The sequence below is a fragment of the Marmota marmota genome, unplaced genomic scaffold, assembly GCF_001458135.2.
Source record: "Marmota marmota marmota unplaced genomic scaffold, marMar, whole genome shotgun sequence".
In the NCBI taxonomy this organism is placed as follows: Eukaryota; Metazoa; Chordata; class Mammalia; order Rodentia; family Sciuridae; genus Marmota; species Marmota marmota.
Genome location: NW_026000016.1, coordinates 27801510 through 27911689, shown reverse-complemented (window position 1 = coordinate 27911689; position 110180 = coordinate 27801510). Strand labels below are relative to the sequence as shown.

General features: G+C 35.4%; 3 protein-coding genes across 7 annotated transcripts in view; all 3 read right to left on the bottom strand.

Annotated features, from left to right (window-relative positions):
- Positions 1-1686: 1686 nt before the first annotated feature.
- LOC125618480 (zinc transporter 10-like) lies at positions 1687-2310 on the bottom strand. The gene has a single exon (XM_048809347.1). The coding sequence runs from the start codon at positions 2308-2310 to the stop codon at positions 1837-1839; it is 474 nt and encodes a 157-aa protein (XP_048665304.1). The 3' UTR covers positions 1687-1836.
- Positions 2311-8482: 6172 nt separating this feature from the next.
- On the bottom strand, positions 8483-82089 carry Eprs1 (glutamyl-prolyl-tRNA synthetase 1). 3 transcript variants are annotated; one of them, XM_048809345.1, is made up of 33 exons: positions 81916-82087; positions 77128-77212; positions 74681-74780; positions 73442-73598; positions 70753-70892; positions 69855-69949; positions 66612-66738; positions 65716-65908; positions 64051-64222; positions 62315-62548; positions 60329-60413; positions 59856-59915; positions 59566-59586; positions 55226-55336; positions 52565-52701; positions 51193-51400; positions 50457-50569; positions 46050-46167; positions 40974-41333; positions 30544-30777; positions 29299-29561; positions 26209-26260; positions 25527-25736; positions 25138-25210; positions 23835-23914; positions 23504-23605; positions 22749-22904; positions 21265-21462; positions 20628-20801; positions 16696-16856; positions 13760-13838; positions 8934-8998; positions 8483-8839 (listed from the first exon to the last, which is right to left on the bottom strand). In XM_048809345.1, the coding sequence occupies exons 1-33, from the start codon at positions 81959-81961 to the stop codon at positions 8689-8691; spliced, it is 4560 nt and encodes a 1519-aa protein (XP_048665302.1). In that variant the 5' UTR covers positions 81962-82087; the 3' UTR covers positions 8483-8688. The 3 variants fall into 3 exon arrangements, with proteins under 3 accessions (XP_048665302.1, XP_015339119.1, XP_048665303.1); XM_015483633.2 differs by lacking the exon at positions 59566-59586; XM_048809346.1 differs by lacking the exons at positions 8483-8839; positions 8934-8998; positions 13760-13838; positions 16696-16856; positions 20628-20801 and having other exon boundaries at positions 21428-22233; positions 81916-82089.
- Positions 82090-89337: 7248 nt separating this feature from the next.
- Bpnt1 (3'(2'), 5'-bisphosphate nucleotidase 1) overlaps positions 89338-110180 on the bottom strand; it is a 23566-nt gene continuing 2723 nt past the window's right edge. Inside the window, exons 2-10 of one of the 3 annotated variants that reach the window (XM_015483629.2) lie at positions 108200-108327; positions 103795-103899; positions 102510-102617; positions 100046-100094; positions 98628-98719; positions 97517-97561; positions 94587-94784; positions 92280-92385; positions 89338-90199 (exon numbers count right to left, since the gene is read on the bottom strand). In XM_015483629.2, the coding sequence (XP_015339115.1) occupies positions 90051-90199; positions 92280-92385; positions 94587-94784; positions 97517-97561; positions 98628-98719; positions 100046-100094; positions 102510-102617; positions 103795-103899; positions 108200-108319 (972 nt within the window). In that variant the 5' untranslated portion in view covers positions 108320-108327 and the 3' untranslated portion in view covers positions 89338-90050. Of the gene's footprint in view, positions 90200-92279; positions 92386-94586; positions 94785-97516; positions 97562-98627; positions 98720-100045; positions 100095-102509; positions 102618-103794; positions 103900-108199; positions 108328-110180 lie in introns of those variants that run through there. The other 2 variants (XM_015483632.2, XM_048809343.1) reach the window with 2 other exon arrangements.

Sequence of the window (110180 nt, the reverse complement as noted above, 5' to 3'; positions counted from 1 at the left end):
TTTGTAAAAAATTTCCTTTAAATGCATACCTAAGATACATACATATGTATCATATTATATTATATTGAATATGTGAATTTTCGGATCTGGAACCTCAAGTCATATTTTTCACATGATGACTGATGTAACCAAGACATAGGAGCTCAAATTATTCAATAGTTGTCTTTTACAAAAAAAGACACTCTAATTAAGTGATTCATTAAACTGAATAAAGATCTAGACCCTAGATTCTTATTTGTTCCTTTTTAAGATTAGCATATAGGTTTTCTTCTAATATACATTCTACCAATAGGGAAATTAAAATATATATAATATAAAGGACTGAATCCAACTGACACAGTTTATAATGGTAGCAAAGACAGGATGAATACAAAAAAGAATGCAAACTTATCCAGGCATGGTGGCACATACCTATAATCCCAGCTACTTGTGAGGCTGAGGCAGGAGAATCATAAATTCAAGGTCAGCCTTGACAACTTACTGAGACCCTATCTCAGAATAAAAAAAAAAAGTGGCTGGAGACGTAGGTCAGTGGTAGAGCACTTGCCTAGCAGGTACAAGGCTTTGGGTTCAATCCCTAGAACTACAATAAACAAACAAATAAGTAAATGCAAACTTAGACTGTGAGCTTCCCCCACCAGACTGTTATTCAATGCACCACTTACTAGTGACAGAAAACTAATCAGTGTTGAATAAGGAAAAACTTGAAATTTCTTATAGTCCATACAAGCAATTAGAATGAAATGATACTGAGTTATCACACAATTTAATAGCTTACATTGTGTTTTAAAAATAATTAATATTTATCAAGTGTCCAATAAGTGCTAAATACTTAGCATTTCATTTAGCACTTAACTCCTTCCATATTACTGGTGGAGAGCTAGCTAAAGTAACTTGACCACTGCTCTGTGCCAAAGCCATGATTTGAAACTACTGATTTGAAAATCTGTTCACACTCTAGAACTTCTAAAAGAAACACCGGAGATTTCTCTTCTGCAAGAACTATATAGTTGTGTATAGATATCTACATATTTTTAAAATTCCTTTTGTGGCAATGAGTTAAAGAAAAACTGGTCCATATTATAAAGAACCACTTCAGATTTATTGTTCTCTTCCAAGATTTAATTTAATTTTGTGACAAATGACCCAATAAGCTCAATGCCCACGCTTAAGTAGCTCTTAAAGATTCATGAGTGAATCATTTTCCCTTTTCTCAAATAGAACAGATACATACAATAAGTAAGTACAAATATTTCCATTACAAAAGAGTTAAATTTACTAGACCATCTTCTTTTCATTTTTTTCCCTCCCAATTTTATGTAACATTCCTTGACTATATTCCTAAGCATTCATCAACCTAGCCAATGGCCTGATGTTTCAGTCTTTGTGAGTTGGTTTTGTAGTCCAGCATTTTTTTAAACACATTTTATGGAGACATTAGAACATTATTTTTAAATTCACATGTAACCATGTCACATCTGGGAAACCAAAAGTGAGTCACTTAAGGGAGACTATTTCTACCACCACATCCCTTTCTTTCAAATTGCTCCCCCCGTGGCCTTCACTCCCTCTCCACCTGTCTAAACTTACCTTTCCACTCTCTGTGAGTAAAAAATTAAAGAGCCTCCACTGTGCGCACACATGGAATTGGCCTGCTGCCACTCCATGCACAAGAAACTTCAGAGGGATAGCAACTTTTCTGAGAAAAATCTATTGTAAAATCACAGGAACAAGAGGTCCACCCAATGACTAGGGCCTTTCCAAACAGCGCCATCAGCTGCAACCCTCACTCCCACCCCAAGATAGTACTTGCCATGACTCCCAGAAAATCTGCTGCTACCATCTGAAGAACTTTTTACCTGTTTCAGTGTCTCCCTGGGGCTTGGGTGCTGTGCAGTAACAGCAGTCCAAGAAGATGACATAGTTAAGAATGTTGAAGAATAGTCCAATAATTCCAGCACTGAGAACCAGCAGGGCCTGCTCTGTCTTCTGGGGAGTGATATACCTTTTGATGGCTTCGACCAAGATGCTGAACATCAGCGCCACAGCAAAAATGCTGTTGCCAAACGCTCCCACAACATCCGCACGAAGAAAGCCATAGGTGCTCTTCCTGTGCTGCTTTATACTGCTGGCCCTGACGCCGAACAGTCCTATGATCATGGACAAAAAATGGGAAAGGACAGCAAAGGCGTCAGAGGCTAAGGAGAGGGAGTTGCCCACGTGGGCGATCACTAGTTCCATCACAAAAAGGAGGATGCTGACCGCGCACATGAGGATCAAGCGAAAGCTCCTTCCTGAGTATCGCCCCATGGTGGCTCAGTGCTCTGGTGTCCTCTCTCCCTTTCTTGGGAAGGCTGAGCTCTTAAGGCAGCAGCGATAGATTTAGTGACTACAACTCCAGGGTAACTCTCCCAGTCAGCCTTTCAGCACCTGTCATATTTAGAAATCACCTTTTATAGGCTGCTATAAAGTCATAAAACAGTTTAAAGGGCAATTAAGCAAGAGAAGTCACGTGAGCAGGAGCTTATGGAAATGGAAGACACTGGCTTCAGTATCTTGTTTTGTTTGTTTGTGTAATTACAGACCTTCTGCGTCTTCCCATCCTGCAGAAGCTCATTGGCAGCTGTGGCCTTTCCAGCCTCTTCCGTTGTCTGCGAGCAGTAATGGCTGTGGTAAGGCAAGCCATTTGACAGCAATGACCACGTCTTGTCTGCCTGACAGTTTTGAATGTCATCACCTCTACTGAGTGAGTGACTCAGTTGATCATGCTGATTTCTGCTTGAGAAGATAGAAGTGATAGGAATAGAATCTCTGACCCTCCCACCACCACATCTACTTTCCTGCTCTCGGAATATTCAAGGGTCATTCATCCAGAAATCAGAGCAGTAAGTGAAAGTCAAATTCAGCTTTGCCCAATGACCTGGAACCAACAGTTATCCCCTGCTTCCAAACATTCTTCATAAATAGGACAATAAAAACATTCTTCATGCTCATGAAAGGTAAAAGTGCTTTGAAGTCTGCACTTTTTCCCAGTGTTTGGGATTGAACCAGGGGCCTCATGCATGCTAGGCAAATGCTCTACCACTGAGCTACAGCCCACAGCTCATAGATAAAGTGCTTTTAAACTGGAAGCTAAAGATATAATTCAGATAGTTTCAGGAAGTAAGGTCAATTATGATTTAATTGATGCAAAGACGTTTTTGTTTTGTTGTTGTTGTTTTTAAATCTTACCACCTGTCAAGATTATCTATAGCCCTTAAAGGTTTGGCAGATCCTGAACACCTAAAACAGGAGTGGCTTCTACTGTATTAGGTAATCTGAATACACTCAGTCCTTTAAAGAAACAGGCTGGTATTACAATATAGATTTTTTTCCCCCTGAATTTAAAGTTAGACTGCGATGGTTACTTTGATGTGTCACCTTGACTGGCCATTAAATTGTTGAGGCTGGCTTTTAACTCACACTCCTCTTGCCTCAGCCTCCTGAGCCTTTGGGATTACAGGTGTGCACCACCACACCCAGCTGTCAATGATATCTAAGACATTCTGGATGTAGCCGCAAGGGTGTTTTTGAATGAGATTATCATTGGAACCCACAGATGGAATGAAGCAAGGACCCTCACTAATGTATGGGGGGCCTTACCCAATCAATCAAAGATCTGAATAGAATTAAAAGACTAAGGAAGAAGAAACACTTCCTGCCTGATCTTAACAAGAGTCTTTCAGGGGAGTGGCGAGGGCAAATTATCAGGGGGTTCAGAAGAATGGAGTAAAGAATCCAAAGATGGTAAGTACAAACAATCCTTTCAGTGAGTTTCACTTTACAGTCATGAAAGGGTATTTTTAGATTGGGAAAAATGGCATATATTTTAAGTTGATTGAAAGATCCAATGGAAAAAGAAAATCTGACAGTACGTAAAGGAGAATTGCTGAAATGCTGCATTGAGAATGTGAGAGGGGATGGGATACAGTGTATAAGTGGAGGCTGGGCCTGTACTGGAGAACAGACCTCCAGCTGCTGTAGCAGAAAGGGTGAAATATATGGGCCCCGGAGCAGGAAAGTAGATGTGGTGATGGGAGGGCAGAGATTCTATTCCTATCACTTCTATCTTCTCAGAAATCAGCATGATCAACTGAGAAATCAGCATGAAATCAGCATGATCAACTGAGTCAAAGGGGTAGCATTGGATGTTTGAGGAGAAAAAGGTACTATTGTCTAGGAGAGAGAATAAATGAGTGAGAGAAGTACTATATAACAGCTGGGTGTGGTGGTGCACACCTGTAATCCCAAAGGCTCAGGAGGCTGAGGCAAGAGGAGTGTGAGTTAAAAGCCAGCCTCAACAATTTAATGAGGCCCTAAGTAACTCGGCAAGAACCTGTCTCTAAAATATAAAAAAAGGGCCGGACATGATGGCACACACCTGTAATCCCAGCAGCTTAGGAGGCTGAGACGGGAGGATCGCAAGTTCAAAGTCAACCTCAGCAATGGTGAGGCGCTTAGCAACTCAGTGAGACCCTGCCTCTAAATAAAATACGAAATAGGGCTGGGGATGTGGCTCAGTGGTTGAGTGTCCCTGGATTCAGTTCCTGGTACCAAGTAAATTAATAAATAAATAGAATTACTTATTTACCCACATAAAGTAATACTGATACATCATCACCTGCTTCTGTATTCCCCAAGCTCTTTATTCAGTAATTACTTCTTCACCATGAAGTGGGGGTTTGGTGACATACTTCAAATTTTTTGAAATATTCCCATTATAGGACACTTATTTAATAAAATCTTTTATATCATTTCAGTATCACTGCTCCAAGCTCAAACTTTCTAGTAAATTAATATTGCATACTGAGTCACGCACGCGCGCGTGCGCGCGCACTCACACACATACACACACACACAAAATGTGTTTGTATCTGTTACATTAAGCCTGGTGGCAGGGCAGGATAGGGTTTGTTTAATTTTTCCAAGTACTAATCTTGACTACATGAAGATGACTCTCATCAAGATGATCTCATGGTGTTTTAGTGAGGGTCTCAGCCCAATTCATTGCCCCATCTCCTTTTCTACTACTGATTGCCTGATTCTGCATCTCAAATAGAACTGCTTAAGGTGATACAGCCAAGAAAAGGAAAAAAAAATGTTTAATTTTACTTCTATATCCTCTGGCAATGTACAAAGAGCAGGCACTCAAATTTTTTTCTTAAATAAATGACTAGCATTTTCTAGATATAGTAAAAGTGACAACCTAAGGACCAAACCTAAGGACAATCATAGGATAGCAGTAGCTGTCTTCCCAGTTTTTGATGTTTATAACCACCACTGGAGACCATGGTTATATGACACATGATGAATGTTAATAACTAGAATAAAGGGTGATCTTTCAAGTCCCTATCCTTGCTTGTTTTATGATGTATTCTGTTGCTGCTAACCTCAGGACTCAAATCCTCTCTGCTAGCAGGCAACATGAGTTGTTGTCATTGTCCAGTTCTCATAAGGCTTTCATGTCATCTACTGGCATTATGAAAAACAATTTTAAACCCACTCTCGTAGATGAACTAGAAATTGCTAAGATGAAATGTTAGTACACTAGACCCAGCAAGCAGGGCCGATAATACATATGTCTCAATCTGTTTTCTTACTGCTGCAATGAGCACTAGGCACACAATTTTGTGACTATTATCTTTATCTCTGGCTTTCAAATCCACAGGTTCTGCATCTGCATATTCAACCAACTGCAGGTCAATTAAAAAAAAAAAAACTGCATGTGTACTTTAGATTTTACAGGGCTTTTATTCATATCATTATTCCCTGAACAATACATCAACTATCATAGCACTGACATTGTCTTAGGTGTTATATGTAATCTAAAGATGTAGGTAATATGCAAATACTAATAATGCTTCTCTCTCAAAGGATATTTTTCAAGCACCCTCTTGAAAAACTCCAGTTCTCTTGATAGATTTTTTTTTCTTTTTCAATATTTATTTCTTCTACTTGTACACCTTTGTTTTTACTTATTTATTTTTATATGGTCCTGAGGATCGAACCCAGGGCCTCGGAGGTGCTAGGTGAGCGCTCTACCGCTGAGCCACAACCCCCGTCCTCTAGATAAATTTTTTAAAATATGTATTTTTAGCTGTAGGTGAACACAATAGCTTTAGTGCCTCACGGGTGCTAGGCGAGCGCGCTACCACTGAGCCACAACCCCAGCCCAAGATACAGAATTTAATCAAACTTTGATATTTTTGCTTTATCTCAGTTTAAAAGTCAACTTTTATTAAAGTTATGTTTTAGGAGAATTCATTCCTTTATAGAGTCCCTTTAAATAGTAAATTCTTTTAAAGCAGCAAACTTCAAACTTTTCTGCAATTAATCCTATTCATCTGAAGCTTCAACAAAATAGCCTGTGAACTTATTTTGTACCAGAGATGGCCACCTTCTCCAAAATGACTAGGGGCTACAGGACAAAATGTGTGGTTATTAGTCTTTGATCGACTTTTCAGGTGTTTGCCACAAACGAGCTAATTTTTTTTTTTTCTTAAAAGCATGTATGTTGGTTTGTAGAAAAATAAGCTTGGCAGAATGGCACATGCATGTTGCCCCAGCTACTCTGGAGGCTGAGGCAGGAGGATCCCTTAAATCCAGATGGGAGGGAGACCAGCCTGGCAACATACAAAAGCACTGCCTCAAAAACAGAACAGTACAAAAAATTGGAAGGTAAAATAACTCCTGTGACTAGAGGTGTATGAAGTACAGAGCAACTTCAGTTGACCCTGTAAACTATCATAACTTTGGTTCTGTAAGCAAGCTATATTTAATCTTTCAACTGATAATTTCCTAACCAACATAGGAACAATTCCTGTGTTCTCATACATAGGATGTGCTTTCCTCCCTTTGTACCTCCTTCTCTCTGCTCGAATTATTCATCCCTCTCTATTTGTATTGAAATTCTATTATCTCTCATAGCATAGCTCAGAATTCAAGTCTTCGTTAAAGCCTTTTTCTCTTTACTGTATATTTATAGTACCAAGTGAAAAGCATATTGGAATGGAACCCTGGATCCTGAAATAAGAAATTTACCAAGAAAACTAGAAATGAGATAGGAAAGTCATTTCAGGCAAAGAGACATAGACATGAAATAGCATACCATTTACAGGAAACCCCAAATGGTTAGGTTGCAAAGGACTTTGCTGGTTGAAGAGGACACTAGAGACATAATACGAGCCAGAAGAGGCTAAAGGGTTAGCAACAAAAAGATTTCAAGGGGAAGAAAAATATCTCAATAAACTGAATGTTAGGGAGGAAAAAAACCAAGAAAACAAAAAACACTCCTGTACAAATGTAGAGACAAAATCTGGAGAGGAGATGGGAGGCCATTTGATCTATGTGAAGGGAAGACCTAAAAGACACTAGAACAGCTATTTTGCTGGCCAAATATGAATGACAGCATGTTAAGTGGGGCCGCCTAGGATGACTCAAGATTTCCGGTTTGAGGTTTAGGGTATATTTTGGCAGGCTAATCTTCTAGGCAGGAACTACTATAGAAGGAAGAGGTCTGGGAATAGAGAGTTATGAGATTTGGGGGCATGTTATCCTGAAATGCTGATGGAACACACAAGAGAATTCAGTATGTGGTTGGTATGGGTCTAGAGCTCAGATATAGAGATAAAAATGTTGACATTATTAGCCTGTTAATACTATTTGAAACCATGGGATTAGATGAGGTTTATTAGATGGCATGAGAAGAAGGCCAAGCATTGAACATGTTTAAGAAGCAGGCCAAGGAAGAAATGTCAGTGAATAATGAAGAGTCTGAGAGGGAGGATGACAAGTTATAGGGATAGTTTTAATAAAAATATCAAGTGCAGCAGAATGATATGGTAAGACAAGAATAAGAAGTGAACACTGGCTCTGTTCAGGTATGTCCTCAGGGATCCTGGTGAGACTGCTGTAGTGGGGAAAGGTGAGGAAAAGTATAGTGAAGTAGAAGTGACGAGGTTGACAGTTCTTTTAGAAATTAGGACTTTTCTGAAGACCCAACTAGAGGAAGAGAGAAGCTCAAGGGAAAGCTTTGTTATTTTTTGTTTCATTCGTGGTTTTGTTTTATTTTTACTTATTTTTTTAAATATTTATTTTTTAGTTGTAGATGGACACAATACCTTTTATTCATTTATTTTTATGTGGTGCTGAGGATCGAACCCAGGGTCTCGCACGTGCGAGGCAAGCACTCTACTGCTGAGCACAACCCCAGTCTTTGTTTTATTTTTGAAACAGGAAGATTCAGGACAATTTTAGATTCAGTATTAGGAGTTATGGAAGGGTAGTCCTCCAAGACAGATGGGATAATTGGTGGTTTAAAGTTGGTGACATCCCAAAGGGTGTTGATATCAACACCACCTAACTTTCAATGAATTGCTGGTAGGATTTTCCTTGTAGTACATAATTCAGGTATTTCAGAAACAAATGAATACATAAAACAGTATTAGTTCATGATATTTATTACTGGGGTTGTTTACAGAAAAGTCTTTTTTTCCATTGCTGATTTAAGCATAAGAATAGTTGTTTGTCTCATGTGATCTCCTTTTACAACTTTTATTTTAAAAAAATCATAAAACTGTATCTGAGAAGATATTAGTATCAGTTTTTTTTAAAAAGCGAGAAGGATTGGTGTGATGGTTTTATTTTATCCTAGTAACTCCGACCAAACAAGGTGTAGAACTTGGCAGGGTTCTTGCCACAGATGCATTTGGCTCCAGGCTGCAGCTCACAGAGTGGTTTGAAAGGGATACAAAGGCTTTTAGCTCCCATGGAGGGAGCACCAGGTTCCAGATCCTGATCCCTGAAATTTAAAAACACATGAGAATTTCATTCATTTTTATGCTATATGTTGCCTTTCCTTTCTAGCGCAGTACCTCACAAGCTGCATTGGTTACCTGGCAGTGGTCTTTTTGATCCAATCTTCACAGTCAATTCCCCCACAGAATGGAATCTGAGCAATCTAATAGGGAAAGAAAAAGTATTCACTATTTATAACTCATTCTATAAAAGGAAGATTTGAATTCTCTATACAAACTTATAAGCAAAAAAAATCTCTCAGGCCGTGGCATCTTTACTGCAAATACGCTAGAATCTTTGCTCAGAGGTACACAAGATATGAAAGAATGTTTTTGCATTAAAAACTCACACTCACAGAACAAAACATAACAAAAATGCCTTTGCAACACATTAAAATGTCCCAATAAACTGTCTGCAGTGTAGCATACTCCAGTTCTACGTCCATTTCAAATGTGGACCATGGCCTGTTCTATATATAAACATGGTTATAAGAAGGAGAACAGGGAGATAATAAATGCTGGTTTTTAAAGTGATGTTAATAATGACAATTAACTATCAGACAAGTATCATTTTATACCATAATGTTCCTAATATGCAATGAGTATGCGAATCATTTTAAGTCTAAAAACTTTTGAAAGTCAAAAATCATTCTGGGGCTGGGGATGTGGCTCAAGCGGTAGCGCCCTCGCCTGGCATGCGTGCGGCCCGGGTTCGATCCTCAGCACCACATACAAACAAAGATGTTGTGTCTGCCGAAAACTAAAAAAAAAAAAATAGATAAATATTAAAATTCTCTCTCTCTCTCTCCCTTTAAAAAAAAAAAATCATTCTGGGGCTGGGGTTGTAACTCAGTGGTAGAGTGCTTGCCTCTCCACATGTGGGGCACTAGGTTTGATCCTCAGCACCACATAAAAATAAAGGTATGGTGTCCAACTATAACTAAAATTTATATTTCTAAAATAATCATTCTGTATGAAGAAAAACAACACTCAATTTTTCTTTCTTACACCATATAGAATAATGGGCAGAATCAAGACACTGGGATTTTAGCTTCATTTTAAACTTCATTATCTCATTGAAAATCTCTAGCCCTGGATTTTCATTCAATAAAATATAAATGTTTGACTAGACAGGCAAGGACCCATTAAGTCCCAAGTTTTCAATTCTGCAAATATTTCAATAAAGTTGACAAGGATGTATTAAAATAGGTTGAAAATCATAACCTAGAGCATATATATATATATATTAATAGTTATAATTACTATGATACAATACACATTCTTCTTACTATATAATTGCTACATGTTATACAACTATATTATATATTAAGTTTTTATAGGTGTTCTACATCTGAGATATGGGACAAAGTGGGTTAAGATTTCTCCCAGTTATGAATGCTAAATTTTTCATAGCATGTCTACTTCAAAATGAGACATGTGCAATAATAACTACCTAATAGTTCTATAAAAAATTCCAGGAGATCAATGTTAATGACAGTAAGAACATCATTAACACAGGAGAAATATCAGTTTAGAAGCAGCTGAAGGCAATCTAGAGATTTATCAAGGGGAGACCCACGAGACAGTAAAGGCAACAGCAGTATGTTTCCAGCTTCCTCTTAACTTTAATTTTTTTTTTAGTTGTAGATGAACACAATATCTTTATTTTATATGCGGTGCTGAGAACAGAACCCAGTGCTTCACACGTGCTAGGTGTGTGCTCTACTACTGAGCTACAACCCCACCTCCCTCTTAACTTTTCACTAACTAATTCCAGCCATGTCTTACACAAACAAATTAAGAGCTCCTCCTGCAAATTCCTTCACTTCGGATTTAAACATGTTGCAAAATGCTTCTCTAAGTAAAAGTAACTAGAGACTAGGAAATTACCGAAAAACAAGTATATCTTCAGATGAACACTAATGCAATGGGTAGCAAAAGTCTTTTTTATGTTCATTCAGTGAAGTGTGTTAATTTAATTCCCAAGGTCTATAAACTACTATTGTGATAACATTGTCTCAAGACAATGAAGAAATAAATTTCTACTTAAGTCCTGAGGAGTAGGAATGGGCTGAGGGAAGGTGGCAGAGATCGGAAAAAATAAACATTCAGAGAAGTCTTAATACAGAAATTCTTTGTGTGAAGAAAACTGAAGCAAAACCAAACCTAGATATATAAGCTGAGTAACCAAAAAATTACTTCCTAATGTTCAAAGTTGTAAATCATAAACATTTATAGTAAGAGCACGAAAAAAGCATATTCACATAGTACTGTTTACAATTCATGAGAAAAGAGAGAACAGGGAAAAAACTTTAATCAATAAACTTCATGGAATGATAAAATATTGAGACCATTTTAAAGAATGTCTTTGAGTAATAAATTTAAATATGGTTTCTTTGAAACTTTTACTTCCCTTAATTTATAAAATTTATAGCTGTATTTTAACAACTTTAACAATTTTTAAAGTAAATAAAGTTGTGTTTCTTTTTTCCTTGAAAAAAATTACTAAGCCTTGAGAAGGGTCTATATTTCTAAAATATTAATTTTTTAAAATTTAAAATCATTGTAGCACATGAACAAATTCAATTAAATTTTTATTTGGATTCATAAGTGACAATTTTGTAAAAACTTATGCTTTAATTCTTTCTAGCTTCAAAGTAAGGTTTAGATGATAAGACTTGGAATTTCTGGTTATTTAGTTGGCATTCATAAATATAAAAAAGACGGTATGAATGTTTAGGTTATTTATTCAATCATGAAAGGATTTTTAACAGAATTCTTCAATAATTTCTCTATATTGTTTTAACTTTTGCTGTATGTAATATTTTAAAATTTTTAGAAGACAATATTAATGACAAGAAAGCAATATTCTGGAGCTCCAGTGGCACAACTGGTTAGCATGCAGTACTTAAGAAATAGCAATATTCAAAACTCACAGTGATCAACAAAAGATTAGTAATGCACAGCAACAGTGTACATGCATATATTTATGTATGATATATATATAGTATATAACAGCATTTATTTTTCATTCAATTAAGATCCTCCTCTTGGAAATATGTACGAGAATCAAGTCCTATAAATCAAAAAGTGTTTTTTTCATTTGTACCAATACAGAAGAGTAGAAAAATCAAACTTTCACCTACATTCAAGTTCCAAAGATCCCTTTTCCTTTTCCCCTCCTAGCAAATACAATTCTATTTACAACGACCTCAAAGGTTGCTTGATGGTCAGTCAACCCATCTAGGCTGACCCATGTGAGGTAAGAAGTGAGGTGGAACCGACTACTATATACAAGATACAAAATTTGCTTTTTGGTTCCATGTGCTCTTTGGACATACAACTAAAATATCCTATGTTCTACTTTAGAGTAGAAGATGGAATCTCTGCAATAATTTATCTAATACTAAAATAAAAGATATGATTCCACTAACACCTGCCGAGATCCATTTTTTTGAAATCAATAGATTAACTGATGGTTGGTTAGCTCTATCGATTTATTAACTCTTATGCAATTTCTCTAATAGACTGGGATGCAAAATGTGACTGTCATATTTCTATAGTGAAAGAAATTTATAACTTCAAAAATTAATGGAACAAAAGGAAAACAATCAAATAAATTATAAAGAAAGGAAAAAAACAAAAATCCCTTGCCTTTCTACTGAAATAGGCAGTTTGAGTCAAGCGAAAAATTATGGAACCCAGAAAGGTAAAAAATTACAAAGGCAAGCTTGGCATGGTGGTGCACAACTGTAGTCTCAGCTGCACAGGAGGCTGAGACAGGAGTATCATGAATTCAAAGCCAGCCTCAGCAATTTAGTGAGACCCTGTCTCAAAATAAAAATAAAAAAGGGTTGGGGAAACCCTTTTAGTGGCTAAACACCCCTGAGTCAATCTCTGGTACCAAAAAAATTACAAAGGTAATAAATCAAGAATAGAAAGCCAAATACTAAAGAATTATAAATCTGAGAGGGATTTTGAGATTATCTATTTTGAACTCATTTAAACTGAGAGCCAGAGATTAATTTTCCTGACTCATGTAAGAAGAGACATTATTAATAGGTTATGATCACAAAATAAAATTTTGCTTTATACTCTCAGCATGAATTTGAAAAAAAAAAAAAAAAACCAGATACATAGGAAAGTACATTAAACCAAGCCAGAGAGATCTGACTGCTAGCACCAGGTCTGTGTAGCTTGGGATAATTCATTTGAGCTCTAGCCCATGGTTTTTTCATTTGTAACCCAAGGACACAGGATGGGTTATATATTCAAACGATTATACCAGAATACTAAAGTTCGTGTAATTCATTCCAATAATAAATAACTTTGGCAAATGAAAATTTCTTCTTTATGAAAATTAAGTTTCAGCTATGAACATCTGAATACACATAATACATAAAACTGTTGAAATCCTGAATAGTCAGTAAATTAATTGAAAAGTCTATGTAGTTTTAAGGCAGCAGAAGTAATCACTCATTCTGAAAAAGACAGTATGAGCAACACATTTCCCCACATTATTCATAAAGTTCAATCAATTAAGATCCAGGTAAGTGTTTGTATGGTCAGAGAACCATACATGCACTGAAAGAAAGCAACTTTTGTTGGGGGTTCCCTAAGTTGGTGAGGCCAACTTCAAACTTGTGATCCTCCTTGCCTAACTCTCCCAAACTGCTGTAATTATAGGTGTGCATCACCACACCCAGTTCAATGAATCTTAAAATACGATTTACTGAAATATCCTTATTTTCAAAACTCCTCAGTGTTGGGAGTATAGTTCAGTGATAGAGTATTTATCTAGCAGGGGCAAGGCCCGGGGTTCAATCTCCAGCATTGTAGGAAAAACAAAAACAAACAAAACAAGCGGAGCGGAAAAAAAAAGAAAGAAAGAAAGAAAGAAAGAAAGAAAATTGGAAGTCGCTTACCTTTCCGGAATCCAGTACTTTCTGTAAGTCTTCCAATGTATTAGCCACAACCATATGAGTTTTAAGGTCTTCAGAAGCCCTACCAAAAATTAGAATATATAATTTTTCTTACAAAGTTTTAAACAACACATAATTTAATGAAAGAACAATAACCTGTGAAAGCACACAATCAGTGACCATTATTTTTATTATTGCTGTTAAATTTCTATCGACTAACATTCTATTCCTGGCGATACCACTTGCTACCTGTGGGAGTCTAAGTTTATGGACTTCTCTGGTATTATTTTCTCTTCTACAAAATTGGAAAAACACTCTAGAGTAAATCATACTCTAGTAACTACTATATGGGACTGCTGTGATAACAAAAGTAAGAGTTTTGAAAAAGAGAAACAATACACATGATTCAAAATGTTTTCTTTCACACACACTGCTTAATTCTCTTTTGTAAAAGACTTAGGTTTTAGAAATGCAAATGAACATTCTTTTTCACATTCAAAGTCACACATTTAGTCACACAAGGTGGTGACAAAGGAAGGAAAGACATTTGTTATTTTCTCAATCTCAGGGCTAAAACCATGTGAACTCTGTGCCAGAAACTGCTAGCTATCCACCAAATCTATTTCCTCTTTTTCCCAGTCTTGTCTCTTTTTTGTAGAGAGATGGGCCTATGTGACCAAGTTATAGCCATGGAGAGTCGGACAGGCATACGTATGGCCACCTGCCTGGCTTAACCTTTAAGGCAGTGAGCCGCTCCTGCACTCTCCCCCATTTCCCAACCAGCATTTGAGTAGTTACTTAGAGATGACTGTGATCTAGTTTTGACCATGTACATGACAACAGGCTCTAGAGACTGGCAGAGCCAATAAAACAGAAATCATCTAGACTCCTGAATTATCAGAAGCAGTAGAGCCATCCCAGAACAACCGCAACACTGACTTCATACTGTTCCTTGAAAGAACAGGGAAGTCATTCTTTAAACTCAACTGAAGTCCTCTCTTGGTTAATAGAAGCTTAGTCTACTTCATGTGCACAGAAGTTCTTAAACTAAAAATACTACCAAAAAAATTGACCTTATGAAACCAATAGTCTAATGTGGGCTAAATAATCTTAAAAACCAATTCAAACCTTTGACAAGATCTATAACACCACATGCTTGACATAATAAAATTAATTCATATATTAGTTTCTTAGTCCTTAGTAAAATAAGGATCCAACCACAATTAGTATAATTTGACACCTTAAAAAATACAAGTCATGTTATCCTTATCCGGTTTTTCCCCTAACAATATCTACTAGAATTTTGATTTATTCAAAGGGTCTATATTTTATAAATAAGTATTGATAATATACCAAAATGCATTCAGTGAGACTACAGGCAGTTTTGTTTTTTCCTGTAAGATTCTTCATGTGTCACAATTTTTCTATATTTAACATGTATATCTAAGTAGAAAAACATTATAAAAACAAAGCCCATAATCACTGCTTTACATAAACTAAATACAAAATGTTTAGTATGTATCTTACGTAAAAAAGAACAGGGAACAGAGAAGTTGGATGTGAGGGGAAAGCTTGATAAGAATTTCTTCTATAAAAATGTCACCCCTTTACTAAAGAAATTCACCCAGCAAATATTTAGAGAATCTAGCTACTTATCATGTTCTAATTTTTTAATTACCACAGAAAATAAATAGAAAAGACTGTCCTCAAAGAGCTTTAGAAGTGTGAGGAAATTTCAGGGCCAATTTGAAGGGGATAAAAAGTATAAAAGCTCTTTTCCCTGATGATTAGAATAAATTTACTGACTGCTTCTCATGAGAAAAAATTCACCTTTATGCAACCTAGATTAACAAATGTACTGAACACAAATGCCAGTAGAAAAAAATGCCTATTATCCACTAAAGCACTGGTTTCCAAATCAGAAGTATGCATGCAAACCAAAGAGCAACAAATCCTAGAAATAATCCCTCAAGATAATTCTTATTAGCCTCATTTTCTAAGACAAGCAAGCCAAGAGATGCAAAGTCACTTGCCTAAAAACATGTAAACAAAACCAATGCTAAAATTAGTTTATTCTTTCCCAGATTTATTGAAGCCTAATGTGTGTTAGGCACAGGGTCTTAGATGGAATAATAAATAAGATTAGATAGAATAATAAATAAGATGTAGGAACCACCTCTCCCCAAACTAAGCCTCTATCCCCAGTGACAGTGGTCTCTCTGCATTAGGTGGGCAGGAAAGAAAATAGGTGACAAACTAATGCCACCAATCTTCTGGTGCATTACAGATTGCCTTGATATCTGTGCTTTCAGATCTATGATTCTAAAAGACCTCTCTCCATAGGTCAGCCTCCCTCACCGAAAGGTCTCCTTATCCTGACACTACCCTCAAACCCAATCCAGAGGTTCTTAGCCTTGACTACATTATAACCATCTGGGGAGTTTTAACACTATAGTTGCCAAGCATTGTCTAGATCAACTAAATTAATATCTCAGGAAAGGTGCCCAGGTGCTGGTATTTATTAAAGCTTTCCAGGTGCTACCAACAAGTACCCAGCAGATGAGAGCCAATGCCTTGATATCTCTCACATTTGTATGCCACATAAGCCTAGATCTAATGTTAACCCAAATAAGTCCAAGAGACAGTCCCTTGCTGAGACAGTTCTCAGCTATGGAAGCTCTTTTTTTTTAAGTATTTATTTTTTAGTTGTAGTTAGACACAGTACCTTTATTTTATTTATTTATTTTTATGTGGAGTTGAGGATCGAACCCAGGGCCTTACACATGCTAGGCGAGTGCTCTACCACTGAGCCACAACCTCAGTCCCTGGAAGCTCTTAATGGAGATTAAATTTAGTAGGAAACAGACAACACTTGGCTTTAATTCTCAGAAGATGGACAGGTTTGAAGACAAGAGACATAAGCAATTTTAAGGTTTTACCTTGTGAAAAGGTTAACTTGGATGTCCTCCAAAATAGCATGAAGTTTAGTCTCAGCCTCATTTTCAGCAACAGTCAGCTTTTCTCCAGTGTCACGCCTGACAGCTACAAATTGACAGCTCTTCATATCACGTGGCCCAACTTCAAGTCTAATTGGAACTCCCTATAAAATAAAAAAGGCAATTAAAATGGCATGTACATGTCCCCAGTTGAATAGGCTCATTTCATGGCTTTATCTACAATAAAGCATAAATAATCCAAAAAGCAAAAGCGTAACCAAACAAGAAAATGGCAGGTAATATTCCTTAGATATTATAGAAAACTACTCGAATAATAAATAAAGAAAAAACCTACTGCCTGAGTAGTTCTCAACTATGGAAGCTCTTTTTAAAAATATTTTTTAGTTGTAATTGGACACATACCTTTGTTTTATTTATTTATTTTTATGTGGTTCTAAGGATCGAACCCAGGGCCTCGCACATGCTAGGTGAGTGCTCTACTGCTGAGCCACAACCCCAGCTTCTGGAAGCTCTTAATGGAGATTAAGAGGGCAGCTGATTAGATTAGCTTCCCAACTGCTGTCTCCACTCCACAAAATAGCACATAGGAGAGATGAACAGAAGACTTCTTGAGGCCAAAGATACCCTAAGTCACTAAGGGCACTAGTTCACTGGCATATTCTTGACTCATTCATGGTGTGCTCCAACTGGGGAATCCTAACTCTGGACAGAACTCAATCTGTAGCTTGTGTAAGAATCACCTGGAGGGCTCCTTAAAGACCAGATTGCTGGGCCCCACCCCTGGAGTTTCTTATTATAGTAGGGTTAAAGATGGACCTGGAAATTTATGTCCCTTGGTTTCCTTTGTTTTTTTTTGGTGCAAACCTAGGGCCTGGTGCTCCCTAGGCAAGCACTCTATGATCGAACTACACCCCTAGTCCCATGAAAATCAATATTTCTAACATGCTCCCAAATGATGCTGAGACTGCACATCTTGGGTCTACATTTTGAGAACCTTTAGCCTTAGGTTTTTATAAAGAAACTTAAGGACTGACTACAAGCAAGATTAAGACGTATGAATGTTCAGTTGTTATGAATTTATGTTTCTGAGGGGAGTAAAAACCCTAAGGTTTAGGGAGATCTTTCATTTTGGGGCCTATAACCTTCCTGAATGATCCTTTAAAACTAATTTAGGATTTTAATATTATAAGTCAAGTACTTCATACAATTTAATTGCTTAGTGGTACTCCTATGGAGGACACTAATGGGATGACTGACAAAACATGCCTGGGCTCTAGAATTAGATGGTAGTAATGTACCAGTTTGTTGGTCATCATGTAGGACAATGTAGGATAATGTTCTACATGGATAGACAGTAAGGCAGTGGGGTTAGAATCTTATATTCTAATGGCTCAATCCTTTGTACTCTACTTGCTTTATTATAAGTTTGTGACTGTTTCATGATCAAATATTTTACAACCCAGGTAGAAAAAAATAGCAGAGGTGGAAAAACAGAAAGACTATCTGTAAAGAAGAAAGAAATATGAAAGGGAATAATGAAGAGTCAAAGATGGAAGGTAATCTAAAGTCAGATAATAGAGGAGGCAATATTTTATTAATGTTTTTTTCTAATTAGTTATAAATTTACTTTCAACCTCGTTTTAAAAAAAAAGGTCTTCATTCATTCATATTATTTTCTCCTTTCTATTTTCATAATACCAGAGAGAGCTAAAGAAGAATTATGGGCTCTGGTCTAGCAACCAAACCATAATATATCTCATGTATTTATTTGAACAATACATATATATGTCATGCATACATGCACACACTGTACAAGGTTAATTGCTTATCAAATGAATGTGTATCTACATTTCCCCCAAAATGTCCTCTTTTAACATGAATTCTTGGACTATGTGGAAATAAAATGATACTAAAAGGTGCAATTAGTGGACTGGGGTTTGTAGCTAAGAGCTAGAGTGCTTGCCTAGCAGGCACAAGGCCCTTTGTTCACTCCTTAGTACACCCAAACAAAAAGTGTTATAGGGTAAGCAATCCCTTGTTCAAAATGCTTAAGACCAGAAGTGTTTCAGATTTTGAAATATTTGCATAGACTTTACTAAATTTCCCTAATCTGAAAATCTTAATACCTAAAATGTTACAAAATCTGAAACTTTTTGATTACAACTGAAACTCAATTTCTATCAATATTTTTCATGAGCTAGTGAAACTTTCATTTTTAAATTTTAGGTATGGAGTTTAGAACTTAGGTGCTTTATTTTCTCTCTGAGGAATATAGATTAGGAAGGTGCAATAGACCCAAATCATGGTAAGAATGTCTCTCTCACACAGTACAGGTCACCAGGGAAGCCTAGTGAATAAGAAAGATCAAAGCCAAGTCAGTGTTAGGAAAAAGAATGAATAAGAGGAAGAGGAGGAGGAGGGATTCAGAAATGCATACGAATGACAATTTTTCTTTCCTTTTAACTAAGTTCATAGCAACAGTAAGTTTCTTTTTTAACATTTGGTACCCAGTCAAGTATAAATTGATTTAGAGAAACTGCTACTGATATCATATAACAGCTATTTCTAAGTAAGAAAAAAAGATTACAATTACAGACGAAATTATACAGAGAAAATATTCACCTTTAAAGTCTTCACTAAAGGTAGGAGAATATATAAAGGAGAAAGTGCATTAGATAAAAGGGAAGTAACAGATTTTCAGCACAGAAGATTTATCTCAGGGGACATTTAAAAAAAATTATCAGCAACTGTGGGAAATGCTAGAAATATTAGTATGGAATAGACCCAATACTGTCAAGCTTCCAGGTTTGAAAGCTTAGAGATGCAATCTCACTTACTTTGTGTTTGTGTGGGGGTTGGTACTGAAGACTGAACTCAGGGTATTTCTCTAACTGAGCTATAACTCCAGCCGTTTTTGTTTTGAGATAGGTTCTCCCTAAATTGCCTAAACTGGCTTTGAATGCTGGATCCTCCTGCTTCAGCTTCCTGAGTTGCTGGGATTACAGGTGTGCACCACCATACCTGGCAGCTTATATATTCTTGACTCCTAATTTTGAGATCCAATTAAGATTTTGTGTCTCAGCAAAAGAAAAAAATACTAAATCCTAGAAGTTTATAAAATGGAATTAATAGCATAGATTATCTATTAATGACACTGTAATAAAAGAATTAGGCTTTTTTTAACAAATAATTTTTTAGTTGTAGGTGGACACAATGCCTTTATTTTTATTTATTTATTTTTATGTGGTGCTGAAGATTGAACCCTAGGCGAGCACTGTACCACTGAGCTACAACCCCAGCCCCAAGTTAGGCTTTTTTAAACAACATAAAAATCAACAAACTGATGTGAAATAATGTGGTACAAAAAAATCAAGTAAGAAAATCATCTCTTGACATTTTACTATTAATTATAACAATGCTAGCTGGCTGATGCCCGTGGATTATTGTTCTGACATTCTTACTGGTCAAATAACATTATTTGAATTCCTAGCATACACATTTTAATATACCAACCATGTGAAATTTATTCATTATAATCAAAAGCTTTAAGATCATTTTTTATTCTAACATAATAAAAATAGGCTTCCACAAAACCTTTTTCTTTTTGCAGTGCTGAGAATCAAATTCAGGATGTTGCACATGCTAGGCAAGTGCTCTACCACTGAGCTACATCCGCAAACTCCATTAAAACTATTTTAAGTTTAGAAAATATATAAACTTTAGGTATCACTATTATAATTTAACTGAACTGTGTACACAGTGCTGAACACTTGGTTTAAGTGAAGAAGAAAAGAACTCATAACTATAAAAATAGAGAAAAGTAATAAAAGCCTTAAGTTTAACAAAAAGAAATGAAGAATAGAAAAAATGTAAACTGAGGGTATAGGAGTAAACAATACAACTAAGGAATTTACCTTAAGTTCCCAGTGATTAAATTTCCAACCCGGAGAATAGTTATCTCGCAAATCGACTTTTACACGAATATTAACACTGCGTAACCGCTTTTGGTAATCATTGCATTTTGCAATCAGTGCTTCTTTGTCTTCTTCAGAAAGTGCATTTGTAATACCACAGGGAATAACCACCACCTAGAATTCAGCACAAAGAAAAATCATATAGAAGAAATGAAGCCCTATGCTGCATAATATCCAGGAGTGAAACCATATGAGTGACTGTTAACACAAATCAACTTGTGTGATTTCTAATCTACATATAATTCCTAGTAATTTGCTACACATCCCTATCTACACTAAGGGCATTTTCATCTGACTTACTATATTTAGTTTAACTTATTTTAAATCATTTAAAAAAATAATTAAGAAAAAGTTTTATACAAAGTACCTTTAAAAATTAAGAGTAGAAACAATAAATAATATAAATGATATACATAGGTACACAAACACAACACTAACATCTGTGTTGTGTTCTAATGTTCCTATTACCAGCAAAATCTACCCAAATGAGATTCAGAAAGTCACCCCTTCAAATTTCCTTTGGTAAACATAGCTTGTATTTTTTAAATGGAATGATAAACGGAAATATTCTCCTTACCTGAACACAGGCCACACGGGGTGGTAATATTAAGCCCATGTTGTCCCCATGAACCATGATCATAACACCAATAGTTCGAGTTGTTAAGCCCCAGGAGCACTGATAGGCAAATTGCTTCTCTCCTGGTGTCTTTGGATCTTCAAAAATGATTTCACACATTTTGGAAAAATTCTGACCTAAATGATGTGATGTTGCTCCCTAAAATAAAAATACAAACATAAGCTTTAATTTTTAATAATCTCTTACTAAAAATGAGTACTATTAGACCACACACTTTAAAATAGCACTACAACTGTTTTATCTCTTTTTATACATAAGGTTTTAAAATATAACTAATATAAAAATTGACTAGGGTTAGTCAAAAAATACTATATAAGTGTTTTGCTTTGGGACAGGCCTTTACATAGGAATAATCTGACCTACACAATTTAAAAAGGATTCCATTCTTTGGTTAATTAAGGATATAAATCATGACTTAATTGATCATGGAGATTTAAAGTAAAGGAGAGATGTGCTGAAATTGTAATATGGCCTAGAAAGCACATGACATACTTTTTGTTTGTTGGTTTCTGAGATGGTGTCTCACTATGTTGCCCAGGCTGGCTTCAAAAATCAAGATCCTCCTGCCTAGTCTAGAGGCATGAGCCACCAGCCCTATTCATTTAATTTTTGAATGGTACATTAAAACATAAAAATTGTACATATTAATGAAGTAACGTGATTATTTTGATACATGTATACATGTATATATTTGTGCAATGTTTAGAGCAGGTTAAACATATCTCCTAATTTTATCATTTCTTTATGGTAAAAACCTTCAAAATCCTTTCTTTTACCTTTTTGAAATGTATACTACTATTATCTAAGTTATCCTATTGTACAGAAGCAAGCCAAAACTTCTTGCTCCTAACTCTAACTTAGAACCTACTGATTAACATTTCCCCACCACAGACTACCCTTCCAATCTCCCCAATCTCTGTTAATCACAATTCTATTATTAACTTATATGAGATCAATTTTTTTAGATTCCACATGTGTGGGATCATGCAGTACTTGTCTTTCTGTGCCTGGCTTATTTCATCATAACATAATGATTTCCAGCTTCATCTATATTGTTGTAAATGACAGGATTTCATTATTTTATGTCTGATAGTATTCCACTGTGTATACGACTACATATTCTTTATTCATTTATTGATTGATGGACACTTAGGTTGTTTCCAATTCTTGGCTATTTGTGAATAATGATGCAATGATCATGGGAGTGCAGTTGTCTCTTCAACATACTATTTCATTTCCTTTGGATGTATCCCAAGGAGTGGGATTGCTAGATCATATGGTACTTTATTTTTTGAGGAAAATCCATGTTTTTCCATTTGGCTGTACTAAATATTTTGTACAAGAGACTACTTTTCTTATCACAGAAAAATTGTTGGATCTGCCCATGGACTGTGCTTACAGTCATCTATGCAACAGTTTGATACCTGAATAGCTCTTCCACTAGCGGATATAAATGCTTCTATTGTAGTTGTGTAGTCTCCTCCTGCAAATTTTTCCTTTTCAGTCTTTCTTCCTCTTACAACAGGAATTGCCAGGAGTTCTTCATATACCCGAGCATATAATTCAAGTATCTGTAAGACCTGTATTTAAAATAACATGTGTTCAAATTCAGGATGTATTTATTCATCATAAGTCTATAAAATTATACTATTTAAAGCTAATTGTGCTGGAAAAAGCACTTAAACAATAAAAAGGAGAAAGTTAAGTAACAAGGAATGTAAGATTCATTAAGAATATATCCAAGATGTGGCTCAGTGGTAGAGTGTCCCTGAATTCAATCCCTGGTACCTCCACCAAAAAAAAAAAGGACTATATCCAAGAAAGCAGTGTGAAGTTAAATAACTATTAAAAATGTATATAAATTTGGAATATAAAAGAACATAAATGATTATGAAGAGATATATCGCAATCTGAGTAAAAATTGCCTGAAAAATGCGTAATTTCAATAATGAAATTAGAAAGTTTTCTATATTTTAAGATCCAAAAATATTTTCAACTAAAAATTTAAAATAGCACATTTCATTTATCAATAAAGTCTCAACAAAAAGTTCCTTAAATCTATATTCATTTCAATTGATTTGATTTTTCTTTTATCAGGTAATACATAACTTTTAAGTAATAAAAAAGCAGAGCCTGAACAAACAAACGGAATATAATTATACAAGACAATTTTCTATACCTCTTCTGCTGCTTCTTCAAAGGTAGCAAAAGCACTGTGCCCTTCTTGCCAAAGGAATTCACGAGTTCGGAGGAAAGGCTGTGGGTGCTTGAACTCCCAACGCTAGAAGAGATAAAAGTGCAGTTTGGTCACCTGCAAGCTTTTCAATTTTTATTAACAACTTTACATGTGAGTAATCAAAACTCAACTATGATCTAAAATACTTCAAAAAATGCTTTCATACTCCCAAACCTTTAAATATAAGACTAAAAGAACACAAAGTATGTTTTTCTGAAAAAGTAAAATGAATAAAAATAATGACAAAAGAGTATAGGAAGGTGTATATACCTACCACCACATTGCACCACTGATTGAGCCTGATGGGCAGGTCTCTGTGTGACTGCACCCATTTTGCATATGCAGGATACATTACTGAAAGATGTAGAGGGAAAAAGGCAGTTGGTCACTTAAGACTTTATTTCATCTGTAGGCCAGTAAGAGTTAAACCAGCAGTAAAACAGCAATTAAAATGTGTATTTGTGTAAATGTGTTCCCAGTGTTAAAATGGTTAAGTGACTAGCATTATCGTTTTAATAAAGCAAATTACTCAACAATATAAATCTACCTAAACTTGTTTATACTCTGTTCTTCACATGAGATTTGTATTTAACATTAATTTGACTGCTTTCATGTTCTGTTTTTGAAAACTAGCACATGCCATGTTCTATGTTAAGTTCTTTGCATTCATTATCCTATTCAGTTCTCATGTTCAACTCACAAAGTAGATGTCATAGAAATTCTAAAGATGTGAAACTTACATAACTTACTAATTCAGAAGTTATGTATCAGAATTGGAAGGATATGAAAGCTTTTGCCACAGTTCATAGCCTACTCATGATCTACAATTAGTAAAACAAACCAAAACACAACTCCACTAGTCTGGTATATGAGAAAAAAAGCTCACATCATAACTTCAACAATGCATTCATTATACAAGGGTAATGCTAGAAGTACAAAAAAAAAAAAAAAAAAAAAAGAGCAAACAATCCTTAACTAGAGTCACTTTAAAAGACATCATCAAACCAAGAGACTCAAAATTTTCAGTAATATTCCTATTTACTGTGTTTAATTCTAGGAAAATGACTCAATCTTTCAGAGACCTTTTGTCCCTGCAACATAGAGATACCAATAGCTGCCTCTACTTTTCTCACAGCATTATTGTGACACTAATAAAAACAGATGTGAGTAAAAACACTTAGTAACCTTTAAAAACCATTCCTGAATGTAAATCTAAATATGTTAAAAGGCAACAAAATTTGAAAATATAGCATGAAGATTAATTAGGTATTTATAATTTTATAATCAATCCCAAGAATAAAACATTATCTCAGTAAGATTCCTTGGAAAAAAAAAAAAAAAAGATTCCTTGAAAGGGAATTACTGAATTCAATAAGTCATTTTAAGTTTATTGCTGAAAAATTATAGCAAGAAATTTTAAGATAAGTATTTTCTTTAAAACCCTCTATCCTAATTATAAAGAGTTCTGAAACATTGTTACAAGGATTATAAAAAGCACAAAAGTTGGGATTTAACTTTAGAAGCTGTTTCAAATGTTTCAATGAGTCTTCTCTTGTGCTCCAAGGCCTGTTTCTCACCTGTTTCACTAGTAGGACGAATGGCAATTGGTTCTGCTAACTCTGTTTTGCCAGATCTTGTAACCCAAGCAACCTAGTGAGATAAAATCATTTTTCATACAATTTTAATGGCATTTTAGAGCAACAATAAAACTTAGGCAAGTTTTCACTATTTCAGGTTTTCTTCATATCAGTTAAGGCAAGGTAAAATAACGGATGCTATTACTGTGAGGAAGGTTCAAGTCAGTTAGTTATGAGACATACAGAATTACAACTTTCCATAAAAACAGAAATATAATTTTTAAATAAAAAATGACTTTGTTTATCTAAATTGCTTTTTATAAACTACTGATATAATTTTGAATTTATGAAACAAAACTGCAAAAAATAAAGCAAGCAAGTTAGCTTACCTCAGGGGCAAAGTCAGCAACATGAGTCTTCTCTTTCTCTAAGGCACCTTGAGACACAAATATGGGGAAATAGCAGTTTTCAACACCAAGTTTCTTGATCTCAGCATCAAAAAAGTCCTTGATGGATTCCCAAATGGAATATGACCAGGGACGAAGAATATAGCAGCCACTTACATCATAGTATTCAATCATTTCTGACTTTGTGATGACCTATTTAAGAGAAAAATAGTCTATAAGACCTATATTTAACCGAAATTCTAGTATAAGTGGTAACAGTATATGGTATCAAAATCTCAATGTGGAGGCTTCTCCTGTTTGTATATCTTCATGTGGAAGATCTGAATGATAGTAAGCCAGATAGTCCTAAACTGAGAAGAGCAACATAAGAAGGCTCTGAACTTTCAAGAATTAAATTCCAACCTTGCCTCTGCTATTAACTTGACTCACCTCATTATGGGGGAAAAAAAAAAAATCAATGACGACTCTCATAGGGCTACTTTTCAATTTAATAATTTGTGTGGCAATGCTTAGAAAATTATGACACGTTAAAAGACTATAGTGTATATTACAAAAGGTACCATGCATTATTAACTTTTTACCTGGACTTTAAACATAAAGTTTAAAGTACAAAAATCATCTTTTTGACATTTAAAGTATAAAAATCAACTGAATGCATACTCACTTGAGAATACCAATCAGCAAGATTTTCTTCTTTTTTTGCTTCAAGACCCAACCTGGAGATAAGAAAAATAAAGTATGAGCCAGGCATGGTGGCACATGACTGTAATTATACCAACTCAGGAGGAGGCATGGTGGCACATGACTGTAATTCCACCAACTCAGGAGGCTGAGGCAGGAGTACTGCAAGTTTGAGGCCAGTATCAGCAACTTAGCAAGGCCCTGTCTCAAAACAAAAAATAAAAAGGGCTCAGGAGGTTGTTCAGTGGTAAAGCATTTTTGGGTTTAATCTCCAGTACTAAAAAAAAAAGAAAAAGAAAAAATGAATCCCTTTATTCATTAATTGCTTTTAAGATGTGTCTAAGTCTATTTTCTGTTGCTATTAAAAAACACCTGAGTCTCAGTATTTAATAAAGAAGTTTATTTGGCTCGTGGATCTGGAGGCAGGGAAGCAGGACATGACGGTGTCAACAACTGCTAGGTACCTGGTGAAGATCTTGGTACAGCATCATAACATGGCAGAGTCATCATATGGTGAGACACAACAGTATGTCAGCTCAGCTCTCTCTTCCTTTTTTTATAAAATCACTAATAAATCATGAAGGACCCACTTTCATGAACTCAGTTAATGCTAATGACCTCCCAAAAGCCCTAGCTCCAAATAAATGTAGGGATAAAGTTCCCAACACGTACTTTGTGGGAATATATTCAAACCAAAGCAGGTTGAATAGAAAATAAAACTTTTAAGGTTCATTTTCCTTTGTTATCAGTTATTTCCATATATATATATTTCCTATATTCTTTCCCAAAACAGTTAAATCTTTACTTAAAAGATGATAAGATATCACCCCCCCCAAACTAGCAAAGTCAAAATAAAAAAAAGTATTATTAATGCAGACATCTCTTTTACAAGTTTTTTTAAGGTAATGTATTTGCAATAAAGACAGCCTATTCACATATATTTTCCATTAAAAAATAATTTTTTGTAATCTCAACTAAGTAAAATTATAGTGAGTAAAATCAGTCTCATTGAAAGTTAAGTGGAAAGAGTAACAAAAAACAATAGCTATCCACATACACACATATGTCTGGAAATAAAGGGATATACACACATATACACACAAACTTTTATTCCAAAAGTTTTTCTTTCAACTGTAGTAAATAGAAATTGTATAAGCAGTTGTAAATTAAACTAGATCTGCAATTTTAAAAAAACAAAACAAAGAAACTCCCACAAAAAACTATTCCAGACAATAATCCTTTGTTTGAAATAGCAAACAATTACTCAGGGGACTTTGGTCTCATGATGCCCACAGAAAGATATACCCATTAGTTTTGTTTTTAATAAAAAGCACATTTAAAAAAATTTAAAGGCTTTATTGGTTTAAATTTTTATTATTTTTTTGGTAGCAGGGATCGAACTCAGGGGCACTCAACCACTAAGCAACATCCCCAGACATATTTTGTTTTTTATTTAGAAACAGAGTCTCATTGAATTGCTTATCGCCTTGCTTTTGCTGAGGCTGGCTTTAAACTCTTGATCTTCCTGCCTCAGCCTCCCAGGCTACTCGGATTACAAGCATGCACCACCACACCTGGCTGGCTTAAATTTTTAATGTATCGTCATCTGTATTCTCCATTGTTTTATTCTGATGCATCCTAATGACTATGAGATCTAGCTCTTTCACAATCAGAAAGTAAAAGGTGAAAAGTTCTACTTTCTTTCACCATTCTATAAATCTGATCATCCAGTCAATAAGCAAAAAGAATAACTGTTGTATTCTCTTGTTTAAGGAAATACTGTATAACGTGAGGTAAAAGGAAACAAAATTTGAAATTCAGCTAAACAAATCTAAAACCAAGGTATCTCAACTCCACCATTTTCTTCTTGTCCAGTACGGGGGCACACACCTGTAATACCTGCAACTCAGTAGACTGAAGCAGAAGGATTGTGAATTCAAAGCCAGCCTCAGAAACTTAGTGAACCCTGTCTCAAAAAAATAAAAAATAAATTTAAAAAGGCTGGGTTGTGGCTTAAACACCTTTGGGTTCAATCCCTGGAAACTGCTCCCACCCCTGTCAAAAAAAAAAAAAAAAAAAAAAAAAAAAAAAAAAGATAGAAAAGGAAACTTATTACAAAGGTTTATCCAATTTTGGTATGAAGATTTAGAGCTAAGAGAAGTACATTATTGAAAGAGATTTGAAAATGCTGAAAGGGAAGTATAATCTACTTTTTGTTTTTAAACAGGTTAGTTTTATATTTAAACCATGAATTTTAAAATTCTGTTGGGAATGAAGTTCTTACTTAGTTCCCATGAAAGATTTTCACTTGAAAAATCTGCTGAAAGCACAGGACAATGTGTAGTTAGGCTACCAATTGTGTTAATAAAAGGAACATTATGTACATTTGTATTTACTCTCTCAATAGATACAGAAGAAACTAGAAGAAATGAGTATTCCTTAACTAAATGCATGGAACCCCCAATGTTCCAAGATTTAAAAACTTTTAAATCTTGGAATATTTGCATAGACACTACCCATTGTGCATCCCTAAATCAGATTTTCAGATTAAAGATACTCAACCTTTAATAATGATTACTAATTCATTTTGGTGGTGAAGGAAATTACAAAGATGGAAAACAAGCACGGGAACTTCTTATATTCTTCCACCAAGCAAATGAATGTGTTACTGGGGTCGGAGGTACGACCTAGGATTGATCTAATCAATCTATCAATCTCAATTACCTACCCACATCCCGGGCCCTTTTTTGTATTTTAGAGACAGGGTCTCACTGAGTTGCTCAGTGCCTTGCTTTTGCTGAGGCCAGCTCTGAACTCACCTGCCTCCTGCCTCAGCCTCCCAAACCGCTGGGATTATAGGCGGTCACTGTGGCACGCAGCTGTGTTTCCTCTTTTAAAAGTTAAAAAACTGAAAATTAATAGAAGGTATCTGCTTATATTACATTAGCAACCAAACCGGTGACTTAATTTAATAACCAAATTAACCAAAATTTGTTCATTTAAAACAATGATTTAGAATTGAATTCATTCAAAACTGTGTTTCACTTCAAATGAAGTTTCTGTGTTTTATTACCTGGTCTGTTTCTTAGGCCCCTGTCCTTCTCCGGCTCCACCTGAAGACAGCCCACTCCCCTGGGTTTTATTAGAGTCTTTCCCTTGGCCATCATTTTGTTTTGAAGGTTTATTCTGCTTTTCTGATTTATTTTCCTTTTCTTTCTTCTTCTTATCTTTGTCCTCGGCCCCAGTGGCAGACACAGGCTTATACTCTACTCCTGTCAGAGACTTGTACTGTGCTTTCAGCTGGAGGAGTTCTTGTACAGCTGTATCAATTTGATCCTTTCATTAAACAAAAGAGGAAGAAAGAAAGATAGCATTTAATTCAAATAACTGTCAAAGCACATTTAAACAAATACCCAAAGTTTTAGTAGCAGGTTTGTAAATACAAGTAAAGTAACTACTGAAAATAACTAAAAGAATATAATAAACAGGGACAAAACTGTGCAAAAGACTGTCTGAAAAATAGTGTCTATAACTATAGTGTCCAAACAGTAATCTATAGTCACATGTGGCTATTTATAAAATACATAAAATTAAAAATTCATTTTTTTCAGTCACAATAGTCATATTTCAACCTCCACCTCCTTCTTCTAGCTACCATGGCTAGTGACTATTACACTGGACAGTATTGTTATGGAGTATTTCTATCACTGCAGGAAATTCTATTAGAAAGCAATGGTATAGAACATGTATTCCATGAGTATCTAAGGTTAAGAGCCATTAAATCACAGAAGTTGAACATTTTGTGATAATAAAGATGGCAATAATCAAATTTCTATACTGGCTAAATTTCAAAACCTATGACAACTGTCTTCCATGCATGTGATTCTATATGGAAAACCGTACTCCTATGAACAAAATTAACATAAACTATACTAGAGCTCAAAACAAAACCTGCCATTTGAGACTGACAGAGCTTTAGGAGAGTAAAACAAGTATTAAGGGCCAAAATGTGCCAGGCACAATTGGATCTGGGTCCCTATACTCTAGAATCTTACAGATTAGAGGGAAACCTATTTTAACAATTAAAATATAGTATCATTAAGTACAATGTCAGGGAAGAGCAGTGTCATGTGAAAACACCCATTCTTTTTTTAGGGAAAAAAAGAATACACAAAATTTTTCTCTAAAAGGCAAGATAAGGAAGATAAGAAATTAAACATGAGTAAAAGTTCAACAGATACAATGGGGCAGAAAATGCTCCAAAGAAAACAGCATAAAATACAGAAAAACAAAAACACAAATAAAATACCACACTTACCTTAGAGACTTTTTCAGCTTTAAGTTTTCGAACTACTTCCCCTTGGGAAGCTACTTTGTCAAAAAGTACTTTCGCTTCTGGTGTTTCTGGACCAGCAGTATCAGAGTTTCTAATAGGATTTGAATCTGAACTTTGAGATGATGGGGGCTGACCAGGTATATAGTCCTTCCCAGTTTTTTCTTTATACTCAGCTTTTAGGGAGAGTAAGCATTCTACAGCTTCATTTACTTTAGTCTGAGATAAAAAGAGGAAAAGAGATAACTATAATACTTCCTGAAAATGTCATTAAAAATCTTGCACAGAATTCAGCTCCTGGAGGTCTACTGGGGTCCCACAAAACTGGCATTACATCTGGGGGTTTGTCCGGGATCCCCCAGACCCCAGGACCCCCAAACTGGAGAGTCTAACACTTGTTAGACTTGTTATTTATGTGTCTGTTGTCTGTTTTGTTCTGACTAAGGCCTGTAGAATCTGTATTCTGGGCTGGTAACTGGCCTCGGTGGGCGCACTATAGGGTTTCGAGCCAGGGCTTCTGGGAGAAACGTCCCAGCCCCCAATCTGAAGGGGATACTTCCCAAATCTGAGGTCGTCAGACCCAACCTGAGGGGGATGCTCCCCCAATCTGTTTGTAATCTCTTATCTTTTTGTCTGTCTCTGTTAAGTGTGACGGCATTGTTTTACTTTGGACAGATGCAGTGTCCCAAGTTCTGATCTGCCTTAGATGTGTGGACGTAACTAGCTAAATTTTAGCCTGAAAATGTCCCTAGTATGCTTCTCCTGTTTCCCTGAAAGGGACCAAAAATCAATAGAACCGCCAGCTTTTCTGTTCTCACCTCTTACACCCCTTTGAGCTGTTTTAAAGAACTTTGTTAACTTTACTCCCCTTTGTTAAATGGGATTAGGGAAGCAATGTTTTCTTTTCTTCCCATAGTTGGAAATTTTTACCCCTCACACATCAGACAGAGCTCTAATCTCTAGGATATACAAAGAACTCAAAAAGATGAACAACAAAAAAACAAATAACCCAATCAACAAATGGGCCAAGGACCTGAACAGACACTTCTCAGAAGAGGACATACAATCAATCAACAAATACAGGAAAAAATGCTTACCATCCCTAGCAATCAGAGAAATGCAAGTTAAAACTACTCTAAGATACTATCTCACTCCAGTAAGAATGGCAGCCATTATGAAGTCAAACAACAACAAGTTGCTGGAGAGGATGTGGGGGAAAAAAGTACACTCATACCTTGCTGGTGGGACTGCAAATTGGTGCAGCCAATTTGGAAAGCAGTATGGAGATTCCTTGGAAAACTGGGAATGGAACCACCATTTGACCCAGCTATTCCTCTTCTCGGACTATACTCAAAAGACCTAAAAACAACATACTACAGGGGCACAGCCACATCAATATTTATAGCAGCACAATTCACAATAACTAGACTGTGGAGCCAACCTAGATGCCCTTCAATGGATGAATGGATAAAAAAATGTGGCATTTATACACAATGGAATATTACTCAGCACTAAAAAAATAATAAGATCATGGCATTTGCAGGGAAATGGATGGCATTAGAGCAGATTATACTAAGTGAAGTTAGCCAATCCCAAAAAAACAAATGCCGAATGTCTTCTCTGATATAAGGGAGGTGACTCAAAATGTGGTAGAGAGGAAGAGCATGAGAAGAAAATTACCTCCAGATAGGGAAGAGAGGTGGGAGGGAAAGGGAAGGAGAATGGGAATTGCATGGAAGAGGGAAGGAGACCCCCTTCTTCATACAGAATTCAGGTATGATGATGTGAGGGAAGAAAAAAAAAAAGAAGTGTGTCACATTAGATTGGGTAGAGAGAAGTGATGGGAGGGGAGGAGAGGGGAAGGGGGAAATGGAAGGACAGCAGAATAAAATAGACATTATTATTGCTGTGGGTATATACGTGACTACATGACCAATGTAATTCTGCAACCTGTACATTCAGAAAAATGAGAAACCATATCCCATCTGATTCAAATGTATGATATGTCAAGATCATTGTATTGTTATGTGTAACTAATTAAAACAAATAAAAAAATTTGGGGAAAAAAAAAGTTCATCTATATTGAACATGTACAGACTTTTTTCCTTGTCATTATTCACTAAATAGTACAACAGCTATTTAGATAGCATTTGTACTGCACTAAGTATTACAAGCAATCTAAAGGTGATAAAGTATACACATAGGCTAGGGATGTACCTCAGTGGTAGAACACTTGCACAGTATGCACAGGCTCTGAGTTCAACCCTGGTTTTGTAAAATATAACTAATTACAAGTATACAGAAGGATATGTGTAGACTATATGCAATACTATGCTACTAAATACAGGAACTGAACTTTCTCAGATTTTGGTAATTAAGGTTGTCCTGGAATGAATCCCCCACAGATATAAAGGCATGACTATACCTTTATATCATAAATAAGTTAAATCAAAAAAGAGACCCATTTTAGGGATGTGGCTCAGTAGTGGATTGCTCTCCTAGCACGTGAGGCACTGGGTTCGATACTCAGCACCATATATAAATAAATGGCTTACAAAGTGGAACAAAGATTTTCTCATCATTAGATAATAACACTTTTACTCTGATAACATAAATAACAAATGTCAGGAAAATTTTTTTTTGCAGTGCTTGGGGACCAAACCCAGGCCTTCATGCATAATAGGCAAAAGCTTTTACCACTGAGCTATACTCCAGCCCCCAGGAAACTTTTTTTTTAAAACCATTACTAAGAAATACATGCAATAAATATTGTGATTTTCTAAATAAATAAATAAAGATATTGTGTCTATCTACAACTAAAAATTATATTTAAAAAAAGAGATAAAACCATTTTAAATCAGTAATCTAAGTCAAAGAAAAAGTTAAAAATATAAATTATAGCCAGGTACGGTGGTGCATGCTTTTAATCCCAGTAGCTCAGGAGGCTGAGACAGGAGGATAGCAAGTTCAAAGCCAGCCTCAGCAATGGCATGGTGCTAAGCAACTCAGTGAGACCCTGTCCCTAAATAAATATAAAATAGGGCTGGGGTTGTGGTTCAGTGGCCAAATGACCCTGAGTTCAATCCCTGGTACAAAAAAAAAAGTAAATAAAATAAAAATATAAATTATACACACTGTCCCTTATACAAACCATAAAAATAAACATACACTAAAACTTTTCCACATTAGATAAATAAACAGATAAATCAATTATAAGAATATCCACATAAACTCAAGTGTCAAATCTAGGTTTGTAGGTAGTGAAGTCAGAATGTATAAAATCAGAATAATGATTAGCTCAATGGTTTCCTTTACACAGTGCTTATTTTCTTTAGCTTACTAAACAGACATTAAAATAGTGGAAAAAATAAAATGAAGCTTGAGCCCACCTAAAGAAGAGTCATATCACTCTTTTAAAAAATTATGAAATGAGAAAGTATGTTGAAGTTATTATTAAATCAGATGGTCACCTGTATATTTCAACCTGATGTTTTAACATAATCATAATAAAAAAGATACACTTAGCCTAAGACGACACTTGTGGCTCTACCAGAAAAGACAGCAATGCAGACAAAGGACCTCAAGTTTGCAAACTGACATACCAGTGGGAACCTCAAGGCATTAATCAAAATTGCAAGGAAAAAATGCTTCCATATTACCCTATCCAATTTTTACTGCTAAATTATAACATCACTCCAAATAGCTAAGTGAAACCCAACAGAAGCTAAGATGGGGGCCACAGGAATGCAGGGAAGCACAGGAACACTTTCAAAGAAATTGCATACATGAGACAGCAAATTACGTACTTTGTCTAATTACTCTATAATATTTTCCAGCCTACTGACTTTAGAGTGTGTATACAAAGCACTGCACAAAGACCAAAGTAGGTTGTCTGATCTATATTCCTGACCTGTGTCTTCTTTATATTGTTTTTATAATTAAGATTATAAATATAATTAAAAAATCAAAAGATTGCACAGTAGAATCTACCTTTTCCTAAGAAAAAGGGTATAGTAGCTAAAACACAGACAAGAAAAGGAAACTTACATTAGAATAGGAAAAAAGGGAATTCACTGCAAACATTTCCAGAAAGGAGGACTATGTGAATGAAAGAAGTTTTACACTACAAGCAAATATTCAACAGAGTTTGAAGTCAGTACACTTTTTCACACAGTAGGAAAAAAAAAATTTTTAACATGATTATAATTTAAAATGCTATAGTAAGAAAAGTAAGGCAAGGAAACTAGTTTATTATTGAGATACTGTAGGTACTTAATTTCACTTGAAATTGAAAGACATTGTGTGTGAATAAGAGTAAAATTATATACATTACTGAGCAATTTTCCCTGAAAATTTAGAAAGCACTTAAAGATTCTTGCCAGGTACAGTTGTAATCTCAACAACACAGGAGGCTGAGGCAGGAGGATCACAAATTTGCTTCCAGACTGGAAAATTTACTGAGACCCTGTCTCAAAAAGGATTGGAAATATAGCTCAGTGGTAAAGCACCCTTGGATTCAATCTCTAGTACTGAGACTGAGATCGAGAAAGAATCTAAACATTCTTGAGAAATTAGCAATATAAATGTAAGAAATAATCACTATCATTTCATGGCAAGTTTATTCTGTATCAGACACTACGTTAAATATTTTATGTGGATTATTATACTCAATTTTCAAAACTATCCTCATTCACACTTTACAGAAGAAGCAAAGCTCAGAAAGACAAAGTACCTTATCCAAAGTTACAAAGAAAGTAGTAGAACTAGTATTTGAATCTAAGGTTTATTCCAGATGCTGTGATTTTTGATCACTATAGTATGCATGAAATTATAGAAGGCATGAGAAAATGATCGAAATGTTCATTTTAATCTTGATGCTGCAAAAACTGCTTTTCAAGAGAGATCTGAATATTCGAATATGTCTCTCAGAATACATAATACAGAACTGAAGGATAGGAAAGGATAAGAGAAACATAATCTCTTTTAATAGCTAATTTTAATTATTAGAAGGCTTTTACAATTTCCCTTTACAAAGGGATTGTATATACTAGTTATCATAATTATACAACAATAGAAGCTCAAAAGTAAAATAGTTTAAGTTCTTAAAAAACTGTTTTAAATTCATCTAACACATGCCACTATATACAGTTTCTGGTATAAATTCGTAAGAAAGAAAACAACCTACACAAAAGACTTCAGTGAAGGTTTCCAAATGGAATTTGAGGTAAATAAAAATGATCTTAAAAATTTATAATTCAAAATTGGGAAGAGAAAAAAGAAGGGAACATATCTGGTTACATTTAGAATGACAAGCTTCAAAGAGCTATTTTTGTTGCAGCCACTAGATGGAAACATTTCTCCATGGGAAAAGGAGGGAATTGTAACAAAGAAAATACCTAGTTCCTTAGCAATTTATGACAATAATATAACTTTCCAAAGTGGCCTCTACACCTGAATTCTCTATAAAAAAATATTTTTTAAAATTCCCCTTTGCTCCTCACTAGCACATCTGAGAGAATTATACCTGCATAAGAAAATCTCTAAAGGAAATGTTCCCACCTGATAAGGGGTGTCAGGGGTGGAGGGCGGGGAGTATAAGAACAGAGAATCCTACCTAACTAAAGGAGAATGCTGATGCAGGTAAATTTAGTGAGCTACAAGATTACAGGTTTTCAAAGAAGGCATTAAAAGAGTCAAATTATAAGAAATCCATTTGGCTTAAATATCTAAACCTATAAGAAACAGCCCAATAACTGAGTCCTGATCCTAGGACTCAATACAGCACAGTAAAGAGCTCATACCCTAGAGTCACACCTGGGTTACAACACCTCAGATTTTTCCTGGAAGATACCTAAACTGAAGTTATGTCTTGTGAAGTGTTTTCAACCACAATCTAATACAGGACAGATTCTATGCTTGTTAGATCAAAAGCAAGTGTGCATTAAATAGCAAGTACAAATAAAGCAGGAATCTATTAAACACAAATTCCAAACAAGAATCTTAAAAACCATCAAGGGAAAGAACGGATGTATTTCTTCTTCTAATTCCCCCCCCCCCAAAAAAAACTTTATTATTTGATCTGAGAATTTAAAAAGCTGTTTGGGGTGATATTATATGAGAGAGTGGTTTTCTAGAATAACCTATTTACTGCTCAAAAGGGTACAGTAACATTCCTTTCCTGATAAACTGTGATTTGGGTTTTAAAAACAATAACAATGGTGTAAAAAACAAAAGAGCAACACAGGCATGATGATGTGTGTCTGTAGTCCCAGTTACTCAGAAGGCTAAAGCAGCAGAATCGACCAAGCCCAAGAGTTCAAGGCCAGTCTGGGAGATCCCCATCCTCCAAGATCCTCAAAAACAGATAGACAGAAAGATGAACAGATTGATAAGCAGGAAGGCAAGCAAAGATGGCCGAAGTTATTTCTGATGGATTATTGTGGACACAAATAAAAGGTGCTATGAATCAAAATAAAATGCTGCAACTGCAATATTCAACAGTTATCAGTACTCCCTCCAGTACCTCTGGGTCCAATCCCTGGTGCACCCCCTGCCCCAAATAAAACCATACACAAAAAAAACATTGTGCTCACTCAGATTTCAAAGCAGTAAAACATGCTCAAAATAAAAAGTTTCGTCTTTGAAACTGTAACTTTGGAAATTTAAAGTTAACATTTAAAATTTGAAGAGTGACTATAATTTTAAAAATAAAAAGAGGAAAAGGATAAGGAGGAAAAGGTTGACTTCTAGGTCTTTATTCCTTGCTCATCTTCTTGCTTATATGGTCTTTACACTTAAAAGTTCTAGCAAGTAAGTACCTATTTCACCCTACAGCAGAAAAGGAAAAAAAACGAAACAAACAAAAACAGAGCACCAGGCATGGTGGAAAAAGCCTGTAATCCTAGCTACTCAGGAGGCTGACGCAGGAGGATTTTTAGTTTGAAGCCAGCATGGGCAACTTAGTAAAACGCTCTCTCAAAATAAAAATAGGATATAGCTCAATGGTAGAGCACTTGCCTAGCATGTGTGAGGCATTGTGTTTGATCCCCAGCACTGCAAAACAAAAACAAAAACAATACTCCCCAAAACAATAGAGCAAGAAAAGTTTAACAACCTCCCTTCTTTCATTTTTAGTCGTCACCTCCTTACCACTAACTATGACACAGTAAAATAACTACTTTTTGTAGGAAATAGAACTGTAAAGAGACTTGGACATATTATTAATATAAAATAAGCACAGACTTGCTTAATAATAACAAACTGGTAAAACTGATAATTCTCTAGTGCTTCTAATGTAATGCCCTCCAATTATCATTTATAATGGAAAATAACTTGAGAATCATTCAAAATTTGAATCCAGGGCTTGCAAATTTCAAAAGTTACTTCCATATTTCTCAATGGTTACTTAGACAAGCAAATAAAAAATATTCTTTGAAAATCAATGGGCTTGACGCTGGCTAAGCGGTAGAGCGCTTGCCTAGCATGTGCGAGGCCCTGGGTTCGGTCCTCAGCACCACATAAAAATAAACAAATAAAATAAAAAAGGTATTGTGTCAACTACAACTAAAAAAAATAAATATTAAAAAAAAAAAAGAAAAGAAAGTCAATGGGCTTGGCTGTTGTGAAGATTAAAAAGCACATATTACACAGTGTCACAAGGAAGTTAAAGAGTAGTTCCATTCTCAATAACTGATATGGTTCTCTAGAAGAGAGAGCAATACTTACTATTGTTAGCTTTAGAGAAAAAGTATAAGCAGTAATTTGAAACACATATATAGTACACAGTAGGCATTCAATAAAAGTAAGCCAAACTAAGCTGAAGTAAGATATATTTCAATGTTAGTTATCAGTATCAAAACACCTAGCAAAACTACTTGCCCAACTGCCAAAGAAATTTAGATCTTTTTACTCATAGTTTAGATTTTTGTAACCTCAACAATGGTATTTCATAAAAGCATGATGTAATCCATTAACCTAACAGGATGAGAAATGTAGTTGACCACCATTATATCTTTTGCTGTCATTTACTCAACACATAATTAGCAGAATGTCAATGTATTCTACTCAGAATAAATAAATTTGAAGACCAAATCCCTTCCCATCAAATTATATCCAGGAAGTGTCCAACATATACAGAGAGCAAAAATAATCCTAATGTCACCATATAGTGGAAACAGCAAGGATTTATATCCTAAATCCCTATATTTTGCAGCCTTTTTCCTTGAAGTAGTTTCTTGTTTCTGTTTGTTTTCACATAACCATAGTTCTGTAGTACTTTAATAGGCTCACTAAAGATAAAAGATGAAAAAATATCTCATATTTCACAATGAAAACACAATGAAATATTAACTACTAGGGCAAAAACCCATTTTCTCTCCTTAGGAGAGGTCCAATGTTCATGAATGGATATATCTTAGGCAGTAGGGTTTCCAGTCAGATGCCTAGCAACTTACTAACTGAGGTCAAGAACTTGCAACCTCAAGTTTGTCATTCTCCAGCCTAAGTCCAAGACTCTGACAGGACAACAGATTTTCTGGTAACACTTTAGAACAATTCTCCTCCAACCAAAAAGTAAAGCCCATAGTAATGACATACATCTCTGTGTTCAAGCTACAGCACCAACTCTACAATTTTTGAAAGCTCATCAATAACTGAATTATATCCAGTTATGGCACTATTTATTTGATCATGTTTTGGAACCACGCTGCTGTTTGAGTAGAACTATATATCTTCATTTTTAAATATGATCTTTACCTATCACAGATATTATTCCCTTTGTCTCTCTCAACAAATAACGTCATTCCACAATTAGATGCTATGACCCACTTGGCTAAATGTTTTCTCTAAAAACATGCTGGAATAAGAATAAATGTATACTTCAATCAAAATTTGGAATCAGCTGGACACTGTGGCACATGCCTGTACTCCCAATGGTTTGGGAGGTTGAAGCAGAGGATCATGAGTTCAAAGCCAGCCTCAGCAAGGCCCTGAGCAATTCTGGGAGATGTTATCTCTAAATAAAATACAAAAAAAGGGCTGGGGATGGGCTCTGTGGTTAAGCACCACTGGATTCAATCCCTGACACCAAAAAAAAAAAAAAAAAAAAAAGGAGAGAGAGAGAGAAAGAGAAAGAGAGAGAAACACACACACACACACAAAACTTGGTATTTTTGGAAGGTTCCTCTGCAAAAAGTCTGAGGCAGTCACTGGTAAAAAAAATCTCTCATTAGAGGCTGGGGCTGGGGCTCCATGGTAAAGCATTTGCCTCGCATGTGTGAGGCACCGGGTTTGATCCTCAGCACCACATAAAAATAAATATACTGTGTGTTCATCTACAAATAAAAATTTTTTTTTTTTAAAAAAACCCCCTCATTAAAAAAAAAAAACAACAATAAATAAGGCTGGGATTGTAGCTCAGTGGCAGAGCGCTTGCCTAGCATGTGTGAGGCATGGGTTTGATCCTTAGCACCACATAAAAATAAATAAATAAAAACAGTGAACAAACAGAAGGAAGAACAATAGAAGAAGAGGAACAGTGGGGAGGGAGGAAAGGAGGGAAAGAAGAAGTACTGGGGACAAATGGAACCAATTATATTCCATGCATGCATGACTATGTTAAAATGAACCCTAAGGTTATGTACAACTACAATGCACTAAGAAAACCATTTCACAAAACCCCTCAACAACCCACTCATTGTTTCCTGAATTCACATGGTATCTTCCCACCTCTGTGTCTTTACTAGTGCTACCTCTTACACCATTTGATTCTAAAAGCATTATCCCTGGACCAGCAACATGTGCATCACCTGAATAATTTTTTAGAAAAGCATTCTCTGGAAATTCTGGATTTTCTAAAGCAGAAAGGTCAGGGGTAGGTCCCAATGATTTGCATTTTTAGCAAGCCTTCCAGTACCATGTTTCTACACTTAGAATACCTTCCTCTGAACTTCATTATCTGTAAAGGTTTCTATTACTTTAGGATTTTTTGTTTGTTTGTTTGTTTGTTTTGGTGGTGCTGGGGATCAAACCCAGGTCCTCTTGCATGCTAAATACATGCACTACCACACTCCTACCCCACAAGGAATATTTTAAATACCCTTTATGAATTGTTTCCTCATTCCCTGTCACTTCTGACTATTAATACTTCTCACACCAATCTACACATATCACAAAAAATGACAGTCACATCAAAGATTACAATGAGTTTGTGTGCATTCCTCCCCAGTGCCACTCCACCACCAACTGTGAACTTTTTATGTTTTTAGAGCTAGACATATAAAAGGTATCAATAAATATCATATAATATTCAAGCTGGTAGTCAATAAACACTGTTTATAAGAAGATGAAACTGCAGCGAGCAGTATGAATTCATATTGTATTTATGATTTAGTCTAAATTCACTCTGGCATACTGACCTTAGGGGCTTTTTCAGCTTTCAGCTTTCGAACCACTTCCCCTTGTGCAGCAACTTTATCATATAGAGATTTACTTTCTGAAGTATTTGCTGGGGATGTAGAAGAAACACTCTGTACTACTGTAGTAGGAGGATTCCCAGGTTTATATTCTTGACCAGTTTTCTCTTTAAATTCAGCTTTCAAAGCTAAAAGCTGTTTTACAGCTGCATCTATATCATCCTTTGTTGCTTTCTTGGCTTTTAATTCACGTACAACATCCCCTTGAATAGCCACCCTGTTGTAAAGGACCAAGGAATCTTCAGATGTGACACAAGTGTTATTCAGAGAAGGTGCTGGTCTTTCCTTCAGAGGAGCAGTTTTCTAAAGAAGCAGAAAACCAGAAGTGAAATAATTCATGTTAAATGTATTTCCACAAAGTTATATCAAACTGTTTTGGGCTGTTTAAAGTAAAAAACAAACTGCAAAAACTTCAATTCTTCAAAAGTTCAAATAAACAATAACATTCCTAAAAATTTATCCTAACCCCCCTGCCTCCAAAATGACAGAAGTAAACAAAGGTGGAAGATACAGAGATATCAGCATTTTAATCATAGGGGAAAAAATTAAGAAACACAAAGAAACCTAAATCTTTATCTTTGTGGAACTAATTACAGAAACTATGAGCATCCATTAGGTCTAGGGACAAATCACCACTGCAACAAATACTGGCTGTGCAATCTTTAATTCATTATTTATGCTATAACAGAGACAAGTGTATTTAACCCATCAGGATGATGGGAAACAGAAAGTCATAAATCTGTGTAAAGGCCTTCTTCACAAAGGCTGAAAATAATAAGAATTAGGTATCATTCTTAATTTTTTTATAAAGATGAGATATATCTAGATTATTTATCAAGGAAGAGCTCCATTAAATACCATAACATAATTGTAATTCATCACTGTAAAACTGTTTCCTTTGGGCAAAATTATACACTTACAGATACACGTTTGCATATAAGTATATTCAACAAATCTAGAGAGATGCTCCCTAAAATCATCTCTATAAGTGAATAAATAATCTTTTTATTTTCAATGTCATGTTCTCTTCTGCCTAGCAGGCTTTCCTCACTACTGAAACTCTTTCAAATTTCAAATCTGGCTCACCTTATACCTTCCCAAGATTTTCCTAATTTTTCAGAATTTCATCTGTATACATGGAGACATGTACTACACTCCAGATTTTTTTTCTCTCTATCCAGTACTACATACTGATTCAAGACATCTTTATCTAGATAGCTAAGACATGCCTACAGTTATATCAGAATTACATTTCATATAGCAATTAGATTCTAAAGTCAGCATGTAAATTAAAAAATATTTGCATTTGCTCAAAATTACTCTCTTAAAATACTTAAAAACACTCATGATTTATGGTGAGGTTATATATACACCCACAAAGAGCAATATGCATATATAAATGTATTCACATCATATAGTAGGGAAGAATAATAATCCAGGGAGACACTAATATGTCAAAAATATATACTCTGCCAGGCACTGTGGTGTACCTTTAATCCTAGCTACCCAAAAGCTGAGGTAGGAGGATTGCAGGTTCAAAGTCAGCCTTAATAACACACAACATAACAAGAACCCATCTTGAACACACACACACACACACACACACACACAAATTCTACTTCACTTACTTTCTAATATGAATCGACTCATTTATTTTTGGTAAACAGAGGGACATTAGTATAATATTGAAAATTTACATTAATTATATGTGATTTTTTTCCTGAGTGTGTAAGCTTTATGTCAAAGAAGCATAAATGAGAGAGCTTTAAAACTGGGCATGGTGGCTCACACGTAAAATTCCAGTCACTCAGAAGGCTGAGTTGGGAGGATTGAGACTTTGAGGCCAGCTTGGGCAACTTAATAAGATGCTGCCTCAAAATAAAATGAAAACCAGGTTGGAGATGTAGCTTAGTGTTAAGAGTATTACCCAGAGTAGGAGGTTTTGTATTTAATCTCCAGTAATGCAAAAAAAATTAAAACTAAAAATAATCAGTTTTAGAAATACCTGATAATCTTGAAAACCTTGCATAAAGTACCCCCAATTAGTGTAGGTGGTGCTTTAAAAACACTGTTTTCCATAACATTAAGCCATCTGATACAGATACAACCACATACTAAGGAATCTTCAAAGACATTGCCTCCTATGTTAGAGCATAAAAGACTGAAAAACACTAACAAGCCAAGCCCCCCTGCCTCCCGCCCCAAAAATGGAAAAAAAAAAAAAAAACCAAAGGTATACCCTGATCAACCTTCAATTTTGACTACATCAGTCTCCATTCCTGGCAAATACCCTTGAAGACCACAATCAAAGCAAAAGCATTCTCCTTAAGAATTAAGACTACAAAGGAGCTCTGACTACCATACTGGTTACAAATACTAGTCAACTGTACTTGAATTTCTATCAGGATTTGGGCAGGTTTCAATGCATGTTCACAGATTTTTTGATATTCCTTCCACCAAGAAGTGGGTCTTTGTTCCTTCCCTGTGATCTGGGCAAGTGTACAACTACTTTCACCAAAGTGTACAGTGGAAGTAACTCTATATGAGATCTGCAAGGCTAAATAAAGCGTAACAGATGATGTTGCTTCCATCTTGTCTACTGGACACTCACTTTCAGAGACCTGAGTTTTCATGTAAGAAATCTTACTACCATGGCACCACCATGCCAGAGGCCACTTGTAGCTAGCTATTCCAGCCAACATTCACCCGAGTTCTCAGCCAACAGAGCCAACAACAACTGGTATCCAGGTGAATGAACTACCTTGGATGCCCCTCCCAGTTGATTTTTCAATGGTCCCAGCCACATAAAATGCCTGTTTTTGGAGGTCGGAGTCAACCCTATTTTCCTTAACCAGCCCTGTTATTTTTAGCATGTTATATACAGAACAAAAAGTTCTTCAAGAACACATATTAATTTATAGCATAAAAGTTCAGTAGATTAGACAAAGGGGAATGAAGGGAAGAGGGACAAGAAACAGGAAGACAGTGAAATGAATCTGACTTAACTGTCCTATGTACATATATAAATATGCCACAATGAATCTCTATATCATGTGTAGTCACAAGACTGGAATCCTAATTAGAATAAGATGTACTTCATGTTTGTATAAATATATCAAATTATACTTTACTGTCATACATAACTAAAAACAACAAAAACAAAAAAAGATGAGAGGTGAAGGTGAGAACTGAGACCAATGAGGAAACAGTAGTCAAACTTCTCATCTTGTACTTATTCTTTGATACACACTATGACAATCTCAAAGTGTGATCTTCAGATCATCCCCAGAGGGTTTAGAGAACACTTTCAAAGGGGGTCCAAGGTCACAGCTATTTTTATTACATAATTTGTCTTTTGTTCTCATTCTCTTCATGAGTGTTTAGTACAGATTTTCAGAGGCTCAAGTCAGACATTAAAGAGAAAACTATACAACTCTTCTAATTTTAAAACTTTGCTTTAGAAAATACATTTTGCTTTAGAAAATAGCTTTATTAATGTTTATTGTATTTGGATTTATTGTTATTTTAACATAAATTAATAAATTCTTCTAAAACTTCTCAATGTTATTTTTTAGTATGGTAAATACGTATAACCTATGTAAACGAAGAATTTTTAAGGAGTCCCAGAGCTGGGGGTATAGTTTAGTGATAGAGTGCCTGCTTAGGCCAAAAAGTTTAGGAATTGCTGGTATATACTTATTATTATAAAATAACTGCACAAGGGTATTTGTTCTTAAATGTTAAATATGTTAATTTTTATTTCATTCTTAAAATGATACATAAGTTGAAAAAAAATCATTAATTTTCATTCTTGTTTCAGAATGAAATTTAAAATTACCTTTTCAGAAAATATCTTTTCTTCAATTTATGTGGATTATTTTTCAAAGAGATACCAAGTATTAGGACATAAATATTTATCTACTTGTTAGAATGTAACTACTTAACGTAAAGAATTTCATTTAGACTAGAGGTGCCATGAAAATACTTCTGATAAACTAAGGGTGCTATGAACTGAGAAAGTTCAAGAGAACTGTAAACTAAATCTGTAAAATAAACCTGTCTCCCTATTTCTCTATACATGTCACCATCTCTCAAATCTACCACCTTGTACAAGGACAAAACCTGTGTTTCCATCTAAAATGTCCCTCCTGACCTTCATTGCTAGGCGGACTCCTCACTCTTACACAGATTACTAAATATTACCACCAAGAAGAAAATGGATTAGAAAATGTTCATGCTCACATTTTCCAAGTCAAGTAAACATTTTCTCATTAATCACATCATAGCAGCTCCTGTCCCATTTTCCTTTTCTGAACTTTAAACACCACAGGGAGTTCTTTTCCAAGAGGCACCAAAGTTCAGTAAAAAAAAAGTAAAAATAGGGAGCCAAAAAAATCAGCTCAATGTTTTAACTCTGTAACTTGGGAGTTTTGTGATTTCTGGCAAGGATCACCACTACCCACTTATAAAATGAGAAGCTAAGAATAGATGTTCATCAACATATTGGCTGAATACAATGCTCCTAACCAAATTAGACTAGCTATTAAAAATATACATTCTCTAGCCAGACATGGTGGCAGACACCTGTAATTCCAGCTACTTCGGAGGCTAAGGCAGGAGGACTGCAAGACTGAAGACAACCTAGGCAACTTATCAAGACCTTGCTTCAAAATTAGAAGGGCAGAGTGGGAGGTATATCTCAGGGCTTGTCTAACATGTGAAAGGCCCTGGGTTTAATTTCTAATACTGTCCAAAAAACAAAACTCCTGCAGCTCTATTAGGAAGAAAAAAGAATATCTTTTAAAAATATTCTTTTAATGTAGTCTTTATACTTTTTGACATGATAAAATTAACTTTTAAAAATCATAACCTAAAAAGATGACAATGATAACGAAATGCAAAAAAAGTAGCAGTTATGGTCTTTCTTCAGTCTCAAATATGAGTCATTTATACAAATGCATATTATAAACCTTAAGATAGAAAGATCAGTGATTTTCTGTAGACAAAGTGAATATTTACCTCATTTTTTGTGGTTTCCACTTTGGCCTTTTCCTTTGACCCAAATGTTGGCATTTCCTTTGTATGTCCATCAGGAATGTATATCAAAATGCATGGGGCTTCTTTGCAACTATATGGGCTAAAAAAAAAAAAAAAAAAATGAAGGGACAAAAATTTTATCTGAACAAAATCATATAAACAAAAAGCAAAAGTGAATTCCCAGAGAAATTCAACATCACAGAACTAACACTTTTCAAAGTAGAACTCATTCTCTTACTATTCAAATCAGAAGCTCTTCAGCATAGTTCAAAAACAGTAAGTACATGAATTAAAATTAGCTGCTCTTGTTACAAACTTCCAATTTATGAACTTTCATAGGTACAAACAGCTAATCCCAGGGCAAAAGTACATCTATCCTGCCTCCAACAGAAACAGCATTAGTGGATATTAACTGGTATACCTCTCAACTTAAAGAAAATTCATCTGCCATACCACATCTAATCTGCTTAAAAGAAGAATCTCTGTAAAATATTTATTTTATGAGAATTTTTCAACTTTAAAGGGTACTGTAATTAGCTATGATCCACTTCCTCTAAGACTATCACTTCTGCAAATTTGGTGTTAAATGCTAAAGTAAAAAGAGAAAGAAATAATTTACTAACAAGTTCTATCTCTTCAATATTTTTAATGCATTTTTTTAATTGTATCCTTTTTTTTGTACACAATACCTCTATTTTATTTATTTATTTTTATGTGGTACTGAGGATCAAACCCAGAGCCTTGCACATGCTAGATGAGCACTCTACCGCTGAGCCACAAGCCCAGCCCCTCTTCAATATTTTTAATAGCTTGAAATAATTCATATGCCCCAAAATTCATTATTTTAAAAAGTACTCCATTCAGACAGATATAGTTCTCAGATGTATGTGTGTGTGTGTGTGCGTGTATACATATAGTCACATTTATTTAGGGTGTCAAATATATTGTTATAACCTAAAATAATAGCTGTTTGTCAACCAGTAATCATTTAAGACTTTAAAATAGATACAAACTCTTAATTCCTTTAAGACTTAGTTTCCCTAAGGGATAAAAACTAACAAATACAAGAAAATTATCTTGATAGATAAGATCAGATCAATACTTCAGACTTTGCTTTGTATCAGTTTATGAAGTTCAAATAACTTTGACTGTGCTAATTATAGTAAATTTAATCACAAACACAAACTTTTTGGGATTTACCTTCTGCAAACTGTCTAAAACTTACTTAGACATTCAAAATTTCTTTACATCTAAATTTAGCTTTGTCCTCTTTCATCTTGGACTTTAGCACAAGAAAATTACTTTACCAGACAAAATATTTTCTGATCCAGGTTTCTCTTCTTTTTTTTTTAATATGTTTTTTATTTGTAGATGGACACAATACCTTTATTTTATTAGTTTATTTTTATATGGTGCTGGGGATCAAACCCAGTGCCTCACAAATGCTAGGAAAGCACTCTGTCACTGAGCCACAACCACGGCCACCAGAAACATTTCTTTTAATTTCTAATTTTCCATTCTACACCTATAACCTTCTTTTATGTTTTCTTGTTTTGGACCATTTCTTAAATTCATATTCTGAAACAATCCTTATAAATGTTAACAAATATCATCCCAGGAGAGGGTTGGATAATCCAGCATATACAAAAACTGTGCTTTAATCTTTTTTTCTCCCAGGTTGAATTCAAGGGTTGGAGCATAGGATATTTTTTAGTCTGATCTATCTCCCTTATCATTATGACAATGTCATAAACTTCAAGTGAGTTCCCCACTGTCAACTGTACCCAGAGGCTCCTTTTGTGCCTATTTCTTATACTACGTACATTGATATGCAATGGAGGAGGCCTTGTGTTTCTCCTTTGCTAATAAAGCAATACAACTCTTTTTCCTTTTTCTCAAAAACAAATAAACAAACAACAACAACAAACAATTCAATGGTTATACCAAACTATTCGACCATTACCATGTAATTTTAGGACATTTACATTATGTCAAAAAGAAACCAAACCCTTTATCTATCACTCCCCTGTCATCCTCTTCTTCTAGTCCCTGGTAACCACTGATCTACTTTGTTTCTATGGGTTTGTCCATTCTGGACATTTTATAGATGGAATATAATCTGTAGTCTGTTATGATTTGCTTTTTTTTGATACCAGGGATTTAACTCAGGGGCACTCAACCACTGAGCCACATCCCCAGCCCTATTTTCTATTTTATTTAAAGAAGACAGTCTCACTGAGTTGCTTAGTGCCTCCTGGTTGCTAAGGCTAGCTTTGAACTCATGATCCACCTGCCTCAGTCTCCAGAACCATTGGGATTATAGATAGGCATGTGTCACCACGCCCAACCATTGTAAGTGGCTTCTTTCACTTAATGTTTACAAAGTTCATCAGTGTTATAGTACTTCAGTCCTTTTACAGATAAGCAATACTTAGTTGTATTAATGTACTGCATTTTGTTTGCGTGTTTGTTAGTTTGGACATTTGGGTTGTTTCTATTTTTTGGTAATTATGAATCATGTCATGGGCATTCATGTACAAGTTTTTATGTGACATTTTCTTATTCTTTTTGAATATAAACATAGAAGCAGAACTGATGGATCAAAATGATAACTCTAGATCTACTTTTGGAGAAGCTACCAAACTGTTTTCTAAAGTGGCCATTTTACAATCCTACATCAACATAAGAGCTCAAATTCCTCTACATTCTCTCCAACATTTGTTATTATCTGTTTATTTTTAGCTTACACAGTGGATATGGAGTGATTATTTCACTGTGGTTTTGACCTGCATTTCCCTATGATATCAAGCATCTTTTTGTGAGATTGCTTACCATTTGTATATCTGCTCTGGAGAAATGTCTATTCAAATCCTTTTCCCATATTTAAGTGGACTGTCTTTTTATTGAGTTACAAGAATATTTATTCTGAATATAAGCCCTTTATCAGATATGTATACAAATATTCTCTCTTGTTCTTTTTATCTTCTTGATAAAAAACACAAAATAGAGCTGGGGATATGGCTCAGTGGCCAAGTGACCCTGAGTTCAATGCCCAGAACATCCTCCAACCCAAAAGAGAAAGCACTGCCAAGGTTATATAGTTTCTTGTTTTGTTCTGACAGTGTTATAATTTTTGTGTTAATATTTAGGTCTCCATTTTGAGTGAATTTCTGTATATATTGAGGCAAGAATCCAACTTTACTCTTTTGTATGTGGCTATACACTATCTATTGAAAAGTCCAACAACTTTTTGATAATAAATCAAGAACTTACTCTGTTACTCTAGTTAATAATGCCACCACCATCACACATTCAATGAGAACTCCCTAAGGAGCAGGCACTGTATACTGTTGCACGCATGAATACATGATCTTTTTTGACTAAAAGCAAAGTGTCAAGATGAATAAGAAAAAAGTACCTCTCTTAATAAGCTTATATTCTAGAGGTAGAAACAAAATAAACAAAAAGATACAGTTTAGGGATGGGGTTGTGGCTCGGTGATAGAGCGCTTGCCTAGCATGTGGGAAGCACTAGGTTCAATCCTTAGCACTGCATTTAAGTAAAATAAAGATCCACTAATAACAAAAAAAGTGTATTAAAAAAAAAAGATACAGTTTTAACAGTGTTTAATAAATATGCTAAGGAGAGAAATGCCAAATGCTATGGTGACATAGGTTGGGTACCTAATGAGACTAGAAGAATACAAAAAGCTCTGGAGGAAGCACGTTTTAAAGGGCAATTGAGATGAAGATAAAGAAGCAGAGTCATTCCAGGAAAAGGCCCAGAGTTTCAAAGAAAACTGATGCTTTCGGAAAAGTCTACACAAGTCCAGTATGTTGAACATGGGGAGATCAGGGTGACGAAAACTGCAACAGTTATGGCTCAAATAGGTAGAAAGACAATAATGACCTTGTATTTCAAACAAAAATTGAGATTTTTAACTCTGAAACTAATAAGAATTTTTAAGCAGGGGAAAAAACTGCTAAAAATAGTTACATTGAATTTTCCAGACTGGTGGCCATGAAAAGCAGACCAGAAAAGAATAAAACCGAGTAGGTGTGGGGGCACACACCTGGAATCTCAGCTACTCAGAGGCTAAAGCAGGAGAATCACAAGCTTGATGTTAGTCTGGGCAACTCAGCACAACTCTATTTCAAAATAAATTTTTTTAAAGTGGGATAGAAAAAAATAATTTATTAATACTCAATGTACGCTATGTTATTTCAATTAGTTGTTAAAGTAAATTACTTAATTCTGAAATATTAAATATAAAACATACAATTGAGCAGAAATTGATTAGGTGTGATATTTTAGTGAAAATCCAACTTTTTAAATAAACTCTAAGAATTTTAAGCATTTTTGTTTAGATGTCTAATTACAATTACTTACCTCACAGGCTCATAAGGCTGATCACATATGAAGAATCCTCTTCTCTGGAGTTGTATAATGTCTCCTTTTTTCAAATCCTTAAGGCAGGGATCCCCTAGCATTAGTTCTTCATGCTATAAAGACAACATAAGACCAAAATCACTTTTTCAAATTAGAGCACAGACAACTCTAAAATGCAAGCAGTTTTAGTAGTAGCTGAAATAGCCTCATTTTAAACAGAAGTGCTTAAAAGATTACTACTTAAACACAAAAACTGAAACAGCAATCTGTGAAAATAAATCAGTCACAAGCCACATATGAGGTGTGACTGTAATCTTAGCACTCAGGAGGTTGAGGCAGGAGGATCAATTGAACCTAAGAATTAGTGACTAGCCTGGGCAACATAGCAAGACCCTGACTCAAAGTTAAATTAATCCCCCACTATAAATATAAAATACAATGGAAGAAACACGTAACAGACTAAACTGAAAGGCATAACACAGTGCAGGGGCTCTGGAGCTAAGGTGCATGGGTTTGAATACAGCCTCACTTCTGTCTTCAGGCAAGTTACTTCACTGTTTCACTATCATTTATAACATGGGAACATTATTGTTTAACATCTTTTTATTTAAATAAAATTCTATGCCTCTTTTTTATATTACTTGAGAAAGCAAAATACTTAAAATTGATTTTATAAATGTTAAAGAAAAGTTCATATAATAAAGAAAGATGAAATATGGCTTCTTTTAGAAGTTACCTTACTGTTCTTATTGACATACTGCTTAAAATCCTCATCTTTTCCTAGCACTGGCTTCGTGATCAAGTGCTCATAAGTGACACAGATTGCTGGAACTGGAAGAGCATGTGTAGTTTCAGCAAGCCAAGTGATCTTGGTAGTTTTCTTGTAGTCTTTGTTCTCCAAATTCAATTTTGCATCAAGAGATACAATTTTTCCATCTGCATTTCTAGATATGTTTGAAAAATATTCAAAGAAAATAAACTATAACTGCTATATGTGCATTATTTTATTTGACAATAATTAAATTACTAGAAAATAATTTATTATTTTCTTTTGATGGGCTGGGTGTGGTGGCACACAGCAGCCTGGGAGGCTGAGGCAGGAGGATCTAAGTTCAAAGTCAGCCTCAACAACTTAGTGAGACCCTAAGCAACTTACCAGACCCTGTTTCTAAAAAATGAAAAAGAATAAGGCTCCCTTTCCCTCTTAAGTACCCCTAGGTTCAATCCCTGGTACCAAAAAGAAATTTTCTTTGGAAAAATCTGAAATCAAACATATATTTGAGGGGCTGGGGTTGTGGCGCAGTGGTAGAGTGCTTGCCTCATATGTGTGAGACACTGGGTTCAATTCTCAGCACTGCATACAAATAAATAAAGGTTCACTGACAACTAAAAACAAACAAAAGAGCGCCTTAAAATATATACATATGTATATTTGAATTTTTAATATATGCCAGGCATATATTAATAAGAGGAATAAAATGTAATCTCTGCTATTGAGGTATTTGACAACAGATCCCTACACATGATGAAGAACATGAATATACTTATAAATTTAAATGACCTACATTAAACATTATAAAATACAACATGTTATATTTAAAAATATCTAACAATTACTTGCATCATATGTAATAACACATAATGCAGTTCAGAACTTATATAAGTCTCAAGCATACTATGTCCATTGGTATGAACTAATAATAAGCATACATAGCATATTAATTAGAAAGTAAAATTCATCATTAACATTAACCAATTTTAAAGTAAATATCAGGAGAAAGTTTAAATATAAAATCCTGTTCAAAGCATCCTCCCACCAGATAACTAACTATACAATGACATGATAAAAATGATGTCTAAAGCACTATTTTTTGTGTCTAGATGTAGGCATTTTTAATATCACAAATAAAACATATCCTGATAGACTATTAGTAAACTGCAACATATATTTTAAGAAATTGTGTCCAGAGATCGCAGTATCTATGTATATCTGGGCAGATTTACTAGTCAGCAACATGAATTGGTCTGAATTAACTAATGTTTAATAAGTAATGAACACAAAAGACTTTTTTCCATATTTATCTGAAAACAAACAAAAAAGTTCTTACTTGTATATTTTAGTAATGATGATGTTGCCCCAATTTATAAATGTAACCATCTCACCCTCTGAAAAAGTCTCTGCATCAGCACCTTCAATGAAAACTTTGGGGCTATACCACACAGGCTTCAAGCCAACATCAGGATTCTGGTGAATGTAAAGAAAGGACAGTGTTGGCTGAAGCAATAATTTATTGAACCCAGCAGTAAAATTCATTCATTCATTTTATTCTTTAACCAAAGTGACCTGTATTATCACACTTTAAAAACTCCACTAATATATTAGAAAGAAAATGCTTTACTTTTCTGCCATACATTTACTTTAACATAAATAGTCTCAATTCTGATTTTAGCATTTAAACAGTTAACAGCTGTCAGAAAAAGTCACATTGGCCTCAGAGTAGAAATGCTGTTAGGTGAGACACCCTGACTCTAAGATTCCTTGTAGCCTAGGACAATCTAATCACTCACTGATTTCATACCTAAAACAGTATTATATCAGAAACTGCTTTGCTATCCTCAGAATCTCACTGATTCTGCACCAAAGGAGAAAAAAAGTTATTCCTGCTCAGTGGTTATAGAATTTATAAAAGAAAACATACTACCGTGGCAGGAAATTGTGGACCTTTCATATTTAAAAAGCCAAACTTTGAAGAAAGTATAACTGCCTTTCCAGCGTGCATTATTTATGGAGAATAAGAGATATGGAGAATAAAAAGAATGCTGTCTTTGTTAGGTTTCAGTTTTTGTTTGACAGAGTTCACAAGAAAAAAATCTGTGAGAAGACTCTTTGAAAGAAATGTAAACTGTAATTGTTTAATCATTGTTCAATGACTGTGCCAATGCATCTGAGAAAAATGTAAATTATAATAACTAATAATACAACTGAGCTTAAAATGGAATGCATACTGATTAAATACAGAAAAATAAATGAGGGAAATATTAATAATGACAACTCCACACATCAAATTAGTAGTCCAGTCACAGTTTAAGAGTGTGTTTCCTAACCAGGTATAGTGGCGCACATCTGTAATCCCAGAGATTCAGGAGGCTGAGGCAGGAGGATCGTAAGATCAAAGTTGGCCTCAGAAACGTATCGAGACCCCAAGCAACTCAGCAAGACCCTGTCTCTAAATAAAATATAAAAAAGGGCTGGGGATGTGGCTCAATGGTTAAGTGCCCCTGAGTTCAATTCGTGGTACCAAAAAAAAAAAAAACAAAAAAAAACAAAAAACCTCAAAAAAAGTGTGCTCCCTAATCAACTAGTTATTTAACAATAAGCAGTACTTAGGAATTTAAGCTATTTGATTACAACTGCCATCTTAACAAATAAGCACTCAAAAAATTTGATTCTTGCTGGGTATGATGGTGCATATCTATAATCTGAGTGATTTGGGAGGTAGAGGCAGGAGGATTCCAAATTCCAGGTCAGCCTAGCAACTTAGCTAGATCCTGTCTCACAATAAAAAATAAAAAGGGCTGGGGATGTAGCTCAGTGGAAAAGCACCTCTGGATTCAATCTCTAGTACCAAAATTAAATGAATACATAATAAAATAAATGTAAATAATAAAATAATTTTTAAAAGTAGCTAACGTCATACATAGAAAGACAATTATATATGGCTACAATTTAGAATGTTCGTAGCCCTTCACATCTTTTCAGCAGACACAACATATTTGTTTTTTTTGTATGTGGTGCTGAGGATTGAACCCGGGCCACACACATGCCAGGCGAGCGCGCTACCGCTTGAGCCACATTTCCCCAGCCCCCCATTCACTTATAATAGACTTACATCTGTTACTACATGAGTGAACTGTCTATGACCAAAGATTTTTAGACAACTTGCAAAATTAGAAGTGGAGGGCTGGAAATATAGCTCAGTTAGTAGAGTGCATGCCTTGCATGCACAAGGCCCTGGGTTCAATCCCAGCACCACACACACACACATACACACACACACAAAACCAACCCATATTTTTGCTTGAAGACTGTCATCCAAGCAGTTACAACAACAATCCTGGCTTACCTAAAAGGAACTCTCTGCTACCCACATCTAAGATTTAAATTTGAAATTCAGATGGATAGTAATCACTATTACTTCACAGATATTTTCCAAAATGCACTGTGACAGACTCTGGAGTTGTGATTCAATATTAGCAGATCTAAGGGACAGGGGCATAGCTCAGTGTTAAAACATTTGTCCATCATGTGTGAGGCCCTGATTTTGTGTCCCAGTTCCATCACCCCCAGAAAAAGGAAAAGTGTGTGTGTGTATGTGTTTTGAATGTTTTGGTTTAAAGACAAAGGTACTATTAACAACCTAGAGAAAAAATGTTATCTTAGCTTCCAAATAAAGAATGTGAATTATAATATCTCATCTTTCAGAATGATTCCAGGAAGAATCTCTTTTTATCTAATATGTTTATCTCTACAGAATAAAAAATGAGCACCAAGCATGTAACAGCTTTGTGCCATATTATACAGTGGTCAAATCAATTTCTCCAGTAAGAAACTTACAAAAAGATTTGCTTCAATTGGCATCAAATCCTAACAAGTAATGCTAAATTGAAAATTATCCCCAAATCATGCTACTTGCATAAAGTACATTTTTATTTTTATAATCTTGATCCTTCTTTTAAGAGAGAAAACATTAGTAAAACTGTAGGGTGACCTTTGGGTGTTTGGCTACTTCTTTCATCTCCTCCTGAGCTTCAAGGACATTCACTGGGATCACTTCTTTCTTCAATAATGCAACATATCGTGGAGCCACTGGATCAATAACCTACAACAAACACATCTTCATATTAAAACACTGAAATATTTTGTAAGTATCATAAATAAAATAAGTAACAGAACAAGAACACTAACTGGCTTTGTTACTGCATTTACTAATTTTTTTTGTTTATCTTTTTGAATATTTAACTGTCAAGTCGGAAAAAAAAGAAAACAATCATCAATCGAGACAACATAAAGGATTTAGAGTTTCTTCCCCAAGAATAACTATTGGCAAGTGAAGAGAATCCAACTTAATTATACTAGAAATATTTTGAAAATAATCTTTAAATTTGGTGTTTGAAGGTAGGAGAAATCTTGTAGGATTACACATTAATCTCTTTAGGTAAATGTGATTTTCAATTTTGTATTGTTGGAGAAATCCATTTTAAGGGACTATAGATATTTCTGTTTTCAGTTTAATTTACTATCTTCGGTATTAGGCAACACATTACCATCAAAAGCAGACCGACATTTGATCACTATAATAAGGCAACTTTTTAGATTAAAAGTATAAACAAGATAATTCTATTGGTCTATGTGCACATTCAGGTTGGGAATCCCTAATCAGACAGAAAATCCAAAATTTGAAACACTTCTGATTCCAAGCATTTTGGATAAAGGATACTCAACCTGTGTATACAACAATAAGAACCACTATATTTCCAGTACCTAGCAAGGAACAAATATCTGCAGAATAATGGAATGAATTGTCATACTTATTACACTATAATCTTTCCTACCTAAAAACAATAGGAGTAACCCCTTCAGAAGTCTACATACTTCTCTCAGTTACTATTCAAATTAAAATTATCCATAATAAACAATTACCATAATTAATATTTAGATACTATATAAAACCTTTAGCAAGAAAATACAGATAAAAGCAAATACAGAATCAAATGCACTAGTTTTTTGTTTTCCCTACCATTTAGAAGGGTGCAGGAAGTGGCATGGCTAATTAAACTTTCTTTTGTTTTACATTTTTTACTGTTACTATTGTCAGACTGGCTTTTCTTTTGCTTTGAAGGTATTTTGAATAATATGGAAATTCTGAATAAACTCAAAGAATTCATTCTCAGAAGACCATTTATGCAAAGCTTAAAAGTACTACTTAAATTTCCCTCTTCTGCTACACCTCTCTGCTTGTATTATATGCCAATATTAAATTAACATCTAGTCTCGCTAGATTTTACTGTTTACCTGAATTTTCCTAGAGGCTTAAAGGTCATTCTTACTAGTTACGGGTTCCTTCTCTCAGCTTCTACTAAGTAAAAATGATACAAGATTTTATTTGTGACAACTCAGTTTATTATTTAAGCCACCAATATAAAATTTTTTAAAGATGCTACAAGACAATCCTATCTTAGTTCCGTTCACTGCAGCTCATTTTCCACAGCTGACAAAAAAAGTAAAAGACTGTTTCCAATGGTGGACTAATCACTGAGGCAACTGTGAGCACAATCCCAGGCCACTTAAACCTAAAGAATTATGGTAACATTGTCTGAAGTAAAGTCTGGAAATCTAGTTTTAAGCAAGCATTGTGAAGGATGGTCAGGACCAGGCAAGACTGGCAAATCTTGGATTCAGAAGTCCTTTTTTGCTCTAAAATTATATAAATCTAAAAAAGTCTCTGCTTCAGCGGTTTTCAAAGAGGTGTCCTGGCAGGTATCCAAGTACATGTGATTAAACAGAGTAGGTCTCCAGACTCCTTAATATACTTCAACCAGAACAGCTTCCTGTTTAATTTCTGGGGATTATTTCAATTTTTCATTGTAAGACTACTTCTTTGAGGGCAAGGGAGATAAGTTTCTACATTCTTTATTAGTTGGGGACAGATGCAAGGGGTGAGAGGGATGAGAACCAGGGAAAACTGTTATTTCACTACTAAAATACTAACATACATTTTTTTACATGAAGCAGTAAATATAGGTTCAGAGAAACATATTAACAGGTCTGAAATGAACACCTAAAAGCTGTGACTCTTCTGCCTGGACTGAAAAATTTAAATCTTAATAAAACTAAAGATAGCTAGACATAGTGGTGAAAGCCTGTAATCCCAGCTACTCTGGAGACAGAAGCAGGAGGATCACAAGTTCAAGGCCAGTCTGCGCAACATAGCCTGAGTTCAATGGGGGTAGACACAGAAGGAGAAGGAGAGAGAGGGAGGTAAAGAGAGAAAATAAAATTAGAGGACCAGTCCAGGAGGTCTAAAATACGCACAAGAAAAGTTCCAGAGAGAAGAAAGAAAATACAGTTAGATAGAGGCTGAGGTTACAGCTCAGTGGTACAGCATGTGCTTCCCATGCACAAGTCCTTGAGAGAAAGAAAAAAGTAAAAAAAAAAAAAAATCCCCAGAATTTAAGGAATGAGTTTCAAAAGCAGGACCCACATGCCCAAACTGGGAATACTATCATGAAATTTCAAATTAAAAACCAGGTTATTGGCAAGGTCTCAAAAATCTTCATTTCACACTTCTCTTCTCAGGGAGCTACCAGAGGGTATACAAAAGCAAAGCAAGAGGGTAAACAAAAAAAGAAAAAAATAGCTCAATGATTACTAAATCTCTTGTACAAAAAAAAAAAGGAATAGCTACGCTTGGTGGCATATTCCTATGCATAGTTCCAGTTATCTAGGAGGCTAAGTCAAAAGAAATGCTTGAGTCCAGGACTTTGAGACCAGCTTAGCAACATGGACTCTGGTCTCAAAACAAAAACAAAAACAAAAACCTAAGAGGGAAGACCCAGAAAACAGGAGACCATTACAGGGAAAAGGGAATTCCCAGGGAATAAAGAGAGACCTGAACAGTCAGCTATGTCTCAGAAGCAAACAGGCCACTAATCTAGATCCCAACAAAACAGCATAAAAACCCTGGCAGAAATGTTTTCATGATGAAACTCAAAGAACACAAGAGATACATGAGCATCTTGGTAGGAAATTCAGTAAACCCACTGACTTTGAGAAAGAATGAGAAAAGTAAACAAATAAGGGGGAAAATGACACAAATCAACCATGGAGGAAACCAAAAGGTGATGAGAAAAATTAAGAGACCTAAATCCTCACATTCAATCATGAGAAGATAACTGATCACACCAAAAACTAAAAACAAAAGTAGTAACATTTCATTTAGCGATAGCATTTCATTTCATTGGGGCAATAAATGCCAAAAGAATTATCTAAGAGAAATGAAAGTGTTTCTCTAGAAAAAGAAAATGGAAGGAATGACAGGGGATTATGTTGTTTAACTTCAACAGATCTTACAGAATTATCTAAATGAAATATATTTCATACATTTGAATCATATAACTTGATTAAAACTTAAATCTTTGGGCAGGACACGGTGGCCCATGCTTGTAATCCCAGTGACTCAGGAGGCTGAGACAGGAGAATCACAAGTTCAAGGGAAGCCTCATCAATTTATTGAAGCCCTGTCTCAAAATAAAAAGGGGTAGTGGGAATATAGCTCAGTGGTAAAGCGTGCCTAGATTAAATCCTTGGTACCCACCCACAAAACTTAAATCCTTAAATATTGGATTATTAATAAAAGGTGTATCAAAGTTAACTTTGCCTGTAATTCTATTCAGATTTATTAGTAACTGCAGCAACAGAAAAAACCAATTAATAATTCCTTTATGATTGAAAAATTGACTAAACACAAAGGACTAAATAAAATAAATTCAAGACACATGCAAGACAAGCAACTATTTCTTGAGACAAGACATAAGCACAATCAAGCAGCAATCCCAACAAAGAATTTACAGAACACAATCACAGAAACCAAAGTTTAAAACATGGCACTTTTAATGATTTGCCTTATTATAGTGTCCAAGCATCTGCTTCCAATTAGTAATTAACAATGTCAATATGCAATATTCCTCATTTGATTTTTCAGTTAAACAAAGTCTTTTTTTTAAAAAATAGCTACATTCAATAAGACACAGAAATTACCATTAATAAACCTTCAAAACAACTCAATAAAAAATGTAATTTCAAAACTCTTATGTCCTCTAAACCACACAAGGGAACAGCAGAATGAAGTTAGTCAAGGCTTCCCTTTGTCATTAAGACAAGAGGACACATTTTATAAAACTAGGAATAATGCATTTTCAGTGTATTTGTATGAACAAGTCTTTTATATAAATGTGATTGTGCTTCAAAGCTGTATAACATCTCAGGTCATAACATGTAATATGCTAGAAGCTATATTTAAATAAGGCAAATAAAAGCATTAAGTAATACCTTCTTACAGAGTGCTCGCAGCTTGAAAGCAGAAAAATGAAATGCAAAGTGTTCATAAAAGATTTAAGGAAAAAACTACTATCATTTCCCTGACCTCCAAGTTTGTTTCAATTATTGGTACTTGCTGGAGTAGTTATTTAAAAAAGGAAAACATTCCATTTTCCTGAAAGTCTGCAAAATGACAATACTCTTCACAAATTTTTCTCTACCATATGCACACTAATGAATTCTACATATATACATTACTTGAGTTAGGCAGGAGGAAAAAGAACTGAGAGTTAAGCATGTACCTTTTTGTTAAATGCCCAGATTTTGTCCCATTCCATGTTTACAACTGAACGTGAGGAGCCCTTGAAAAACAATAATAAAGTTAAGAATAAATATTATTAAGTAGAATTGTTTTTTACTTAAAGTCAAGCTCATGTTTAGAAAAAAATAAACTCTAATATTTTCAAATTTAAATTGTTACCTTTGAACAGTTTTTGTCAAAGCTCAGTTTACAGACTGCTCAGTCAACATCGTGTATTTTACTGAGTAAAAGATTTCAGCTGCCTTTGTCTAATACTAGCTTAGGAATTTAGGCCATTACCAATTTTCCACTATTATAAATATGTGCTAAACTTACTCCCTTTGTAAAATTTCTGCCCTTGTAACATAAGGCATAAATAGGGAATACAAAGAACAAAGATAATAATACCCAGAGGGAGATTAACTGAGATACTTGAGAATTCAAACAGACACTAGAAAAGAAACCAAAACTCACTTGAGCAGCAATAAACTGTTTCAGTCCTTCAACTGTCATCCCTCTTCTTAGTACACCACGAACTGTGGGAAACCTTGGGTCATCCCTGGAAAATATGTATAATTTTTAAATACCAAGTTTGTTTCTTCTTTTCAATGTGCAGATACAGAGAATAGAAGATACTTATTGAATTATAAATTGTATTCAGCTTATTAAATATTTGGTCTAAGAATTGGTTACAGTCATTGGAGAGATTTCAGTATCAATGCACCCAAGTCCATGAAAGAGAAAAACTACTTTCTAGTTACATGTTGTTATAAAATAAATGCATTTCTGGAAATAGCAAAAGTACATTTCCAAAAAAAATAAGAGGGCTGGGGTTTTAGCTCAGTGGTAAAGCACTTGCCTAGCATGTGAGGCCTTGGGTTTGATCCTTAAAGATAAATAAAGATATCGTGTCCATCTACAACTAAAAAATACTAAAAAATACAATGATGAAATATTGATTACTTTCAAAGAAGGAAAACACACGCATTAATACATCTTCATTTGGTTTTATTTAACAAATATTCAAAGTTCAATTCTACATATGACCATGAGAATCAGAAATGATATGCCATCTGTGTATAAATACACATGTAAGAATGTATATGTAGGTAACTGATATTCTGCAGGCATTTCCAAACCTCACTAAGTTTGAAATAGCATATTTTGTATGGGGTCCAAGATAAACCTGCCTTTTTTCAGCTCCATAGTAAAAAAGTAAAAAATATATATTTTGCAGCTTGGTCACCAGCATGTTGATACTAACATAAGCTAATAAACAAATTTTTGTTAACCTACGCTGGGCTTGGTGCTGCATGCCTATAATCACAGCAGGTCAGGAGGCTAAAGTAGGAAGATTCAAAGTTTGAGGCCAGTCTCAGCAACTCAGTGAGACCCTAAGCAACTTGATGAGCCCCCGTCTCAAAAAAATGGTAAAGCATTCCTGGGTCAATTGTGAGCACCACGCCCCCCCCACCAAAAAAAAATTTTCTTTGTTAATGTAGGTTAAAAAGAATTTTTTTTAGACTTTTTAAATACGATAACCAGGCTTCTTTTACAAATACCTGGCTAGGCTTAACGTGGTAACATACACCTATAATCAACTACTCAGGAGACTAAGACAAGAGGATAGAGAGCTCAACACCATCCTGGACAACTTAATGAGACCCCATCTCAATATAAAATAAAAATGGCCTAGGGATATAGCTCAGTGGTAGAGTGCTCGCCTAGAATATAAGAGGCCATGGGTCTGATCCCCAGTCCAAAAAACAAACAAACAAACAAATAAATAACAAAGATACATGGATATAAAATCACTTTCATTTTTAGACTTATCTTTCTTAGGGAGCTGGGGATACAGCTCAAACACTCTACTCAATTAGTAGAGTGCTTGCCTCGTATGCACAAGACCATGGGTTCAATCCCCAGCACCGGGGGAAAAAAAAAAAAGAATTCCATGTGGAATACACTAATATGCTACAGAAATTTAAAACTCTTTCTACGTCTGAATCTTTTGGGAATTGCTTCACCAATAAGATGGGTTCTCACCTGAGGCAGAGACCATTTATATCCTTACCTTACCTCAGGAGTATTTTGGCTTCTGTGAATGAAAAATCTCAGAGTCATAGCAATGTAGAAAATGGTAATCAGATCTACAAAGAAATAAAATCAAAACCACTTTTCTATTAAAAACTTTCCTAGAACTCTTGTGAGTTCTGTAGAGGATATGACCTCATGTATGTGTTTCATTCCCATGTGTCCTGGTCCACAGTAGGCATCCAAGTTTGCAGCATTAAAACAAGGAGGGGAAGCCCTAATGTACTAGTTGAAATGAAGGTATGAGTCAGGAATCCTATAGGCTTATTATACCACCTTCCAGATCTAAAGCAGGTAAAAAAAAAAAGAAAATCACTGGTATAGGTCTTTTGTTTCTTTGTCAATTCTAGGTAATATTAAACGTACCATCCATCAACCAGTCCTTCGTTGACAAACCACGTGAGTTTTCTTTTGGACAGCACTGTGTTGTTAAGATTTAGTCTACTATATTCCCAAATATATGGTTTTCTTATTCCTAAAGCTTCAATAATCCAATAAAACTGCTCATCTCTGTCATGATATTCTGTTGTTCTCAGGGCATGTGTAACACCTTCAATGCTGTCAACTATGGGGCAGGCAAAATCATATGTAGGATAAACACTAGGGGGAAAAAAAAGAGAATGTTTAAAAATCAACATGCAATATTTTACCCTTGTCAGAAAAAGTATTTACAAGCAGCAATACAAATCTAAAACATACATTATAAGAGTTTCTTAAAAACAGATTTATGACTCATAACTCAAAATATAACAAAACATTATCAGCTTTTGAAAACAATGGTCTGCTGGGTGCAGTAGTGCATGCCTGTAATTCCTTCCAGAGGCTGAAGCAGGAGAATTACAAGTTTGAGGCCCACCTTGGTAATTAAGTGAGACTCTATCTCAAAATAAAAAGACCAGGGATGTAGTTCAATGGAAAAGTGCCCCTAGGTTTAATCCCCAGTACTGGGGATGATGGGAGATAAGTCAGTAGCCCAATTCAACATTCAAATTAAAAAGCAAATTTGTAAGTTAATACACAATTGGGTATTGGCTTGGCAAATTCTATAATCATATTTCTATAATGACCAATATAAAACATGGTAGGAACCAATATACAATATTTATGACAGCTCTGAAAGAATTTAGGTTTTGAATATTTTTTAATAATCCCTCTAACAGATACCTAAAGGTCTTAACAGTGTTGTAGTTAAGTGTATTCAAGAACAGTATTTTACAGCTGGGGATGTAACTCAGTTGCTTGCCTAATACCCCCAAGGCCCTGGGTTCAATCCCAATCACCCCCCCAACACACACACACACACACAAGCATACAATAACAACATAACAAAATGGGAGTAGAACAGTGTTTTGTAAGTTTAAAAAAAGAAAGAAAGAAAATTATTAGGTTAATTACCATTCTGCTTAAAATGTGACAGAATAAAACTCAACTTTTAAAGAGATATTATTATATTATCTTCTAAGTTTTTAAGACACAAGTTAAGAAACCATTACATTATACTACAAAGGAAACCTTGAGGAGAATCAGGGCTGGGAAGAGTGGCAGCTATTTTCAAAAAACTCACACATGGTTGCAATTTTTGATACTGAAAATGTATATTCAGTGGAAGAGCACTGCCCTGGGTTCCATCCCTAGTGTAGGGGACACACACAGACACACAGATACACACATTCTCACAACAAAAAACCCTGTTACTTTGAAAACCTACACAGTAAAAATAAACACTTGAAAAAAAATTGTTTTCTTATATTGTTCACATTTCAGTATATTTTTATACCATCACTTTTCTAAGTCACCTTATGCCTAGCAAAATCAGAATTTATTACAAAAAGAGAAAAATCTTCATCTAAAGATATACACCACAGTATACCTACCCAATCAATACATGAAAAGCAAATTTAGGCAGACTCAAAAACTTGTATAGATAAAGTGACCTATGAAATAACTTTAACACATGAGCCTTTTTAAAAGGCTTGCAGCTTAATCTATGGATAAAAAAAGATCCTGATTTCCTGACTTTTCTACATCTATTCCATGTTTATAGGGTAAATCAAAGCAAAAGCCAGAAGGCTATCTAGCAATATGGAAAGAAATTCACTTACTTGTATTTGTTCCCAGTTCTTGGGTGTGGTTGAATTTTGCAGCGATAAAGAGTTGGGTCCCTCATGCAACCATTATTACTACTCATGTCAATTTTTGCTCGCAAGCAACAAGACTGACCAAACTGGCTCCCTTTTTTCATTTCTTCCCACATTTGTAGATTCTTCTCAACAGCTATAAAATGATAGTTATATTACAGTTTATATAATGTATTAATTACTAATTTGGTTGAAATAAAATTACTTTGTAATTCAACGCAAATTTTCATTTTATATTATAAAACATGCTCCCTTGGTTTAAACACATTGTTAAGAGTTAAAATATCTGACACCAAGAACATTTCCTTATGAAAGTTATCTGACAAAATAGAAAATACACTCTAAATATGTTGAAAGGATAAAGTCAACCCATTTCCTGATACAGCAGAAATTAAGGATAAGAAAAGAGGTTTTTCTCATTTGATATTTCTCATTTTCCATTCATGGCACAACTGGTCAAGCCCTTGTCTTCTTCCCCACCCAAACTTAACACTGTGCCTTTAAAGTAGAAGCATTCTCTTCCTTTGCTGCCTCATGCCCACACGACAGAGCAAGTTTGGCCTGGCCCTTGGGGCCCACAGGCGTTGGCGCTGCAGCCCGTGCCCGTCTGAAGAACACGGCTCGGGCTGAGAGCCTGAGCCCGTGGGCTCCCTGTAAGTCCCTTCAGTCATCCCAATGAGAAGCAGGAAACTCTTGGATCCGAGAAAACGAGAGATGACAGAAAAAAAGTGTACAATAAAGAAAAATGTTTTAATTCCAGAAAAAAGGACTCTATGTCTTGAGTGACTACAGTCCTACCTATATCAGAATATTGAAAGCCTACCCCTCAACTGTAAGAAAGAACTCTTAAATAACCCTTCTTGTTGGAAACTTCTGAAGACATCATAGACATTTTACCTGTACTCAACAATCAAAATAGATTCAAAAGTCTAGTTAACATTTTTTGAAAATGTAGATAAAAAAGGCTTACTATGATAATTTAAATTTACTATACTTCTCAAATGTAACATTCAAGATTTAAACATTGCAGAAGTTCTGGCAACATAATTACAAAATGAAACAGCCCAGTTTAGAAGTTTAGGACACAAGTTATGAGTAAGAAAGGTATGCTCTTCAGTCATGTGATATTTCAGAGATATAGGGTAACATTAAGCTTATATATTATACTCACATGTATCCACATACTGAAAGGAAGACTTGGGTGCTAAAAGCATTATCATCAAACATTTTAGAAATGGTATTGTGTCCCTGAGCTCAATCAGGGCCAGCACCATCAAAAAAAAAAAAAAAAAAAAAAAAAGTATCTACAAATGTTAATTATTTAATTTAAAAGAACTATAGAATATTACAGAAGAAATCCTTCAAATAAAATAAATGCACTGCAAATGACTGTATGTAATAAGAAAGATTACAGGCATGGACACTTCATATGCAACTGTGATGCTAATAAAAGCAGTAAGAATGTAAAGATGATGAAGAAAAAAGATCTCAATGAGATTAATCAATGTACAAATCATAATTTTGAAAGTGTTTTAAACCAGCATCTTTCACAAAAAAGAAATCATGTGCTACTTAAGAAACATAATAAAAGAATATCAATTAAAATATAAGATACTAAATGTGCCTTACAGTTTTTTCTATGTTTGGACTCTATCCTCTGTTCACGTTCTGCTTTCATCTGCTCAGCAGGAGTATCATCCACATAAGCCTTCCCTTCTTGGATTAATTTCTCTGCATATTTCATTATAGTTTCAAAATGATCTGAGGTATAAGTAAACTGATCTGGTTTGATATGCAACAATGCAACATCTTCCAAGATAACCTGCAATAAGAAATCAAAATAACCATTAGTACATCTTGCACTTTCTTGTGCATTTTAATCCTTGATACCATTAGTACATCTTGCACTTTCTTGTGCATTTTAATCCTTGATACTGCATTCTGAGCACATGTCATAAAACACCATCAGTCTTTAACAGCCTGGAAATGGTTATGGAAGTTGTACAACATTAGATCAGAAAAGAAAAAAGAGAGAGATAGATATTCAGTATATGATCTTCCAAATTTCCAGTTGGGAAAGCTGATCTAATGATGGAGTTTTCAATTTACTCTGGAAAAGCTGGTTGTTATTGGTTATACTGACAATCATTTGCCCCTCTGTAGTTCTTCTGAATAAAGACGTAAGAGGCTAGAAAACCACATTTTCCAATATCTATTTAGTATTCATTTTATTCATAAACTTAAGATTATATGACAAAAAAGGAAACCTGCCTCCTGTGAAACTGGTACTCACAGGAAAACATAGCATGTAGGTAAATTCTGTAGTGATTAGAGAGAGAAAAATAAATTAAATTTTTGGTATGGGAACTCAACATTTCTTCGCTTAGGTCTAGGATATGGAACATACAGATGAAAGGTAAAAAGCAGCTATGAAACAAAATTTATGTTCATACCATAAAGGTATCAGGTCACCCTCTATTTTTAATGAACTTTCTGAAAAAGAGGTCATCTACACTTTTAATTACCTTCTCAAAATCTTCCTTTTCTTTTTCAGGATTTGTGTCATCAAATCTCATGATCAGTTTCCCTTTAAAGTTAACCTGGTAGTGCTGGTTCAGAAGAGCAGCTTTTGCATGCCCAATGTGTAAGTAACTAAAACAAAAACATTTCACAAAGAAACTCATTAACAAGTTTTAACTAAATACTTAAACTTAACCTTTTTGAGGAGAACTAAACAAAAACCTTTCTAATTGGTACTTCAATCATTTTCTAAGGAGTACTATGATAAAAAATCTGAGCCTAACAGAGACAAAAGACTACAACATTTATAATCATAAGAAACAACTTCATATGCAAAAGCTGACAAAGGGAAAAACATTTACAAACATTACAACCATAAAGAAAATATTTTTATGTTTCTCAAAAGGAACGGTCATTCAGTTAGAGGAAAACTGCTTCCAAAACTGTTGCCAATGCTACCTGGTAGTGTATTTTTAATAAGATCTGTTGCTACTGGGAACTGGATACCCACCAAATACCCACTAAAGAATAGCACCTCTGACACTATCACTGCATCATGACAGCTAAATCAGAGAGTAAATGAGAATTAGGAATCCAAAGAAAAGCCACTTTACTTCTTTAGGCTTTAGTTTTTTCAAATGCCAATAAAAAGATTTTAACTAAGTGATAAGTCTCACCCTAGCATCAATACTCTATGAATCCAAATCTATGAAAATACCATTCTGTTCCTATAGGCAGCTGACAATGATAAGGAATCAGAGGCATTATTGATCAATCTCTTCTATCAGTGTTGTGGGTCAAAAACAACATCCTGTAACACTTGTGTTAAAAATACATTCAACTGGGCAAAAAACAAGGCATGAAGTAGTTTAAATAATTAGCTTTCCCCAATTTTTATTAGTTTCAACCGATAAATTGTAGCAGCAGTCACACTGTTTAAGACAGTCACTAATTACACAGTACATCTTTAATCTAAGTTCATATCCAATATAGGAGGGAAAAATACAATCCTTTGTATGTCTCTGCATTATTCTTTAAATCAATCAGTCTTTTAAAAATTCATACAGCATTACAGATCAACTATTTAATTTTAAGAAGGCTTTATATGCAAAAGTCAATGCAGACAAATACATGAGGCCCTAGGTTAAATGCCTACCACCAAAAAAAAGGTGGGGGCAGGGGAACAATGAAATGAAATGAAAACACAGCTTGTGCTTAAATAAAGTTACGTGACTCTAAAATAATGCATGCCATTCTAACAATTCCCAAACCTCAAGAAAGCTAGTAGGATTATAAAATATTCACAAAACAACTCAAATAATCAGCTCAAAAGAAAACCTGTGTCATAAGAGCTAAAGAAAGTAAGTACATGAGTTAGTAGTGATGCAGAATTAGGATTCTACCACTCATAACAAACACAAGCAGCATGATCATCAGTTGCTTGGACTCTGAAGCCAAATGGTGTAGGTTTGACAAGTTACTAAAACATCTTATTAATCACTTTATGAAACCATCTGTAAAACAGAGATTATAACAGTGCCTTCCTCACAGGGGTTTTAGGGTTAATGATTTATTTTTATGAGAAATACTTGGTAGTATATGCACATCCGGATAATAAGTACGTAAAATACTTGGTAGTATCTGGAACATTCGTGTTAGCTAAGAGTAAGACTAAAGGCAAAGACAAGTCTTCTGGCTTTCATATAAGACATAGAACTCTTAGGCAGTATAAGGGAATATAACCAAAATGATGAATATTAAGAAAAACTGGATATTGATTTATATTTCAAATCCCTAAACTTTATTAGGCTGAGAGCATGGTCTCTGAGATTGACATAATTTAAATAAACATATTCATTTATAAAATAAAATATTACGAATCTTATATTGTTAAATATATAAACACAAACAGCTTACTAGCCCAAGAAATAATAATGACAGAAAATTTCTTTCCTTATCTGTTGGATTCTATTGTCTACATATTCCATTTACCACAGGAGGGAAAGAATTGGCTACAGAATACACAATCTGAAATTAAACTAAATTTGGAAAAAAAAAATCATCTTATTTAACAAAATATTGCATAATACTTTAAAAGGCTAAGTTTCTAAGTGAGGCCAACAGCTTTAGTAAGACATATTTTATAATATTAATATCAACGGAAGAACCCTATTACGAAGCTTAACCAGTGTGCTCCAAATTGGAATGCAGGTCCAGCATGGTGACACAAACCTGTAATCCCAGCAATTTGGGAGGCTGAGGCAGTAGGATCAAGAATTGAAAACCAGCCTTAGCAACTTAGTGAGGCCCTAAGCAACTCAGTGAGACCTTGTCTCTAAATAAATAATACATAAAAAGGGCTGGGGATATGGCTCAGTGGTTGAGTGCCCCTGGGCTGAATCCCTGCTGCAGGGGGAATAAAAAATATTGGAATGCAGATGTGAAAAGACAGAGTGTCTCTGTAGCTTTAAGGATTGTTGAGCTAGGCCTGAGTCAGTCCCAGGTTGTAGCCAACAACTAGAACAGTTTTTTCCCCTCATGAGCAATTCAAACATTACTTTCTATGTGTGCCTAGAATTTCAGAATTGGGTAGGAGTGAGTATTTCAGGACGACTCTTCATTTATTGGGGTGGAGGGGAATGCTACTGTAACTTCTATCATTAACTAAAAGCATTGCTCAGGATATAAATAGAAATCCTTATTTAATAAAAGCCAACCCCATCACCATCTGAAATACAAAGAAAATTTAAACCTTCTTTTATAGGCATTTTCTTGATTTGTATTTAAAAATCTGGGCGAGAGCTGGGTGTGGTGGCATGTGCCTATAATCCCAGCTACTCAGAAAATTGATACAGAATCATAACTTCCAAACCAGCTGGGGCAATTTAGTGAGATCCTATCTCAAAAACAAACAAAAACAAGGTGGGTTAGGGGTATACCTCTGTGGTAGAGCACTTGCCTAGACAGGGGCCTGGGTTCAATCCCCAGCACTAGAAAAATAAATAAACTCTGGAAGAAAATAAAAATGTCAACTATTACTGTAATAAAAACTATAAGCTGACTATGAACTAAATAAATACTAGCTGTTAATAATTCAGAAGCCATAAAAATGTTAAGAATGTTAACTCTCACAATTAAAATATAACTTATGTCATTCTATATCAACCTATTAGTAAAACATTTAATAACTGTTTTAAAGCTACTTCACTAAAAATATTTAATGATAAATATGAGCTGTACTTTCTTACCCACTAGCCTCTGGAGGAAACCTGACGGTAACCTTTCCCATTTCTGCACCAGGAAGCTCAATAAATTTCCCAACATCTTGTTTTTTCTCAGGTGCCTAAAAAAACAGAATATTCTTAACAACAAAAAGTTGTCTGGTTAAATGTTTAAGAATACATCCATTCAACAAATACTCATGAACTATTATTTATCAGACATGACACTGATTATGAGCAAAATTATGACTAGTACATCATCCTTGCACCTGAGGACTCAAAATCTGATGAAAGAAATAAATAAAACCAAACACAAGCAATATCAACATGTACAGGGTGCCACTGAAGCACTCAGGTGAATTAGTTAACAGTATCTAGGATCAATGGGAAATTTAAAAGGAAGAAAAAACCAAGCTAGACCTTGGAAAGTAAGTAAAACACTAAGCAGATTTTGGAGAAGAGGATTTTTTCCCTATATTCTCTATGCCACATCCCCTTACAGAATCAACAAAAAGGCTCTGAAGAATCTCAGGATCCAATGGGCAATGGTTTTCAAAACTGAGAACAGAATATTCAGGAGAAAAAAAAGATGGCACAGTTGTAAAATACTGAGGATGGGAGCTGGGGATGTAGCTTAGTGGTAGAAGCATGAACAAGGCCCTAGGTTCAATCACCAGCACAAAACAAAACAAAATATTTTAAAATGAGATTTCAATTATATGGAGTTTGGATGCCTAAGGAATACACATTGTATCATCACAATCTTTCAGACATATAAAGATTAGGGCTTTATGTAATTGAACAGTTGAATCAAACCAAGACAATGATGTTAGCTACTTCTTAGAAGCTTTATCATCAGTAGAAATAACTATATTTTCAAAACTAGGGTCTCAGACCAAAATGTTAGCATTAAAAAAACGCTTACCACTCTATCTTTGTTTGTTGAAACATCCCACTTGGCACCTACTGACCGGAAGGCCTGCTGGGCTTCAAGAAAGCCAAACCAACGTTTTACATGAACTGGAGTTTTGTTCTGTTTCAATTGTTCCTGCCATGAAGCATTTCCTAATAACAAACATAATTTAATAAAACTTCAGATTCAAACCAAAATTCTAATCATGGTTAATTTAAGTAAATGCAACTTAAAGTTGTGTTTCTATAATGAAGCTTTTAAAAAATATATTCATTTTTAAATTGTAGTTGGACACAATGCTTTTATTTTATTTGTTTTTATGTGGTGCTGAGGATCGAACCCAGGGCCTCGCACTCATTAGGCAAGTACTCTACCGCTGAGCCACAATCCCAGCCCTAATGAAGCTTTTAAAATGTGGATATATGTGGAAATGTTTTCTTATACTTTTATATATTTTATAGAATTCACAAAACCATTACAAATTTTTTTTCAGTTCAATTCACTGAAGTTCTCTAATATTAGATCCTGCCTTTACTCCCTCAACACATGCATTGTCAAAATAAATGCTTCGTTTCATAATTAAAGTTTTAAGTGTATCAACTGCAGAAAACAATAAAATCAAGAAATAGTGTTTCCTCAAGGATAATATTAAAAAGACACTGATGGAAAAATTTACTTAAGTCATTAACATTAAAAAGCTACAATCCTAACAGAATTATAGAATATTACATCTCTTTCATGAATACTAGGTCAAAATTCACAATAGGCAAAAACGTCATGAAAAAGTTCAGTTCAATTAAAATAGACCTTCATTTTATGTTGGTTATTGTTATAACAATTTAATTTTGAGGAAGTTTAAAGCACAAAAGAGTAGAGAACATAAATAACGCCTATGCATGTACCATAACCCAAATATTTTGCCCTACTGTATTCAGGGTTTTTTAAAGAAAATAACAAAATTCAAGTTCCCTTTGTATCTCATCAATCCCATTATCCTTCCTCCCTACCTTGTAAATTTCTATTAAATACACATAGCTACATGCTTATAATTCCAGTGAACTGAGAGCCTAAGGCAGGAGGATCACCAGTTTGAGGCTAGCTTCAGCAATTTAGTGAGACCCTCAGCAACTTAATGAGACCCTGTCTCAAAATACAAATAAAAAGGACTGGGAATGTATTTCAGTGTCCCTGGGTTAAATTCCTAGTACTACTTACTATTTAACCCTGTTTCAATTAATTATACTGATGATTTTGTTCATGGTTATACACAGATTGATAATAAAATTAATCCACCTTAAGCTTTAATAAATCAAAGACTCCCACAAATTATAATCACATCACCCTATGTCATCCTCAATAATCCATGTTTTCTCTCATATATGATGTACTTTTGCAAAGCATGCTCATATGTCCCTATGTAATCATCTTGGCTTCTCTGTGGTCACTTACACAATCAAAATTTTATTTCATTTTTTAAAATATTTTTAAAATATTTTTTTTAGTTGTAGATGGACACATGCCTTTATTTTATTTATTTATTATTTATGTGGTGCTGAGGATTGAACCCAGCACCTCGCATGTGCTAGATGATGCTGTACCACTGAGCCACAACCCCAGCCCCCAAAGTTTTATTTTTTAAAGGTGCTAACTCCCCTCTGGCCTAGTTCCATAAGTGATCTTATGTCATGAAAGCCTAACTTCATTCCAGAATTATTTACTTTGGCATTTACCTCCTTAAAATCTGGAATACATGGCTGACCAAACCATCTTATATTTTCTTGCTTCTATAAATTCCTTTCCCCAAACTCTAGTCTATTTCTTAAACTCAAGGGAACTGCAGAGGTTTGTCTCTAAATTTCTGCAACTCTGTGGGGTGTTGGTTATATTCCATTATCTTGACTGTGATGATGGTTTCACAGGTGTATATCATGTTAATATTTACCAAATTATACAATTTAAGTAAGTGTTTTATATATCAATTGAACCTCATGAAAAGTTGTCTGTTTTTTTCAATAAATTGACTTTCCAAGTTCCTAAGAATATATTTCTATCTGTTACATTCGCGAGGAGGAAGTAAGTGTTGGGGATGAAACTTAGCAGTAGAGTACTTGCCTAGGCCCTGTGTTCCATCAACAACACAGGAGAAAAACAAAAAAAGAAAAATAGTGTCCTGCCAGAAGAATAACAGTCCAAACTACCTCACTATCCACCCACTTCTAACAGTCCTACTAGCAGTAAATATTTTTTCAAATGAGAGACAAGTGTCCAGAGTCAAGTAATGGTGGAGGTAGGACAAGTACTGACCAGAAATGGGATAAGGCTTCTTAAACAGGAACAAAGACACCTCCAAAGGCAAGAGGGATTAGTGAGACAGATGACCCCCAAGGACAGAGTACAGGAAATTCCCATATTGTACAGAAATAGATGGAGCACTCACTCCTCTGAAAAAGTCATAAAAGTACTACCTAGGGCTGCGGTTGTGGCTCAGCAGTAAAGTGTTCACCTAGCATGTGCGAGGCCCTGAGTTCGATCCTCAGCACACATAAAAAATAAATAAATAAACAAACAAACTAAAGTATTAAAAAAAAAAAGTACTACCTAAACATTATGCACACATATACAGAAACACAAAAATACATGTACTTATCCAAAACAATATTTAATGATTAAAACAGAATTTTTTAAGAGAAATTCTTGATACCTTTTAGAGTGGCCCAAACACATAAATCTGCTAAGGTCATGGAGTTTCCAACTAAATATGTTCTCAGAGATAGGCAATGATTGAGCTCACTGATTGCAGAAGCAAACAAATTACACGAAGACAATTTTGTAGTGCTAAATTCCAACCAGTGATCAACCTATAAACACAAAGACAGAAAACAAATACACCCCACACTTAGAAAAAATTCTAGTTAACTTGAGCAACAGTACACTCTTGGATGCCTTAGTTAGAATTACACTTATCTCAAATTATAGAATCCATTCTATGGATTCAATTTTGGATACCTGGGATCTAAAATGGCATTTAAGCCCTATGCAACTTAAGGAGACCCCTACCTTAAAAACAAAAACAGGCTGAGGATGTAACTCAGTGGTTAAGCACCCCTGTGTTCAATCCCTGGTACCAAAACAAAACAAATTCATCTTGTCTCCAAAAAATAAAATAAAAGTAAAAAATAAAATTATTAAAAAAAAACTTTAAAAAAAGACCTGAGAACCGGTAATAGGAAGGAGTAACCAACTTGAAACAACTAAAAAAGCAGGTCTTGGTCTGTAGAATGTAAAAGTAAATAGTTAAAAAACATTCTTTATATTTTAAGCTTTATGACATTTAGAAGAATCAGAGTACAAATAAGGCAGAGGGAAAAATGCACCTTCAGAATGGAACCAACAATTAATCAGTTATGACTGTAATTAAATAAAGTATATACTCAGAAAAGAAAATGGGATCCAAACTTGTACGTTACCCTGGGCAAATCTCTTAATTTTGCTAGACTTGTTGCTTAACTTGTCAAGTAAGTTAGTTAAATTAGATGATCTAGGAATCTAGGTAGATAAACGTAACACTAAATGCCAATAGAACCTCTGATGTGGGATTAAACATTCAAACTTTAGAGCTTATAAAAAATTAATCTTTTTATTAAAGTAAAAACACAATGAGCATTCCTTAACCTGATCTATGATGAATACTGTTAATATCCTTAAGTAGAATAATAGTACAAAATGCAGGTGAGGTGGCATAAGCCTATAGTCCCAGCTATTTGGGAAGGTTGAGGGAGAAGGACAACTTGAGCACAGGACTATGAAGTCAGTGTGGGCAATACAGCATAATGCTGTAATAATAATAATAGTATATAACAATATATTAGAAGATGATAAAGCTTGTAAAAATTCAGAAGCATAAATCAAAACAAAACACAAAGAAATATTCACTGTTTACCTCAGTATGCTCCATCAAGTTAGTGCCATAGAGCCCAGCTGTAGTTGCAACTCTAGCCAAGTAGCGAAGTATGGAATTTATGTCGGTGAATACCACATTTCTACAAAATAAGAATGAGATAAAGTACTATGTATGGTTACTCTCACAAATCAGTAAGAGTCATGAGACTTAATGAAAAAGCAAAAATAGAAACCTTAAATATTTACATGTTCTTTTCTACTATAGTAAAACAAAAGATCTGCTGATTTGCACGTTCTTTTCTACTATAGTAAAACAAAAGATCTGCTGATTTGTATGTTCTTTTCTACTGTAGTAAAACAAAAGATCTGCTGATTTGTTCTTTATACTGTTTCTATCAAGTTCTGAACTGTTCTGAAATATCCAGCTAAATCTATAAATTTACATTAGAACAGACTCTAAATGATGCTTCAACTTCCTAATTTTTAGTTTCTATATTCAATAAAAACTGTTCAGTGGTGAAATATGAAAATTATTAGATATAGAGAAAAAATGATTTAAAATAAATCAAGGTGGGGTGGGGATATGACTCAGAGGTAGAGTACCTGCCTCTTATGCATGAGGCTCTTGGTTCCTCCCCACCACCATGAAAAAGGTAAAATAAATAAATCAAGACAAAGAAACCAAGGATTCACAGGCTATTGTCAATTTTATGGTAAAGAAGGCAAACCAAACCCCATTGCAGCCAGGCACAAAAGTGTGCACCTATAGTTCTACTACTCAAGAGGCTAAGACAGGAGGATTACTTGAGTCCACAATTTTGAGGGCAGTCTGAGCAACATAGACAGGCCCCATCTTAAAATTGCAAGGTAAAATTGTACTTTTTTTTTAAATTTATTTTTGCAGTACTGGGGACTGAATCCATAGCCTCCCACACTGAGTTACATCCCCAGCCCTTTTTATTTTGAAACAGGGTCTGTGTGTGTGTTACTAGAGACTAAACCTAGAGGTGCTTTACCATTGAGCTACATCACCAGACTTTTTTGTTTGTTTTTGTTTTAAATTAATGTTGAGACAGGGTCTCCATAAATTAGAGTTAGGTCCTAAAACTTGGATCATCCTGCTGGGCGCAATAGCGCATACCAGTAATCCCAGCAGCTTGGGAGGCTGAAACAGGAGAATCTTGAGTTCAAAGCCAGCTTCAGCAACTGCCAGGCACTAAACAACTCAGTGAGACCCTGCCTCTAATAAAATACAACATAGGGCTGAGGAAGTGGCTCAGTGGTTGAGTACCCCAAGTTCAATCCCCAGTACCAAACAAACAAAAAAACTGTTTAAAAAAAAAACAACTTGGATCACCCTGCCTCAAGCCCCTGTAATTGCAAGTGTGGATAACAACGCCTGGCAAAAAGTACTTTTTTCTTTAAGAGATGTTAAAACATACAGAGAAGAGACAACAGCAATAAAATTTTAGAAGCTAGGGGCTGAGGGTGTAGCTGAGTGGTACAGTTCTTACCTCACATGCACAAGGCCCTGGGGATCCCCAGCACCATGGGGGGAAAAATCAGAAGCTGAAATGCAGATGGACTTAGCAGACCTGAAAAAACTGAATCTTAAATGGACAAATTTGAAAACTAACTCAACTTAATGTCCACAAAAGATGAGAATCAAGAAAAATAAGTATCTCTGCTGTGAGAATGAACTGGGGCTAAAATAGGCTTAGCTGAAAATCCCTTTAACAATCATTCAGAAACATGGGTATTCTCAAACTTACCCTCCACAGCTGTGCTACTTCACATACCCTACCCTGGAAAAACTTGAGCTTTTTTTTTCTCTAAAGAGTAAAATAGTCTTTGGATAATTGGATACCCAAGAAAAAACTAAGGACACTGACATCAGAGGTTCCTCAAATTAACAGCTCATCCTAGAATAGAACTTACAGTTGACAGGACCACCCCAAACTGGACATGCAGCTCAGTGAAAGTGCACTTGTCTAACATGCTTGAGGCCCTGGTCTGAATCCCCAGCACCGCAGAACAAGAAAAAGAAATTCTTCATAAGTCTTTTTTTTTTTTTCCTCCTTTTCCAAAGATGCCAACATTTTACATTGTGGACTTATCAATTTCTTTCTCATTATTATTTATTTTCAGTATTTCTATTTTCCACCAGAAATTATACAATTATCTATATTTGTATATATAATTATATAATTATATAATTATAATTAAATATAATTATAAGAATTTAAAAGCTTTAAATATAAATCTTTCTGAACATTTCCATTTATTTTAAACAGATTACAAGTTGTAATCAGATAGCTAGCTGACAAGCATAATTCTCTGGCTGCTGTTCCTTGAGAATGACAAAGCATGCTTCTCTCTAGGAACAAAACCTATCTAATTAGCAAGTAAAACAAGCATACAACATTTAATGATGAATATTTTTTAAATATTGTTCAGTACTAAAAATAGAAATTAAAAAGCACTTACTCAGAAACACGAAGAATATTTTCTTTCCCTTCTTCAACAGAAATGCTGACATCACCTTTCACATGTTCTACCGCCAGCAAAGCTTCTAAAAATGATAGGATGAAAAGATTTCTCTTTAAAAACAATGTAGTATTTATAACTTGAGTCACAAAGCATTAGGGATGAGTCAACAAACCAATATTATGTCCCATAAGGAGTAACCTTTTTTTTTTCCCCCACAGCAGGATATAGACAGCAAATCTAGACTTTGATCTTGGAGAAATAAATTAGAATTCATTATTAGCACAGTCCACTTGCTTCCGAATATGCTCAGGTTTTGATTAGTAACAATAAAATGAATCTTCTCCTTCTTTAGATGATAAGAAATTAGAATTGTACCTTGTATAAAAGTCAAAAGTATTTAAGTGATTACTATGTGGTAGGTTCTACACTAAATGCTTTAGAGTAATTACAATTTTTAATCTTTGTCATAACCTTAAGTTGATACCTTTATTCCCACTATAGAAGAGGAAACTGAAGCTTAGAGAGGTTAAAGAACCAGCCTGATGTCCTTAGCTAAATACATGGCAGTCAGGAGTTGAATGCAGCGCTCAGTCCAGACCTCCCACTCTGCAACAGAGTACTACTGCCTCTCAACACATTTTACTAAATTGACTCACTAATACTTTGTTTTCTTAATTTGTTAAGATGAACAGCTAGCATTCATATATCATTTCCAAATACCATGCTCCCTTGGAAACGACACCAGGTTAGGGAAAGTAACCTAGAATATCTTATTGTGCTAGAAATCAAGTTCTGTTTGAAGGTCTGTCCCCTCAGAAACTTATGTTGAAATTTCATAGCCACTATAACAATATCAAGAAATAGGACCTTTAACAGGTATTTTAGGTCAAGAGGCAATGTGGGAATGGGTTTGCTCTCTCTCATGTGCTCTTTCTCAGCTCTTCTGCTATGTTATGACACAGCAAGAAGGACTTGCCAGATGTATCCCCTTTGTCATGGATTTACCATGCTCCAAAAACATCAGACAATAAACTTCTGTCATTATAAATAACCCAGTCTGGGATGCAGGATGTAGCTCAGTGGGAGAACACTTCTGTAGAGTGTACAAGAGGATAACAACATTGCAAAAATACTACTAATACTATTAGTAATAATAAAGTAAAATATTACCCACTCTGTGGTATTCTGCTATATTAGCACAAAACAGATTAAAACAAGAAATTATTCAAAAGAGAGATAAAAAATCAGGTCACAAAGACATAGAGGCCAGCTTAGACTCCCCTGGCATATTGGGGCAATTTGACCACCAAAATGAAATAAATTTTAGCATATCATTACAAAAGGATCCTACTGAGCAAATAAAAGAAATAAACCATTATAAGCAACAAAATAAATATAAAAAACACTATCTTAGGAGTAAAAGAATATATAATATGGTTCAATGCACATGAAATTCTAGAAAAAGCAAACAAAGTGACAAAAAACATGTCAGAGGCTACCAGGAGCCAGGGATGAGGAGAGAGATGACTAAAAAGGGAATAAGGGAATGTTTTGGAAGCAACAGAAATATTCTATATTATTGTTGTGGTGGAGGTTTATAAATTACATATATCACTGCATATTTTATGTCAACTTGTACTCATAAAGCTGGTATACTTGACTGTATACAAATTATAACTCAACAAAACTAATTTTAAAAAATATTTATTTTCTAGTTATAGGTGGATAATATATCTTTATTTTATTTTTATGTGGTGCTGAGGGTCGAACCCAGTTTTTCACACATGCTAGGTGAGTGCTCTACCTCTGAGCCACAACCCCAGCCCCAACAAAACTAATTTTTAAAAATAAAAAATTTTTAAATTGAAAATGAAAATAATGTAATACTTTGAATATATTTATTTTACTATGATTTTTTTTTAAATGGGAAAACTCTTCTCACAATAAAATGTCAACTAATGTAAAACAAATGCCAACTTGGAAAATAAATTATATCCTTTTTCTTGGCAGTATAGGGGATGGAACCCAGGACCTCCCATATGCTAGGCAACTGCTGAGTTACACCCTCAGCTCTTTAAAAGGAACTGTAGAATCAGAAGGTCAACATTTGAAAACCATCATAATAATCAAGTTAGGCAGGAAACATTAATGGATGCTGAAACCAGCATGCAAAGGTTTAATGAAGAGAAGAATGTTTGCATGGTCCAAAAGTTCTCCCATTAAAATACCTATTAATTAAAAGGGAAAACTGCAGTGGGAAAAGCTGGCAGATGCCCTCGTAAGTGATCAAGGTTGGAATTATTAGTAATGGGAAAATCAAATTCATGCATCAAATGATGGGCTGCAATGAAGAATAAGGAATCAATTCTGTAATAAAGAAAAAAGAATCACTCCTGCCAAAGATGCACAAGCTGAAATCTAGTCCCAAGAAAACATCAGACAACCTGATTAGGAGTTATTCTTCAAGAGATTTATAATCTTTAGAGGGGTCAAAGCTATGAGACCAAGGGGAAAAAACTACTAAACTATTTTGGATTGAAAAAGATTGAGGAGACATGACAACCAAGTACAAACAAAACTTAGTCCTAGATTTTGGTCCTTATGCTATGGAAGGCACTATTGAAGCAATCAGTGTTAGAAGAACATACTTTAGATGTTAAGGATTTTATCAAGATGTATTTCCTGATTTTGATGATTATAAGAGGTCAGATGGAGAGATTTCTTCCTCTGGGTAATGCACACTGGAATATTCTTAGGTGCTGATGCATCATACTGCAGTATGCTCTCAGGTAGTACAGGGAAGAAAAGTTCTTGGTTCTATTGCATCTTCTTTAAGTTTTAAATTATTTTAACATTAAAAAATAACATTTAGACATATTAAAACAGAGGAATTCTAGCCATCCAATCCATCTTTTAAACATTTCATTTAATTTTATTATTTAAAGATAAAATGTATCTGACTTGAGCCACTGAAAAGAATTAAATAAAAAAACAAAAGATAGGTGAGGTACAACCAGAAGAAAAAGATATATTTTATAACTGGTCTATAGTCCAAAATAATAACACATTTCTTTAAAATTCTCTTTCAGAATACTAACAGCAATGTGGTTCCGAGTTCTGTAATTCACTAAAGAAATAGATCAATCACCTTTAGAGTAATGATCTAAGCAACATTAGTAAAAACTATACCCACTTATCAATATCTAAAATGTGTCTGGAATGTTACTTACAGTCTCATTTTTTTCTGGCAACCAACACTATATAGAAAACATTAGCCCTCCCCCCCTCCCTTTTTGTGGTGCTGGGGATTGAACTCAGGGCCTTGAGCAGGTTAGGCAAGTGTTTTACTGCTGGGCCACATCCCCAGTCCCTACCCCCACTTCCTTAAATAAGCAAATTGTGGGAGTCATTAAACAAGGAATATCAAGGTTCCACAACTAATAATTAGCAGCCAGGACTGCACTCAGGCCTCCATGAACCAAATATCTTTGCTCTCAACCATGAGGCCACATTGTCTAATATTAGTCCAGCTCAAGAATCAAATCTATTTCTTTCTGAGCTCATTCATTTGTTGTGGGGTTAGCCCACAATTCCTGAAACCAATACACTAACACCTATCATTTTTAATATCTAAAATGGTTATTTTTTAAGGGCTGGAAGTGTAACTCAATGGTAAACCTTTGCTTAGAATGCAGAAGGCCCTATGTTCAATCTTCAGCACCCAAAAAAAAAAAAAGTATTCCAATAAACTCACAACACCACCAAAGTTGAGAAAATAATGATTAATTTCATGATTCCCCGTGGACAATTATATTTAAAAGTCTGGGCTTCTTGAACATTAGAAAGTACTTGTGTAGAGAAGGGGACACAGCTCAGTTGGTAGATCATTTGCCTAGCATGCACAAGGTCCTGGGTTCAATCCTCAGCACCAGAGTGGGGGGTGGGGAAGTACTGTGCATTTAACTATGTATTAAAAAGCACAGGAGTAAAGTACTTAAAATTCTTTTGTGTAATTTCCCAAAGTAATGAAAAAGCAGAAATTCTACGCTATTTACCCACAGTAACCTCGGCCAAGTTGAAAAAGCAATTTCAATTTCAACTTAAGATGTATCAGGAAGGTGAACATACAGATAAACATATGTAAACATAAGATCTGATGTTTACTCTGACATTTACTACATCCACAGGGTGTGTAGAAAAACAACCTCATTAACATGCAGTAAACCCGTTTTTAGCAATTATCCTTTTTACCACTCTTTTAACTAAAAATAAATGCAACCCCAGTTAAAAGCCTAAATGCTAATAGGACAATCTACTTGGTTCATTTAGACCCTGACAAAATGTAAGGAAAAATCAACTAAATTCAAGACGAGAGTTGGGAGAGAAAATGCTAAAAACAAAGCGAAGATAAGTTTTAAGATGTTATTTCTACGACCAGTTCTTGGTCCCCAGAGGAATGCATTTCAAAAAGGGAGCAGGAAACTGGCTTAAAGTCAACCCTCTGAGAGAAGGTGGCCCAAAAGCCTCGGGTTGCCCGCCCTGGGCTCACACCGCGCCTTCCTCCACGCCCTGGAAACCGTTGTCTTCCGCAGCAGATGCCCTAGGTAACGTGCAGAAGGCGAAGGGGTCGGGGCCTACTCCGTGTGTAGCTTGGGGAAAAGGGAAGGCCCATTCTCCCAGGCCGTGACCGCCGCCACTGCGCCAAGCCGGGGCGCAGCGAGGTTCCCAGCCCCGCACCCTCCCTGGCTGATGCAACCCACACGGTCGGCGGCAGCTGCCTCTTACCCAGGGGCGGGTCTCCAGAATTCACTGTGAGACAGAGCGCAGCCATCTCCACGGGTCTTCTGATACACCTGTCAGCCCGCCTGCCTGGTGCCCTAAAGACCCGCGACCGGCTGAAAACGGGAGGATGCAACGTGTGCACGCGCCCGACGCCGCCGCAGCCTCCGCCCCGCCTATTTGCCGCGACCAATGCTGTCATCGCGCACGCCGTAGTGCGTCATCACGGCGCGCCGTCACCGCCCTCGCCCTCGCTTTCCACGGGAGTTGCAAGTCCTCGATGCTCCGCCTTTCCGCAGCTATTCGGTAGAACCTACGTGGCCTTCCACGCTGCTCTCCAAAATACTCAGAAGCGGACTGAACGTTTCGACACTTCGCAAAAGAAAACAGCAAGGTTGTCAGACCGTTTCTACTGCGGATTGGGCGTTTATGTGAAGTACTTGGCAGAACGTGCACTGTGTATTGTTAATTAGCATATGTTGTATGCAAACGTACAGGAAAGTCTTGGAAGCTTACATACAAAATAACAGCCACGGTTACATTGGGATTTGGAGAAACTTCTAATGTTTTCTGTATTTTTATCAAGAGAGACATAGTTTAAAAGTTATTGTTTATTACAAAATAATGATTACAAGTGAATTTTATTATTATTAAAGACTTTTAAGGAAAACTGCTAGACCTGAGGGTATGGATTAGCAGCAAAGTGTTTGAAGCAAAGCAAAACTTCTGCCCCAGTTTGTCTTGCTGTTGAGTGGACTGTGCAAACATGCTTTTCAGAAGGTCATCTGATTCTTCCTCTCTGTGGTGTATGTGTGTGCGTAAGAGGGAGAGAGAGAGAGAGAGAGAGATAGATATCTCCATCTCTAGGCATTCTCCAAAGGCTGGTGTTCAAGCTCAAGGGGCCTGATATTAATTCAAAAGACTATCCCAACCTAATCCCACCCTCATTTTCTTAAAGTAACAGTGGTCAACTTTATGTTTTATGTAGCCCTTGATGCTCTATCACTGCAACTTATTTTTAAAAGGGACATGTTTCTTTCTCTGCTCTTCCTTAATATCTCTCCCTCTCTAATCTCAGGGGAAACAGAATTACCTTTCTTCCCCATCGGAGGCAGTTATCTGTCCTTAAGCACACACCCACCACCAGAATGGAGTAATTCAGACCTTGGGGATAGCACCAGAAGATTTCAAAAATAACTCTCTCTCAAATTAACAAGTGAAGTACAACTCTGGACAAAACAAGCGGAATGTAGCCTTTGAATCACCTCCAAAAAAAAACCTGTTTCCTGGGATGGGCAGAATCATATCCTCTGGGATTGGAGTCCCTTGTGCTTCTTTCTCCTTTACTAGCAAAGCAATAAAACTTCTTTTTCCTTTTTCTCAAAACCATGTCCTTGTTATTGGATTGGCATCAGGGACAAGGACTGAATTTTTGATAACATTAATCTCCCCTAAATGTTCTTGTTTTCACTAGAGAGTGTCATTTATATCCATCTTCCATGAGACTTGAGTGTTTAATGCACCCATAGAGGCTTTACCTACTCTTATCCATTGAACCGACTAGCCAGCCTCCAGAGGTGGCAAGGTACCTAAGGCAGAGCAAGTTCTCTCCCCTCCCTCCCAGTCCTTTCCTATCAAAATCTCCAGAAATGGGATCCTAAAACTCATGTTCATCAAGTTCTCCAGGTGATTCTGTACACACCAAAGCTTGCCTTCGTACCTTCCTTTGTTGGAATTGATTTATTTTCTGCACACCCTGCCAGCTTTTAAGATTTTTATTTGTTGGAACAATGTCTTAGACATCATCAGACTCCTCATAATGCTTACTGCTGGAGATTCTTCCTACTGTGTCATTTTTGGTTATGAGGAAAAGGCCACAAAGCCTGTATTTATGAAGACAAAAACTATAAAAGTTTACTTTGTAAAATGGAATTAAAAATTTAGGAACAATGGAAATAAATTTGTGTTATCTTTTATCTTAGAATGGTGTTCTTGAGCTATGTATTAATTCTTAGAATAAAGAAGAATAAGTTAAATATTAAATATTTGTATTTGTTGTTTGAGTTTTCCTAAGCAACATGACAAGCTGGAGCTCTGGGCCAGGGCCTAAAAAAAGCTGTCCTTGGAAAACACTGCCACAGTACCTGTAAACTATAAAGCATAAGGTTTTCCACAGTTTTGCCTCTTAGTGATTCACTAAATAGAATCAGTTTTACTTATTCCCTTTTGGAGCAAATGCTGTCTTGTTTGCTTGCTCTTCCAGCTGCTGGTTTTAAGGGACATCATAACCAGGAACATGAGTCTGGCAAAAATGGAAGACACAGTCACTTGGAATCTCAGCAAGCGTGTATTGTGCTTATTTACATATATCCTCTTCTTGTTCTGAGAAGGATTTAATCCACTTTATATAGAAATGTAATAAAATAAAAATCATTTTAATTGAAGAAAGAAAATACAAAAGGAAGGTGACACAAAGAGAGGAGCTAGAGCACTGAAGAGAGGGTATGAACCCTGTTTACCTTCTTGGAATAAGCCACAAAACTCGAAGATAAGAGGAAAACTATCCATGACATGATGGGAAAAATCAGAATTTTCCTACTATAGAAACAGAATTTCTCCCAGTGTGTTTCAGAAAGGGCACCTAAAAAGGTTTCAACAACATATTAGAGTAATTGTAGTACATTGTTCATTTAACAATATTTTGAAAGTATATCCTATGTGCCCAGCAGTGTTCTTAGTATTAGAAATATGTGGTTAACAAAAATTCCTAATTTTATGAAGTTTACATGATGGTGGGAGTGAGGTAGCAAATAAACAGTTTTACTTTAGAAAGTGATATTTGGGATAGAAAGGAAATCAGAGAAGGAGAACTTCAGTAGTTGGAGAAGATCTTTTTTACAGGGCCTCGCACATGCTAGACAAGCACTCTACCACTAAGCTATACCCCAATCCCGGACAAAACTTCTTTTAGTAAAATTTGGGACGAGACCAGTCCATTGAGAAGAAGCCAACTATGCAAAGATCTGATGTTTTGTCAGTAGAGCAAAACAACAAAATGTATTTATTTCTCAGTAAAGCATGCAAAGATTGTGCTTTGGAGAATATTTCATCTGCATATCTCCAATTCAACCCAGACCATTATGTCACTAGACTGTGAGCACATCATTGCCAAGAACTATGTATTATTCATTTTTGGGTCTCCAACATTATGCTCTGTACTTAACAGAGGAGGGTCTCAATAAATGTTGGAATGAATGAAAGCAATATATATTATGCTTACTCAATAACAATTAAGTATGTGAGGACTTAAAAACTCAAAGAGATGAGCTAAATGTACATATAGTGCATATATGGATCTGTCAGAACTAAAGAAGGAACAATTTAATTTGTCTAGTATGACTGTTTTTATGGTGCTGGGGATCAAACCCAGGGCCACATGTATGCAAAGCAAGTGCTCTACCATTGAGCTATATTTCTAGCCCTCTAGGAACCAATTTCTAATTAAAGCATCAAAAATCTTATTAAAGGCTGGGGGTATAGCTGAACAGTAGAACACTTGCCTACCATGCGCAAGGCCTTGGGCTCAACCCTAGAACCACAAAAAAGAAATTGTTTCTTTATAATTAATATATTATCATTATTGGTCTCTTCAATAGGTAATTTGTTTTCAATTGGAAAATAGAAATTCAAATCAAGTCATTTACCTATTGCTCTTGACAAACCTCCCAAATTTAGTAACTTAAAGTAATAACCATGTTATTGTATCTCATATTTTTGTGGGTTAGGAATTTTGGTTATCCTCTGCTAAGTAACCAACAGATGCTCGATGTAGCATGATAAAGGGTCACTTGGTGCTATTTAATTGAAGGCTAAAGTGGTTTAAGGTGCAAAAGGGAAAAATGGAAGCCTAGGCTCAGATAGGTCCCTCTTCCTTTTCTTATTTTTTTGGTGGGGGCTGTCGTTATGTTCTCTTTAGCATGGTAGACTTCTTATGTGCCGCTAGCTTCTCTGAGAATGGAAACTTCAAGGGTTCTCTTCACCTAGCATTGAAAGTCACACAGTTACACTTACCAGCTCCACTCCTTATCAGTGAGCCACAAGGCCCTCCCACTTATAAAAAGGGGAATAAACTATTAAACAAAATCTATAGGAAGCCATTTGTTGTAGTCAGCTTTTTCGTTGCTGTGACTAAAAGACTTGACCCGCACCACTGTAGGGGAGGAAATTTGTTTGAGGGCTCATGGTTTCAGAAGTCTCAGTCTATAAAAGGCTGGCTCCATTCTTCAGCTACACCCTACCACTTCAGTTACTGTTCAATTAATCCCTATGGGGGATTAATTCACTGATTGGGTTAAGACTCTTACAACCCAATCATTTCTCCTCTGAACCTTCTTGCATTGTCTCACATGTGAGCCTTTGGGGGCACCTCACACCCAAACCATAACACCATTGTTTTGGACTGAGCTTCTGCACTAGGGTGGTATATGTCAGAATTACTACCTGTTATCTAAATGAAAGATTCTGTGCTATTGCTGACACTTCTTTTTGCATATAAATACATGGGGATTGTACAAAACCAGTTGCAAAAATTAATGAACAGACTACTCTGTTAAAATGGGTAGACTCTTGGCGGGTTCGGTCGTGTACAGCTGTAATCCCAGAGGCTCGGGAGACTGAGACAGGAGGATTATGAGTTCAAAGCCAGCCTCAGCAATGGCGAGATGCTTATCAACTCAGTGAGACCCTGTCTCTAAATAAAATACAAAATAGGGCTGAGGATGTGGCTCAGTGGTCGAGTGCCCCTGAGCTCAATCCCTGGTACCAAAAAAAAAAAAGGGGGGGGGGGAGACTCTTCATCCAGCTCTTTGATTTACTTGATTTTAGCTGGTTTGGTTCAGGGGGGTTGGGGGCAGACCCTGGCTCCTTAGCCAGAGGCATATTCTAAACTTTTGGTATAATTAATACTCTTTGTAGTCATAATATTAGACTTTCAACATGCTATATCCTCAAAGAAAGTTTTAAATTTTGTATACAGCTATCTGTTGGAGATCAAGTGATCTCTTTTGCAAAGAATGACAAAAAAACTTAAAGAAATGGTAACTGAGAATAGCATCGATGCCCTAAGTTTTGGTCACACTCTCACTAGTCTTCAAGATATAAGACTAAAAATTAGAATGGAGTAACTCATGCTGAAGTTCTATGTCACCAAGGTGAAACTTAAGCTTTTTATCTGATCTTCTGAGAAATCATAATTAGATAACAGCCAAATTTCCCAAACAGGCCAGTTGTAATTGGTATGATACTGAAGTTCCCTCTGCTTTAGTTCTTGTAAGAAAAAAGTAACCTGAAATAACCTGATGTTAATTATTTTGTTTCCCTATTCTACCTTACCAATAAAGTAACTTTTAAGTTACCAACCCAATTTTTTTGTTTTTGTTTTCTTCTGTCTAGCATGGTAGATTTTTTATGTGTCTATGTGTCTTCTCTATGTCTATAAAACTCACCTCTTTTTGCTTAGCCTATGGGAACACTTGTTGTCTTTTATGGAATGAGATGTTACCTGATGTAAAGTTGAAAACAAAGCCAATTAAGGAACTCAAACTAAAAAAGATAAATTAGTTGTTGCTGGATTCTTAATCATTATCTAGTTAAGGAAAATTGCCTCTAAAGGTAACAGGAGTTTTTAAACAAATCAAGAAATGGGTTTGGGATTTTTAGCTTCTACCGAGGTTCAAATAATATCCCCCTTTTATGTTTGTATGCTGAGAATAAAATGGAGGTCCTTCCTTGCACATGCTAAGCAAGCACTGTATCACTGAGCTACACCTCCAGCCCAACACTTAAAATATTTTAAGACTATAGATCATTGGCCCCTATCTGCCTCCTCAACCTCATTTTATTTTTGTAATTTTATAAAGAAAAGTTTTATTTAGCTTACCTCAACTTCATTTATCAGTCTTTCCCCCATTCCTGTTACTTTGGCCACTGTGGTTTCCTTTCCATTCTTTTCTTTCTTTTGTCAGAGATGTGCTTGCCATTCCCACTAGAAACCTTAGCTCTTAACATGGTCAACTTCTTTTCATCCTGTTATTAACTCAAATATCATCTCCACGAATAGTCCTATTTTATCTAATGGAGATCCTCTTCCAGCCCTCCCACCAGAGTGATCTTCCTAATTTTCTAACCAAATTCCACAATCTAAAATAATTTCATTTACTTATTTATCGTCTTCCTTGCTTCATTAGAACATCAACTCATCTAAACAAGATCAGTAGTCACTGTTCAATGTTCAGTGAATAACATATAGCAAGTACTCAGTACTGTTGAATGAATGGATGGAGGCCAAGGGGAGAGTAAGCGTGATGTTCTGAGGGAGTTCAAATGATTGCACATGGCTGCAGTATAGTGATCAGAGTTGATACTGGAGAAGGAAGAAGTCACACCATTAAGCACTTTGTATACCATTATTGGGAACTTATTTTTTATCCTGAAAACAAAAGCAAGCCATAAAGATCTTAAGTAACAGATGGTATTACTAGATTTCATTTTTAAAAGTTCACTCTGGAGACAATGTAATGGATGGTTGTAGAGTCATTAAAGCCCAGGTAGAGATTTGTATGGAGGACATCACAGTGATCTAAGGAAGTAATCATGGGGCATGAGTGTATAAACAAATGTAGAGGCAACAGAAATGAAGACAGAATGTAGACTCCCAAATATCTCACTTGGTAATAGTTGTGTTTTCATATAGGAGCCTGTGGAAATACCTTTAAGTTATTCTTATGTTGCATTTAGATTTTTTTAAAATTTAGGTTTAGTCCACTGTTCACAGAGAACTCCATTTCTGGATGAAGTAAATGGACCAAGGCAGTGATTTTCAAGTTTTGCCAATTATCAGGATCATCTTGTGGGCTTGTAAAATAAATTAAGGAGGGGTTGGGAAGAATGAAGAGCTGTAGAGACACCATAGTTTTTTAGAGATAGCTGGAGGCATCAAAGTAGGCTTTGGATATACAGAGTTTGAGAGTTCTAAGTTTTAGATTTTGGATATTCTGAGCAAAAGGCCTTACATGAAACCACATGGATAGAATGGATCATCTGATGAGAAAGTAGTCTAGAACACAATCTTGGTGAATAGTGACATTTAAGAGAAGGACGAGAAAGAGAAGAAAGGAGAATGAGCGGCTAGAAGGAGGAAAAATAAGGACAAAGAGAAAAAAGTTTATGAGAGAGTGCTCAATGGTGAGCTCTGAGCCACAACCCCAGCCCCATGATAGTATATCTTATAATCTCCCATTGAAAGGAACCAAGGCAACTATCCAACTGTTCACAGTTAAGCATTAAAATGATGCCATAAGAATGAGTAAATACACATAGCATTTATAATTTTAAGATACTTAAAAAACTGGCAAATATAAAATAAAGAACTAGGATTAAATAATTTATTTTAAAGAAACTTTTCCCAGAAATGTTTCATCAATGTATATAATAACATTATATGCATTCACAATTGAAGTAGGAACACCTTCAAAACTACCATGAAAAATAAGAGAGAAATCTTTGAACAATTAAGGTTCTGTGCCCTAAAGAAATCTGGTTTACAAGATAGGAATGTTGATTACACAAATGGCTTAGTCAGTCAGGACTAAACCTTTTTTTTTTTTTTTCATATCTCCACATAAAAAGAAATATATTGAGTTTATACATTCTCCAGATGTAAAAATTGGTCCAGTTAACTAATCAAGCCAAATTCCTTTCTTCTTTTTTATTTTTATTTTTTTGGAGACAGGATTATGCTTTGTAGCCCAGGCTGTCCTCAAATTCCTTCATTCATGCAATTTGATCCTCTGGCCTCAGATTCCCCAAGTAGGTGGGACTACAGGTTATGCATCACTGTGCCTGACTCCCTGATTTTGTTAAACAGGAAAAAGGACACACAAAATTTATTACATGCCTAAGGCAAAGTAGTATTAGACTCCAATAAAACGAAATTCTTTAACCCCATTTTCTATCTTTAAGTAACTACTATAAATCACTGATCAATGATTAATAAAGGTAGAATACTAATTCCATTCAATCAGTTTTTGAAATGTACTGTTTTGAGAAACAAGTCCTTTGGGCTAAAAAAATGAAAATTTTCTTTAAGGAACAAGTGCATTTTTAACAGATTCTGGAACTCGGCTCGCATAGTAGTCATAATTCCTCAGTGTGGCCAGGACCCCTGCAGAGTTCATATGCTTCACTTCCTTATTGTACTGAAGGGCATTTCCATGGATATCGGTTAACTTGCCTACAGAAAAAACAGCAATATAATGTTAACAGATGATTGGATCATGATACTTACAGAATTTTTTTTTTTGGGGGGGGAAGCGTTAAGCATTGAACTCAGGGCCTGGCATATGCTAGATATATGCTCTACCACTGAGCTACATTCCCAAGTCCCTCTAGTTTATTTATTTTTCCCTTGAAATACTGAAGACAGAACTCCAGGTGTGCCAGGTAAGCACCCTACCACTGAACTACCTCCCCAGCCCTTTTTAAAATTTTTATTTTGAGACAGGCTAAGTAGCACATGCTGGCCTTGAATTTGCCATTCTCCTGCCTCAGCTTCTTGAGCTGCTGGGACTACAGGCATGCGCCACCACACAGAGCAAATGTGAATTTTTTTCCTTTTCTTTAAACATTTTTATTTTTTTTTAGTTGTAGATGTACATAATACCTTTATTTTATTTTATTTATTTATTTTTATGTGGTGCTAAGGATCGAACCCAGAGCCTCCCATGTGCATGGCAAATGCTGTACCACTGGGCTACAACCCTAGACCAAAGGTAAAGTTTTTAATTTAATTTGTGACCATAGAGCAATTTTAACTAAAAAGATTAAAAATATTTTTCTTTAAGATCAAAATTTCATTTAGTATTTTCAACTTGTATTTCTTTTTTCGCTTTATTTTTTTTCTGGAGTTGGGGATTGAACCTAGGTGTTCACACATGCTAAGTATGAACTCTACCACTAAGCTATACCTCCTCCCCCAAGTTTTTTATATATATATATATATATATAAAAAATGTGTGTGTATGTATTTATATTTGGTACTAAGGATTGAACCCAGGGGCATTTAGCCACTAATCCACATCCCAGCCCTTTTTATTTTTTGAGACAGGATCGAGCTAAATTGCTCAGGGTCTTGCTAAATCACTGAGGCTAGCTTTGAACTTGAGATTCTCTTGCCTCAGCCTCCCAAGCTACTGGGATTATAGGTGTGTGCCACCATGCCTGGCCAAAATTCTATTTCTTGATTAATTTCTCTTCTCAAGTGATTATTTTTCCTATTGTTATACTCCATTACCACCATTCACATTTGTGAAAATGTTTTCATCCTACTATTTATTATTTATGCTTTATCTGATGAAAGTTTAGGTGAAGGATTAATATAATACAATTGTATTTTATGAAAAGTTTCATTTTGCATTCTAAATGTATGCACCAAAACAAAGTACTATTAATTTATTTATTTATTCATTCATTCATTCATTCATTTATTTTTTTGACAAAGTTCAATTTAACTTCATCACATGTTAATACTGTATGGATAAAGTAATATATTAGGAGAAACGACAGAATAAAATCTTTGCTTATTGTCATTTAAAAAAAAAAAATCTGACAGGGTTTTTGTTTGTTTGTGGTGCTGGGGATGGAACCCAGGTCCTCACACATGCTAAGCACATGTTCTACTATTAGCTACAGCTCCAGTCTCAGGCAAGGACTTATTTTTATTTGTTTATTTATTCAAAGGCAGGGTCTCACTATATTGCCCAAGCTGGCCTTGAGCTGGAGACCCTCCTGCCTTAGTCTCCCGAGTACAGGGATTATAGGAGTACACTAACATGCTTTGTTCCTGACAGGAATTTTCGAATGCACTGCTTACTTCTGATGTTTATTTGAAATTGAAAAAAATCATCTTACTGTGTATATATTTGTAATATATTTTCAGTAAGATTTTTAAAAATTCTGTGATATTTAGAACTGGTACTGAGATATTCACCATTTATAGCTTAAGATAAACTAAGTGAGGTCATGTCAATAATGACGAACACATTATTTTTCAAGGGAAGAAAGCATTAAAACCACAAGATTTGGGTTAAATTAACTGTATGAAGATCCAAGTCTGCAAAAGAGACAATAAATTCCAGAATAATAAATTTGCTGAACATCTACTTACTCATCTACGAATTAGGTTTTGGACTGGATAATCTCTAAGTTTCCCTCTAACTCTTATATCCTAAGAGTCTAGGTAAAGTAATATTATTAAAATATCATGTTTCAGCATAATATAAAAACTAGAATTCTCCAAAATAAAACAGACTAACCTCCCACAGCATGTAAGATAACTTCGGGAGCACAAGTGTCCCATTTCTTACATCCAGGGCTTGCAAATACATAAGCAGAAGCTTTGCCTTCGATCAGCTGAATGATCTGTGAGGTTAAAAATAACAATTATCCCTCAAGCATGAAATGACTGAGGTACAAATAAGAAAGACTTCTTTCTTCTATCAAGGATACTTCATCAATTCCCTTGTTGGACTGAGGTTAAAGTCTTTAGCAGGCTTAAATGACACAAGTATTATGAGGAAGCATGATAATATTATCATAGATATATGATAATATATGACAATCTGAAGGGGGAAAACCAATCATAAAAGCTACAGACAGACCATCTGAACAATCTCCATATTTCAAGTTAGAGAAAATAAACTTTTCTTTATATTCCTGTTTTTTCTTTCTTACTAGAAAAGCAATATATATCATTAAAAATATAAAATTTTTAAAAACGTCTAAAAATTGACCAGGATTAAGTAAAGGATAAAGAAATATCAAGCAGTACCATAATGCAAAAATTGTAGTAAGGTCTAACAGATGTGCAGTGTTTACTAGTCTAACAAGTACTTTCACAGGTCTTCAGGATCAAATATGTTGCTATTTCCATTACCAAAACACAAACTTATATGTAGTTATTCCAATATTTCCTAAAATGCACATATAAAACTGAGGTTGCTGATAACTTTCACAACTCTAAACGGCAATTTGCTATCAAGTTAATTGACTTTTTTGGTTATTCTGTAAAATAATTATTACTAAAAACCTCAGACTTCAAATATTCAGATAAAGGACCAGACTGAGGACCAGAATGAGGAAAATCTCAGTGGACACAAGAGTACCAAATGTCTTTCAGAACTGTTTATGAATACCTTCACACATTTCAACTAGTTGCAGGCTTTTGAGTAAAAGGTTTTCTTTCATTCAACAAATGTTGCAAGACTAACATTATAGATTAAGTCTAACATTATATATACCAGTTTGTTTTTTGATAGGAGAGGGCTGTAGCTTTCCTTAAATTCTCTTAATGTAAAAAAGTTGAGAACTGCCCAACAAGATTCCCCCTCCCCCCACAGGAGAAAGGTAGAGATGTGCAGGATGAGAAATTGATGCTTCTTAGAAGAAAGGTGCTCCTTGGGAATAAAAGAGATGATGGGCTTTGGTGATTACAAAAGTTAGGGGCAAAGGGGAAACATAATTGTCGTTATTTATTCAGTGAATATGGGGAATATATTTTCACTTTGAGCATTGCTTCTAAAGCACAGGCAAAAAAAATGAATTCCATTCAGTTCAATAAATATTATTTGCCTTTCCTATGTTATGTACACATGTGTGAAATGCACACACTATCGCTTAAGTAATGTAGTTCAGTATCATTAGAGCTGACATATGAATTGCAGGATGACACGAGACAAGGCTCGGGATGTACAGGAGCCAGGAAATAGCAGGCTTTCACTCTGTTATTAAGTTTAGATCTTAACTGTTGTGATGGGGAACCATCTAAGCATTTGGGACAGGGAGAAGTTTTGCATTTTTAAATTGCTCCAGTAGCATTTATAAAGAATAGATTGAACAGAGATCACTCAGGGAGCTATTATAGCAGCTCTTGTGATGACAAGAGATTTCAACTACGGTGCTGGCAGCCGAGAGGACAAGACAAGACAATAGGGAAGAATTGTATGGGTAGGACTAGACTGATAGTATAGAAGGAAGAAATCTGGGATGACTTTCCCAGCGTCTGGGTAAAGCAATCAGGAAAATGATGGTGGCATTAACCAGACTGCAAATAAGGAGAAGAGCATATCTGGGTGCGGTTAAAAAGAGAATAAGGTGAAACTGGACATGTTGAATTCGAGATACCTGAGGGATGTCATGATGATATCCAGGGATAATCAGATGAGAAGAGATCAGGGCTAACAATGTAGGTCAAACTGTGTCCCATTTCACAATTCTCTCAGAAGGTTGGAAGCCTAGAGTGAAAGAACGGGGGAAGTAGACAGGAAGGGTACAGACAAGAATGTCCCTAGGGTCAGCAGAAGAAAGGTCTAGGAAATCATCTAGGAGGGTCCTTGGTAAGAGGCATGGGTTCCTATATATCACTTAATAATCCTGGACTCTGAGATGAAAAAGACTTGAACCTAAAATCTTTAAAAATGTAAATGTTGCTGAATGTGCTTTTAGTGGCAAATTATAATCTTTAATCCCTTCTCTTTAAACTCTTTTTCACATGTTAAAAGAATTCAGTATTTCCATCAATGATTCAGTTGAATTCCAGAGCAGATGACAGATCTTTTTCATACCTTATTTCCTGCTCCTCCTACTCGCAGCACATCATCAGGGTTCATAGCAGAAACACAGTCTGTAACCAACTTGTTGCTATGGGATCGGGTAGTTGTGATAATGTGTTTCCCGGCAGGGACTTCTTTCAGCTGAAACCCAAAGGCACCTAAACCTAAAACTCCCCAGATTGTCCTCCCCAACACAGCATCTGGTCCTGCCTATGTAAATGAGTGAAAAAACAACAAATCTTATAGTCATTTGGAGAAACACATTAGTCACAAATGAAATATTTAGTTACATTTAATTAAGGTTAGAATATTTAGAATATAGGATATTTCATTATAAAAATGAAACACAATTAATGTTATAAAGTACAACAATATCATTGACAAAAAAATTTTCCTGACATAATGTGCTGGTTATTCCCAATGCTGTTTTGGTTAACAGTTTCAAAGTACTAGGGAACTTCTGGTTATTCCCAGAGTCTTCAGGAAAGGAAACATCACATACTGGTTACTCTCTCTGAATCATCCAAAGATCTTTTGGCTGTATTGGAAATACCTGTTTTCAAAAGGTACTGAAGTCTTCCGGAAAATAAACACTGTGTATTGAATATGTATTGACTACTACTTTTCAGTATTCAAGAAACAGTAAGGATCATGTTACTCTGGCGAGAATGGATTTTGCTGCTATAGAGAAAGCAACTGAATAGGCTGATACTGAAGAACAGCCATAGATAATGGGGTCAGGGTTAAGATTTTACTGACAATTATACTGGTAAAATGACAAAGATAATGCAGTCTTAGAATTCATATTTTCCTTTGCAGAGCTCAAACAATTTTCAACTACAATGTTAAAAAGTATACATTTCACATGAAAAACATAAACTGTATTACATGGAAAGTAAAACTGATATATAAAATAATTAATCCAAAGTTATTAAAATATGATACTAGGGCTGGGGTTGTAGCCCAGTGATAGAGCACTTGCCTAGCATGAGTGAGGCCCAGGGTTCGATCCCCAGCACCACATAAAACTAAGCAAAATAAAGGTATTGTATCCATCTACAACTAAAAATATTTTTTAAAAATGATACTAGTATAGTAGATATACATTACAGAGATTGTATCTTAATCAACATGAAGCATGTACCAGGCACCACACTAAATTCGTAACAGGTATTATCTCATCCAAGCCTCAAAGCAACCCTATGAACTTGGTATTATTACACTTATTTTAAGGATGAGAAAAGAGATTGGGAATCATTAAGTAATTTGACTGTGGACTCTGCTACTGAACTAATCAGAGCTGGTGATATTCACTACATTATACTGTCTGGGTTTACTCATCACAGGTGTTTTCAAATGTATCATCTTATTTGTCCTAAAGCAGTACATGGGGTGTTGTTGGAGTAAAATAAACTTATTATACGGCATGGGTTCTTTGGGAAGTGAATTCTGAGTTGGATAAATGTCAAGGTGGGTTCCTAGGAACAATACCTGTAGAAAGAAGCAGGTATGTGCAGATGGCAAAAAGCAAGCTATAGGGCTGGGGATATAGCTCAGTTGGTAGAGTGCTTGCCTTGCATTCACAAGGCCCTGGGTTCAATCCCCAGCACTACAAAAAAACAAAACAAAACCAAAAGTGAGCTATGCTGCAGCCCAACGATATCTTCCGCAAACCCTGTCGAAAGCTCTGGAGCTAGAATAGTTCTTCAGGGCTGCCCCAAATTGGAATGAAATTCTAGGCCTTTATACTTAATATAAAGTATAAATGGTCCTGCAGTGACCATTTCTGGTCCTTGGAAATGAACTGCCTCGGGAACAGATAAGATGCTGGAAGGGTGAGGCAATCTCCAAAGAGGCTGACTTTTGACAGTGCTCTCTGCAATGGGGCAACAAAGGAACCAATAAAGAAGTACTGGTGCTCAATATGTGTGTGTATGCATCTGCTGTTCCCTCTTGAGCCTACACTGCAGGAGGGGATTGACGTGTGAAAAATACACATGGACCCTGTGGTGGCTCTTGGTACCCATTAAGCTTTAGCTTGCTCATTGAGACTAATTCTGTGCCTAGCTAGACACAAATATTCTGGTCCCTAAAAAGTCATACTACTGCTATCAATGAATATGTAGACAAAGAGATTGGGTACAAAGAAACTGGTGACCTGGTGATGTTCATGCAGTCCATGATGCAGCCAGTTGGCCTTCCTCTGTGCTCCTGCTCTCACAGTTTCTCATTAGCTCTTTCCTTCAAAGTCCCCACACTAATTTTCAGAGGGTAATAAGGGGTGGCATTTCACCTCACAGATGAGTTAAGATTCATAATGGTTAAGAAGCTAGCTCTGACAAAAGACTGACTGGGTTTCTTTGCACCATGCCATGCTGCTTCTTTTACATGCCTATTGGCTTTAGTGCCTGTTGAAGCATAACAAAGTTTGAATTAAGTCTTTCATCTAGCTCAAGAAAACAATATGGAATATTAGTAAGGCTTGGACCTGTCTCTGAAAACCAGCTCTGCCATTTACCAATTAGATGACAGTGGTAAGGTAATTGCCTCAGTTTTCTCTTCCTTAAAGGGTTGCAGTGAGTATTAAAAGAGATAATGCTTGTGCCTCGAAGCATACTGTAAGCCCTTAAGCTCTTGATAAATTCAGCTATTATGACAATGATTACATAAAATGGAATATTCAGCCTTGAATACCATCAACATGGCTGAACAACTTTTCAACTTCCATTTGTTGCAGCAAATATTAAAGCATAAGCAAACAAGAAGAAAAAGAGGACAGAGTGTAAGAAGGGACTGTGGCAAGGGGAGAGATAAGGAACAGAAGATACTGAACAGGAGAAAATGAACTGGTACATGGGATATACAATAACTACCTACGGGACCAGAGTGCCTATCTCTTTTCTACCTTCTAGTGAAACCAAAACCCTAACTATTTTTCTCACCTTTGCTTCATTCCTGTGTTCCCTTAACTTCTGCTTTTCATTGTTCTGTGGAAAATGAATACAATTTTTCGAATCTCAGAAAGAAGGGATTAAAAATTGTTAATAATTCCTAAGCAATTGGTTCTTTATTTTTGATGAAAGATTCCATGCACGATAAGGTTTTCTATGACTTAAAGGCCCCTCTTTTAAGTAACAGTATTGACTTAAAGTTTATATAAAAATAACAAGCCATATCTGCATATAATACTGTATAAATATTAAAGCCATATTATAAGAAATTAATGGACACATAAGCAATTCAGTGAGAGGCTTTAATTATTTTGGTATGTTTTAAGAAATGCATGATTATAAATCAAATTTATACAAATAGCAGGAAAAAACAAATTCATATTAGAAGTAAAGATTAATCCTGCTCTTAAATCAGAAATTCAGAAGTAATAGTACCCAGTCTGGTTACTTTGTTTCCTCAAAGTTCTATCAAGGTAACATTTAATACCTTATTTTATTTCAATAATTTCCTTTAAAATGTACAGTGATTTAATGATAAATTTTTGCTTTGAAATTAAACTAGTTTCTTGTTTCTAAGGAAGACAATTTCTTTGGAGTATACCAGAATGTCAAAGCAGATTAGAAGAGATGAAATAAGAGAAAAAGAGTGCAAGAGCACATTCAGTTGTTGTCAATGTTGGCTGTAATTTAGGCACTGTGCCTAAAAAGCACATATTACTTAGAAAGCAATGTGGCTAGCATCTTTTCTAGGTTGAAATGCTTCATTTCTTTAATAGGCTTCAAGAGACCTGTAAGTCAAGTGTCTTGATGACCACAATAATCAAGAACCATATCAGTAATTCTCAAACTTCTGCACTTGAATCATAAGTACATAAAGAATATAATGCATATAGTATGTCTATGTATACATATATACATATTTATACATTCCTGGTACCAATGCCCCCAGAGTTTAGGGTATTACCTGGGAAATCTGTACTTTAAAAAGTTCCCCAGATGACTGCCTATGCAACTAAGCTAGAAACCACTGGATTAAATGACATCTGGAATCATAACTCTCTATTTATGTAATACAATATTTCTGTATCACTTATAGTTATACCTGGTAGTTGTAATATGGTTGGTTAATAATGCCTGCTATGGCTTTTCCTTCATAGGCAATTCCAATAAGAACCGTTACATTGTCAAGAAGACCTATGAAAAAGAAGTATCAGTCATATCTTTCTCATGTTATGACTCATCATCAGTACATCAACTGCTGCAAGTTATTTTTCAGTAAAGATAAGGAATATGCAATGACTTCCATTATCAATCCTATTTATGGCAAAATGCATTAATTATAAGACAGCTGGCCAGTGATGGAAATAGGGTCTATGGATGTTTAACTGAATTGATAACTATGTCTCATTAGTACAATTTGTAAAACAATTAAATGAAGCAGCCACAACTCCACAGCCATTATCATTAGATTCCTCTATCCTTCTTCCACCATTATTCAACTCATTCTTACCTGATGAATCACGTGTACTCCTAAATTATTCTCTAGACTTTCATTTCAAACCTCTAAAGCAAGGTTTCCTAAAGAGGGGGTCCATAGACTATCAAGCAGTTCTATAATTAACTGATATAATTTTTACAATACAATTCTGAAGCCTTTTCCCAGAGGTATTGAGTGAATCAAAATTTGGGAGGTGGGAGTCAAGACTTAAATAACTTTCTACATTCTCTTATATACATTAAAGCTGTATAGTGCTTCCTTATTTCTCAAAGGATTATAGCGATGTTTCAGTACAAAAACACTGCTTGATTCATTCATCACAGACATGTCTCATCCAAGAATGAAGGTTTTTTTCCTAGTAATCAAGAAAATTTTTCTTTTTTTAAGCCATAAGCTGAGAACCAATGTAAGAAAAGCTATGTAAAGCTCTACTTCAAAAATAAAACTCTAATCTGCTAAAGCCTACAACTCTGGCTCTAAGCCCAGTCCTTTTTACTTTTATGTTGCCAATTTTATTTTCAGTTTGCTGCTTTCTAATTTTTCTCATCTTTGAAACCTTCAGAAGAAGGGAGCATGAACAAGATATACATGGGATAGTGGTGGTAGTAGAACAAGGACAGCAGAGCTGAATTTGTCATCATTTTCTACCCCAATAAAGCTGGGAATTCATTGTAGTTCCTTTGGTAACACTGGTCTAATATGATAGATATTCTCATCTGGGAGACATTCAGGCTTGTAGGGCTGGTAGAAAATGGGCAATAGCATTTGAAGGAGATGAATTTCTCTCTCTCTCTCTCTCTCACTCTCTCTCTCTCTCTCTGGCATTGGAGATGAATAGAACTGAGGGTCTCATGCATACTAGAACTGATCCCAACCCTTCTTTTGTCTTAATAATCATTGATGTGTGATAAAAATTAGCTACCATGAGCAGTTTTTTATGTAATATACAAAATATCAAATGTTTACAACTAAATATTATATCCTAGTCTTACTGCTGTGAAATACAGAAAGAAAATACCAACCTTCAGTATATTCTTTGGTACCATCCAGAGGATCAACCCAAACCACAAGCTTAAAAAAAAAGGAAAAAATACATATAAATGAAGTATACAAAATTCCAAAAAAAGATTGAAACTACTCATTTTACATTTTTGAAATTATATTAGGGAAAGCTTAAGCCAATTATCAGTGTTAGGATAGTGGGGAAAAAAAATCTAGTAAAGATTTTGGAATGATGCCGGGTGCGGTGGCACACACCTGTAATCCCAGCTGCTTGGGAGGTTGAGACAGGAGAATCACAAGTTCAAAGTCAGCCTCAGCAACTGTGAGGCGCAAAGCAACTCAGTGAGACCCTGTCTCTAAATAACATAAAAAATAGGGTTGGGGATGTGGCTCAGTGGTTAAGCGCCCATGAGTTCAATACGCGGTACCACCAAAAAAAAAAAAAAAAGATTTTGGAATCATGGAAGAAGTCCATTTAAACTGGAGAAAAGTCTGATTCAAGAATCTATAATACGAAATAATTAACTGCAAAATTACTGTCACTTGAACAATGCCATGAACACTGACAGGTGGTACAGTAAAAACATTCAAGTGGCACCAAAAATGTTTTGAACAATGTATGGGTGCTATTCAGTTTTTTAATTTTCTTCTTCTTCTTTTTTTTTTTTTTGTGGTGTTGGGGGTTGAACCCAGGGTCTTATGCATGCTAGGCAAGCACTCTACCAACTGAGTTATATCCCCAGCCCATTTTTTTTTTTCTTATTTTTTCTCCCAGTAATCCCAAACTGCTGGGATTACAGTGCTAGGGACTGAACCCAGAGCCTCACTCTACCCTTGAGCATTTCGCTCTGCCCTATTTTTAACACCCCCACATCCCATGCTGGGGATAGAACCCAGGCAAACACTCTATCACTGCTACTCATTTTTATAAATAAATGCTGATTATTTTTTAAAGACAGTCTGATTACTTTAAGGACACATTCACATAGGCCAAAGAAAAATAAATAGTTCATAGAGCTGGCAATAAAATAAACAAAGTCTTTATGTTTATGATTTTCATCATTTAGGATATGCTGCCATTTACTACTAGAATTCTAACACTTGATGTGAATTTGTGATAGGCAGCATGTTTCTTTCTTTCTTTCTTTCTTTGGTGCTGGGATTGAACCTACTGTCAGTCACTTAGCCACTGAGTTACATTCCCAGCCCTTTTTTATTTTTTGAGACAGGATCTCACTAATTTGCCTAGGGCCTCACTTTGCTGAGACTGGCTTTGAGCTTGTGATCCTCCTGCCTCAGCCTCCCAAGCTGCTGGGATTGCAGGTGTGTGCCACCACACCTGGCTTGAGATGGCATGTTTCTGATGGAAGACACCATGTTTCATTTTCTTTGTATCTTCCACAGCCCCCAAAGCAAAATGCCTTACCTAGGTATTTAATAAACATGTTTAAAATGATTTAAAATTAGAAAACTAAAGAAGTGTGTTTAAATCTGAGGTCACAGATTAATTTAATTTAAACAACTATAAAAAGAAAGATGAGGGGCTAGGGTTGTAGCTCAGTGGTGAAGCGCTTGCCTGGCACCTGTGAGGCACTGGGTTCGATCCTCAGCACCACATAAAAATAAATAAGTTAAACGAAGGTATTGTGTCCATCTACAACTAAAAAAAAAAATTAAAAAAAAAAAGAAAGTAAGATGATTTTTATGGCCTTATAACATAAGGTAGTAATTGTTTCGTCTTCTTCCAGCATCAATAACCAGTGAAATGTTTTGCTACCAAATTTAATAAACAACAAGTAAGATTTTTTCTATGTTATTTATTTATTTATTTCTGTAATATTGGGTATTAAATACGGAGCTCATGCATGCCAGGCAAGTGCTCTATCACTGAACTATATCCCAGGCCCTTTCTGTTTTTTGTTTTGAAATCGGGTCTTGCTAACTTGCTCAGGTGGCCTTGAAATTCAGTCCTCCTGCCTCAGCTTCCTAAATTGCTGGGATTACATGTACGTCACCACACCCAGCCTGAAAGTATTTTTTTTTTAAACTTTATTTTATTTGTTTATATTTTTATGTGGTGCTAAGGATTGAACCCAGTGCCTCACACATGCTAGGCAAGCACTCTACCACTGAGCCACAACTCCAGCCCCTGAAAGTATTTTTAATCATTATCTCAAACCAAGCATGGTGGTGTGCACCTGTAATGCCAGCAACTCAGGAGGCAGGAGGATTGTGAGTTTGAGACCACCCTAGGCAAACATAATACTCTGTTTCAGAGTAAAAAGGAGACATAGAAAAAGAAATTTAAAAGGTCAGATATTTCATATGATTGCCTGATAACTTCTACTTTGGCTCTGAAAGATTTCAAGTTCCTTCTTATTCCTATTTTATAACTACTAAATTTTTATCTTACATGCAAATGTTATTTCCTATACCATGGCAAGAAACACTAATAGAGTGTATAAAGTATTGAGATGGCCTTACGTCTTCCTCTTTAATAGCACTGTACTGTGATGGGCATGGTTGCTTCAATATTTCCTCCCACTGACCATCTTCAATCAGCTCTTGATCCACTTCTTCAGGAGGGAGATCCTGCAGCAGAGATAACATTAACAGTTACTGAAGTTGTTTAATGTTCACTCTCAGTAACAAAAGAAAGGCAGCGTCACAATTTTTATTAGTCTTTCTGTTTACCATTATATTTAGATCTTTTTTTTTTTAAAGAGAGAGTGAGAGAGAGAAAATTTTAATATTTATTTTTTAGTATTTGACGGACACAACATCTTTGTTTGTATGTGATGCTGAGGATCGAACCCGGGCCGCACGCATGCCAGGCAAGCGCGCTACCGCTTGAGCCACATCCCCAGCCCATATTTAGATCTTTTAAAGCAAACCCATGGTGCTAGAGATGTAGCTCACCTAGAATGCTTAAGGTCCTAGGCTCAATCCTTAGCACTAAAAAAAAAAATCAAATTTAATAGAAAACATGTTTCTCAAAGTCAACTAAATGGTCTCAAGTTCATTATCCTGAATAGGGTTTAAAAAGAGAAGATATTTTAACAGACTTATTTATTTTTTAAAAAATGTATTCTTTCTTAATTATAAGAGATTTCAATTCTTTCACTTTCAAAGTGTTATGGTCTTTGGATAAGTGTGGAAGGAGGCCTAATTTTAAAAAAACAAAACCCATTGTATTTCTAAGTTCTAGAACTTTGCTCATCTTTTTTATCTTTGGGACTGAACTCAGGGCTTCAAACATTCTAGGCAAATACTATACCACTGAGATATACCCATCTTTAGTTTATATGCTGAGTTTTTTTAACAGTAACCATATCTTCTATAACTAAGAATTGAAATACCTGGCCTAAATACGGACCAAATGTTTTTCTGTGGTACTGAGGATTGAACCTAGATGTGCTTTACTACTGAGCTACATCCCCAACCCTTTGTATTTATTTTTTATTTTGAGACAGTATCTCATTAAGTTGCTAAAGGCCTTGCTTGCTTGATGAGGCTGGCCTCAAACTTGCAATCCTCCTGCCTCAGCCTCCTGAGTTGCTGGGATTATAGGCATACGACACTGCACCCAGCAATCAAAATGTTTTAAGATCAGATCCTCCTTCCAAAGGACAGAATAATTACTTCTGTGTTAATGCACTAGAAACAATGTTTAAATTCGAATAGTGATATATAAACCACTGAAGTGTCATTTACAAATCCATATGGTAAACACAGATTAAAAATATACCATGTCCCTGACAACTCTTACCTCTTCCCCTATAATTGTCAGTTTGGGGAATTTCCGTGCCAGTGAAGAACATATGCTCATCTGTACTAGTCGGTCAGCTTTGGTCTGCAGGTCTGTTGCAGAGGTCTGTAACAAAGGATGCAAACTTTAGCAGAACTAATGTAAAATAAATTGTCCTCTAATTCCTAAATGCATGTCTTTGTAATGTATAGTGTACTGTCAATTTTTAGAAATGCAGAACTTAACACCAAATGAATCAACTAGTTTCTTGGCTTATTGTTTCTCATAGGATTAATAGTGGTAAACTATGGAAGTGAATTTTTTTCAGTGCTAGGGAACAAACCTGGAGCCTCAGACATGCTACCCATGCGCTGTACTTCTGGGTTACATCTCCAGCCCAATAGTATGTAAAGTTTGAAATGGTATTTTTAAATTATTTTGAAAATTCAGAAATTTCTTTTATAAGATCTCTAGATGGCCAGACATGATATTGCATGCTTATAATCTCTATGTTTAGAGAGGCTGAGGCAGGAGGATTGCAAGTTTGAGGCCAGCTTAGGCAATTTGATAATACCTGTCTCAAAAACTAAAAAGGGTCTGAGAATGTAGCTCAGTGGTACACTCCTGGGTTTAAGTACTTGGGGTGGTGGTGAGTGGACAGATCTCTAGATATCAAGCTTTGTCTTAAACAGATTAAAAACAGGAAACTTAGTGCTGGAGTTATGGCTCAGTGGTAAAGCACTTGCCTAGCATGCATGAGACACTGGGTTTGTTCCCCAGCACCACATAAAAAACTAAATAAACAAAATAGAGGTCCTATGTCAAGCTACAACAAAAAATATAAAAAAAAAAAGATAGGAAACTTATGACATTTCAAAGCCAAGTTAAATACTATATATTTTAATACTGGGAAGGTGTTCCTTACAGGGATTTTTTTCAATGACTGCCCCTCAGATTTACTAATGTACACAATTCTTTCTTATTTCTAAAATCTAAAATGAACTCTAGTAGTATTTAATATATGGCCTACCTATGGTACCTTACTCAATCCATAGGTCAGAAAGTTATACTAGTGAAAGGCAGTGGAAAATTTTGCAATTGACTCCACAATCTCCTTTGTTAGTTTGCTTTTGGTGAATTATGGCATGCTCTAATTTATATAACACTGGTTAGACAGATTTACTGATCATCTTGAACAGAATCTTTAAACTTCTTTGCAATGACCTAACAAGTGATGGTGAATATGACTTTTATGACACATTGAGATTTGCTGGTTATCTCAATGCAAAGTATTATTCTACTAGAATATGAACCCACAAAGGGGTTTCATTCTCTAAAGAACTATGCTGGGCAACAGTAGGTACTTTATAAATGAAACTACTTAAATGAATTGTTGAGTTTGGAGATTAATTATGTATCGACTGAGTCTGGAGACCACTGCTGGAGAGAGTGAGTGGGGGGAGGGAGAGACAGAGAGAGAGAAAGGAGACACATTGACAGCCCTGCATTCAATTATCTGAGAAAATATATCCCAATTATTTTCTTCTCTAAGATAAATATTTCCTGGTCTATCAACATAATGCTGTACCTCATCATTGTGAATACCTTGTGCCTGATTTCACCTTTGTTTCTCTTAAAATAAGGTGTCAAACAAGTGAACATAAAGTATTAGAAATGACCAGTATTGAGGATAATGAGATTTTTTTTTTTTTCCAAACTTGGACACTGTACTTCTAGTATTCCTTAGCTTCAGGATACAAAGTTGTACAACATAAAACCAATTTAAACAAAATAAATGATGCTGAGGAAGGAAACAAAATAAATGATAATCTAGAAGGAAATGAACCAGAATATTGGCAATGGTAATATGATGGATGGTCTCTTTATTGCGTGGTATTTTTCTCAATTTCCTATCTTTAATAGAAAAAAAAACCCCACAAATGAAAACAGTAAGATGAGAAGCCTTCTGAATGCAGCTGTGTACATTGTATGTGGACAACAAAAACCTTTTTTCCAAACAAATTTGAATCAGATTTACCCCATATTACTTCAACATAAATATAAGATTTTATAATTATTGCTGTTACAATATGTTATTGGATTTGGCCCTCTTTTCTCAGAGGTCACAACTACTTTGAATATTTATCATGGGATCCGATACATCAACCAGCCCTTCCAGTGTCATTTTATTGACAAATTTGGTAAGCGTGTTTTCTATAGTGGCCTCTTCCAGAGTTTTGAGAAGATACATTCAATAAAATTTTACTGGCTGGGCACAGTGGCATACACTTGTAATTCCAGGGACTTGGGAAGCTGAGGCAGGGGATTACAACTCTGAAGCCAGCATGTGCTACTTAGAGAGACCCTATCTCTAACTAAAAAGAACTGGGAAGGTAGCTCAGTGGTAAAGTGTCCCTGGATTCAATTCCCAGTAAACTGTAATTGAGTGATTAAAGAGAATGGGACAGTGTCAGGAGCAATCCTGCATCCTGCCAGCAAGGATACTTTTCCAGGCTGAAAATGAATCAAGAATTAAAATTGTAGGGTAATGTTATTTGCCTATTTATGAATATATCTAATGGTGATTTATGATGGGGAATGGGAGACATCATCTATTATTAATAACTTGAATCTTCTAAAATAGACAATGGAACCTGTAACAAATATTTCCCAGAAATCACGATACCCTATATTTGGGTCTGTATGATCCGGTCCATAATTATATCAAAAAAGGAAATGGACTTATTTCACTTATTGATTTTTTTTTCAGGTGCTGGGTATTGAACCTAGGGTCTCATAGTTGCTAAGTATGAACAGTGCCAAGGTACTACACCCCCAGTTTATAATTTCTAAACTTTTTTTTTTCTTTTTTGCTATACTGGGGATTGAAACCAGGAATATTCTACCTCTGAACTACATCCCTAGACTTTTTTGTTTTTTATTTTGAGACAGGGTCTTGCTAAATTGCCAAGGCTGGCCTCAAACTTGCATTCTTCTGTTTCAGCTTCCCCAGTAAATGGGACTGTAGGTGTGTGGCATTGTTCCTGGCCATATTTCAACTTATTTCTAAGTTGCTTTTCTTTTTTAAATTTTTTTTAGTTGTAGATGGACAGCATGCCTTTATTTTATTTTTATGTGGTGCTGAGGATTGAACCCAGTGCCTCATACATGCTGGGCAAACTCTTACCGCTGAGCTACAGCCCCTGCCCTTTAAATTGCTTTTTATTCATACATATGCCTCTCTCTTCAGTGCAAGGAATAGAACCCAGGGCCTTGCACATGCTAGGTAAACACTCTGCTATTGAGATACACCCCCAGTCCCTCATTTGTTGTTATTGTTTTTTAAATAATATCAGCTATACATAGATGCCTGACTTATCCTAAATGAGTATCTTAATTATAACTTATTTCTATGATTCTATTAAAGCATTGTTGTTTTGGGATGGGGGTCTTTCTATGTTGCCCAGACTAGTCTAAAATTTGTGGGCTACAGCAATTCTCCTGCCTCAGCCTCCCAAGTAGCTGGAACTACAGGCATGTTCCACCACATCCAGCTTTTAAAATACTAATGGAAAATTACGTTCTTTTTTTTTTTTTTTTGGCAAATTACATTCTTTGATTTTTTTCAATTATAACACAATCTTCCTTAAAGATGACGCTAAACATTTAAAGAGAAAAGACAGCATACAGAAAGTTATATTTAAGATACGTAATGTGAACTAATAATTAAATCTTGTGGCATATTTCAAACTGAAACTCATACATGGTAGTATTTCCTTTACAAACCAAATATTACTATAAAATTTCTGATAATTTCTCTAAGTTTAAAATTATCTAGTAAAAAGAAAAGCTTTGGTTTCTTTCTTTCATATTTTTTTGGTACTGGAGATTGAATCCAGGGGTCCTCTACCTCTGAGCTACGTTCCCAGTCACCCTTTATTTTAAGATAGAGTCTCACTAAGTTGCCAGGCTGGCCTTGAACTTGTGATCCTCCTCCCTTAGGTTCCTAAGGTATTGGGATTACAGACATGTAATCTGTAATCCCAATACCTTAGCCTAGCAACAAACCTTGTTTTGAGTCTTTTCCATAAGGAAAAATGTATTGCTTTTAGTATAAGGAACAATTATTTAAATGCCAGATTTTATTAAACACATCAAGTTTCCTAAAGATTGCATTGTTCTGCATGTAACAGATTAGGATTTGTCCTAGGGCTGGACATTGGTCAAAAGACCCAGTCACATAAATAAAGATCTTGGGTGAAGTCTGGAGTCATTTTCAAAGCAGATCCGTGGACCATCTGAGCTAAGGATATTGGAATTTCCACAAGGGAACCATCAATTATTTTAGCTGTGAAAGTTTGTCTAAATTCTTTAGCTAAATCTCAAAGAGCAAATACAGGCTACTATGAAATAAGACTTTCAATACCTTTTCCACGATACCTAGGTCTCCTTCAGCAATAACACGTCTAACTATAGTTCCTGCCTTCTGAGCAATAGAATACGCTGAAGCTACCAACCGCATCAACACAGTGTGACTCGAAGCCATGATGCTCCCTAAAAGGAAATCAAGAAAAATGCTTTGTTACTTTAAAAGCCAAATATTGGTTTTACATACTTGAATTCAATTAGATGCATATTTATTAATTGCTTACTTTAACTGAGTAGGTTCTTTAATAAATATGTACCTAAAGAGACTTGGGCAGGGCGTGATGGTGCATACCTGTAATCCCAGCAGTTTGGGTGGCTGAGACAGGAGGATTATGAGTTCAAAGCCAGCCTCAGCAAAAGCAAGGTGCTAAGCAACTCAGTGAGATCTGTCTAAATAAAATACAAAATAGAGCTGGGGATGTGGCTCAGTGGTTGAGTGCCCCTGAGTTCAATCCCTGGTACCAAAAAGAAAAAAAAAAGAACGAGATGGAAAAACCTCAATTTCAGCATTAACTCTTTCCTATAGCATTTTTTTTTCTCTCTGCAGATGGGACATTTCAAAGCATATTATGATGAAAAACTGGCCCAAAAGGCTCAGCATGTGAAAAAGTTTTGTGTGTGAGATATATAATGTGCAAAGGCTATGGAAGATGTTTCAGGGGCTAAAAGTATAAGATGTAACATCTGCCTTTAATGGGTTAATATTTTGGTGAGTTATGCAGGATATAATATAACCTAATGTCTAAACCCAAACTGGCTTCAATAGATTAAGGGATTAAAGTGTATATATGGGGTACTTAAAAAGAAGAAGGGGGCTGGGAATGTTGCTCAGTGGTAGGGCTCCTGCCATTGAACAACATGTTCATGCAACTGTGCAAGGCCCTGAATTTGATCCCTAACATCACACACAAACAGGTTAGGGATCACACATTATTACAATTATTTTCTGAAATTCAACGAATATTCTTTTAGAGACTGAGTGAAATTTAACCTGTTTTGTTTACCCCGTCCTCAACAGTAGCCAAACAAAGAGAAAAATCATCATAACTCGAGTGAAGATAATCATCTGAAAAAAAATTATGAGTGTCAGGTAAGTCCCTAGCTCAGATAAATGGAAACAAACAAGCAAGCAAATCCCCAACTTGTAGGATTAAGTATATTCCTTTTTGAAAACACAAATTCAAATCCTGGAATTTTAGTGACTGCTCTGGATGCTGGGATATACCACCTAGATTCCCTTCAGACCAAAGGGCTTACTTCCCCAACTGCTAAGATGATGGTCCCTAGCTGTCATCTTTCTTTGGGAATTTATCTGCTAAGAAAAGTCACTTCATCTGAAGCTTGTCAACACGAGGGTTTAAAGGCCACTGCCCACCCAACTGGCTGCCACCCCAAATCTGAAGGGTCATCCCAACTTTTGAGTACCCAGGGAGGACTACTGAGTTCACAGTTGAGACTGCATCCAACTCAACATGCCCCCTCCTACTTCCTTCCCCTTCCTCTTGGGATCAAAAGAATACTCCCTAATAAACCTCTATCACTGTCTCAGAGTGTTCATGGAGAACAAAACTAAGATAAAAACTTTCAGGCTGGATATGTAGCTCAATGGAAGAGCACGTGCCTAGCACACCCACGACCATGGTTTTGATATCCAGCACTGCAACAAACAAAGAAACAAAGGAACAAAAACTCTGTAATTTCTAAATCAAATTGGATCAACAATATTTCATTGCAATAAGGCCACATATTATTATTCTCTGCATACAGGAACTATATATAAAAAATAGTACAAACCTTGATTCAGCAAGTCATTGTGCTGTTACAAATTTCTGACTGAATACTTATTTTGATGTGCCTTTTAACCCCTTTACATCTTTTTCTATCACTCTCATTCTATTTATGAGAATTATTAAGATAATTAAGATAATATACAAGTGAAAAGATGGAATTGAAATTGATTTATGGTAATGAATATCATA

What these genes read in the sequence shown, in the direction of transcription:
- LOC125618480 (XM_048809347.1), bottom strand. Translation starts at nt 2,310, where the DNA reads ATGGGGCGATACTCAGGAAGGAGCTTTCGCTTGATCCTCATGTGCGCG.
- Eprs1 (XM_048809345.1), bottom strand. Translation starts at nt 81,961, where the DNA reads ATGGCTGCGCTCTGTCTCACAGTGAATTCTGGAGACCCGCCCCTGG. An exon ending in AGAACTGGGAACAAATACAA is followed by an intron (nt 62,549 to 64,050) that starts GTAAGTGAATTT and finishes TTTTCCCCCTAG; the next exon opens with TGTTTATCCTACATATGATT. An exon ending in CTAGTGGAAGAGCTATTCAG is followed by an intron (nt 21,463 to 22,748) that starts GTATCAAACTGT and finishes TTTTTATTTTAG; the next exon opens with GGAGCAACATCACATCATTT.